Source organism: Nymphalis io, chromosome 1, assembly GCF_905147045.1.
Source record: "Nymphalis io chromosome 1, ilAglIoxx1.1, whole genome shotgun sequence".
In the NCBI taxonomy this organism is placed as follows: Eukaryota; Metazoa; Arthropoda; class Insecta; order Lepidoptera; family Nymphalidae; genus Nymphalis; species Nymphalis io.
In genome coordinates, this window is record NC_065888.1 from 8271695 (window position 1) to 8385563 (window position 113869).

General features: G+C 31.9%; 7 protein-coding genes across 10 annotated transcripts; 4 read left to right on the forward strand and 3 right to left on the reverse strand.

Annotated features, from left to right (window-relative positions):
* Positions 1-49462: 49462 nt before the first annotated feature.
* Positions 49463-55104, reverse strand: LOC126772617 (cilia- and flagella-associated protein 161). The gene is made up of 12 exons (XM_050493043.1): positions 55023-55104; positions 54744-54833; positions 54563-54635; positions 54338-54494; positions 53968-54052; positions 52668-52826; positions 52370-52459; positions 51273-51435; positions 50543-50787; positions 50144-50302; positions 49668-49757; positions 49463-49592 (listed from the first exon to the last, which is right to left on the reverse strand). The coding sequence occupies exons 1-12, from the start codon at positions 55080-55082 to the stop codon at positions 49500-49502; spliced, it is 1464 nt and encodes a 487-aa protein (XP_050349000.1). The 5' UTR covers positions 55083-55104; the 3' UTR covers positions 49463-49499.
* A 1015-nt stretch (positions 55105-56119) lies between these two features.
* LOC126772197 (cartilage-associated protein-like) lies at positions 56120-57525 on the forward strand. Its single transcript, XM_050492492.1, has one exon. The coding sequence runs from the start codon at positions 56284-56286 to the stop codon at positions 57370-57372; it is 1089 nt and encodes a 362-aa protein (XP_050348449.1). The 5' UTR covers positions 56120-56283; the 3' UTR covers positions 57373-57525.
* Positions 57526-57872: 347 nt separating this feature from the next.
* On the forward strand, positions 57873-60733 carry LOC126771091 (zinc finger protein 532-like). The gene is made up of 2 exons (XM_050490844.1): positions 57873-58594; positions 58668-60733. Exons 1-2 carry the CDS (start codon positions 58464-58466, stop codon positions 60448-60450), a joined length of 1914 nt encoding a protein of 637 aa, XP_050346801.1. The 5' UTR covers positions 57873-58463; the 3' UTR covers positions 60451-60733.
* Positions 60734-61023: 290 nt separating this feature from the next.
* Positions 61024-62315, reverse strand: LOC126772524 (uncharacterized). The gene is made up of 2 exons (XM_050492954.1): positions 62061-62315; positions 61024-61818 (listed from the first exon to the last, which is right to left on the reverse strand). Exons 1-2 carry the CDS (start codon positions 62244-62246, stop codon positions 61585-61587), a joined length of 420 nt encoding a protein of 139 aa, XP_050348911.1. The 5' UTR covers positions 62247-62315; the 3' UTR covers positions 61024-61584.
* Positions 62316-64268: 1953 nt separating this feature from the next.
* LOC126769942 (patj homolog) lies at positions 64269-77495 on the forward strand. Of its 2 annotated transcripts, XM_050489013.1 has the most exons (17): positions 64269-64449; positions 64545-64645; positions 65068-65224; positions 65389-65555; positions 65949-66078; positions 66696-66808; positions 67306-67451; positions 68272-68420; positions 69046-69123; positions 69428-69629; positions 70285-70437; positions 70889-71037; positions 71343-71528; positions 72946-73094; positions 75439-75574; positions 76287-76453; positions 76992-77495. In XM_050489013.1, the coding sequence occupies exons 2-17, from the start codon at positions 64556-64558 to the stop codon at positions 77142-77144; spliced, it is 2325 nt and encodes a 774-aa protein (XP_050344970.1). In that variant the 5' UTR covers positions 64269-64449; positions 64545-64555; the 3' UTR covers positions 77145-77495. The 2 variants fall into 2 exon arrangements, with proteins under 2 accessions (XP_050344970.1, XP_050345060.1); XM_050489103.1 differs by lacking the exons at positions 76287-76453; positions 76992-77495 and adding an exon at positions 73514-73558 and having other exon boundaries at positions 75439-75522.
* Positions 77496-77568: 73 nt separating this feature from the next.
* LOC126770172 (long-chain-fatty-acid--CoA ligase ACSBG2) lies at positions 77569-99455 on the reverse strand. Of its 3 annotated transcripts, none has more exons than XM_050489447.1 (16): positions 99310-99455; positions 92826-92925; positions 91597-91801; positions 91036-91170; positions 89715-89916; positions 88712-88813; positions 86921-87070; positions 84872-84981; positions 83537-83677; positions 83212-83277; positions 81362-81580; positions 80856-81090; positions 80262-80402; positions 79419-79544; positions 78307-78427; positions 77569-77821 (listed from the first exon to the last, which is right to left on the reverse strand). In XM_050489447.1, exons 1-16 carry the CDS (start codon positions 99346-99348, stop codon positions 77745-77747), a joined length of 2169 nt encoding a protein of 722 aa, XP_050345404.1. In that variant the 5' UTR covers positions 99349-99455; the 3' UTR covers positions 77569-77744. The 3 variants fall into 3 exon arrangements, with proteins under 3 accessions (XP_050345404.1, XP_050345576.1, XP_050345486.1); XM_050489619.1 differs by lacking the exon at positions 99310-99455 and adding an exon at positions 98919-99158; XM_050489529.1 differs by lacking the exon at positions 83212-83277.
* Positions 99456-104565: 5110 nt separating this feature from the next.
* Positions 104566-110503, forward strand: LOC126772356 (Golgi phosphoprotein 3 homolog sauron). Its single transcript, XM_050492733.1, has 5 exons — positions 104566-104849; positions 104946-105093; positions 105360-105458; positions 105675-105850; positions 109210-110503. The coding sequence occupies exons 1-5, from the start codon at positions 104664-104666 to the stop codon at positions 109456-109458; spliced, it is 858 nt and encodes a 285-aa protein (XP_050348690.1). The 5' UTR covers positions 104566-104663; the 3' UTR covers positions 109459-110503.
* The last annotated feature ends 3366 nt before the right edge of the window (positions 110504-113869 follow it).

Below are 113869 nucleotides of genomic sequence, written 5' to 3' on the forward strand. Positions count from 1 at the left end.
TTTTGATTATTGCGAAAATACAAGCTATTAAATTAAATTATATTCGTTTTATGCCGTGAATCAAATACGCTTTGCTTTTAACTGCTATTATAAACTACAAACGGTATATTTTTACTTCCAAAGTTCCGATAACATCTTCACTCACATTCAAAACGTCATGTTTTCACGAATCCATAATGAATATTACAGATTATTCGAGATCTCGATGAACGATATTTGCTTTTATTTTGAACTTAAAATAGTATTTTTTGTAATTATGGCTTAAAACTTAGGCACAACCCAAATGGACAACATTAAAGAGATTTTTCAATATATATAATATTTTTATATATGAATTCTAAATTTATATATGAATGTTAAAAGGCTAGAGGTAAGAACAGAGAACAGAAACAAACAAACAAAACAAAGGCTGACTCAGGAAGACCATCAATCTTAATAAGGGATGACACAAGGGTACACTTTGGAAACTCTTTTCAACAAACTTTTGTAACAATCGCTTGATAAATTGTCTGTTGGCTTAAATGATAATATTATTAATTGTGATATGCAATTTAATTACATTTGCTACACATAATAATTCAACTGTGTAAATATAAAAAACTGTGTCATAGCAATATATTTTAGTACCCGAAAATTATGCTTAGAAATGATGTTTTGTGTCGTCATTGTATAAATTAAGAATAAATTAACACAATGAAGCACACGTACTTCACTTTTCTTTTATTATATTTTAAAAACAAAGACGCGACCGATTATAACTCCTTAGTACCCGTTGGACTAAGGCCTCCGCTTCTTTTGAGGAAAAGGTTCTCGGAGCTGTTTCAATGCAGGATCGTGGATACATACGTGACAGGTTTTCAGTAGACACGTGCAGACTTCGTCACGATGTTTTCCTTCAACGCCGAGCATAAAATTAGTTTTAAAACTCAAACTTTTAACGCTAAATTCGCAATCTTCGGATAAGATTGACATTTTCTAATCACAATTATTTATTTCAATGAAAATGCGAATCCGTGATGTCGATGAAACTCTATATCGGCTTCGGTTTTCTAAAATAACGACTGATTGGGAATCGATCCTTATTTTGTTATTGTTATGGCTCCTGTATAAATAAAATATAGCTACTTTTGTATTACCCACTGAATTGATGTCCATATTATATCAATTTATTGATAGACTTCGGTCCATTTAAACAGCAAATCAGTGTGTTACCTGCTGGACTACAATATTTGTTGCAAGCCAATTGCACTATAAAATTGCTTATTTTATGCCGAGGAAGGTACGTTGTTATGATAGATATACATATAAATATATATTACTCATTAGCACTGTAATAAACTATAACTATTCCATAAGCCATTATATTTCTGCCAACCATGAGAAACGATTATGTATTACATATTATGCCTCCATTGTACATGTAATTTCACTTTATTGAGATCTAATTAAATATTACTTTTGTGACTGGAAACCTATCTAAGCATAAGTTACATTAAGAGAAATGTAACATAAATACAAAAGGCAAGAGCACTTCCAGCGGAGCGCAGCGCAGAGCATGCTCGCTCAGTTTTCACATGCGGCGCACATAAATGACGAATAATCAAGTCCACGCGCGGACACTTGAAAACGCGCGTGAATTTGCTAGACTGCGCATTGATTTATCCGCACCGCGAAGTTGCACCTCAGATGTTTAGGCAAGTTCTTATTTAACTTGCAATGTTTGTTAGTTTGTTTGGTTAAATCTATGACTGTCTCTATGATCTAGTGGTTATAAAGTTGTAGAACCCGAGTTAAATCCCCGAGTCTCGTCATAAAATTTTATAAAATGTTATTTGGTTTTTCTGTCGATAAATTCTCAGTAGGAGTCCTGAGTATGGAAATTGGCATGTTTCTTCTCCCGTGCCTTGGAAAATACATGAAACTGATAGCAGAAGAGTTGAAGGCACAGCAGCACACAACTCTTCTGCTCGTGTCAGATTTTTTTTTAAAAGCTTTTTTTCTTTTTATTTCAATGTAGTATGTACTTAGTGTGTTTTTTCATTAAAAAATTCTCAGTTCTGCGCTTATTAAAATAGAGCTGGCTGGCCTTTTATACAATATTTAGCTAAAAATGATTATGAATATCAAATTCCATAGAAAAAAGTTTTCAAAAACAGAAACTAAAAAACAAATGTTCACATAGATTTTTTTTTTTTAATTATATTCAATTTTGAAAATAATATCGGAAACAGTTCATTTAAAGCTTATTATTCAAACGAATTGCAAGAATTTTGTTTTTCTTCTACAATTATATCAATTTTACATGAATTACATGTTGTTTCGTATTTTGAAGGGTATGCTCCCCGAATAATAAACTTTGTACTGCGAAAATTTGTAAATACTGTTTTATTTATATTTTTCTATTCACTCCAACCAATTTAAATAAGGCTCCATTAACTTTCGTGTTCCATTTTCGCGTCTTATCCGATGCATAAACCAATTTTCTGATCCGCTCACAGTCGTCACGAGCTTAGCTAATGGCCTGCCACCGACTTGTGAATAAAAAAAATAATAAAAATACATAAAATCATATGATATCCATTACCAACAAAAAAATTCACAGGTAATTGTTTTACATAGTAAATCGGCCAATAATAATAATTTATTTATTCAAGTAACAACTCATATACAAAATTACAAAAAAATAAAATAAACACTACTATCTACTACTTATACTATTTTACTATTCCAGTCGAAACTTTACATCAGCGGTTTATAAATATACAGACTAGTCTGTTAGCTACCATGATTAGAATTTGGTTTGAGTTTGAGAATGTTTTTTTACAGCCCTTGAAGCACGCGCAAATCTTCTGACAATCATGTTAGCTTTTATTGACAATGCTCTTCTCTCCCTTTCAATGTCATTATCATCCTTGGGACTAGTGGTTAGTATATGTCCAAGGTATTTAAATTGGAAAACTTGAGTCAAGCTCATATTATTAATTTTTACCGAAGGTATTATTTTTGGACACTTATTACCACTTTATAATTAATATATAATTGTTGATAACCTTAGAGACTCGGGCTGATTCTTTGAAAGAGATAAATAAAAATAAAATAAAAAATTCAATACCAGCTATATAATTCTAATAAGAAAAAACAAGAACATAACATTTCCATATTATATAATTAACGCGCAGACACAATCTCATACTAAGGTATTGATTTTGAATAGTATCGTGTGTACAAAGGTAAATAGCAAACCGATGAACCGAATATTTAGACGCGCTGTTCGTCATTTATTGAAGTGCACTGAGCGCTACTGTTCTACTTTCAGATGAGTGTCGAATGCTCACGCTCTAGTGTCAAAATGTAATGTAATTATTTTATATAATGCATATGCTATTTTTATTATGTTATAAAATTTTAAACCAATGAGCATCAAAAACGAATGTCATATAAGTATATTTTTAGTTAAACCGTTTCCGTCAGTTGAACCGTTTACAAATATGAACTAAAAAATGAAATTATTAATCGAACATATAAAACAACAACAACATCGCGCTATAAAACACCTGAACGATTGTTTCATGCAAACTTTAAAAAGAACATGGGACGGTTATACAAGTTTCACTTCTCATATTTTAATTGTTTAAAGTACCCGGCAACATATTTGAGTCATTTATTTACATGTATGAAAGTGAAAATTTAATAAAAACGACACACTTAATTGTACTTTAAAACATACGTTTATAACATATCTAATCATCCATAGTAAGTCAAATTTACACTCAAAAGCCTACCCAACAAGAAGGATCATAATAATAATCAAAATAAGCTTGGTCGTCTTCGATGAATATACAATTATTTTATTTATACGAAGGTACTATTTAAAATAAATCAACTGATAAATGCTAAAAGGAAACGCTCTTTCAAAGAATCAGCCCGAGTCTCTTAGGTTATAAACAATTATTGCTTCAAGTTTACGCTTAGGAATTTACTTCTCGTAAATTGTAAAATAGCCATCCACGTATAAAACCTTTTAAAAGAGAAAATATGGTTTTCTTATGAAATTAAGGTTCAGTGGTTTTAATTCAATTATTTTATATGCGGAAACAACATATTGAAAGTAATTACAGTAATCGATTTTTAGAGCTCGATTCCACTCATGAGTATGGTCCTTTATTGGGGTGCTGTTTAATTGAATAGATAAAAAGGGAAGCCAGTGACCCAATTAATATTTTATTTTAATGGGGATTTTTGAGATAAAGAGTATTAAATTAGATATAGCCAACGCTTATTAGGCGAATACAGAAAAACTATAATAACGTTTCATTTTAAATTAAAAATGAATAAAACAACATAATATTATATTTAAAAAAAAAAAAACTAAAATTCAAACAAAAATAAAAATCTAAATAGAATAAACTAAAATAAGATAATAATTATCATATAGGTACAAAAGATATTCCGTTAAACGCGTAGTCTAAGCCTCTAGCTTGGTATTAATAAAAGAAAAATAAATATAATAGAATAACCGTTTCCTAATACTTAAAACTCGCAAACATAAAATAAATTCTCCAGCTTAAGTATATTTTAAGGTTTTGTATATTTTAGATAGCGCCGAATTGAATGTTGTCCGTTTGGAGGCTTATCCAAGACTATCGGATAGTCGGCTATTTTATGAGAATTTCTTTGGAACGGAGCCTGCATTTTCTTCGAGATTTATTTTGGGACTGAGTTTATTTTTACGTAATGAAATAACATCTTGGAAAATGTTACTATATTTTATTAATTTTAAGTAACACAAAAACACCGCTGTACAAAGACCCTACTACCTGTTATCAAAAAAAGGTTTTGAAGCTTACTACCAAGCTGTTTGAGTGTGAGCTTGTGAATATATATGTAGCCGACGGATCAAACACACGCAGGGGCCCGGACGCTTTCTTTACCGCTGAGCACGAAGTAATTTATAACAAATTAAATGCACGAAAACTCAACCGTGTTTACATAGATTTGAACCAGTGACTGCTTGACTGATGGTGGATGGACACAAACTACCAACAATAATTCAAATATCAGTCTCATAATTAAAATGGATTGGGTATTTTTTTTTAAATATTAACGAATAACAGTACCTTATTAGAAGTTAAAAACTTATAAGGACGTACAAGAATGTAAGTATAACAGAAAACGTTGTAAAACGTAAAACTTATAATTTGATTTCATATTAGATATGATGTCAACAGTACAGTACAGTAACAGCCTGTGAATGTCACACAGCTGGGCTAAGGCCTCCTCTCCCTTTTTGAGAAGAAGGTCAAAGCAATTCCTATTAATTAATATTTAAATCGTATTTTCATTAAAACTATTTTTATTTTTCATTATTTTTTTATACTAATGAAATACAAGTAAAATCGAGTATTCGTCTTAACTTAACTTTATAAAAATTTTAATTAATTAAATACGTTCTCTATTTGATCTGAGCTTATAGACCTTTTTCGGGTAACTAATGGAGAATTGAAATACGTTACAGTGAAGGATTTTGTTATTTAATTGAATATAAGTTATCATATTCATATAAATTATTTAACATCCAAAAGTAGCTAGCAAGTCATTCATCGAACAGTTTTAAATTCATATCATATTCATATCCTTAAACGATAGCATATAATTTTACAAAATAAATAGAAAAAATACGTTGTTCCATTCTTTAGTACTCTGTTCATTAATAAGCATACAACTTGATAAGTCATGGCGCTTTCGAAGTTGTATTTCCTAAGAAAAACTCTTTAACTTCGGACGCTCTTTCAACTTTCTTCTATATTTAGAGCAAAAACTCTGGTACGCTTTATAAGTCATTTTATTAGTTTAAAAATACGGTAATGTCACCATATTAAGAGTACATTTATAGCATAGGTACATGATATAAATAATATAAATAAATAATAATAATAAATAATAACTTCAAAGAGTTTTCTAATATAATAATTTATAATCTTTTTTTAAAAGGTTACCATTGCGTTCATTTTAGTATTTTTTATGTCATGATGATGATATTGATGTTGATTTTATTTTTAAAAGGGTTTTTGTTCAATTTTCCAAAATTTGCGTAGCATGATTGTCCAGCCTCTTTTACTCCAAGTAAAAAAAAAGTAACGGAATTTTAATGTCCTACTGGTAGGCTAAAGCCTAATCTCTCGTCTTTTCCACTGTTCAAACGCGGATAGATAGATATAAATGTAGCAGATTTTTATCTGTCATATTTATGAAATAGGACACGCGAGGTGTATCTCCAACCTTCAGTTAAGATTCACACGTTCTTACAAATTGAATCTTTGGCATTACCATCAACAAGATTCAATAATGGACCTCCAGATCCGACGTAGAAAATGAACGGAAGTACATTGAAATATTTTCTTAAGCCTTTTTTTTTCAATATATTGTCTTAAAAACTTTGTTATATGTGAAGAACAATAAGGATGATATGTAATAAAGGGAAATGATATGTATTGAAAGCATTGCTATTTTTTTCGAATGAAGTCGTCTGTGAAGTTGATGTTACAGAACAAAGGTTGCGAAGACGCCGAGTAAACAAGTTGTAATAAGTTTCAGAGAAGACTGATGTCTGTTGCACTTTTGTACCTCCAGTTCGTTAAATGCCATTACGCCGGCAACTTACTGCCATTGTGATTGTGACTCCGCTAAACTAAATAACATACTTATGTTTCTAAAAGTTATAGTAAGCATAGTTATGCAAGTATTATTTATTAGATTATATTAGTTTATGTTGAAAATATAGTTATGGTTGTTTATTGTTACTAAAAGTCTGTATCGCGTTCCGTGGTACATTTGTACTTCATAGTATCAACAATAAATAAAACAACAGAAGATATAAGGAAACACTTAATATCAGATATATAAGGAAATATACCTTACACCGTAATTTAATTATTTATAGGTAAGAAGACCCCTGTAGTATTAATTTAACTATTTTGAGTACAAAGTAATATAATGAGCTTATGTGTCATAAGGACAAACTAAATTTGATTTCAACTGAGCCACTTAATCACCCAATACCTTTTGGTAAACTGAACTCGACGTGCGCGTTACGAATACGTAACAAGCGAACCTCACACACGAGTACGTTTATGAACACACGCACACAACAACGTTACAGTGTATTCATATTTTAATAGACATTTTTGTTTCAGAATTATTTTTACATTAAAAGTTATATCAATGTGAATCAATGTGTCAGAATTTTTATGGCAATCATTGCTCATATTACCACTAATCATTCATTCAATGAAAACTGAAAAAGTATATTCATGCGATAAGTTAATATTATTTTAAAACTTATATAATAATAATAAAATAAGTTTATTTATTAATATACAGTAAGCAATGCAAAGATTGGAACAGAAAACCTACTTACATTTAATTTACGACATAAACGCGAAATGCAATGAGCTCAGCTTTTAGCTGCTTTTCAGTTCATCCCTCAAGTACTCATACTGCGACGAAAATGTATATGGCTACATGAAGTTGGTTTTGTTCTGAAAATAATGACTCATTGTTTGAATGAAGCTGAAAATTAATCTTCAGTTTTATTTAAACAAAGGCCTTCTTAAAATCAAAAGTTCACAAATTCCTTTAATAATCCTTCATCCTTCTCGCAATTGCCATCGAACTGTGCTTCAAATGAATTGGATGAATAAGATGAACAATGAAATGCGTAAACGCATAGAATAAAAACTAAAACTAGTATTAACTATCATATAAAGAGAAGAAAATACACCGAATTCGTTCCCTCTTTTATCGAATATATTAATGTTTCAATAAAACTAGCTTTATATTATATTCGATATTTATACTTATTATCGGTTGAAGTAAGAAACCTCCCCGCACATACCAACACAATTGTACAAACTTTCTACTCAATAATACACGAACACACACAATACTAACAAAAGCTAGCAATCATTTTTATACTTAAGACTAGCTGTGTCCCACAGTTTTAAACACTTTAAATTTTTTATCAGCTTAAAAGATTATTAGCTTAAGATTTAAAAAAAATAAAATAATAAAGATTAAAGCTTATCTGCTTAAGCTGGACAAACTGATAGACAGTAACACAGAAAAAATTTTGTTTTGGTAACTTCAAATATTCATATTAAAAAGACAGTTATTTGGATATTATAAACGGACACTTGAACTTTATTTGTTAGTTTAGATATAAATAATAACAAATTGAGTATGTACTTAATAATAAAACTTTTATATAAATTTATATACTTTATATTAGGTACTACTTTTAAGAATTTATGATATAAATACAGTTGTGGCATGAGGTTGGAATAGCAAATTATAATATTGATAGAAGCGCTATTCTAGCAAACAGGGTGCCTGGCGCCACACTCATCTCAGTCGAGTATCAAATATTTTCCAAATAGAATCGCTTTGGTTATGATAATGCCTTATTACGATGCATGGATTTAAGAATATTTTATTCTTGAGAATATTTACTTGCAATGCCTCGGCAGACAACTTATTTTAATATTTACTTCAGAATAGCTTAGGTTAAAAAATAGTTCTTAGAAGTAATATTCTTTCATTATTAAATGTATTTTTGTACAAATCCAATTTGGCACATGCCTTAAAAATGTTAATATTTTATCCTTGTACTTAATTTATTATGATACAATGTTTGTAAGAATTTTATGTAATTGTATTATATAATGTATTTACTAAAACAAGATATACGAATTTTAGTTGGTACAAGACTCGAATTCATAATAAGCTTCTTCGTTATTTATCGGCAATTTATTATTCAATGAACAACTTAGATTGGGCGCCTTGTTAGTTAATTGACCCGTTAATAATCAGTATTACGAACGGTATGTTGACTAGTTAAGAAAATATGAGTATTTATAATAACAAAAACATTTGGAATACGTTTTTCCTGTAAGCCTGCTGAGTAAACTAGAAATTTGTATCTCACGAGTGAAATAATGAATGAATATTTAATGAAAATCGCAGAAATGGTTTGGCATCGACTTCAAACAATTTTTAGAACAAATAGAACCTTTTAATGAAAAGTCCAATTAAATAATTAATTTTCATTTTTAAATACATTTTCTGTTATTTTTAAAATAAGTTTATTCATTTTTGTGCAGGCATAGGGGCGACTACTACTGTGGACTTTAGTCCAGTTAGGCTTCTTTAGAAGCCTATGACCATATGACCAGTGTTTATATAAATTATTTTAGCAATTTAAGTGAGCTTATTGTTTGAGTGTATTAATTTTTTAAACAAAAAAACATTGTATAATGGAATGGAAGTAGTAAACCTATTTACAAAGTCTAAGAGGCAATTTTCTATTTTCAACGAAACGCTTTTGAAACGCTTAAACCTACTATATATTTTATTAGAATTAATGTAACCGGTTTTACTACATCATAAATAAGACGCTACTGAATCGATTTGGATTAAACATATGTGATGTTGCTCAAAGCTCAATGTTTATAACACAGTTTAAATAATTAAAATCGGCTTTTGAAATAAAACCAAATCATGAAAGTTATAAATTGACAACAATCTAATGAAATTATATGTGAGAGAAAATAAAATAATGAGGACTTAAATCATTACAATGAATCTTCAATCATCTAAATTGGTCTAAATGTGTTCGAATAATCGGTGAACAAAAAAACAAGCTTTGGTTAAAAAATAGAATATAACCTATAATATATATAACCTCTTTTTAACCCAGTTAAAAAAAACTTGAAAAAATACATTTTAATACTAATTTAAAAGGACAACATATATTACAATTGCTATTTAAATATGTACAATACCCGATACCTTTAACGTTTTATGTGCAAGTATGCTATTTAAGGTTTGTTTTGAAGACGCGATGGCTCGCACGGTTGATTATACAACTTCAAGGGAAAACGAGAATACCTATTCATTTTCCTTCGAAACATTGTTGACAATCATTCCAAAGTTTATTGGAATCCTTGAACTAAAACAATTTTCACTTGAAAGTCTATTGTTGCTTTTTATAATAAAAAATTTATTGGGTTTTACAATAAATAATGTAACAGAATTTATTTAATGGCTTTTTGAGTATTAAATATGAGCATATGTATGTATGTCAGTCGCGTTGGAAAGATAATCCTTACGTAATATTTTTCTTCGGTCTGTCCATTACTAACAAATGAGAAGCATGTTATAAATGAGGATTCCACTTTATAGCCAACATATATGTTTTAATAGCATATATAGTCAAGGCACAAATTCACACAAATATAATATTTTTTTAAATTAAATATTATCAGATACTCGAGGTCACATGAGAGCGTGTGATGCTCCTAGTTACAACATCGTTGTTACCAGAACATTTCTCCTAAAGTTACTTGGTTGGAAAATTTATTAGCAATTCAAATACGTAGCCTACGCATTACCTAGGGGGATTCGCTTTTACACAGTTGCTTTTCTAAATTGTCTATTGTTGTTGACCAACTTCTCTTAAATTTTGTTGTCTATTAATATTATTTTAAGAAATAATTCATAACTTTCATACTTCTGATAAGTTATGATTTTTAAATATTGAGATGGTTAACTGGCGGTTCCTTTAATCGTTACTAGAAATAAACAATTATATTGTTGTTATGTGAAGAAGAAAAATAGCCGAGATAGCCTAGTGGATAGAATCTTAACCGATGATCGCGCGTTAACCCGGGCAAGTAGCACTGAATTTTCATATGCTGAATTTGTGTTTATAATTCATCTCATGCTTAACGGCGAAGGAAAACATCACGAGGAAACCTGCATGTGTCTAATTTAATTGAAATGCAGCGTGGTGGAATAAGCTCCAAAACCTGCTCCTCAAAAGGGAAATCAGGCCTTAGCCCAGCAGTGGGACATTAACAGGCTGTTACTATACTTACTTTATGTGAAGAACATTATACAGCTCATGGGATGGGATTTACATGTAAAAATTAATATTCTAAGTATTTTTGTACAATAGATATGCATCGAGGAAAATAAACAGTGTTTAGATATTTGAAAATGCTATTTTAAAAACCGGGAATGAAATCTTTTTTTTTAACACAATCTGAACTATTGCAATAGTCTACCATCAGCACGGGTTGATGGATGAAAAAATTATATGGTGGGCTTTGAAGATGAAGAACGTGCCACAAATCTATATTGACATTATCCGAGACATGTACCATAATTCGGAATCAATAGTAAGGCCCGCCGTTGGCGACACACACCCTTTCCCGATCACAGTTGGTGTCCACCAAGGCTCGGCCCTGAGTCCTTTTCTGTTCAGTGTAGTGCTTGACGTTGTCACAGTGAAAGCCCATGAGCCGTCTCCCTGGCTCATGATGTATGCTGATGACATTGCACTGGTAGATGAGGACAAACAGGTATTGGAGCAAAAGGTGAACCAGTGGAAGGGTGTGCTAGAGAGGGGAGTTCTAATGCTAAATGTTGCGAAGACCGAGTATATGGCCTGTGGCAGTACGGACCCCGAACCCATAAAGATAGGCGGAGAATCCGTTATCAAGACGGAAAAGTTTAAATACCTCGGGTCCGTACTGCACGAGTCTGGTACAATCGACCATGACGTCAGAGCTCGAATAAACGCAGCCTGGGCCAAATGGCGGGAAGTCACCGGGGTAATCTGTGATCGCAGGATACCGGTGAAATTAAAGGGCCTTGTGTACAAGTGCATCATCCGACCAGTCTTATTGTACGGCAGCGAGACGGGGCCAGCTCTCGCGAGATACGTCCAGCAACTTCACGTCACGGAAATAAAGATGCTGCGGTGGATGTGTGGCGTTACGCGACTAGATCGCATTCGTAACGAGCACATCCGTGGTAGCCTTGGAGTTTGCGATGTAGCGGATAAGTTGCAGGAAAGCCGTCTGCGTTGGTTTGGCCACATTAGCCGCAGACCACCAGACTATGTCGGGAACCGATGCCTGGACTTTGTTGTCGAAAGCCCTAGATCCCGCGGCAGGCCCAAGAAGCGCTGGCTCGATGTTGTGAGGAACGATATGAGAGAGAACGATCTCACTAAGGAGGACGCTTCAGATCAAGAAAAGTGGAGGCATAGATGCAGGAAAGCGGACCTTGGCGTTACTAGGCCGGGAAAACGCTAGGTAGAAGAAGAAGAAGGATGTTGCCTATTCAACCTTCTTGAATATATCACCAATATAAAATATTAAACGTTTTATAGTGGCTAATAAAAAGTTGATATCTCTTAATCTAAAAATATAACGAAACTGTATAATTAAAACAAAAACCAGTATAATTATCTTTTACCAAATCATTGAATTAATGTAGCTATAAATAAACGGCAACGTTTTAACATTGTTTTGTATTATTAAAATGTAAAGAAAAGCGTTCGCGCTCTTTACGGTAGTGTTACTACGTTAGCGAAACAAATTACAGTCTACGTAGCTAAATGACAAAACAGCTGGTGTTTCCTATTCTCGTCTTATATTTCTCTTTTATAAGCACGCGTATTATGCTTAAATAGCAAAAAAAAAAAAGAAAAAAAGGGATTATCCAAATGGATTTTTCCTTGAGGACTCGAGCTTATGCTATTGTAGACGATATGACTCTACGGGTACAACAAATTGAAAGAAATCGTGGTTGATTTTTACGGGTAGTCGTAGTACTAGACAGGATTAGGCTCAAATTGTCTCTATCCCATTTACAATAATATAGGATATCGAGGCTATTGTAGCAAAGAGGCTGAAATAAGCCCCACGCCTGTTAACGGCTTAGACATTTTTTCCGACGATAAACTCATTTCTTATATAATCTTATACATACATGTTGTACATAAGTATTAAATATTAATGTATGATAACTGTTTTGAATATTTTCGTTCTCTTTTAATTATTTATACAAAGAGAGTCGACACAAAGTATTCACTTTAGAACTTTCCATGATTTTAACTGGATATTTAGAGTTAATAAGAGGGATAAGCGAGTGACTTAAAAACATATGGCACTCGCTCCAATTCCGAAGTTCTTATAACTTAACGCGTCTTTCACAAACCTATATCTACATACGTATACTCGTATTTAGATAAGATGACACGTTCCTCTCGCAAGTACTTTGGTTTTCACAGAAGTTTTCCATAACAAGCAATCATATATTTTTTTATATGAAATAGAATATAAAAAATCAGTAATTTCAAATAATAATAATATACATCAGTTACAATTTCTGCCACTCTCAAGGAACAGCTTGAAACTATGCCATATATAAAATCTCCTTGAAGCGCACACGCGTATACAAAAACGGAGGTGCACTCTCATATTTGTGGCAATCCGACAAGCCCAGAAAATATTAAGTACAGAACCAAGAGCTACACGTGCTTTCAGAGATTTTATTGGCAGAAAACCTATTCGACGACTTTCAATGGCCGGAACGGAATCGAACCTCTGGACCTGTGACCATACAAACTAGTCACTGGCATAGTACTAGCCTAGCAACTAGCTAGTACAAGAGGAAGCTAGGCAGCCCGTTTGTACTAACATATAACATTGTATTGACATGAAGTACAAATTAATTGTTAATTAACTGTAAATATTTTTGTTATTGCTGAAATAAGTTAAATATTATACATAAAGATAATTGGGTATTACATAAATGTACCCGGAGCGCTCTTTCAATTATATTTGTTACAGACGGCAACGGTCGTCCTACGGATATAACGTTAAGGAAAAATTACGATTCATATAAGATCCAGGTGACTTTTTCAGTGATGTCTCACGAAATATTATTCTAGTTATACAAATATTTTACGCGGCGTTTTGTTAAAAATGTGATATTCGCAATATTCAACAAAATAAATTCAAGCGCAATCCGCAATGAAAATTGCTAAGTAGTGGGATTTTCTAAATGTGAATCGTAGTAATAAAGTAGACACTACAATAACCCGAACGATCCTATTTGAGAAGCTCGGTATAGGAATAAGTTCGCCGCCAGGCAGGCGTCCCGGATCCTCGAAAACGTTTGAGATATCAACTGTATCCTATCATTGAGGTTTGAATCGGCCTATTTGAACGTGATCCTGCATAATATACTATTCATATAAATGTTTCTGCCTATTTTATTTTCTCATCCTGCTTTACAGTTGACAAAATTAGATATATATAGGTAACTTGTAACTTTATATATATATAAGATTTCGGAAATACCACCTAAGTTACAAGTTACATATGTATGCGTGGACTTCATAGTTTCAAACAACTCTGTTCATAATGAAGCTATATGTTACGACTTTTCCCGAGTAAAACGTACTTTCTCATTTTATACATTTATTGAAATAGAGCAAATCATTAAAATGTAAAAGACTAAATGTGAATGCCCGTGTTCTAATCACTAGATATAAAAACATCCTTCTCCGCATTCAAACCTCCATTTCGATTCTATTAAAAAAAACCGCCGATAATTTTACTAATTAATCCAATCTTATATATTTATATTTTTGTAAAAAACGATTTTTTAATCGTTTTTTACAAAAATATAAATACTTGTAAGAACATCATTTAATAGAGTATTTTTTTTGATTTTGAACGTATTTTAAGCCGTACCTAGATTTGAACCTACATATTTTTGTTTGGCGATAACGTTAAGATAAGTAATAAGACCTCTTGAATCTGTCTACTGAGATATATTAAATATTTTCATATAAATTTTAGGTAAAATAAATGAAAATACAAAATTATTCATATTCTTATATAACAAGGTTTTAAATCCGTAAGTAGAAACTTGACACTCAACGCGAGTCTCTTTCATAAGTTCGAATATCTCACTAACACGTCTAGGTTCTTGAATAGAACTTGAGTTACACGTTAATACCGACCGAGTTCAAAACCTAAGACTAAAATCTTAGAAACTTACCTAATAAGTCACTGACGCAAGAACTAAAAGCTGTTCTAATTAGAAGTTCTTAAAAAACTATTCTACTTCTCTATAGCATAAGTGCTCACTCTATATCTGACACACAGAATGATTATCCTCGTCGGTCGTCGGACTTTGTCTAAAACAACATTGAATTAGATCAAAATAATTGTCTTTAGAAATTATCATATCAAATCATCTAGGTATAAACAAATGAAATTATTATCATATTTATTTATTGAATGAACTATCATGGTATTTAGTCGTAGTACTTTCACATATTAAGGCTTCCACTAAAAAAAATACATATAATAAACTACCTTACACCGTCAATGCGTTTTACCAACTGTATTTGTAATTATACTGCTTTCTACCGCTTCCAATCGTAACATAAAAATACAGAGTAATGATTTTTGACGATAGATGAATGGCTACCCACCTAGACAAGTTTGCACCAAGTCTTACCAAAAAAATGCCGTAACGTAATAAATTGAGATCCTCTCAAGCGGTCTTTCGATAAGTCAAGACGTTTTTCTTAGTCCGGTTATTACTACTATATTCAAAAAACGTTACGGTTAGGACAATTATCTAATTTACTTTTTTATTTTTATTCAATCACAAGCTTCTGTCATCTTCATACTCTATTATCAGTTATTCGTAGCCGTATCAATAAGAAGCAAGCCATAACTTCTTCTAAATTGCGCTTTGTGAACAATTTTACGATAGGCAAACAAAACAAACCGTATTATAAATACAGTAACCAGGCGAAAATTAATTAAAAAATAAATAAAAGATAAGTAAAATTGTTGACTTAATATCCGGTCCTCATTTACGTAACGGCTACCTTTATACTCACGTTATTTATCGGGAAATCCTCTTTATATATTTATATTAAGGTTTGTTTTTGCTCTATTGTTTCCAGTAGATAATTCAAATGTAAATATTAATTAAAACAGTACTATTTGGTCTATGTTTTTGGTTTTAGATTAAACTTTTAACCGCTCATTATAAATTAATTATTACGTTACGTTACATTAGTTGGCTTATATATTATGTATAATTATCGATTAATTATCGAAAATGATTAACCAAAATACAATTCGTACATTTTTTTTTAATTTTTATTATTTTAGACAAATTTAAAATAGTAATTTCCTAATTATGGCAATAAACTTTTACAGAGTTTTATATCAAAGACGAAAGTAACAACTGCTTGGTTACACAATTTCAAAAGTGTATTAAAATTACTTAAAAAAAAAAACAAATCAGAATTTGGATATCTAAGCTAAATTAACGCAATCAATTCGCTTACAAATAATTAAATAACTTTTTCCGGTAACTGGATCTGTAAGCGAGCAGACACAAAAGGCTATCCAAACTGGAGCGTTCATTAAAAAGTTCTGCTTCGCTAAAAGTATATAATACAACACACGAATCAATTTTCAAATATTTCATATCCTTAATATAGATCCTTTTTCGTAATAATTAATTTAAATTCCATGGTATTTATACTCATAGCATATACTTTTAAAAGTTTTTTAACAAAATTCAAGTTGAATAATTATTTTTTATGTTAAGACAAATGTTTTTAAGTTTGTTTCGCTTGTTTACTCGGGTCTGTGGTATTTCTTTCTGGACAAGTGGCAATCATTGGGTTGACAATCAATAAGCAAAGTGTAACGCTTCTATATTGAATACAGATTTTCACTTTGACTTTGCTGAACGTTGTAAGACAATTACTCTTTGAAATGTATAATGAGACTTAATATTTATTTTCTTTGCATTATTAGTTGGTTGACATGATAAGTTTGTAGTCCATTTATACATCGCCTTATATAATTATTGCACCAAATAATAGTACGCCGATATATAAAACAAAACACAAAAGTGTATTCCAATTCATGGCTCTATTTCCATATACCTTCGTTATTGGGATTACAGTGGTTTCATTCATTACTCATGTAATCGGGCTTCAATTAGACAAAGTCAATATTTAACGAAGCCAAGCGGACTTTATGCATTTAACTAAGTGAACATTCTACAAATATTAGCTTGGTGTATGATGAAAATCTTAGTGTAGTTATCACTTAGTAATTAAATTAAAACAAACCGTCTTAATACGGGATTGATATTCGTTTTTTTTTCAAATAAAATAATCTAAAAATACTTAAATGTTGAAATGATATATATAAAAAAATATATAACTGCCTCGTTGGTATTGTGGCTTGATGTAAAGCCGCAGACCCGAAGGTCTTGGGTTCGATTCCCAGGTCGGGTTAATAAAAAGTTATTGGATTTTTCTGTCAGAAAATTCTCAGTAGCAGCCCGGAGTCTGAAAGTTGGCAGTGTGTACACCGCCGTTCCTGGGAAAGCACGTAAAGTCACTTTCTCCGGTCTCTTTCTTTCCGGTCGTGTCGAATTGCCGTCCTATCGGATTATGAGAGTTAGGAAATAGAGAGTGCACCTGTGTGTACGCACACACTTGTGCACTATAATATCTCCAGCGTAGTTGGCTAGTCTCTCATGAGATTGGCCGCCGTGGCTGAAATCAGTCTGGAGGACATCATAACAAAATATGCATCAAGTATTTTATTTTACTTGTGGTTTTTGTGCACAAAGTTTTTATCTATTTCCGCAAAATTTCTGGGATTCTTTTGGAATTAAAATGGCTACAAACAACACTACTCTAATTATTCCATAACTTTAATTAAGTCAAACTAATGAATCAAAATCGTACATTTCGTTACGTTCGTTAAAATACATTTTGGTATTTAGGAGACAAGTTGATGAAAGGTGCAGAAGATGTCAAGCAACTCTCGAATTCGTATTTCGAGGCAGAACTTACAACAATTTGTTTACCCATCTTTGCACGCTTTCTTCTGCAACTTCACAGACGGCTGCGGACACTAGGTACGCCTGTATAAATATAATTTGCATTCGTTACTCGAACGCTAAAAGTTGATTAAACTACCTAGCGCGCTAGACTGTAGTACTTTAACAGAATACTAATAATATCAAACTATAATATATTTATGATAAAACTTCAAGAAAAACTGCATATAGAATAATTTAAAAGAAGAAAACTAAAATTGTTTTTTATTGGAAAAATGGAATGGAAAAAGTCAGTCATCATCATCTCTGGACGTACTTAGGACACGCTACTGAGTCCAATCTTCACTTTTTTAATTCCAACCTCCACCAACCATTCATACATTTCGTAGAAAATATAAGTAAAACATTAAAGTTTTTTTTTATAAAACCGACCTATCTATATCTTAAGTAGGTTGCGATATACGTAACATTTCGACACTTGAGAGCCTAGGTGCCTTACTTTCAGGCTTCTCTCAATCAAGTACACCCCGAGGCCGCCCCATTACCTTAACATATTGCTTCTGGGCTGAACACTCGCCCGACCTCTTCAGCTTCACTACGAAGACAGTTTTATACTACTTTTCAACGACATTTTTGGAATAGGATAGCTATTTGATAAAAATGTACTTTTACGATCTAAATAGAATTTTTAAGTCTTATATTTTGATAAATATGAAATATAGTTATATATCATCTATCAGTATATTAAATATTTCTTACTATGAAGCATAGATGTACATGAATATAGAAGTAAATAAGGTTTTCTCATCTTGTTTTCACGTAAATGGACACTATTTATTGCAAGAGGATAAGCCTTAAAATAGTCCACATTCAATTCACTGATACTATCTCTGACGTGTGTAAAAGATTACGTTAAGCCTTATATATTGTGTGTGTATGTGTATCACGTATCAAGTAAGAATCACATTTACAGAGCCTTTAGGATTCGGTAAAACTCTTATAATTTCGTCTTTTGTGCGTTTGTAACATTCTATGCGTGTTTGTACAATTTAAGTAGCTCTTTTTAAAACACATCTAACAATAAGTGCTTAATTTTGCTGCAGGGACTTTCAGTGCCAAAGTATAGCATCAATGGCTTTTCTAGTACAGCTTTTGTGCGTTTTCATTAAGAAAATAAATTATTTTTATTATGATAATTGATGAGTTCTAAGTAGATATCAAACTTCAGATTACATTTTTAATTATTATTATTTATTCGTCGAAACTTGTCACCTCGTTTCATATTCGTAGATAGTTATATTAAAAATAAAATAAAAACTAACTTTCACATACACACGAAAATCATGAAACATTCGCGATTACGGAACCGTATATTTTTTATAAGCAATTTGTATTGCAAGTTTTTATAGTCCAATGGTTCACAGCGCGGAAGTCAGAGGTTCGATCCGGAAGTCTTGGGCTACGTCGGATATATCCAATCCGTAAAAATGACCTATGAAAATATTATTAAATCAAGTCTTAGAAAAAAAATATTATAACATTACTGATCCTGTTCATAAAAAAATATATAAAAAAACTGATTTCAATGAATTGATGACCTTAGCCATAGGCCTTAGCTTTGGGCCTCACACTGATGTTGTTCATAGGTGATGTTAGGAGTTAATATTTCTTACAGTTGTCTATGGGCGGTGAAAATCACTGACACTATTGTCTATGGGTGGTGATAATCACCACGAGGTGGGCCATTTAGCGGACCGGCTACCTACTATAAATATATAATAAAACGAATTATCTTCTCTGCAATTAATATGGCTTAAAGCGAAATACAGAACTAATTCTACTTTGATACTGAAATTTACCCATACTTCATTGTATACTGTCATAGAGTCTCGTCTTTGCATAAAAACGAGTAATACCAGGGTTCTTGTCTCTTTTTATTAGTTTTTTTAGTTATGAAGATACAGGTTTTGACCATCCCGTGGGAGACCATTTTCCGGAGTAAAAATTGTCTTACATGGTGATGGCACGTATCACCCTCTTTCCTTTCATTTAAATACATAACAACAGAATATATCTATCAAAGACCTAAATAGATAGAAAGAAAAAGATATACAAAACATAGTCAAATTATACAATGTTTTTATTGAATATTTTTTTATCCAATTGTTTCATAAGTTAATCAGGGAAATAAAACATGAGATTGATTAGATAAATTAATTAATTAGTGGCGATATAATCTGTAAATACCCTATAAGTGTAACGGAAATCTACTAAGGGTCGGATTGACTTAGATTAATTTACGCACATTTATAAAAATATATTAACTCACGATGTATATGTAGTTTAAGGTCATATTTAACCCATTTAGGTTTTCAAAGGATTCTCACGATGACGTAAGTATCCTTTGAAGACCTTAATGTTTGTAATGAAAAATAATCACTAATGAGCATAGAGGCAATTAATTACAACTACGAAAATATGCAATTATTTTAAAGTTGGCTTAAAAGTTATCATCTTATAAAATGAAAAAGTATTAATGCGAGTAAAAATATAAATATATGAGAATCAAAGAAATTCTCTCATGTAATTTCCCATGAGCCATCAAGCCATCTCCGTGGTTGGCTTCTTTGCGTGTATTATTGCAAGATAAAAGATTCAGTAGCTCACACGATCCTGAATTTATTCTTTGGCTTTCAATAAACTTTATAAATTGTAAAATTAATAATAACTAATTTTAAAATATAAGTAATATATTATATTATACAAGTAAATTGTTTATGATATGAAGATAATCTTGTCAAATAACAAATCAAAAAAATCATAAGTTCTACTGATGTTCATTAATGTATGTAGTAAAATGAACCTTATATAAAATAATCTTCGTTTAATGAAGTAAATTTATTGGTACTTATTTAATAAAATAGCACTCGAATGATTAGAAAATCCGAGTAAGAATATTGAATATAAGTCGAGCGGAGACGATCGCGAGCAAGCCACGCATTGCTCACATTGAAAGTTATTTCAAAGCGCTCTATGGCGACCTCTCGCCGCAAAAGGCTTCATGTTATTTATAAGTTCCCTCTTAAAAGTTTCTACGTATTAGTCGAGCCGGTGGATTTTAGTTTATTTTTTTAATTTTGCTATAAATTTCAATTAGTTCAAAACAGCGAATTCTGGTATTCCACAACTGCGTTTAAAATTTATTTTAATAGAGTATTTATAGCTTATAACAATTTTATTTAAGCAGTTATCCTTATTTATGATAAATTATATTTGTCATTTTTAGCATTTTCTTTGTTGATACACTACTATAAGAAACGAATACTCTAGTTGTGAAATGAATACACGTTTGTTCAATAAATCGTTGTTCGTACTCAGTATGCTGTAGACTGAACTAAGCAGAATTACAAACAAAGTCCCTAGAATAGTCATAATTGCTTAGAAAATACTTATACTATAGCAAATAGTTAAGACTCATTTGAAAAAAGTTTTTTTTGATTAATTATATTTCAAATACTTCAAAGATCTACTCCTTGATATGATAAAAATGTTTTTGACGAAATGTTTTGTAAATAAATTATCTTGGCCGTTATAGTTTATATGCTTTATTTTATTTTATTTTATTTTTATTTTTTTTATATTTGCCGAGAGGGCAAATGACTCTACTCCACCTGATGGTAAGTGGTAGTAGAGTCCAAACGCGACGACGGCCAGTACAGATGGGAAAAACGTTCTGCACTAGCCACCTTCGCCTTGCCGGCCCGCAAGATGCCTCTTCACGCCTCTTTTGAAGGAACCCGGGTTGTAAGAGGAGGGGAATACGTGAGCTGGTAAGGAATTCCATTTTTTGGAAGTGCGACAAAGAAAGGAGTTGCCAAATTTCTTTGTTCGCGATGGAATTGATGTCACAGTTAGGCGGTGACATCGAGAACCAGCTCGCGTGGACTTAAGAAGGAAGGGGGAAGCAGGAATTAGAGAGAATAATTCCTCAGAGCACTCGCCGTGATACAGTCGATAGAAAGCGCTCAGTGCTGCTATCTCACGACGCAATTGTAAAGGTTCAAGGCTCTTTGTGACCTTTACGTCGCCAATAATGCGTACGGCACGTCGCTGCAGCCGGTCCAAGGCCTCCAGTAGGTACTTAGCGGAGCCATCCCAAAGGTGCGAGCAATATTCCACGCAAGACCGTACCTGTGTTTTGTACAGCAGGCACAGTTGTTGTGGCGTGAAAAAACGCTGCACCTTGTTCAGAACTCCGAGTTTCCGTGAAGCTGTTTTTATAACAGCCTCGATGTAATCCCTTGGACTAAGGTCGCAGCGAACGTCAATCCCCAGCATGGCGATTTTGCTTTGCATCACCAGCGGAGTACCACAGAGGGAGGGAAGAGGGGAAAATGTTGATTTTTTCGCCGTGAGAGCGCATACCTGTGTTTTCTTGGCATTAAACTCAACAAGATTATCAGAGCCCCATTTGGCGATGAGCTCTAACGTCCTATCGAGTTCAATGACAAGATTCTCCCGCCTCTCCTCAATTTCCGCTCGCCCAGCCACTGCGCGTCCGTGGTATCCACCATGCACTGTACTATCGTCTGCATAGCAATGTATGTTCCCAAGAGAGAGCATATCATTGATATGCAAAAGAAAGAGTGTCGGAGATAGCACAGATCCCTGGGGGACCCCAGCATTCACTACATAGAATTGTGAAGCGCAACCATCAACTAAAACACGAAGGCTACGCTTGTGTAGGAAGCTGGCAATCCAGGTGCATAGCTGAGCAGGTAAACCATATGCCGGCAGCTTGGAGAGAAGACTTCTGTGCCAGACCCTGTCGAAAGCCTTGGAGATATCGAGGCTGACAGCCAACGATTCTCCATGCTTGTCGATAGCTTCACCCCAGAGGTGTGTTACGTACGCTAGAAGATCACCTGTAGACCGTTTTGGTCGAAACCTGTACTGACGATTATTAATTAGACAGTGATCTTCTAGGTAATGGATCAGTTGGTTGTTTAAAATCCGTTCCATCACCTTACAAAGTACTGAGGTGATAGCTATTGGCCGATAATTTGCCGGGTCAGACCGATCCCCTTTTTTGGGAACCGCTTGCACATTAGCTCTTCTCCAAGCCTCCGGCACACATCCCGAAGAGAGAGAAAGTTGGAACAGGCGCGTTAACACAGGAGACAGCTCCGCTGCGCACTTCTTCAGCACTATGGCTGGTATTCCATCGGGACCGCTAGCTTTCCGTACATCAAGTGATTGCAGCTCCGCACGCACATCACGTTGCCTGATTTTGATGTCAGGCATCGTATGGCCACATGAAGGTATTGTAGGTGGCAGCGCACTACAATCATCGATGACGGAATTATCGGCAAAGAGTTTAGCCAGGAGATCAGCTTGCTCTTGCGGACTGTGAGCTAGCTATCCATCCGGATTTCTGAGCGGTGGCAGCGAAGGTTGGCAGAAATTGTTTTGCACAGACTTGGTCAGACGCGAGAAGCTACGGGAGCCCCTAGGATGCGAAAACAAGATCATGACCAATCTGTACAATGCGCTGTGCATCCGCTCTCATGTATGCCTTTCTACAGGACTTGGATTTTTTATCATTAGTTAGCTATGGTAATAAAGACTTTCGTATTCATACCGGCTTATATGGAGTTTATATTTGTCAAAAATACTGAAAAGTAACTTAAACACTCAGTATAACTGATATAATAAAAAAGTATATTTATATTTATTGCATTCGATTTTTATTTGTATCTTATTTTGTGACAATTAAATACTGCGACTATTATTGTCGATTGTTACTTTCGTCCCCAGAGAGCAAAAGTAACGTTGTTAAAGTAGCACCGTTATTCCTTAATTTTTTTTAGTGTTCTTCCAGTGGGCATTGACTTCTTAGCTTCATTTCTTTTTTGTTTTTATACTTCTTAATTCTTCTAAATTCAGCTCGTCTTGGGGTTAAAAAACATTGTTTGTGAAATATTTAGTTGTGATCAACTAGGACATGAGTTACTTTTGTCTCCTTTGTGTTACATATACACACAAAAATCCAGAACAATGAATACACGCATACAAAATAAATTCATAATAATAAATAAATATATTTGTGATATGATTGTGTCAAAGCGAATGGATGAAATGTATTACATATATTTTTTATTAAGATAACATTTAGACACACTTAAAAACGAATGCATTAAACGAAACGAATACATTAACTTTTAATGTAAGTGCCATAATTACAGACTATAATTCTTATCATCATATTTTTTACGCTAAAATATAACTAAAAGCTAGTTCATCTAGCATTGCGGTATAGTTGGGATAGAGCTTGAACGTTTAAGACTCTACTTGACTTTTATCAAGATTGATGGCTTGAGACGACATACTGGTGTTCTACATGTAATAAGTACTTTTCTTAGGAACTATGCGTCATTTTTAGACATACATATTTGTTTAATTCAATATTAGCTTACGTACATTTTTATTAGAACTAAAACGGGTTTTCACTATGAATAAAAAAAAAGATAGTTATACAATAGATAAAATATTTTATGATATTGTTTTTGTGTATTTTTTTATAACTTTGCGTTAAATTTAGTAATAAACTGAAATTATTAAAAAAATAACTTTGTCTAATTCATGTTCAAATACAATGTTGCGCACATTGTATTTGAACATGAGTATACCAATACCAATTTTTTATTACTGTTGCTTAATATTATATAATTATGATTAATCATCTTACATATCTAAAGATGCTCTGTGGTTATCACTTTGTAGTTCACAGAGATTAGACTCTGCAGTTGAGAAGATCTATTGATTTAGTAAATTAGAAGTAGCAACAGTTACGCGGTAAAAGCTGACTGGTGGCAGCCCATTAGTGTTCTCGCTAATTAAGACTAAACAGGCAAAATCCTAGCTACGTCGCTATTTGCTCGCCAACGTCGAGCCCTTCTACTAACAATATCGTTAGTAATTTACTTTACATTCAGTAATTGCGGAATGGATAGATTCTGTTAAACTACAGTATTAATCTACCAATTTTATTTATTACCATTTATACAATTATTTTGTCTCAATTACTTTTAGTTATTTGAATTAACCTTATTTTGAAACAAAATTTTGCTAATGAAATTTGATCATAGTTAGTCTCTGCATATTAAAAATAATAATAATAATGTACGCCTGGTTGTTCTGTGAATTAGACTATAGTAGGTTCTAATTTGAGCCAGTCACTTCTCCAGTTGAGTCTTTATTAATTACTTTACAATATTGAGGGTTCAAATTATAGTTATAATCTAAGATTGACTACAATCCGCTTTTTTTTTATTTCAGCTTTCTTACTGATTTAAATTATAAAGAATAACATTTGATACATTTCTTGTAAATCCAAATTGTTTAAAAATTTTCCTCCGTACATTTGTCACGTTCTTCGTATCTTGATGTTCGATTTCATAGCTATCTGTAGAACTGTATGAATAATTCAAACAAAGTGTTGCGTGAAAGAGTCTCAAAGGGAAGACGGGCTCCTATTAGAGTTTAAAATTGCCAGCTCGGGGTTCTTGTTCCACGGCGACGTGCGATTCACTTTAAAATGATATTTGTAGTAAGTACATATTCTAAATATCTTTCAATATTATATACATTTTTTAATGTTTATTTTATCTATACTTATTTAATATTCCGTAGATGTTAATTATATAATAAGAAAATATATTAAAGTCGATAATTTTTAAGGGTGTATACTTTTTTTTCTTAAAATTCATATCATATTTTTTTGAAATTCATACAAATACTTATATCTGTATTTTATACATATGCAATATGCAAAACTTTATTCTTAGAACTACTATTTAGTATTATAATATATTACATTTATCCGGAATTCCAATCCAATCCTTATAAATAATATGATAAAAATAATTAAAGTTCAGAATGAAAATAATTACTTCATAAATCATTTCCGCTTATGTATGCGGTCCATTGAATATGGAGATACAGTACTTTGATTATCCCATTTTTCTTTATTTAATATTCAATTTCGTTTTAGTATTAGTTATTGCACACCTGTAAATAAATATGAGTTGTATTGTTAAAAGTGTGTAATCATATATTACAACTAGTTTCGACCAGCGGCTTCTTTGTCCTTTTCTGTACTCTAAATTCGTGTATGCTAAATTTCATGATGATTGATTGAGTAGTTAAGACGTGAAAGCGTAACAAACAAACAAATATACAAACAAACTCACTTTCGCATTTATAATATAAGTAAAAATAATACGTAGCGGCTGAACGTGTGACGCTTGACCTAAGCCGTGTGCTAACACTAGGGACTTTTCATATACTTAATTTATTTTTATGATTAATCTCGCCATTTAAGGAAAAAATCGTGAAGGAACCTGCATTTGTCAGAAAAAAATTGCCACATGTGTATCCACCAATTCGTATTAACGTAGTGGAAAAAGCTCCAAGCCTTCACGTCGAGAGGAAAGGAGACCTTTGTCCAGTAGTGGGACACTTACATACTTTTACTTTAATAATAATACGTGGCGAGTAAAGCCCTTCCCATCCTTAAAATAAACTTAAAATATATCGATTCAGAATCAAAATATTCTTGTTTCAAATAGGCTCTAATAAATACTATTATTATATTAATTAATTTAATTAAATGTAAAGCTACCAACGGTGCAGAATGTAGATTCTACCGAGAAGTACCGACAAGAAATTCAATAGTTACTGTTTTCCACCAATTAAATTACATACGTATGTTAATTAAATACAACTTATATTTATGTAATATTTATATTACAAAGTAAGTATATATAACAGCTTAAATAATTTTATCGCCAAATTACCCACTGAAGTTTTGTAGCGAAAATGTGGTCATCGTCACTACGGCGAAAACTAATTGAATAATGTAAAAAGTATACTCCATTATGGTTTCCCACAGGACATTACAGAAAAGGACAGCCAAATAATAATGTTCTACCGACCCACTAACAAATTACTGGGAAAACCATTTGCGTACCTGTAGGCGTATGTGACTGTTAAATTAATCAACTCGCCGCATTTGTTACGTTTCAGATTATAACACTATTATGTAAAGTGAATTGCTTTTATAATGACTTGATTTCGACTTAATTACGGTTTTCAACTTCCATTATATAATAAAAGACACATTTCTAATTCCCCAATCTCACGTCGCTTTAATTTTCACTTTTCTTCTATTATTGAATTATTTATAACATGAACATTAAATTTGCGCTTGCCCCGCCGCTAATTTATAATAAAACCTTACTTTAATATTGTGTATAGTACTTTAGGTATAGTGGTTTAGTAGTATTATCAGTTGGGCGTTACAAAAAAAAACGTCTCCTCATATATTATTATAGATTAAAGTGAGGTCGTGGAAATGTGGTAATGTAAGTTAAAATATTTTTGGATAAGTCAAAGTACGTGAGAGAAAATTAAATATTCCGTTTGATGGTCACTTTATCCGTAGTGAGCACATTAATGGGCCAGACAATATGACAGCGCTATCGCTTCTTACATCTCGTTAGTTTTGCGCAGCTGCTACGTATAATCCTGAACAAACTACGAAACTCGAATACCTTTTATTTATCTTTCTGTTTCACCGATATTGCGCTCTGTTTTATTTGCAACGTTCTGGATTTAATGTCAATATTGAAGTCAAAACTGAAAAAGTTATATTTATTAATTTTTTACAGATCGTATTTATTTTAATTAAAAAATGCTGAGTATGAATATATCACGCGTAAAACTTTATTAAGAAGGTTTATTGGAAACATTTATAATTCGTCGTAAAATAATGAAGTAAAAGCAATTATTTACTGGTCTTTTAAAAATCGTGTAATATTAAGTAAAAGAGCCCAAGATGTTCCAGCGGGTAGAATTTTAACCGATGATTGTTGAAAATAAGAAAGCACATCTATTTCAAGTGCTTAATTTGTGTTTATAATTCATGTACTAGGTAGTAGTTTGACTGCTACGTTGGTCTAGTAGCTTGAGGTAAAGCCGCAGACCCGGAGGTCATTGGTTCAATTCCCAGGTCGGGCCAATAAAAAGTTATTGGGTTTTTCTGTCAGAAAATTCTCAGTAGCAGCCCGGAGTCCCGAAGTTAGAAGTGTGTACACTCCTGTGCCTCGGAAAACACGTAAAAACACGTCCTGCGCCTAAACACTTTCCGGTTGTGTTGGATTGCCGTCCAATCGGATTATGAGAGTTAGGGAATAAAGAGTGCACCTGTGTTTGCGCACACACTTGTGCACTTTAGTATCTCCTGCGTAGTTGGCTAATCTCTCTTGAGATTGGCTGCCGAAGCCGAAATTGGTCCAGAGGACATTAATATTATTATTATTACTTGGTAGTGAAGGCTAACATCAAGAGAAAAACTGCATGTGACGGATGAAAAGTTGCCACTAACCCGCATTAGAGCAACAATTTGATATTCAAGCTTCAACTTTTTTTTCATTAACACATATTCTTTATTGCTTTTTTAAAAGTTCACAAAATCTGATAACTATAATTTAAAAGACGTCTTAAAACAAATTAAACATAAAAAAAGTAAAATAAGAGTAAGATAAGAGTAAAACATATTTTATTATCATTTATGTAACTGAGATGAATTACGCAGAGATTCATTTTTGAAAATATCTACAATTAAGCAAAATTATTACAATTGGTCAGTGTCTGACTACATAAATTTTTATACCCCTTGATTTTATGAATGCCTACTAAATATTATACTTTAGATTGAAAAGCCTTTTCAATAAATAAATATGATATTTAATTGCAACAGTAACACGGATAAAAGTTAAATCGCCCGGAAGAGCCCAAGCAAACCAAAACTCCTTTCATACCATCTTAACCTTCCTTTTAAAGATTAATACTGTACGTTGCTGTATTTTGGTTTGATAATAGAGGAAACAATCGTAATTACAGATATAGCATCTTAAGAGGAGCATGGTGCCGTGCATGGTGACTCATGCACGGCGCACAAAGTGATTTATACTTTTATCAGTGCCATGGCCATTTTCTCATATATCATTCTAAAATAATTAAAAATAAAAATAATGAAGAAGTATATTTGCTTGTACGGAATTGACAAAAGCAAAATGTACGGAAAAATCTATTAATTTGATCAGTAATCGATGCCATAATTTTTTACGTGTCACATGTTTGAAACTTAACGCTTTATGTTGGGACGCTCTTGAATAACGCTTAGTAGACAATTTTACTATTCGTAAGCGAAACGAACCGCTTCTTAGTACGAGTATATAGAAACAGGGCAAAAGTAAATTAAGCGTTATAAAATTTCTCAAATCATTCATTAAATATATAAGTATCGTAAGTATATAAGTACCATAATTATTAAAGTAGTTGTTTTTTTTTAATTGAACAGTTATTTCTTAAAGAAAAAACAAATATTTATAGATAAATAAATATGACTTCTCTATCTAATAAAATGTCGAAAATTATTATTATCTAAGTAATAATTTAACATTAACATACATATAAGACTCCGTAAAATTTACTAAGCCGAGTGTTGTAGAAAGCCAATTTAAGTTTCAACTGTAATAAATGTAAATTTCATTTTCGCAGACGTACTTAGTGTCCGCAGACTGTGAAGTTACTCAGAACAAAGGCGAAGACGTTGAGTAAGCAAGTTGTGACGTCTAGTTGCGGTGCTTGACGTGTGTTGCGTCTTTTACAGCTAGATCGTTAGATGTTGTCCCATTATGTAACATGTCTTGATTTATTTTAATTATCACGTAGAATCGCTTGATTCTGATGTTTTATATTAAATTATTAAAGTATTTATAAAATACTTTCATAATATTTGAAAATACATGTATAATATTTTTGCTATCTTTCAAAGTTTCAGTACATGAGTCACTGCATGTATCTTAAGATAAATAAATATAGAAAATGATTTCAAAATAACCTTTTATTCAGCGGCCATTTGTAATAAATTCCCATTTTTGAAATAATTGATTATATTGTTAACAATAGGGTGCAAAATTTTTACACAATCCTTTATATAAAACGAATTAAAAAGCTAGTGCTTTGCAAAGGTTTTATTGGGTATAAAAAAGGTTTATTGAACTATAAGTACGTTTAAAATTCAGTGTATATCATTTCGATACGGCGTTAAAGTTTTTTTATTTAACGTGTCACTCAGTTTCGCGCCATAAAAAGAATATTATTTGCTTAAAATTTTACTACACTGCCTTATTCAAAAACAAATTTGCTTGTGACGGCCGAATAACTAACTCTTTTTGAAACTTCGGCAGACGTGCTGGGAAACTATATACAGAGTTTGTTTAGAAGCCTCAAAATAATTATTTTATAGTTGAATAGAAATACTATTACATCATTTTAATATGACCTAATCTGTGGAAATGAGATTTTTTATGAAAAACATCAATAATAATCAAATAAATATATTTCAAAACTATGAATGTAAAATTCAATTAATTTTAAATTTAATTAAAATCAGGATGCCATCCAATTATTTGTCGTGTTGGACCGAAGTGTCTGGCACTGCAATTGAATTCTTACTCTGTAGAAGGTTAAAAATCTTTCGCATAACCTTTGATAAAGCATTCCGTCCCTTATATAATATTACAATTCAAAGCAGTCTCACTTCAGTTCTCTAATAGCACGAAGGCTTGTTTATTTGTACAAGCAACAATGCGGCCGAGATCAAAGAACTTCTACGGAATTAATTCGCGAAGGCTCCCTTTACCCCACGCTGTTTAACGGCTCCTGGACCTTAAGAGATTTTCTAAATATTTCCTTCATCTTACAACGTTTTAATAATGTTGATGTCAAGTAATGATAAATACAGGTACGATATTGCTATGAGTATCATTATGTATAGTAAATAAATAAATATTTACCTTTATGTAATTTACGGACGGTAAACTAAGCGAGAGAAACATATTTATATAATTAAACTTCATATTAATTGGAATGGTGGTAAACGAATAATATTTTTTAACAGAATAAGTAGATGCTAAGTACATTTTCATTTTTACAAGTATACAACGTAGATTGTTAACACATTATAAAATTTAACTAAGTATATACAATTTAACTAATTAACTAAAAAAATAAAGTACTAAGTTCAAATACTCTTCTGTAAATGTAAAACCAAGTATTTTGTGGTTTTGGACGTATTCAACCTTTTTTATATAAATCTGAGTTGTTTGAACTATTGTTCTTAAAGATGACCGAAACATGAGTAACATCTAATAGCTGGAAGATCAATATTGGGCTTAAGAACAAAAATAAGAAAAAAATATATCATAGGAGCATCTTGATGTATATAAAGAAAATTTTGTTGTAAATTTTTTAGATCAGATTCTGGTGTACATGAATGCACACCACCTCAAAACATATTACGCGGTAATTATGACATTTATAAAACTCTTAAATCAACATGATCAAGAACGGTAGGATGAAAGAACATAATGTTTATCATGATTATGAATTCCTTAGGTACTGAGTGTGTGTACAAATATATATATATTAAAGAGAAGGCAAATGACTTTACTCCACCTGATGACCAGTACATTCCTTCTAATGATCTGCATTAGCCGTCCCCGCCTTGCTGACCCGCTAAATGCCTTCTCACGCCTCGTTTGGCGGAACCCAAGTTATACGAGGAGGGGAACACGTATCCTGGTTAAGTCCATCTCTTAGTGCGCAATGGAATTGATGTCACAGTAATACGGAGGCATCTAAAGCCAACACGCGTAGATTTGTGAAGGAAAGGGGAAACCGGAATTAGAGGATTAATTCCTCAGAGCACTCGCCGTGACAATCGATAGACAGCGCTCTGCGCCGCATCTCTCAACACAATTGTAAAGGCTCAAGGGTGTTTGTGAGCCTTACATCGCCAATAATGCGAACTGCACGTCGCTACAACCAACCCATGGCCTCCTGTAGGTACTTATTGGAGCCATTCCAAAGGTGCGAGTAATATTCAAAATAAAAGCGTACCGTCGTTTTGTACAACAGGCACAGTTGTTGTGACATGAACCTGTTCAGAACTCCGAGTTTCCATAAGGGTATTTTTATAACAGCCTCGATATAATCACTTGGATTAAGGTCGCACCGAACATGGGATGGCAATTCTGCTTTGTTACACCAGCGTGCCACAGAGGGCAGGAAAAGGGGAAACTTTTACGCTGTGAAAGCGCATACTCATTTAGCAATGAGTTTATTTTACAATTTACAAATGTAATATAATTTTAAATATTGGAGTGTCATAATACACTATTTATACTCAGCGCGGAAATCGAGCCCGCAACCCCGTAGCGGAAGGCAGGGTCAATGCTAGCGGCGCCAACAGGAGAGTCGAATTATAAAAAATCGAATGCAGCCTAGCGCATAATCGCGTGGTTTGTTCCTTTATTTGCCTACAATGTTTTAATATATTATATTAAAAAATTCCTATTATCTGCTAAGCTATTAGTTTCGTTTCGAGATAATCAGAATAATCAAGTGATATCTAAAACAAATACTTGCTCTGTAAGTTTGCGAAAATTTGTTTATCCGATCTACATTTAAATATTGTTCTTAAAACTATAACCACAAGTGTAAACTTTGCGATACATCTCTAATAAAATAATTCTATTAGCGTCATCTACAGTATTATAACATGCACATTTAACATTATTGTTAACATTGTTCTTGAGAAGTCTTTATTCACAACTGACCGACTGAAGTCGATTAAGATCCCGTCTCCTTTAATGCGATTAATTTAGCTTTATAGCTAGTAATAAATTTACCCTTCAGTCACAAACTGTTTGTATGTAGGTACCTATATGGCACAGCTTTATTCGCAATTTCACGAAAGTCTTTGTAGAGTCAAACACCAGATCGGGCCGTTAAAAAATTGTAAAAATATAGTTTTATATATAATATATTATAGTAATTTCTTAAATATATATTTTTTATATTTATATATTTCATAATTTCTATTATTAAATCCGACACTTGTTCGCTCAACTTTTTCATAATGCAAATCTAGCGCATCACTGTGCCCCAGTAAGCCGGAACACGCGTTAATTCCCTGAGGGCTTTTATTCAAAACTTGCTTATGCCATGCTTTGTTTACAGAGCGAGCTCAAACTTCATTGAATATATTGATCAATTCAGTCGCCAACCTGATAGCACATTGCAGGAGCTAATTGAAAAAACTTTAATTTTATTCATTAACTAGACATACATCCCGGCTTCGAACGAGTGGAATGAAGGTCTACAAACGTTTTTATTGAAGACCAAACATACAAAGACAAAAAAACAGATATGGAAGAACCTTTTTGGATGTACATAGAGCAACTCACAAAATTTTCATCACAATCGTATCAAAAGCATAGAGGACAATCATAAAAACATTCAATTTTAATTATATATGAGATAGATAGAAGAAAAAGATTGACTTAATTGATTGAAAAACCCAAGCATAGTGATAATCAAAATGTAAAATACTTATAAATAAAAAATGCTAATTTCAAGATAGGACTAATCCGACATAAAAATATATTTATTTTACATATCATTGAGAATGATTATAGACTATTGTTAGGATTATATCAAATGATTATAAAGTAATAAATTGCCTAGAGTCTTATCCCAATATCTTTGACAAGGCTACGTGTGAGAAGGGCCTATGTCAAATATCTCTGTAATAATTAACACGTAAATAGTTTATACTTATATATAATATTAAGGTAAATAAACAAGACAAAACACATATCGTGTCAATTAAACAACTATACAATCATCATTGTCACGCTAAACACAGGAAGAAGCAATAAAGCAGTAAGAAAATGTAAACGATTCAGTGACAAATACAAGTTAAAAATATAATTTATTTATAAACAATAATATAATTACTAATATAAATGAATTATATTTTAAGTAATAATTAATTATAACAGAAACAATAATATACAAATATATATCTAACATTTGTGAATTGAATAATTTAAAAAGCATGGCTTACAGTCGGTGAATAAGCTAACTTGAGCCCGGTAACAAGCTCGGCCTGACAAAGGGCACAGGGAGATTATAAAAGACACTGAATCTGACGTTTGATTTACTTTGTAAAGTTCAAAATAAATACTTGGCAAATTTTTACCTTTAATTACGTACATAAGGTTCTTTCCTAATTCAATGTTTTATCCATTCAAAAACCTCAAATAAACATAATAGCTCTCAAGTTAGTATTAGACAGGTAAGAAAACGTAATCGGCCTAATGTAGCTTGTGGTCTCGAGTCACTTTTTTAATTTCTCTAAGAAATCTAGACTGGTTTTTCTTTAATTTACTACGGTGATTTTTTTATATTCTGTTAAACATTAGCAACTAGAACTAAATAATTTCTAAATAAACTCAAATAGTTTCTTAAATATATTCTTAATTTTTTGTTACAATTTAGACATAAATACTGCGAACCTATCTAAACTACCAAAAATTAGTGATTAAAGTAATTTATAAATATTTCTTATTATTAGCATTTCATTTATGTTATTTTGTTTTCTCATATTCATTGGTTTTGTTATAATTTATAAATAAGTATATCGTAATATTTTTCTGTTAAGTGGTAACTGTAACTAACTGTGATTTAAAATTTTTAAGTTGGCAGCATGGTTTTTTTTAAAAAGGCGGTAAAAAAGAGTTGTAAAGCATGGAGGGATATAATAAATCGCTGCCGAGTTGGATTTTTGTTTTTTTTTTTTTTTAAATTTATAATCAGTATTGTTCACGCGCCACCACCGTCTACCATAATACTATTCCTTGCATGAAACTAATAAATTGTAGTTATTTATTTATTGTACTATAAGTCAGTGGCTATGAGATGTATTGTTACAACTATCGCTAGGTGATTAATTGCAGATTGCGGTTAGGTTTGCGTCTGGCGGCGCACCTTTACTATTCTAACATGGAATTATTGATATCATTTCGTACTACAGTTACAACAATACATAATACGAAAGTAAAATCTTAAAACATTATTAGGTTTCTTACAAATAGTACCTACTTAGATTTATATAATTGTAATAAAATTCTACTTTAAATGTGATCTTCATTCATTTTTCCACAAGTAAAATACAGCAGACATTTTTTTTATAAATATCTGGAAATCTCATGGTCCAAATTGCATTGCATACGGCAATTTTTATTCAAAAATCACAAAATTATTTTATTATTTATTCCAATTTTTTATATTTTGTTGCAAACATCGTCGGAGATATATACCTAGAAATATAAATATTTGGTACAATTACCTGTTACAGTTTTGCGAACGATCACTTGGTAAATACCCAAATTGACGAAAAATTTCCTACCAACTTTATAACAATTTTTTAACATTCTTAAAACATCTATTATTATATATAATTTTCATATCAAATGCGTTAGTAAAATACAAGATTCAACTTAAAAATAATATTTTAGAATATAGCAGAGGATTACTTAATTACAAAACTAAAATGTAATTTATTTATCAATCAAAATACGCAATACAAAAAAATTAAACTAATTTAAATTTATTAGCCTATTGCAGTCGATTCAATTAGACAAAGTCAACAGTCATCGTACTCGTATTTAGTTTATAGATTTGATTAAATTACGCTTTAACAAATATTTGCTTCGATTGAAAATGTATATTCTCTTATAATCAACATTTATGTAAAAAGAACTAACAGACCGTAAATATCCTACTGATGTGAAAAATGCCTCTATTATTTATGGGAAAGCTTGAAGTATAATTTCCCTCCAATGCGGTTTTTTGGAATACACACAGAAATTCCGGCTCACAAATTTTCTCACTATATTTTCCTTCACCACATAACACGAAATGAAATTATAAACAAATAAGCCCAAACCTTATTGTTCTTAGTTGGTTGCACCCGCAATCTCTGTTTAAGATCCAAGTGATTTATCTACTTCTTTTAAAGTACTTTCACTTATGATTCAGATTACTCTCCCCCAAAAGAGAGTCCTTAGTAAAACAATGACACATTTACAAGATGATACTTTTATAATCCGGTGAAATATAATTAAAAACAATAAAATACAAGAATACTATAATCATAACTTAAATAATTTTTTAAGACACTTCGAGCTATATTCTTTCGATCTGATCGGCGTCAATTCTGGTATTACTACTTATCTGGCTTTTACTTTTTTTTATGACCTGCCTAGATTTTTTTCCCACCCGAACTTGAGCGTGTCTGTTCGCCACTAAACGGAGTAAATATCTGAACAAATAAATTTCCTATATATAGTACATAAAATCTTACATTTTAAAATCAATATATTTTAATATAAATGGATCGTCGTGGCGTTTCAAATACCTATTTGCAAAGCAATGATTGGCATCGGATATGCCTTTGATATAACACGTATCAACCACGAACATATCAGCTTTATTGTAAAGGCACTCGTAATACGAGGCAACTCAGTGCGAGTGTCCAGGCTCTACTGAATATTTTAATCATAAAGTTATAATACCGTAGGGTATGTTGTTTTGTTATATAAAATTAAATTACCACATATATTTATAACCATAGTATTATAAAATTGTTATGTTTAAGGAGATACAATTATTTAAAATATTTTGATAAATAAACAATCTTATTCTTATTTGTTGGCTGATTCGATTCTAAGCATGAATGAACCAGTATAATTACCGATATAAATTGTATAACATCTTATACTCCATGGTTAACGAAACATCGCCACTGTAAATAACTACACTGTAAGATAGCTTCTTGCGGTGTTAATATCGGTGGGCGAAGGTGATAAGCCTATATACTATGAGACACCATGATCACATGAGACACATTTGCTACTCTGCCCTCCTAACGTAACAATAATAATAAATGAATATAATATTTCAGGAGTTTTAGAAAACCAAACCTATAAATAATATTTTGCTAGAGATATAGAATGGAATGGAGTCAAATAGAAAAAATTTACCACTTTATGAATTTTGCTACATACAAAAATATGGATAATAAACGGAAAAAATATTTAAACTAATTAAAAATTGGCGCTACAAAAAGTAACTACAGTACCATAGTAGATATTTCTTCTTAGAACCAACTCCTTAAATTACTTAAGAGCTCTTGATTTACTTTCACATATTTTATCAAATACAAAAAGCTGCAATACTGAGCAGAAGAGAATCTTACGAAAACGTGCAGTCAGACAAAGATTACACTACAGTCCTAGACTACTATCGGAATATTGAAAGTCTTACTTTGTCTGTACGTGTAAATATGACATGGATTTAACTTATATTAGTAAAGAAATGAACATCACATTATTATGTTTCTATAACAATACTTATCATACTAATATTATATGGAGGTAAGATTTGTTTGTTTGTTTTTTCTTGATTCACGCCTTAAAAATATATAAATAATTGCATAACGATATGTGCCTGCTTCTATAACTATGAAACGAATTCGTAGACAATTGTAGAATTATTAATTATTTAATTTTTAACACAAAAAAAGTTTAAACCGTTTTTGTATGCCTTAACTTCATCACAATTTAAAGTTTTACACGATTGTTTCATAATGAAATATCAGTTTGAATGTAACTTTTTACTCGTATGTGTATAATTGCTTTCATGATTGAGATTTTAAGAGAAAGACAATGAAATTGTCTGAAAATGAAATTTGAAATCCAATTTGATTTAGGAACATTGGATAGCGAAATACATTTTAGAATGGAACCCATTCCACGGCTGTTGTTGGTGTAGCGTAAAATTAAATCGTAACCTATACCTCACTGATTATTTGGGCAAGGATTTGACGGCCCTTCGCGTTTGATACAAATGGAATAATTAATTAATATTCTAACAAAGATTAATTTTTAAAAATGAGATGGATCATAAATATTTAATAAATGGAAACATTATCCAATAAATTATATTGAATGCAAATTTAATACAAATGCATTATGTTTAAATTCAATAAAATATTAATTATCACACAAAATTATTTTTACCGACGATAGTGGCTTTGTGCAGGGTTTTTACCTACTTACCAATAATTATTCTACCGCCAAAGAGAATCACTGTAAAGTAAGAACCTGTAAATGTCCCATTGTTAAGGCTTCGTTTCCCTCTTTGAGGAGAAGGTCGTTTTACTGTGTGTGATTTAAATTATTAGTAAGTGAGCAGTGTAATTACAGGCTCAAGGGACTACTTCAAATCCCGTGATTTGCGTCACATTGACCGTTTAAGAAGTCGTTTGTTATTTATATATAGACACTGGGTCTGTTTTAGAATTAGCTCTTTATATAAATAGAAACAAAAATCTGATTTAAGATATTAATAAGATTATAGCTAATCTTTGTCTGTTATCATATTGCAATTTGTGTAAAACATTCTTCTGTATAGTTTTTATTAAAAATAAAAGCATACATTACATTACTCCTTGTAGTGTAAAATTAAAATCAAGTCACAGTATTATCTGGTAATGAATATAAATAATAAGAAGTTCGTGGTAAAGTGCACAGCGGAATGTAAACGTAATGAAGAAACCTAGGTTTCATTAAGCAGTGCTTGCTTTTAATAAGAGTACAGTTTTTTTTTCTTAAGTCCGTCTGCCTTAAGACATTTTCTAAAAACAAAATAAGCAAATCACAAAATAAAATTTGTAACTGCACGAATATAATACTTTTGCTAATTTAACAAGCAGTTAAAATATATATATATATATATAAAATTTTATAAAAAAAATAATAATTGCATTAAGACGAGAAGTATTATTAAGAAGTTTTTCATAACTGTATTAAAATCTGTATAATTATATGTATTATTTATTTAATGAAATAAACTTTTCTTAACAATTCATATAGGTAACCTTAGTTCATGCATATTTATCTAAGGTTCTTTTTTTGCTTTCGCCTTTGATTTCGGAGCAGACATAAAATAAACTAAATATGTTAAAATGAACAGCTTAATTAACACAAAAAAAATTTAATACACTGTTGTATTGTGCAAAATTAAATATACCAATTAAAACTTCATTAGTAAAATATATTAACATGAACGTATTTATTATAACCTAATAACATTTGTAAGGAGTAAGGTTTGATCATAGAATATACTAGCTGTTGCCCGCGGCTTCGCTCTAGCTTAACTATAAGGAAAGGATAAATGATAGTTTGGAAGTCTGTAATTTTAAAGTAAGAAGCAGAAATGTCATTCCGGCTATAAAAAAGTAGGGTTAAGGTTTTTTTTTTTTAATTTTATATTGATGATTATTGTTTTAATAATCATCAGTGAACTTACTGTGAATCCCTAACTAATACTCGATCCACGATTTTGTTGCCTAAATACCCCAGCATCTATCCACGCCGAAAGATATGAAACCTCGAAATAATACTTATAATAATTTAGTTATTTCAATTTGTTATTTTTAGCTGTTTCCGATGTTAACCTGGACAAACAGACAGACAGACAAAAAAAAATGATTGTTTTGGTTTTGGTAAATCGCAAATAGCCATATTAACTTTAATAGGGGCACTTATTTTGAAATCACAGACAGACACTTCAATTTTATTTATATGTATAGATTAAAATTTAATAAAACAAACAAAGATCATAAATAATTTAAACCAAAATTGATAAACCAAAACAGTCTACACTTGAAACATATTATATATTTCAATTGAATTTCATAAAATGAATCATTCAGAAAATAATCTTGACTCGTTTATATGTACATATATATTCCTAATGTTTCTTGTTGAAAGTAACTTTAACTTATACATAATATTTTTGGCTAATGAGACCGAATCAATATTCTTGAACCTTGTATGGTTGTAAGGCTTTATGCAAGCCCGTCTGGGTCTGGGTAGGTACCACCCATAGGTAGTCATCAAATATTCTACCGCCACACAGCAATATGTAGTACTGGTGTTTTCTAGTTTGAGCCTCGCCCTGAGTGAGCCAGTGTTATTACAAGCACAAGGGACACAACATCTTAGTTCCCAAAGTTGGTGGCGCATTGGCGACTTAAGAGATGGATTATATCTCTGACAGTGACAAGGTCTAAAGGCGGGGGGACCACTTACCATCAGATGCCAGTCCTTTGCCAGTCTGCCTAGCTATATTAATAAAAAAAACTTCACTTAAGATTAAAAAGAAATAAAAACTATGCGAAAACTGAAAATGATACGATTTATAAGCAAAAATGAACGTGATCTTGAATATCTACCATAGCCGCAGCCAGTGTATGCTAATTAACATATTTTATTAAACAATTATTATTGGTTATTGTGAGCTCCCGTGCTTCAGCAAACAATTTATACAATGTCCAAAACGGAAATATCATTACAGTATTGATTTTGATTTTCGTAAAATTGATTTCGAAATTTAAAAGTATCAGTTATGCTATTTGAGACTTGATATTTTGATAAAGCTATTGTTTAGTTTACCGTCGCGTTAACCTACCAGTGTTTTCATCTCTAAACCTCTGACCTAACTCTGATTGTAAATCATAGTCTGTTACATCTCAGTTATGACATTTTTCTTTGTTTTTATTTTAATCTCACACGCCTAGTAATAGTCTTTTGTAAGCGTTTTGTATGAGGTCAGTTGGTTGAAGATGCAGTAACTTCACGGTATCATGCGAAAGCGATCCCGTGGCGCTCCACGTTAAGACGGAAAGGTTTTTTAGTGGGTGGGTATTCCGATGTTCGGGGCGCACTCGGCGCCTTGGACACCGGCGAGCCCCACATACCCGCGTTTTGCCTGCGTTAAAAAAAATTTTTTTAACAAAAGTTTTTTGTGCTTTAAAGTTTTTAAATAAAATAAATTAACCTGCTTTCAGAATAATATCGCTATAGATATACGCTAAGAGTGCTTGTCTATGATTTTCAGTTTAGATGCATTTAATTCTTCCGTGTAAAGTTTGATTATATTATAAATTTAGTATATGATCGTCTACTAAGCACTAATGTATAACTGAATAATTACTGCGATTATAACTTATCTTACGATATATATATAAATAATATATATATAACCTACCGATTACCGCGTCATAATTAATCATCTCATAAAATATATAGTGTATACATTTATTAAGCTAATCAGGCCGTAAAGCTATACACTGAAAAAGTTATACTTCAAGCGGAGTATAGTTTTTACTTCACCGGAAAAAACAGCGAATAAACAACCAGCGAATAACATATTTATCATATCAGTATGATTGTAGGGTACATTTTATTAGTCCATTTGGATTGTGGACCCTAAACAGATTTTAACGAAACTTGGTATGTTACATACCGTACCTTAAGCTTCAAGGACGGACATAGGATACTTATTTATTCACCTTTTTTAAAATCACAAACTGAATTCCACGAAAACAAAGCCGCTAGTTCAGCTAGTATTTTTATAAAATTTAGCTTCATAAACATTTTTTATATTATCACCAAAATAATTTTCAGTAGGTATTCATTCTACATCAAGAGATACACGATACATGTAAAAATAAAAGCCGATTTTGGCGTTTTCCTGGTATAAAGATTCAGTTCAGTTCGTTAAAGTTTATGGTTCAACGATTCAATATCAGAAATGGAATTTAATTTACATCAACATATCTTTCACAATTACCATATTCAAATAAATCAGTTCCCGCATTTTAATAAAGTCATTTCAACAGAAGTGCCGTGTCTTATTTTGCTATTGCAATATCCGACATAAAGATCAATTAACTCCATATAAACCCAAGCTACCAGTTCTATCAGATCCAAACAGCGGTCTTTTTCCAATCAGTATTTTCTTTTTTGCTTTTAAAAACATGAAATAAAGATTGATTTACTAAGATCATTACGTAAATCTTTAAACCATTTCTCAATTAATCTAACTTATATAAGCTTAGTTCGACAGTTTCGAGAAACTTTGTAGTGCTGATTGAATTTGAAATGATATATTTGGTTTGATATTTAATTAATATTGGATAAGTAAAACTTCCACTTGCTTATCAATCTCTAATCAATTTATAAAAACAGCAAATATATTGTTCTGAAACCAAGCCTACCTTTATTTGTAATCAAGTTGCAAATTTTGCCTTGATAAGAATTTGGTCATTAATTTTTATTTTAAGCTAATGCAACGTTAAATATTTTTTCTATGTAGGAGTTACCTAACTAAGCAATTGTAATAGAATCGATATTATATAATCATATGAGAGCACGGTATTTTGAGCTCTGAGACCTGCAACAACTCGCACACCAAGAAACAATAAGCTATTAAGCATATTGGACTATAATATAAAGCTCTCTGATAACATTAATTGATGTATAAATTTCATTCTCACCACCTCGACGTCTGGAAATCCACAACAGCGCGATTTTTAAGGCATTTCTTGCCTCGCACAACCACTCTGTGGAACCAGCTTTCGCCAGCGACTTTTCCGAACCGATATGGCATAGCAACCTTCAAGAAAACAGCGTACTAATTTCTTAAAGGCCCGCAAAGCACATGCAAGCCATCGGGTGTTGCAGATGTCTATGTTTGGTGGTAGTCATTTTCCATCAGGTGAGCCTCCTGCTCATTTGCGTCCTCTTACATAAAAAAAATACAAAATTATACGCATCAATAAAACGAATTTATTTCCTAACAGCTAATGAACGTCATATTTCTGAATAATTTCTCTGATTCATTTAAGTAAAATGATAAACAAGTTTACCATGCTTTGCTTATTTGTTGTTCTTTCAATACATTAATGGTTTCCTTGCGATAATTTTGTTTCGACACTAAAATATGATATAAATTGTAAACATATTACCTGAGTACGACTCTATAGTACTTAACCCCTTAAAATCAACAATAATGGATAATCACGCCTTTGAAAGTCATGTTCAAAATGAAAAAATGAAGGCAATCAAAGGCAAATCAACGATATGAAGAAATTAATACAACCCAAGCCTGGAACGCAGCGGAAACTTTTTATAAAAGCGAAATCCATAACCTTCAATAATACAACACAAATAACGATGTAACGAAGTTATTTCATTTTCGAAGAGCGCTCGGAAAAAGAACTCGGAAATAGAAGTGTTTGAATACAACAAATTGGCGAATTTGAAAGTAAAAAATATTTAATTTAAGATCTAATGACATCTTTCTCAGTCGGATTTTGTTGTAACAATAACAACATCCAAGAGCATTTTTTTAGAATGAAACGGCTATTTTACTTAAGATCTATAGAACATTATGATCGGATATTCATAATACTTTTAGATCAGATATTATAATGAAGGAAAAATATGACTTATTCATTGTCTACGAACTGATGCAGTAAGCTGGCGATTCTTTAGTCATTAGTCTTCGAATAATAAGTAAAACGGTAACGAAGGTTTCCATAAGGTTACCATATAAAATAAAGTATATTTTGATTTAGTATACAAATAAACTAGTATATTTTTATGTGTACACAGAATATAAATGAAGTTGAGGTGGGACAATGAAGATGTTGCCTTAGGAAAACGTTCTTATAGGAAGGTAATCAACGATATATGAGTTGTTAATTTAATGCCTTCGTTGGACATTTGATACATATAATTTATGTAGCGTAACATATTACAATTGAAAAGACCGTAAGCTTGGAATGTGCAGGTAGTTGTTGTGTATGAGACTATTAGTTAATGCTGTGTATTTTTCTTTCAAATGTTAAATCAATGTTGACAGAAAGAAAAAATCAGTGTTTAACTGAACTCTTTAGCGGAAACAACGTTATATAAGTCACGTCGTATTTTATTATCATATTTTCATTTACTAAGTATGTTATTCACAAATGGCCAATATAAGTGCGTCTCTTTACTTGCAAGTCACTACATATTATAACTGATTTTCGCACACATATGGGTATGATTTGGTGTGGCATATTGTCTGCCAACTAAAATAAAATAGCCACAAATCACCCAGCTCACAATCTCAGTACGCTGTCTTAGCCACTTAGACTGTAACGCGTAATTTATTTATTTTCTTTACCTATTTACTTTTTCAGGGAAACATACAGTAATTTTACATTTATAAGCAATACTTTTTTTTCATAACACAATCAAATTTCCACGACTTACTAGAACATAAACGATAACATTAACCGCACCGTTTATAAGAGACGAAAGAGAAAGAAAAATAAAATAAAAACACACTTAATGAGTGTGATGTGTTCCGTTTGACGTCTGAAGTCCATTACAACAACAACAACTGGTTCCTCCTGACTGGCCTATGCCAGTCTGGGTACGGACCTCGGGGTTGCCCCCTTTACCCGGGCTAGTCCTCACCAACAAGTTGACTTGTCATGTCTAGTTCGTTTTGGCCCAAAAGGCCAGGGTCACAATGACCCAGTGGCTATGTAGTGGAAGTCCATTATGAGAGCAAATTGTACTCGTTCCGCCGCTGGTCGCTAGATGTCTCCGTTTTCCCTCCAAAAGTGATCGTGATTCGTGATCGTGATTATTATGTAAATGAACGCCCAAGAAAACGTGACTGTAACGAATAATTCGCGAAAACGTCGGTTGAGCGCGAATTCGGTTCCACGCGCCGGTATCGTTAACGATACGATGTCGGAATGTGCTCTGGGCACCGCGTGTTTGACGGTTCGTTCTAGACGTTCATCGAGCCATAGTGATAGTGACGAAAGTGTTGTGAGTAAGGAGTCACTGCAGCCTAAAACGAAGCACGCGCCACGCTCGCGCCACTCGCACCACTCGCGCAGCCTTTCAGGCTCCACGGTGCATAATGACGAATTGGATCAAAGGTTTGAGGCACTCTCGCAACATCTGGTGAGTTACATCCAAAATATTATGCAACCGGGTACCGCGCCAGCGCCTCGGGTGGGAATACCCTCACAACCCGCATCTACACCTTTTCTCGTTAAACCTATTCATGACACTCGCAAATATTAATAAACTAGTGGTAGGTGACATAGCGGAGTTAGCTCTTAATATCAAAGAACCAACGATTGCTAGGACCAACAACAAGCGTTGCTAAAATGATGTCTGTGTGACGTTTGGATTCAGAAGACTGGAACTCTGTGCGCTATACCGATACATAAAAGAAGTACGTCGCGTGCCCTGGTTTCATGGAACTAAAAGTAAATGAAGAATTACGAAAGTTTGATGATCCTAATGCTCTGTTGGTTTCAAATAGAGCGTAGTTTTGCAGCGTTGTCCAACACTGTCATAGCTCAAAATGAATTTGTAAATCAAGCTTTACAGTCTCTCATCGATTGGTCGGCAGTAAACCAATCGCAGCTCTCGCATTCATCTATTTATGAAAACATGAAAGAACTTTTCGGTATCGATTCGTCCTATAAAAATGTATCAAACTATTCCAAGTTCCTTCAATCGGGAGATTGGATGGCCAAACTAGATCTCAGCCAAGCCTATTACCACTTATCAAACATCATTATCAAAGTACAGCACAGGCGTTACCTACGCATCAGCTACGAAGGCAAATCGTGGTAGATGACCCGTTCGGCTTAGTGGCGGCACCAAAAATGTTCGCATTTGTGACGAACTGGACTGCAGAAAGGCTTCGAGAGCAAGGACTACGCATGATTGTCTACCTGGACGACTATCTCCTAGCTCATCAGTTCAGGGACCAGTTAGAAGCCCAGGTAAAACTAGCTGTCAACTTCCTAACTAGTCTCCAAAGGTACATCAACTTCAATAAGTCCATCGTCACTCCGACAAGGTCTATAGAAAATCAAATCAACACCAAGTCCACTCGACTGGTGCTGTGCTTGTGAGTGACTAAGGACCAAATTAAATCGCGCACAAATGTGCTCGAACGCGTCCGTACAAACTTTGTGAAACTATGCAACGGTGCCAGACCGATATCCCTGTTAGTGGTAAGCACATGGAACAACATATTAGCTTCAAAGCCAACGCATTAGCTTGCTTATCGAATGATTTTACACACGATCTCAACTCGAACACATCAAAAAAAGCTCTTCAGTTTCTTACTACAGAAACTAGATGATTAACAACAGCTGATCAACTAAGGTCATGACCTCAAGTCCGGGATAGCGCTGTCACCCGCGCCTGTTTTACCGTGTGATTTTCTTCAGTTAATTAAATTTGAATTTTATTTGGGGTATTTTTTTCTTAGTATTTATAAATAATAAGTAGAACAGACTCACCATACCTAATAAAAACTTCAAGGGTCGGACAGGATTTTTTTACAAACTGTATATGTAATGCAACGGTCTCTCAACATTTATAAAGTAAGAATATTTTCTAGCAATAAATAAATTCTGGCTTACTTTAAGTAAATTCAAACTTTTTTTTTTTTATATGCCCCGGGATGGCAAATGACTCTACTCCACCTGATGGTAAGTGGTAGTAGAGTCCAAACGCGACGACGGCCAGTACAGTCGGGAAGAATGTTCTGTACTAGCCGTCCCCGCCTTGCCGGCCCGCAAGATGCCTCTTCACGCCTCGTTTGAAGGAACCCGGGTTGTAAGAGGAGGGGAACACGTGAGCTGGTAAGGAATTCCATTCTTTGGTAGTGCGACAAAGAAAGGAGTTGCCAAATTTCTTTGTGCGCGATGGAATTGATGTCACAGTTAGGCGGTGACATCGAAAACCAGCTAGCGTGGACTTAAGAAGGAAGGGGGAAGCAGGAATTAGAGAGAATAATTCCTCAGAGCACTCGCCGTGATACAGACGATAGAAAGCGCTCAGTGCTGCTATCTCGCGACGCAATTGTAAAGGTTCAAGGGTGTTTGTGACCTTTACGTCGCCAATAATGCGTACTGCACGTCGCTGCAACCGGTCCAAGGCCTCCATTAGGTACTTAGCGGAGCCATCCCAAAGGTGCGAGCAATATTCAACGCAAGACCGTACCTGTGTTTTGTATAACAGGCACAGTTGTTGTGGCGTGAAAAAACGCCGCACCTTGTTCAAAACTCCGAGTTTTCGTGAAGCTAAATTTATAATATATTATATATCTAAGTTTATTGATCAAACTATTTATAAAGCTCTCCACGGTAGGGGAATCTGCTACTCTCATTTTTGTTATTAACAATGGATGAGGCTTAGTAGGTACTTAAATTTTACGACTTTAGAAACTACAACTTTGTGGCAAAAAGTTGCCGTATCCAGGCACTGTAATCTAACGTTCAAGGCGTCATAGGTGGTTACCGGGCATGGCTCCTACGGTAAGTACCTACCTGTGTCAGGGAGCAAGGCGGGTGGCATCAACCCTACCCTACCGGAACTATGCTGCTTGTTGTTCTCGGTATCCTGAAACACCCTCAAGTCGCAATGTCTCACTATGACGGAAACGCTACATCATTTTCAAGTGTCATAAAATATTGCTCCTATAAAATCCTCACGAGTACGGGCGTGGACACATATCGACGGTGCGGCACCGGCCACTGTGTAACGTCATGGCACCTTGGCGTATTGGTAGGCGGACGAACATATGGACCATCTGATGGTAAGCGGTCACCAGCGCCCAGAGACATAGGCATTGTATTATAACTTCCAACTTAGAATGTCAATAGACATTCAGTGAATTAAAAAAGAAGAATGACAGAAGGGTTCATGAAAAAAAAGAAGACGGACATTTTTTGTGGATCTTGGGAGGAAGAGGTTTCGGACAAAACGACGCTGGAAAACGATATATATACTATTTAGCACGTGGATGAGAACAGAGCTGACACTTGCGGTGGCTCGTACGAGTAATATTTAACAGCTTAAGAACTTATTCATATGTTTATTTCGATGATATTGCATTATTTATATAAAGTTACTACGTCAATTAAATATTACGTAATGGAGGAAAGTAATCTAATTTACTTCTATTCAATAATATTTAAATTTAATATAATTATGTTGTCCCTTATTAATTATAATAATTTTTTTTTTGGTTAACGATTTAGCTTATATGTAAAGAAAGTAAAATAAAAATAATTTTTACTGTAACGCTTGGTTAACAATTAGGAAGATGTAAATAAAAAAAATGATATTTTTTTCTACTAAAATAATCTTTAAATGATTATAAAAACACGTGTGAAAAAATTATGATTATATCATGTATACTTTTTTATAAGCAAACCAATTTAGGCGCTCTCGTATATACATATACTTGCTCCGTCCGAGTTTTGACTGTGACGTCACTTCGCCCAATCGTTATTGTAACCAACTCTTTTGCGATACGTGCGTTGATAATTTCGTATTTATTTTATCCCTCTTTGTGATTTGACGCCCACATACGTTCTTTCACTTATAATAATATTAGAACGATTATTAATATATTATTTTATGCTAAAATAAGAGCAGTATTTTCACGTAGACTAACAAATAATCTACCAAAAGTCGATCTTATGATTGCGGATTCTTTCACAAATCACGCGAAACATATTAGTGAGCTTATTATTATTGTTTATTTTAATATTTTGTCAATGTAATGATTGATCATAATTGTCATCGAAAAAAAGTCCGTACTATTTATGTAGAGATACTGGTGCTTTCCGCTTTCGATAGAATATAATATCGATATAGAACATAATATACATTTCTTGCATTTTAATTTTACATACACAATTCGAGGTGCGATAGTTACGATACAGAGACACGGCATATTATTGTAAATTTGCTTGTGATGAAAGTGCAAATAAAATTAACAATCTCGAATGTGAAGGATGCAAACATACTATGGCTTTGGTCACATAGCGATGTGAGGAGCCTACTTGTAATAAAATAACTGTTACTGGAAGAAGCCTTTTTTATATAAAAGGGGGATAAACGCATTAATGCGAAAAAAGTGTACATCCGTAGTTCACAGACTGCTGAAAAAGTATTTTTCCTGAGTTCTATTTGTTGAATTAGTATGTACCATATGTACAGTACCATAGGTACTGTATAATAAATATATGAAAGTTTTTTTTTTAATACTAACCGAAACATAAATAAAATCAAGAATAACGCGAAAATACTGGCGAAATTGTATGGGCGAGCGAGCGACGTTGGACGATGTGACGCGTCGATCGGTCGCTCCAGAAAAGAATGTATAAACTCGTACCTTTAAAAAATTGTAAAAAATTCATTTTTGCAAATATGGTAAAATATTTTACGCCAGTATTTTTTATATTTTAAATATGATTTTTTGAGATCATAAAATAATAAGGTCATCTTCCTAATTGTAAGAAATGTTAACCATCGCTTAAATCGCCAATGCGCCACCAACTTAGGGAATTAAGACGTTATGTCCCTCGTGCTTGTAATTACACTGGCTCACTCAACCTTCAAACCAGAATACAATAATACCAAGTATAAGAATATGTATATATGAGTAGGTGGTAACTACCCAGACGAGTTTGCTCAAAGCCCTATCACCAGTAAATTATTTCTTTAAATTCAGATCGCAATCCCTACAAATTATATATAGGTACAGTATTTTATAGCATTTCCTCTTTTATCCGCAAAAAGTAAATATTACACGCCTAATTTTACAAAAAAGCATAGGTAATGTTTTTAATATTAAAAAAAAATATATATTAAACAAAATCATTTCATTTCAGTCCTTTTAATATATCATATTTAAAAAAAAAAAAACATTTATCAGAAATCTAAACTTAAATTAAGAATAACATAATAAAGTTATTTAGTAAAGTTTAAAAGTAAAGGTCAATCGCAGTACAAGTCAATTCTTGCTTGAAAAACATTTTAATTAGCAATGGGAACGTATATCTGCCAGATATTGCTTGGCAATTCCTTTCCATATACATCTAAACGCGTTTTCATCAAAGGTGCACAAAGCTGAAATTAAATACATTTTTTTTCTTATATAACAGTAGATTATACATTTACTATAAATTATACAATATAATTTACTTTTCCATGAAACCCCATCACCCAGCATCCAATGTTAATACCTAAATTAACATTTGTGGAACAGTGATTGATTACGATGTCCGTATTTACCTGAAATGAGAAGACGAAATGTATTTTTAGAAAACATTTTAAGCATTTTTCCATCATAATGTAATGGTTGACATATAATGTATATATTAATTTATAAGTATTTATAAGAACTTGTTTGTTTAATATTTTCTAGAGTGGTGAGCGATGTTCATACGTACTGATAATATTGATAATAGTTAACTATATAGTTAAAAAATTAACTCAGCTAAATTAAAACGAAAATAATTTGATTATAATAAAATACAACTATTATTTATTGTTTAATAATATATGATTTTAGGTAAGAAACAAGTTTTATTCATAATAAATATCAAGATGTTTCATTATATATTTTCAGTAAATAATTATACACACTAGGTTTAGGCTAATTGTTATTGTAATCTCACATTCACAGGTTTCCCCTCTTGCTCAAATCTAGTTGTATCAGCTCTTTGAATAGGCAGGATGCGCCATCTTGTATTAGATACCGGATGTTTACTAAGGTATAGTGGAAACAATCCGCTAAGACCAGGAATTGGGTTTGGATCATATCTTATATAAAGAGGCTGAAACAGTGTATTATACTTATATTTGTTTTATAAATATAAAAGCATATTTTGAGAAATTAAATATATGTAAGAAAAAAATTCGTTGACTACCATAGCTTAAGCTAGCACGCAAATAAACAATGTTGTTTTAAAAGATCTAAATATCTCATGAGGTAAAACTTTAGTTTTGAATTGGAATATTATTGCCTGTTAAAGTAATGATACGTAATGAACAAAACCTATTACAGTTACTTTTACCTTATTCTTAGCAACGGAAGATGAAACAGTAAGAAGAAATTCCTGGTTATATTTAAGAAGTTCATCCTGACGATTACAATAATCAGCGCTAGTTATAATGAAAGTGCTTCTTTCTGTGGGTTGAGTATTTGCTAGACCTACTAAGGTACACCCATCTTCCAGATCTTGAGAATTGTTAATTTCATTTGAAGTTATCCGACCTCCAAGAAGTAAACCTTTTTTATCATTTAGCGGCGGATCTGTTGCTGTGTTCATATGTTACGATTTTTAGTTCTTTGTGAAATTGAATTAGGTAGGTACACTTGTTAATATAAATTAATGGTGAAAAATTTTTTTATTATTTTTAGATGCTTCACGAAAAGATAAATATATTTTACAGTTAAAAAGTTTCCGAACTTTCTTTTAGCATTTATTGTAATGAATTTTCAATTGCCTAAATATTTTTTCATTAACAACAAACGAAAAATGTTAACTTGATGTGTCTTTTGACATTATTATATATCTTAAGTAAATAATTATTTTTATTGTTAAAGATTATATGAAAATAAGAATATAAAATTGTACATTTTACAAAATACTACAATTGTTCAAATTCCTTCCATTTTAATCTTCAATAAAGCTTTCACTCAATACAATAGAATGGTCATTATAATACGTTCTCTAAACTCTGATGTTAGAATGTTAACCAGATTACGTAGCAGCCTGAGCCTTTACTTATTTTATTGCTAACCTGGCACGTGGGGTGCGAGGAGGGAAATTTTAGCGCCAAAGCAAATAGTGCCCGACGATTGAGTCAACACGGTTGGTTTATTGAGATTTTCTGTCATTTTTCTATACTTGGCCAACATTAAATCTCCCTTTTTCATTTGCTCGAGAAATTTGTTTAGCTTGTACTACAAATTAAATGAAATTAATATTGTTTGACTTGCTTTTGTAAATAATTTGTTTTACTAAAACGCGCTTACCTCTTCTAATTTAGAAGCTTCGTACCAATTACCTAGAAGAACGCGATTGCAATAAACAATGCCTTTATCTTCCTCCACTCTCAACATGTTAAACTAAAGAATAAAGGATGAACATTGCGAAATGAGAATGAAGTATGACATAATATAATTATGACAACTTATTTTTTTACTAAACTTAATATTTAACAATTCATACGACCAGTACCGACTAAGTTTAAAATAATATTTATTCCTATAAAATATATACACCTTATTTTTTCAAAAATCTAATTATTATTTTTTTAATATATAATATATATTTAATATATATATTAAGCATGTTTTAATCCTTTTAGTTTTGGATTTATATAATTCAACAACACTTAGAAAGCATTCGAAAAATTTGTAAATTAGATAAAAGATTTCGTTTTATTTTAATAAAAATAAATTTCAGAAAAAATGCAAAACGTTTCAAAAAATAATTATAAATTAATTAATTTTCACATGCAAATATAAATCGATAAATAAAATGAAAACTCGAGTAATGTAGATATTCACTTTCCTTCAAAAATAGATACTTTAAGTAAATTGATGTTATTATCATTAATCCTTTGTCTTAGTCTCTACATCGCTGACTAAAGTAAATATATTCTCTGCTGTGTGTCTTCCGTGAATATCTACGTAATTACGACATGTCACTCCACATTCCTGAAATTATGAGATGATTACCTCCCTAGGTTTATATCTATAAATACCGCTTATATACTACATTAGTATACTTCGAGTACATTGTATTAAATTTCAAGTGAAAAATATTTATTGAACATTACAAAACTTAAATATACACAAAACCAGGGGAATAGTATTTTAATTATCTACTCACGGGCCCGAAAAAAGTTTGCATCCAATTTTGATTCATAATACATAAACTCTTATCTGCTACACAATTTTTTATGATGAGTCTTGCCCCTGTCTAATAATAAAGTGTCATTGCTTATTTCAATTAAAACTTTACTAAATGGGTTTAAAGGTTTTGAAAAATAAGCTTGAAACTTAAAATATAAGTACGAGTACAAAAAATAACAATATTTCGATATGAGTTAAATAGTTTAATTAAAAACTGTATTTTATTGAGTTAAATTATACTATTATATACTTTTTGTCTTATTATAAATAAATACCTTTATGGGACTACCAAGACCTTCAAGACGATCTCGAGGTAGAAGAGGTATTGTTGTCCAACGACAACTACTATCTTTTGTAGTACTCAAGCTAATGGGCATTCTGTCTGCTGGTCCCGGCACACCTTCTACTGAGTATCGTACATACAAAGGCGGGGCCTAAAGTAATAATACAACATATCAATCATTACTAATTTTAATTTAAGGTATTGAATGAAAATTGATAATCTTAGTAAATTTAAAAAGAAAGTTATGAAATTCCTACAGATCTAAGAATCCAGCTTGAACTATGGTAACAGTAACAGCTTGTGAATGTCTCACTGCTGGGCTGAGGCCTCCTCTCATTTTTGAGGAGAACGTTTGGAGCTTATTCCACTACGCTTCTACATTGCAAGTTGGTGAAATACATATATAGCAGAATTTCGGCAAAATTAGACACCTGCAGGATGTCTCACGTGTAAGACTAAGTCAGTTTGTAATATACAATATTGGATGTAATACGAATTGGTAATAAATGTTGCTGGAGAGTATCTGTCATTTTTATATTAATTATAAATTAAAAGAACATTGACAGATACTCTTTATGGCGAGAAACAGACAGACTTGAATTATCTTGACGAGCATTCCGGATTTCGTGTTAAGATATAGTTTTTACACACGATGTTTTCCATTAAGCAACGCAATGAGTTATAAACACATGAAAAATCAGTGGTGCTTGCCCGGTTTTGTACCCATGATCATCGGTTAAGATTCAAGCTTTCCAACCACTGGGCCATCTGCTTGCACTACCATCCCATAAAAAAAACGTTTTTAAGAAAATATATTATAATTAATTGAAAAGTTTAAAATGAAATTAAAAGATAAACTTTAGTTGACAAAATATAGATAGTTCTTAACTTTGGTATTAGAAGTTTATAATATTATGATTATACTTATTTAATACATAATTAATTAATTAGGGTAAGTGAGGTATCTAATGGTACGTAGTCACCTCTGCACATTCGCTTGAAATTCGTTTGAAATATCAACATATCTCAAAAAACATTTTCGTATTACATAGTAGACCGAATAAATAAATGATTAGAAAATAAATAATTAAATAAATATATGAGAAACGATGGAATAGAATATAAAAGCAATAACTAAGTATATATTTATTTTATATAAAATAGAAAGATAAATTAAAATCGTGTCGTTTAAGTGTTTTAAAATTAATAACGTTTATACTATACTATCGGTACATATATATTTTTAAAAAATCATGAAATATTAGAATTTATACTCGCTTATATTATTTTACCTGTGGTTCAGCGTAATTTTCCGCCTTTAAAATAAATTCGTCCCCGTAATTTACTTTCTCACCATAAATACTCTGATCCTTTGTGCTATATAAAATAAATTAGCTTTTTACTTTATATTAAAGAATATGGTACAGGCACTAGACCAAAAGAAAAAAGTTTTCATTTCTTTTATACTGATGTACAGATATAAGATAGGTAGAGTAGGTAAGTAAAATAAAAAAAAAACTTTTTTTATTTTTAAACTATTGATTTTTTAAGATAACGCTGACCAATAAAAGGCTAATTAAATGTTACGATTTTCTTATACTACAACTTCTACATTAATGTTATGACAAAATTTTAAACTAAATATTACAAAAAATTCCAAACCTCAGAACAACAAAGGTATTTCTACAACAGGGTGTAGTAATTGGCGACAATGTCATCAAGCAGCCGTCATTAATATTTTGCATATAGTCGACTTGCCTTTCGCTTACCAAGCTCGATAGAGCCAATCCAGTCTTACTTCCAGCCGCATTGTTTTTTACTAAGTAAAATAAGATATTATTTTTTCTATACCGTTTTACTTTACTTAATGTTTTTAAATTGTATTACCTCGTATATCGGAAGCCACAACCTGAACATTAAAGCCATATAGAACAAACGTTCCACTAATGGCTAACGGTCGCTGTAAGAATAGTCATCAAATTTTCGTAATTTTAGTATAAATTAAGATTACGAGTTTATAAAATGATTTAATAAAAACATCGTTCCATGCAATGAGTAAAATAAGTACCTCTTTAAGTAAATTACTGAATAAAGTTCTTGAACGTTGTAGCAAAAGTTCACGCCTATCTCGTTTACGCAGAAACAGCTTAAACTCGTACTGTAACATATAGAATTGATTTAATTTTTATAACCTTTTATACCTGTTAAGATGTAAAAAATAGAAAGGCAATAAATGTTGTTCTACCAAAATCTTAGTGTTGTAATACATTTAGCTAAACTAAAAAGTTAAAAAGTCAAAATCTCGGTTAAAATGGTTTTTTCATTATTATGACAAAACATCATTAACCTCATGTTTAAGCCTTTCTTCACTCCAATTTCCAACCAAAACAGAATTGCTATAATTCATACTTCAATTTAAAAGATCTTTCAATAAAAGACAATGATATTCATTATAAAATAAAATACAATTTAACAGATCAAATAACGAATTCATATGATTGTAACGAATTAATAAATATTTCATGTCACTTAAGTCAAAAGATACTCTTTGCTTTAAGTCAGTTAACGTCATCGCTGAAGTCATAAAACTCCTGAAAATTGTGTGACGCGACTGTTGACACAGTTCATCATACCCTATTGGCATTTACCGTTTGAGGGTCATGGCACAGTCATCTTGTTGTTGAATAATCACCGCTTTACTCGACAGTGAAATATGCTAGACCCATGCTGGAGGGTGATAGTACTCTTGTTTTTCCCGGACCAAGAAATATTTATATTTGTTATGATAGCTTTTTGTTATTATAAGAGTTGCATGTGTATTTCCGAAACATACGTCCCCTGCAACACCTTATAACATATGTACAAAGCGTGACCGTGCTAAATATGATTTATAAGACTGGAAGATTTACAAAAATTCTATGATTTGCAGTAGATATTTCACCGATAACTGTTTCATTCAATTAAACTGCCTACCTTTTGGTGTCTATGGATCTATGCAGCTACATACAATATACGTATAGTTATGTCATGTTAAATAAAATGCCATCCTTAGGCTGTATAATGCAGTATGTTTTCTATTAGGACAGATAATCAATATAAACAATTATAGCTGTCAAATGTCAACGTCAATGACTCGCGGTAAACTTTAAAAGTTACAAAACTATTTGAAATAAGACCATATAGGGTTTTAGTACCGTATAAATATCATTTATCCAAACGTTTTTATGTAATTTAATATGATATCCAGTAAAAATATTCTTAAACAATAAGCAATTCGATTTTGCTGATCTTCAACAATTGTCACGCACACATCAATCTTACAAATATTAGATAAATTATTATCATATAAGCGTATACATATATAATTCACGTACCTACATGAAAATATGATGCACACTATAATATTTTATTACGAAACAAATCTAATCGTTTTAAAGCATTTTGTAAACTGTTTCAATATGGGTCAAAAGTTCGTTGTTACTCAATGAGATCATACTTGTTGAATATTGATACTAATAATAGTTTTAACAGAGTACACTTATCAATTTGTTAACGTTATTTTTTGTTACCGTTTTCATTTCTGTTTACTCGCTTTAAATAAGAAGACAATGTTTTTAAAACTAGCTAAGCTTATATTTTTTATAAGTAGTATTGTGAATTGTGTGTGTCTTAAATTTTCATCACTAGATACAGTTTATAAAAAAGCGGTAGATGCGTATTCAAAAGAAAGATGGTCTGAGTGCATATTACAATTTGAAGGATCATTACACTTATACAAAATTTATAAAACGATAAATATTAACTGTAGGTTGAAATGCAAATCTCAAAACCATGACACTCAATTTAGTGGAAACATAGACGATCTTAAGATATTTGAATATTTCCTTACTCTCAAAGATTGTCTATCTCAGTGCCAAAAAGAAGAATTTGAAAATGTTCATATGTTCAGTAACGTTTCTGATGCAATACTAGCCAACATGCAATCAAAAAAACCATATAAATATTTACATTTATGTTACTTTGAAATGAATGCCTTACCTAAAGCAGCTTCAGCTGCATACACTTATCTTGTTGCAAATTCTGATGACATAGCAATGAAAAGAAATGTGGAGTACTATATACAGCAACCTGAAGTTGATGTTAAAGAAGTAATTGACCTAGAAAGTGAAGACTATCAAATCTTGTATAAATTAGGCATACAAGCTTATAAAGTTAATAACTGGGGTAATACAATAGCCAACATGGAGGAAACTTTAACAGATTTTCTAGCATGGGAGAATTCATGTCGTGCAGAATGTGAACATCAATCAGAGCAAGAATTATCTCCTGAATTTATTATTACTGTTGCAAACAATATATTACCTCTTCTTATATGCAGACAAAAGTGTCAGGAGACTTTAAAACCTTTATATGATTCTGGCGCTGAGTTATTAGCTGATGTTTTGAATTATTTGCAAATATCTTATTATCACTCAGACAGATTCGATGATGCTGCCAAAGCGGTGTCTAGTTATTTATCAATATTTCCTACTGATGAAGATATGTTGGAAAATAAACGGATGTACCAAACACTTGTTCAGGCAAAAAGTTTTGTAGAAAGAACAGACATTGTTCATTACTTGAAGCGGGATAAATATGAGAAACATCTGCTAAAATTTTTTCTCAAACAGGATAATAGTGATCTTAATGCCAATTGAATATAGACAATAGTTTATTATAGTTTTTTACTATTCTACTAGACTAATTATGTATAGATGATTTATGGTTAAAATTTACTGAAACAATATAATTTTCAGTGTTTGTATTAAAATGTTGGACTTTATTAAAAAATACATACAAATACTATAATTAAGGTTTTTTTTATCTGAAGAGAATATTCACATCAACTATAGTTAATACAAAATAGCATATTTGTTAGGTATATTTCAATAGGTATAAATATGTGTATGTATTAAATGTACATCACAGTTTTTTTTATTTAAATTTTACAGTCAATGAAGTCAAAAATCAAATAAAATATGTATTAACTTCTAGTTTAGAATAAACAAAACACAAATATGTAAAAAGTTTTTGTCTATCATAATGCATGACGTCAGAAGCAAAAACTGTTTTTTTTTCTAAATAAAATAACATTTAAAAAAAAATTATCTTCCCTTAAGTATAATGTGTCTTCTCAGTTGCTGGCGAAATAAATAATAAAAATATATATCTTACATAACTTAAAATCTTTAGATAAGATTAAGTTAAATTTAAATTGTTCTTAATAAAAATATAAGTTAAAATTAAATTAAACTAGCACTAAATTACAACATGCATAATAAACTACAAAAATAAACTGTACTGATTGGTAATGGTAACCCTAATGTCTTTTTTCGTAATGGCGAAACTTTTGGTTTGTCTGTCATATTTATATGGAAAATTAAGATGTGTTGATAAAAACTCAAATAATAAATGTTGTTAAAATTTAAGAAAGCGATGAAATTTATAACTACAGTTTATATTTTCAATTTTTCCTATATAATGGAAAACTATACGAGGGAAAAGAAATATAATTTCAATAGGTATTACCATTAATGTAAAGGGGGGAAAGAGACAACATGACTAATATAGAGATTTTAAACTCTCCAAAATAATTATTTTAAAAATTGTATTGTAAAAAATACTGAAATATTAATATGAGTGCAGTGTAAATATTACAAACTGTTAAAAAAAAAACAATATAAAATAAGTTCTTTTTGCTACAATTTAAGTGATAATTGTGTGTCTAAGAACTTAATAAGGTTCAGTTATGAGTTTAGACATGAATTGTGATAGACTGACTATTAAAAATATTTTATTCACCAAAGCTTTACCAAACTACACAATACCTGTAGCAACAGATGGCTATAAAATATTCCCTTGTACAGATTGTGGAGATAAGTAAGTTGCATCATAATGCTAATTTTTATTGAAAATATACTTATTCTAATTAAAATGAAAAAATGTTTTTCAGATTTCTCTTTGAGTCCAGCTATAATGATCACATAAACCGGAAATCTTTGAAGATCACATATTTTTGTCGATACTGCAATAAAATTATAATTAACAAGAATCGATGCAGGTTGTTATCTCACATCAGATCCCATGCTTTTAAGACGGCTACAATAAATGTTAGTGACATTAATATTGAACTCCTGCCAATTCAGGATATTAATTGGACGCTACCAAACAATTCCCTAGTTGATGTTCAGACAACAGTTAAAAACAACTGCAATATATGTTATGAATGCAGAGAAATTATAAATAGATCAGATAAAATTCATTTAGACAGGGCTGCACATTATATGAAATATACAAATATGGTATACTCATGTCCCGTCTGTATGTTTTCATTACCTAGTGAATGTGCTTTAACAGCGCATTTACGCATTCATTTAAGAATACCTCCTTATTTTTGCCCAGAATGTGGCATTCATCTCTCTACCAAGAGTATTTCTTATCCATATAACCATGATTGTGAAGGTTTCAATATGATAAGAGCTACTACAAGAGTTAAGTGTAAAAACAAACTCTGTAATAAAATTATTCACCCTAATGATTTCAGAATGCACATTAAAAATCACATGAAAAAAGTTTACAAATGTCTTTTGTGTTCAGTATTGTGGTTTAATGCACCACCTAAAACTAAACACTTTCCGTGTCAAACCAATGATAAACTTTTAAGTTGTTTTTCATGTCAACTATGTCCAAATCAACTATTGGTTAAAAATGAAGTGAATAAACATTTGAATTTTCATTATAAACATTTAACAGAACAAAACCTAAATCATGTATATCCATGTTTGTCTTGTAATTACATATGCTATGAATTGCTGAATTTAATTAACCACTATATACATAGACATGCATCCAGTGAAATGAAAAAATTGTTACAAAGAATATTTCATGAAAATAGCTCCAAAACTAACAAAGGATATTATCGCGTAGTTAAAAAATGTGATAAATGTTTGAGAAGTTTCGTATATAGATGTGAGTATGAAAGTATAAAAATTCTACCAAATGAGTGCCCTTATAAGTGTTCTCCAAATAAGATTACCTGCATTCAGAAGGAAACAAATGAAAATCTTCAAATTGTGTGTTTTCTATGTAAGAGTAAAATAAGTGAAAATTGGAATGATATTAAAAATCACTTTGCCACTTTTCATAAGGATCATAAATGCTTAGATCTGAAAGTTATGTTAACAAAAATTGATACAAATATTTCTAATGCGAAAAAAAAGAGAAAGCACTTAAAAGTTAAAAGAAATAATAAACATAGTTTAAAAAATAACGTAAGCAAAAAAAATACTGATGCCAATAAAAAAATTCAAATGCCATTGCAATCGTTAATTGAACATGGATCAATAAATGGAAGTTTATGCCACATATGCAATTTCACGTGTGAAGATAAGCATACTTTTGAGACTCATGTAATTACTCACAGAGACCCATACATGGCATATCAATGTCTTGAATGCGGACAGTGTTTTGTTGTTAAGCCTTCTTTTTCAACACACTTACTATTAGAACATAATATAGCAGACGTTAATAAATATATTAATAAGAAAAAATGTTATAATGAATCTGCTTTGTTAAAACAACCTAATAACCCCAATTTGGAAGATGAACCAATTCAAGAAAATCAATGTCAAATTTGTAGAGATCAGTTTGAAAATCCTATTGACTTAGAAAAGCACTTTAGAATTCACGGCATGGCGTTTCTAATGAAGAATACAAATAAGAATAACAGCCCATAGCATTCTATAATAAATAAACAATTAGGTACTTATATTAGTTGTAACATTCTTATTTCTTAGATCTAATATTTTTTTTTGTTATATTAAGCAAATTTCGAGCATTCTGTCAACATTTTTTTTTATAATATAATTTAAAAAAATAAATAATATTATCTAGAAATTAAGATTTTTTTTCCATCAATATTTTACTGGCCATAAAATCAATCATAGGTGTAGTTGACTCACTATAATTATGTATACTTATATTTAAATATATCATACAAACAAAAATGGAATACAACTCATTAACATCCTTTAGATTAAGGATTTGATTATTATTAGATTATTTACAAGTGTAATTTTTTTTTCCTAATTTTGTATAAATTATATTAATTTTGAATTATGCTTGTTATAATATTTATAAATGTTCCAAAATATGCATGTTAGTGCATTTTACTTAAGAAGTCTTATTTTTAGTATAAAATATGTATATAGTTAATGAACCTTATAAATATATAAGCGTAATGAGACAGCTATATGTCATATTGTAGAGTAGAATTATATTAGATTGCAAGAGAAAATAAAATACATATATGCATTACATCTCAGTTACTTTATTTGTTACAGGCATTCTTAATTAAAATTGTTATGACCAGAAGTATTTTTTGCTCTAATAACAAATATCAGCCTTTTAAACAATGCTTGGCTGATTGTTTTAGATAATCACTGATTTCTTCCTGTCATTAATGATTTCACATTCTGAAGAAGACATGGCTTTGTTTAACTAATCACATCAAAGTTTATAAGGCTGATTGTTTTTTTTTTTGTGAAGAATAGAAAAAATATAAACCTAGACATATAAATCAACACATTAGAAACAATTTACATTTATAACACACTTATTTTTAAATAGTTATTTATTTATATAATTATACTATAACTTTTTAATTTAAAGATATATCTAGAATAAGTAGCTGTAATGTACCTTGTCAATTTACCAAAATTTACAAAGGCAAATTTCATAAACAAAATCCTTAAATAACAAAATCAAAAGTTCTGTCCGTTTCATTTATCTTTTGACAATATATCTGAAGTACATTCCATATGGCTCTATATACACAAATAATGGAATTAATGAAAATTACTTAAAAAATATTAATCACTGCTCAAATATAAAGCATGATATGCTAATTTTCCTTTAAGAGATTTTCGACAAGTAGGACATCGTTTTTCAAATTTTAGTGACTGTTCCAAGCAGTTACTGCAAAATATATGACCACATTTTGTGGAAGACACTGGTGCCTTGCCAAGCTCTTCCATACAAATAGGACAATCACCAATGTTAAAAAGTGTTTTTGGTTTTTCTTTCTTACATATTTCACTTGAATTCTGAAACACATTGACAAAATATCTTAACAAGTTCTTAATGTAATATTTTTTTTGGAAACCCATAATGTTAGTCGTTCTTTTTACATATTGTTGTAAAATACTACTATGAGTATATATTAAGCTTAGTCATAGGGCAAAAACTGGTTTTAAAATATATATAGTTTTGTTTCGTAATTAGGGTAAAGCAGAAATCTTTGAACGATTCATATTTAAATTATTTAATTAATGTTTAATACGATTACCTCTTCAATACCCTCTGTTAAGTCATAGACTTGTGAATGTTTCTTTGCGACGCTTTTAGTTTGGCAAGATGAATTAAAAGATTCTTCACTATCGAGATCAATAATAATGTTTGAGAAACCGCGATGATCGACTAATGTAAAAGAAGATGTAAGATCAATCACATCATCTTTGATATTATTATCCATTTTTGTAAAATGTACGTTTCCTAAGAAAGAATGAAGATTAAGATCATTAAATCATAGCAGAAAAAACAACCGTTACCTTACAATTTTATTTTCAGTAAAGAAAAATAATTATGCCTTAATATATACGGTAGTCGGAAAAAAAATATTTAATTTAGACGAATCAATAACACTTTTCAGCTTCCTATTTCATACAAATACAATTTACAATGTCACAGAATCAAAATTTAAAAGATTTTACAACAGTCAAAACTCAACAGTTGACAGTTCACACAATCTAATATGAACGGAAAAACCGTAGACAGAGAAACTAATAGACGCAATGACGACTTCCTTCTCACTTACACAAGAAAAAGAACGAAAATTACGTTACAAATGGGTTAGACAGAGATAGAATTATCAAATCTTTTGTCCCTTATCGCGTAACCAGTTTTGGTGTTTGTTTCGCTACTTAAGTAGCAATGTTACTACTTAAGTTATGTTGCTACTTAAGTAGCAAAACAAACTTTGGTGCGTTCATTGTGTTTTTTGTTCAATTTTCGCTTACTTTTGTGTTAGAAAACGATTCTAATCCAGTGAAAAGGCTGAGAAACAATCCTTATATCATATCGAAGGTTATACAATGGTGCATTGTCGTAATATTTCATGTTAAAGTGATAGCAAGAAGAAAATTGCCGGCGTGTGTTTTTACGCGTAAGTACGACGAATTTGTCCCTAAATATAGTTTCTCAATGATGTTGCTGCCATAATTGCAGAAGAGTGGACGACTTGGAATAGACACTGGCAGTTGATACATAAAAGACAAAACCGAAAGAAAACTTGGCTTTTATTAATTTAAAGAATTGTACATAATAAGCTGACAATATGTAACATTTGACAGGATAAAAGAATAGTACAATTTCTTCATAAATTATACGTCAGCAGTGTAAGAAACATTTACAATCTGAAAACAGACTTGGCAAAATGTAATCAGATTAATGAGTAACGATTACAATTACAACATATTTCCTCAATCACGGTTACATTATAAAGATAGTAATCAAAAAAAGTAAATTAAGTAAGTCAAGTAAATACCCCAAGCATTTCCCCTTCAACCAAGAACATAACAATTCTAAGTAATGTTTTTTACTTGTAGAATAACTGATGAAAGTAAAGAGTAGGTGGAGTAGGGTAGTTCCTACCCAGATGGGCTTGCACAAAGATCTACTACCAAGTTGCATATAGTGCTATCACCATTTTATGAAAATAATATAAATACTGGATTTCCAACAACAAATTGCAACATTAATAATGTTAACTTTCAATTGTACAGTAACCAAACACTAATCAGTTTTAAGATATACTTTTTCGGGTTGTTGGATTTTTTTTTATGAAATAGGTGGACAAATGGTCCACCTGATGGTAAATGGTCACCACCGCCCATAGACAATGGCGATGTAAGAAATATCAACTATTCCAACCAACCTTGTGAATGCTATGTCGTTTGTGCCTGTTGTTACACATACTAACTCACCCTTCAAACCAAAACATAACAATACTAAATATTTCTGTTTAACATTAGAATTTTACTAATGGTAGTTAGTATAATAGTAGGTGATGAATGGGTGGTACTTATCTAGATTTATATCCATAAAGGATAAGCACATACGATCCTTTAAAAGAGCCAACGATAATACATAACATGATGCCAATGGATTTTTAATTTGGACTTAGTTGAGGGCAAGTTTCTGAACCTGTTCATCATCATTTAAATAACATTCTTCAGTCGCTTTTTCAAAAGACTCTATAAGTGTTTTGAAACGTACCCTGTTTACATTCAATAGATTTTGATCATATTTAAAAATAATCTTAACGATTACTACTATAATGTCTTTATTGTAACAAAATTACTATGTTGCGCAAAACCACTGATTTATATTTTAAAAAAAATTGCCAGATCAAACAAAAAGCTGTATGGTATAATACCTTTGCGTCTTTCAAAAGAAAATAATCCAACAAAATAAATGTCAGAAGTCAGAATTTCAATCTCCAAGAATGAATTATTATCAAAAATATTGTTTTGAGTTGAGTTCATAAGTTGTAATATTGTGTCATCGAATTCAACTGGTCTTAGATTATTCGTTATTTATTTTGGTTTAATATCTTTAAAATTAATATCATTATATTAATTTGTACTGTAAAGCATATAAAGGATCTTTAATAGAAGGTGAGCAGAATAGTATTTCAATTATGTGTTTTTAATATTTTTGAATTCTGAAATTTAGTATGGCTTATAATTTTTATTACAAAAAAATGTTTTAGAAAACACTACAATGCATCTTGGCGTTAATATATCAAATGCTCTTCAGCAGTTAGAAAGCGTTAAAGCTGTCGTTGATCAGAGTGATGATCCCAAGTTGAAGGTAACATAATCACGAAATAAATCTCATATTAATCTATAATTTAATCAATTTCTTGTATTTAATCGCTTAAAGTAATGATATTAAATCAATTATTAATATGTAAATTTGGCATTAGTAAGAATGATTTTGAATTGTATAGCAGGGACAATTATAAAGATGAATGATAACAATTGCTACCCTATACTTGTAACCCACATGATGGTTGTTCATGTTCCTTAAAGATAGAGATAGGTCAATGATATCAAATTTATTATACAAATTGATAGTGCAATCTCTGTCAATACAAATGCATAATAAGATTGTACTGCACCAACCTAATCACATTTTTAAATGATTAATTCTTTATATAATACACTTTTATATTGTTAGTTCTACTGTTTATAACAATGTAAATAGGTTGTTGTGTTTTGATGGATTTTCAGGCTGCAACAAATGATGACTTAAACTTACTTATAAACCTTTTGGAAAGTCCAATATTAAAAAGTATTGCTACTTTACATGACTCTGTTGGATTGCTTGCCACTCAAGTAGCGCATCATCCCTCCATACTGCCAGGAGATTTTGACATCACCCCAGCCGGTATGGTCTATTGGTATAGAATAAAAATTACATCTTTTATTTTAACTTTTAGTAAAAAAAAATATAATAATGTAGCTTTGCTTTTAAATATATAAAGAGGGTATTGTAGAAACCTTTTCTTATACAATATAAAGATTTCAATTTTTGTGATTTTCAATTTGTAGGTGACTTAGCCTTACAAACAAAAAACCTTTATGGTAATCATGAAGGAGAAGAAGAACAAAGAGTCCCTCAAGTGTCACCTCCACATAGTTTGGAATTTGGTTCAGATAATGAGCGTATTCTTGGCTTAGATTCTGCTTCTGTAGACTCCAATATGTCTCCTAAACAGGTAAATAGTTTATTAATAGCAATGGAGTCCCATTATTGTGTAACTTTTTATTTAAACATTACTTTTTGTTTAAATCTAAGACATTTAACTTTTTTGTAAATATATACACTATGTGAGATACAATTAAACTTTCTACATATTTTATACATATTCACACAAAATTATTATTTCCGAAATTATAATAACATTATATTCTGTTATCATAATTCGGAAATGTCTTGATTATAGTTGATGGATGTTTATTGTATATAAGGATTGAATTTACCATGTTAAAAAATGTTAATATCAAAATGAAACCAAAATGTTATTATTGCAAAGTCAGATATAGTATCCTGCAGATAGTTAAATTATAATGAAGCGAAAATAGGGATAATAATAATGCTGACTTTTCAGAATCGAGGTTTACTTGATATGTCACGAAATGATGATTCTTTAATATCAGCTTCAACTAATATTGTAGCGGGTGATTGGGCTCAAGTTGAAATTATCAATTTAGTAAATGATGGCACTGGTCTTGGATTTGGTAAGCGAAATACAATATATTTAATAAATAAAAAAAATCATGAAAAATCATTAATGTTTTAATTAGATTTGTTGTTTATAGTATCACCATTTTTTGTTACACCTACTTCAATAATAAGTACTAAATTACCAAATTTTTAGGACCAAAATTAATATAACTCATTGTTATAATGCTTTTATTATAAATTTTAAAATATACTATAAATTCTATAGGAATTATTTCTAACATTTAAAAACTTATGATTACATTACTCTTATAAACTATATGCTTAATAATACCCTAAACTGTAAACTTTGGTAAACGAAATAGTTAAGAAACATCATTAAGCACAGACGACTTTTTTTTAATCACGATTCAGGCATTGTGGACTCCTTAGTAGATTTTGTCACTGGGTTATATTAAAACTGTAAACAGTGAGTTATTTCTTTGATATTTCAGCTCAGAACTAGCATTTCTGCCCATGTACCTTATATGTTTTATACCTTTTTTTCTTAAAACTAATCATATTAAATGTTAATTAATAAAAAAGGTAATCATATTTTAAAGATCTGATAAAATGGGAGATATATAGTTTTGAGATATGAAATTAAAAGAACTTACTTGTGTATATGTTCTAGGTATTATTGGGGCTCGAACTAGTGGTGTAATCGTAAAAACAATACTGGCGGGTGGTGTAGCCGATCGCGATGGACGGCTCAAATCTGGCGACCATATTTTACAAATTGGTGACGTAAGTAAGATTTTTATTATTAAAGTCATAATAAATACATATATATATATATATATATATATATATTTATGAATTACCAACGAATACTGAAATGGATATATTTAAAAAAAAAATATTTTAAAATTCCTACACAAAAAGGTAGCGAAGAGATGAAAACATAAATTAAAGATTTTAATGATTTAAAAAAAATAAAAACAACCATAAATTAATATGCCCAGTTCATTAATTCTTGAGTCTATTTAGGGGTGCTCTGTTGGGTTATATGGTATAATATCATCTTTAATAGAAACTTTTTTTAATAAGTTTAGAACGCGTTTTAAATTTAACCAAATTTGTTGTGTCTATTTTGTTATTAATTTCATTATGCAGGAATAATTTAATATAATCATGTGTGATTTTCATTTTCAAGAAAACAATTGACTATTTTACTTTCTATAAATACAATATATAATACTTTCTTGCATTTTACTAAGAGATGGTACCCCGGCGCGTTTCAGGTGAGCCTGATGGAGATGGGGTCGGAGCAGGTGGCGGGCGTGCTGCGCGCGTCGGGCTCGCGCGTGCGGCTGGTGGTGGCGCGCGCCGTGGACCCGGCCGCCGCGCCCGCCGCGCCCGCCTCGCGCGCGCCCGTCGTGCCCGCCAGGTGCCGCCAGCGGAGCCGAGCTGGCCTATATTACTCTCGCTGTATTATGCGTATATAGTCTTCATACATAGTCGGCCGTGATGCTTCAAGATTCACTCCGCCTCGAACCGTGGCTGTCGTAGGACATGTCCATCCATCGATACTACTATAATAATTTCCAATTAATATTTCATAAATAAATTTATGTTTTTAATATTAACTACTCGAGTTTAGATATCGAATCGATGACGTAATTTTGCTTTAATTAACACTTGCGTGTTTTTTGAGTTACGCTCACGGTTTTTGTCACGCCCTTTATATTTTTGATAACATAACGCTGTACTTGAAAGCGTTTTTTAAACGATCTCAAATGAAGTCAAGACGAAGTGTCGCGGTCGGTGTATGTAAACAACCCAGTAGATAGCGCTTTTGTATTTTTTTTATGTTATAAGCTGGCGGATGAGCAAATGGGACACCTGATGGTAATTGGTCACCACCGCCCAGAGACATTGGCGATGTAAGAAATAATAACCATTCCTTACATCGCCCTCGTGCCTGTAGTTACTCTGGCTCATACACCCTTCAAACCGGAACGCAATGATACAAAGCATTGCTGCTTAGCGCAAAACTTAGTATTGTTGCTAAAAATAATCATGTTAACTCTACCATCCAGTAACAATTGATTAAAAGATAACCTATATGTCGCCACGTTTTGCTAAATTACTAAATTATGAAAGAATTAATTACCTACAAATAACTAGCTAGATAATCGAAAATAAAAACAATATTGAGTGTAACATCGGGGTACAGCTGGTATTGTAATAAAATAATTTTTTTTTAGACTGCTATCCAGTCCTGAGGCCTTAGACCGCTACCTCATGGAAGCGGGTTTCGAACAAGTGTTCCACACGCAGCCGACCCCGATCGCCTTGAATACTAACGTGTCGAGATTCGTATTTGATACGTCTATAACACCCCCGCCGGAAAGTGGTATTTATTAATTGTATTGTTTGTACACATAATTAATATTTTATAGTATATAAAACGTTTTTATACATAAAATCATTATTTACATCTGATGGAAACTTACAGGTTCAAAACTGTATAAGTACGATATGAGCAACCTAAGCTCGAAGAACAAAACAACTTGTGTGGGTAGCTTACACTAGAATTGCGAATGTTGCGCAGTTATCATGTCATCAGCGCTCGGCATGAAACATAAAAAAATAGTAGTAAAACTTGCAAGAGCGGAAACAAAGAATGTCATATTCAGCTAGTTTTATTATTAAATCAGTTGTCATATACTGTATATTGTGATTTCAAATCCCGAGTCAACCCGAAAGGTTCTATTGGGTTTTTCTGTCTGTAAAATAATTTCTGAGACTAACATTGGCCCCGGCTTGGAAAGTTGGCAGTGCCTACCTTTCCGTTCCTTGGTATCTCGGTCTCGCTGGTCCTTGGTTTATTGGTCTCTCGCCCGAGATCTCTCCGCAGAGGAAATATAGATTGCAGTTGGCTAGTCTCCGTTGAGCATGGCCGAAATCGATGTCATTTTATTTTCAATATAATATTTATTTTATTCTATAATATTTCTACTTAAAAATATCTTCTGCAGATGCCGAGTCACCTGAGGTCGATAGATTTACCGTACAATTGAAGAAAGACGAAAACGGTTTGGGCATCACAATAGCAGGTACAATTTTGAAAAGTTTTTTATTTAACATTAAATTTCTTCATTTGTTTTAACTACACATTATTAATAAAAGCTTTAATTGATATGATAGTAATGTGACTCAACTACGACTCAATTGTAAAGTTTCAATTCTAAACAACCAATTGAGCTGAATTTTTGCACTCAAATTTGGTGCTAGTGAATTGTCACTGGTTTCTATTGAGAAACACTATTCCTTTTTCTTTTTTTTTATTATTTTAAAAATATTTGAGTTAGTGAAACGTATGTATGTAGTATTAGTAACGTATTGTTGTCCATATGCAAGGTTACGTGTGCGAGAAGGAGGAGCTGTCCGGCATATTCGTGAAGTCGGTGACGCCGGGCAGCGCGGCCGCGCTCAGCGGGAAGGTGCGCGTCAACGACCGCATCGTGGCCGTGGACGGCGTGTCGCTGGCGGGGAAGTCCAACCAGCGCGCCGTCGACGCGCTCAAGCAGAGCGGGAACGTCGTCACCTTGGAATTAGAGAGGTACCACATCGTACTCGAACGAAACGTATAATATGTTATATGTATATGTATATAAGTATTATATTTACTGGTGGTAGAGCTTTGTGCGATCTCGTCTGGGTAGGTACCACCCACTCATCAGATGTTCTACCGCAAAACAGCAGTACTTGGTATTGTTGTGTTCCGGTTTGAAGGGTGAGTGCACAAGGGACATAACATCTTAGTTCCCAAGGTTGGTGGCGCATTGGTGATGTAAGCGATGGTTAACATTTCTTACAACGCCATTGTCTGTAGGCGCTGGCGACCACTTACCATCAGGTGGCCCATATACTCGTCCGCCTTCCTATTCTATAAAAAAATATATAAATGTTTAGTTTTAAAGGCGGTCGAAATGCGAACAACAACTAACTAACTATTTCGTAGTTTGCGTCGTAATTAATATTAATTATATTATTTTTTTTTTATTTTTATATATTGTGTGTGTGTGTTCTCCACAAATGCGAAAGTAAATCTGTCTCCTACGATTTCAAGGCTTAATCACTGAACCGAATTATATGAAATTTCGTAAGATGCAAGCTTGAACCCCTAGAAATGACATAGGCTACTTTGTGTTAGGAAAATAACACGCCGCTAACCAGCGCGGGTGAAAACTAATATTGTATAAATCTGTCCCCAGATACCTGCGCGGGCCGAAGTTCGAGCAGCTGCAGCAGGCGATAGCGGCGGGCGAGACGACGGCGGCGCCCGCACACAACCCCTTTCTGCACATGCACCGACCGGAGCCCGCGTCCGCAGACCACGACATACAGATGACGCATCTGCCCACCACGTGAGTACGTCTGACTACGCGCTGCCGGGGTTTGGCGCGGGCTCAGCTTTGGCTATTTAATTAAGTGAATTGAGAATACATTAATAAATTAATAAGTCATATTTATTCACTCTTTGCTCATGATGATGCAGGAGATCGATTTCGATCGCCGGTGCCCATCCTCAAAAGAAATTAGGTAACGTAACGCACTCTCGGATTATGAGATTGAGTGAATCGTCATGGCCGGAAATAATGTAGGCGCAGGACTAGCGGTCTTACGTGAATTCCGAAGAACTGCTACTGAGAATTTCGTAACAGAAAGACTGAATATATATATTTGCCCGATTTGTGGGATTTAACCTTACAACCTTATAAGCTAGATGTTAGGTAATAGACCAACGAGGCAATTGATTATACACACAATGTGACACCACCAATAGCTATGTATTAATCAAGTATATACATTTGGTAGCCTAGAAGCAAATGTGGAGGAGCATGAACCCTCCCCCCCGCGTAGCCCAGCCCCGCCCCCGCCAGCGCCGCGACAAACGCCCGCCTTCGAGATGCCGCGCACCAACGAGCAGAAAGAGGCCATCAAGAGGAAGTGGCAAGCTATACTGGGTATCAGAAAATTATCTTATTACGTCTCGATGTTTTACGTTGATTTTTATTATTAATCACTACATAGTACTAATAAAAAAAGATTGGACCCAATATGTCTTTTAATCGATCGAATCAAATAAATTTACAACATGTTCCTTAAATAGCTAAAAAACAAGTAGTTTTTTAGTAGTTTATTCGTGACACTCAAATAAAATTAAAAAAATAAATAATATATAATATATATAAAAATAAATAATATCACATTTCATCTGTATCAACTGTACTGTATAACGTTTAAATTACTTAAAGAATATCGGTTGCAGGCGACGAGGTCGAGATAGTGGTAGGCGTGGTTGTACGCGGCGGCGGCGGGCTGGGCATCTCGCTGGAGGGCACCGTTGACGTGGAGGGGGGGCGAGAGGTGCGCCCCCACCACTACGTGCGCTCCGTGCTGCCTGAGGGGCCCGTGGGCCGCGCTAACGTGCACCGCCCAGGCGACGAGCTGCTGGGTATGCCCGTCCTAATATATCGCTATTAGAAATCACTACTAACGATAGAGCCGCTTTAAAGTACAAAAATGTAGTTTGTGATAAGAATGTCTGTATTTAATTTTTATGAGTATGGTGTACAATAAAAGAGGATCTATTAGATGTAGTCTTGTTATGTGCTGGGCGATGTAACTTAAAACCGTGCTGTGTCACATATTTCGATTCAATTCAATTTATTTGCTTTAAACATAATATACATGTTTAGTCAATATATTTTAGACATGCAAATTTTTTTAACTAATTTTAATTATTAAAATATAATTACTATTAAATGAAACTTTTAAAAGGCATTACGTTATAATTCTTCGCTTAAATTGCACTTATAAAATTGATAAATAAATATGTTTGACATTTATTGCAGGAATTCTTTTAGAGAGTAAAACATTTGTCAACCAGCCAGTTGTGTATTTTTTTTTCTTGAATAAATAAGTCAGATCTTTAATATCGGAAGGCAACCTTTTATAATTCACAACTCTTTGAGCAGAGAGCGGTGGCACATATAATTTATTTGGATATCGTGTATTAAATGATACAATATTCTGACTAATCTCTAAGTAATTGTTTTTGAATTTCTTTTACGAAACTTGTTGTTTCGTAAATTTAGATGCATGGCAACGTTAATAATTTGATATTTTTAAATAAGGGTCTACACTGTACCTGATCGCATTGGATCTTTGTTACATATGGCACGAGTACATTTTTTTTTTTTGAATGAGAAATATTCTGTTCATTTCTAATGTGTAACTGTACAGTACAGTACAGTAACAGCCTGTTAATGTCCCACTGCTGGGCTAAGGCCCCCTCTCCCTTTTGAGGAGAAGGTTTGGAGCTTATTCCACCACACTGCTCCAATGCGAGTTGGTAGAATACACATGTGGCAGAATGTCAATGAAATTAGACACATGCAGGTTTCCTTACGATGTTTTTCTTCTCCGTCAAGCACGAGATGAATTATAAACACAAATTAAGCACATGAAAATTCAGTGATGCTTGCCCGGATTTGAACACACTATCATCGGTTAAGATTCACGCGTTCTAAGCACTTAGGCCATCTCGACTTTTTTTTAATGTGTAACACCATATCGAATATTGGATGCAACGTAGCCATAATACGCTGATAAGGCTGTACTTTGGTCAACTTGTTTGCTTCTTAAAGCAAATACAAATTTATTAATTTTAATGCATAAATTATTAATATTGGGACTCAAAAGAAGTACAAAAATCTTTATGCATAACCTAAAAAGACATTGTAGATACCCATTCTATATTTTCCATGTCACACAGTATTATCTTTAAATGTTTTTTTTTTATTTCTTAACTTTATATATTTAGTCGATATAACTGTTTAACTAACAACGTACTATCGGTGGCATTGCAGAGGTGAACGGTCACCGGCTGCTGGGCATGAACCACCTGGAGGTGGTGTCGATTCTGAAGGAGCTGTCCAGCGAGGTGTGCATGGTGTGTGCGCGGCCGAGACCCGCGCCGCCGCTTGACCTCGCGCCGCCCGCCGCCACGCTCGTCAAGGTACACCCGCCGCACCACCACCACATCACACGACCACCACCCATTCACACCAGTGTATCACGCTAGGACGAAGATACTATTAACCCAGAGATCTATGATTAGGCTACATGGTGTTGTGAGGTCACCTCTGCACATTTGCACTTTTTTTTTATAAAATAGACGGACGGGCAAATCGGCCACCTAATGGTAAGTGGTCACCAATGCGCCACAACCTCTCTAAATCTCTTGTGCCAGTAATTACACTGAACAACTGGCTTTTAATCCAGAACACTTAATACTTCGTTTTGTCTTTGACAGTAGAACATGTAATGAGTAGGGGTACATACCCAGGCGGGCTTGGAAAGCTTTACCACTAAGAAATTAGATATACATATCAAACAGCCAAGTTTCTATGGTCAATTTATTTATTAACTTTTCAGTGATCTTCAAAAACAAGAATTTTATCACCTTTATAATTTGCCAAGGTACCAATTTTTGATGTTAGAAGTAATAATTCGCCAGCATGAATATTAGTGTTGCATTTATTAAATTATATTATTAATGGCATGGATCAATAACATGAATTATTACATTTCTTGATATTTCATCTGTATTGCAACATGGTGCTATCGATATAATTAAATTTATATGTATGTTTGTAAGTGTGTTCTTACATCTTAAATATTCATCTGGGCCTGTCTTATAAATCATTTTCAGTTCAAATTAATTATATGATTACATTTTATTACTTTAGATAACACTGAATGGAACGACATTTTTTTTTGTTTTGAAACTTATTGTGAAAGGTTCAAAAGCTGCAACTAATACGATTTTAATATTTTTTATTCATATATCATAGTGCTAGTGTTATTTATTATATTTTGTTCAGTGTGTTATAGTCTTTTCCAATCACAGGAAGCATAGAGACAAATAAAAAACAACTTTAACATCGAATTTATGGTATCGTATCTATGGTATTCACTATGGTTACGAGAAAATATGGCGTTTTGAATGTCGGGCGAATATTTTTTCAGAACTCAAATATGTTATATTATAAATAAAATATATATTAATTAAGAACATTTTGTAGTGAATAATATAGCAAAGCTATTAAGAAATTGCATAGTATAAGTAAATCTATGGTTTGTTTATCTCTACTTCTTTTTCGATTGGAAGCTATATAGTATTGATCAAGTAATTATTATATATTTAAAGAAAATAAATATAAGACTTGTGACTATTAATATACGTAGTGGCCTTAGCTATTGTGAGAAAATTAAATTCGAAGCTGAAAGAAACAGTGTAATTGATGCTAAGTCATTATGGATTCGAAATTCATTATCATCTTATTAATTATCCCCACCAGGAAGTATTGGTTTCGTAGCATATGCGGATAGGAAACTTACCCGACAACGTATTAATACTGCTCGATACGATTATTTTAGTTGTTTTCATATTGTTTGTTGTTTATATTTTTGTTCCACAACAAAACCCTTTGTGCTAGCTATTTGTAAAATTGCAACCTTTCGAGATTATTTTCACAAAGTAGAAATACTACGGTCTACAGCGTCAGTTTATATAGAATACGACATATTCTACTCTATTTTAGACTTAGAAGGGTGGATTTAGTATTCTTTAATATAAATTTAAGTTTAAATATGCTAAGAGTCTTATCGGTTCCAGGTATAATGTTTTTTTTTTTTTTTATAGAATACTATAATATGCGGACGAGCATATGGGCCACCTGATGGTAAGTGGTCACCAAACGCCCTTAGACATTGGCATTGTAAGAAATGTCACCCATCGCTTACATAGCCAATGCGCCACCAACCTTGGGAACTAAGATTTTATGTCCCTTGTACCTGTAATTACACTGGCTCACTCACCCTTCAAACCGGAACACAACAATATCAAGTATTGCTGTTTGAGCCAGACGAGCTCGCACAAAGCCCTACCACCAGTAAAATCTATTTATAATATAAAGATTTAAAAGTGCTTGTGAGAACCTTTTTGATTTAATTCATTGAATATTTTTATTTAGTCGACTTGAGTAGAATAGTTAATGGTCCACCCGATATTTATAATAGGCGCGAACGTCGTCTAACAATAAAAATGTACGCGCCCGTTATATTATATCACTGCGAATGCCCGAATGAAGAAAATACCGGAGTTCATATTTACAAACGACTATAAATTTGTAAACGAACTTTTTATTTTTTTATTTTGAACAAAATATACATACCATAAACAATATATACGACAGTTACTACAATAGTATAATACTGTGTCGCAGCTATTATATAACTTAGTTGCCAATAGTATGTAAATAATAAAAGAAATGTAACAACGCTGTGGACGCGCGCAGGCGAAGTCGGACGGCAGCCTGGCGGGCGCCGGCGCGGACGAGGGCGGCGCGCTGGGTGCGGGGGGGAAGGTGCGCTCGCGCAGCCTCGAGCCGCTCACCGGCCTCGCCATGTGGGCCTCCGAGCCGCAGATCATTGGTGAGTCGCACCCATATGTTAACTGAAAATTTGTGTCATGACTTGTTACAGTGATTAGACCGACATCAGACACTCGTTCCGCCTGATCGTTATTCATAAGCAATATTTACAGAAAATAAATACAAGTTTTAACTTTCAATAAAAGGGATAAAAAAACTTAGTATTAGGATTTATGGCGTTGAGTAAAAACATATCGAAAAATATAGATTTTTTTAAAATAATTACTATACCTACTTATAAAAAAATATTGTATGTGTATAGGTATTATAAAATTATTTTATTACAGTTTTTAAAGACGAGAATATGAAAATGAGGAAAATAACATTTATAGTTATGACGTCAATCTCATAAACTTTAATCTTATTAGAATGAGTGTAGACTTTGAAGCCAATAAATTACGTATCAATTCCATAATTAATTCTAATCTGAATTAATTAAAGCGTTAATATTATTTACGTTGGAATAATTTATTATTATGACTATAATATAACGAAATAACAATATTACATTTCATGTTCTGTTGAAATTTCGTTTTAAATTTGTTTTTAAATTACACTACTTGAATGAATGATAGGATTAAGTCTTAGTAACGATAACAATTATCACTATTATTACGTGGTTAAAAATAATCGTAGGGCTTTAATTTTAATCTGTAACTTATTATTTATCTTAATACGTTAACCCTAGCTATATCTACTAAATTATTTCGCAGAATTAGTGAAAGGGGAACGCGGCCTCGGTTTCTCTATCTTGGACTATCAAGATCCCTTGCGGCCGTCTCATACTTTGGTGGTTATCCGATCGTTGGTTCCCGGCGGAGTCGCTCAGCAGGACGGTCGACTCATACCCGGCGATAGATTACTCTTTGTAAATGATCAAGTGAGTTTATCAAATCCATTATATATATATTGAAGTTGCTATGAAATCTCTTTGACCATGAAAATCTACGCAAGTAGTGATATGAATGTTTGTTTTTTCTCAAAATCATCGGATATTCCATAATTATATATATAGAATACCTAGTTATACTTTCTATTTTGTGTTTATCGCATTGTGGCTAGATATAATGCCGCAGACCCGAAGGTCCTGGGTTCAAATCCCGGGTCGGGCCAATAAAATGTTTTTGGGTTCTTCGAAAATTCTCAGTAGCTGCCCTGAGTTGGAAGAGTTGATTATGAATGATTTGAATATGAAATTAAGGGAATAGTTAGAGCACCTGTGTTTGCGCACACACTTGTGCACTATAATATCTCCTGTGAAATTGACTAATCTCTCTTTGGCCTTCTTTTAAAGATTGGCCGCCGTGGCCGAAATCTTCTTTTAAAGATTGGCCGCCGTGGCCGAAATCGGTCCGGAAGACATTATTCATATTATTCATTTCTTAAAGGTCCTTTAAGCTTGGTATATGTATTTGTAGAACTTGGAGAATGCGAGTCTGGAGCAGGCGGTGGCGGCGCTGAAGGGCGCGCCGCGCGGCGTGGTGCGCATCGGAGTGGCCAAGCCGCTGCCGCTCGCCGACGCGCCGCCGCCGCTGCCCGCCTCCGCGCCGCCCGCCACCGCCGCCGACTGAGACTACACGACACATATGACTGTAGGCGGACCTTTTCAAAAATTTTACCTAATTGCAAAAAATTACTACTTTTAAAACGATTACGTATTCCTGATCGGTATTAAATATAAAACTTCTATTATTGTATTCTTAGTTTTCTAGGTTATCGAAAATATTATGTTACGAGTTTAAATAATGACGAACGTTGTATTGAAATCTAAACTGTCACGTTAGATTTAAATACTATTATTATGTATGATGTTAACTACTTGACTAAGCATTAGAGTGATTTGAATTTGACTTTATAAATTTGTTAATGGCGCAGATTATATTTTATTTTATACTATTCACGACATGATAAATGTTGATTAAATATACTTATATTTAGATATAGATAAAATAAGGTTGAAAATTCAATTTTAATCGAAAATAAAGGGTTAAAAACAATTAAAAGACTTTTCTTTCAAAACTAGGTATATATTTAGTAACAAAAATATTTACACCACGTCAAAGACCAATCACAACAGCTTTGAACTATTATATCTATTTGAGCAACAGCATAATTGTATAAATTTATTCGCTTCATCCCACTTCCTAGTAAAATTAAATACATTCTAAAATTTATTCCTTGTAGAAACCTTCAATAATGTCCTTGTACTTCTCGTATACAACATTTCTTTTTATCTTTAATGTTGGTCCTGAAATTATTAAATGAAATTAATAAGTAAACAACACATGTTTATAAGGATCATTTGTATATGTTATACAACCAGTTTAATGTTATGTTATTCGTAAACCTATTTTCTCTATGGAAAATTCTATAGAAACACTAAAATCGATATAGAACCTCTTTGTCATGTCAGTGCTCTTTGGTTAAGAATCAAAACAAAAATAGATAAATATAGTTTCTTTATTATACTATCCTTGGATGAATATTTAAAAAAAAAGATCTTGTAAGGTTAGGTCATTATGCCATGTGTGTGACGTCATTTGGCATTTACGTCTGTTCAGAATGAAACAATTCAAAGTAAAAATTATGAATGAAAACTAAAAAAAATCGAAAAAAGGATAACATGAGACCCATTTTATATCTAGTTTCAATTTATGTCATAATATATATCTGTTGAAAAAATTAAATGTTATCAATTGAATAGTATAATTATGTGTCGAGTGCTAAACTCACCTAATTCCCCGGTATTCAAAGAAAAATCGGCGGGGAGAATAGCAAACTTCTGAATCTTTTGCGCATTTGAAATAGCCTGCTTGTTTGCACGTGCAATACCTTCTTCTATAGCCTTATGTACCTGAAAAAAAAAACGATATATAAACTTGGTTCGCATTACATTTATTTAAAATTATATCCATGTCTTCATCAACTGGCATCATCAAAAGCCGAGATGGCCTAGTGATTAGAACGCGTGAATCTTAACCGACGATCGGGGGTTCAAACCCGGGCAAGCACCACTGAATTTTCATATGCTTAATTTGTGATTATAATTCATCTCGTGCTGGACGGTGTAGGCAAACATCGTAAGGAAACCTACATGTGTCTAATATCATTGAAATTATGGCACATGTGTATTCTACCAACCCGCATTGGAGCAGCGTGGTGGAATAAGCTCCAAACCTTCTCCTCAAAAGGGAGAGGAGGCCTTAGCCCAGCAATGGGACATTAACAGGCTGTTACTGTACTGCATCAACTATTTTTATATTGGTTTAAGTCCAGTGAATAGAATACGTGAATTTTAATTCTGGGTAGCACGTTCAAACCCAAGCAAGTGCCATAGAGTTTATGTGTTAAGTTTAAATAAGGTATTGTGAATGTATGTTTTCCAAGCAAATTGAAACATATGTATAATTTTACATGTATGATAAAATAAACGAAGTAGTTGCTAAGTATGACACTGGAAAATATATACGTCTAAATAAAAAAAGCTTTATCTCTTTCCGTCATAACTAAATTGTCACTTGAAAGAAAAAGACAGCACTGTTTAGCTGTAAAGTTGATAGTTTTCCCATCAACGTTTAGATTATATTTATTGAATGTCATACTTTGTATTCATATAATATTTATATTTATGTACTCATAGGTAAAGGCGATAAAAAGCAGTGATTATATATTATGAAATGTTTGTTTAGTAATTTTCATATACTTACCCTTAACACAGGGCAACCTAGTTTGGGCTCCTGTCTCCCACATATAACTTTATATATATATTATAAAAAAAAAATTTAAATTTATTATTGTCTGTGGGAGAGAATAAATAAATTTATTATTTAAAATTTATTACTTACAAGTGGATCTTTGGTACGGACAATCTCGCTAATTGTAGTCGCCTTGCTTCCAAGGTTCGCCACCCACTTCTTTGTTTCTGTGTCCAGTTCATCGAGTGCATCGCCGGTGTTACTATTGACTTTCGCCTTAAATAAAACAATTTTATTAAGGAATAGATTATTTAATGTACTTTATCTAAATTAAAGAATAACTGACTGACATATATACGCACAGCTCTAACTATTGGGGCTAGCACCAAGAAAATTTGCTTACGGGTTCCTTTACATATTAGGTTAGTACTAAAGAAGATTTTTGAAAATTGCAACCCTAAGGTAGTGGAAAGTAAGGTAGTGAAGGGATGAAAGTTTGTATGCAAATTCGTCATTTCTGAAGAAATCGCAATGGAAATTTGTATTTAATAATTATCATTCGAGCGATATATTACAACATTATAATAAGAGTTAAGAATAGCAAGAAATATATAACATTGTCAGATATGAAAAGCGAACTTACATAACTTGCAATCTTAAATTTTTATTGTAATAATCAAATTATTTTTATATCTCATAATTATAATAAGCATTGTTGTTTTTTGTTAAATATTATTTCAGTAACTGCGTTGTTGTATTTAAACCTAATTATTTATTTCATCGGAAAACATCGTGAGGAAACCTGCATGTGTCTAATTTCATTGAAATTCTGCCACATGTGTATTCTACCAACCCGCATTGGAGCAGCGTGGTGGAATAAGCTCCAAACCTTCTCCTTAATAGGGAGAGGAGGCCTTAGCCCAGCAGTGGGATATTAACAGGCTGTTACTGTACTGTATTTATTTCATCACAAAAATATTTTACTAGACTAACCTTTAGTGTGAGTAAAATGGAAAGGAATTTTCGTTTGTCTCCAATAAGCACAGCGTATCCGACGTGTAATAGTTCAGATTGGACGGTTTGTTCAATCAAAACCGGCGCAATATTTTCACCACCCGCTGTTATCAGTAATTCCTGTAATAAAAAAATATATCTCAATTAGCCTAAGCCTCAAAAATAACTTAAGCCTCTACTTATCGCTTCAGGATAATATTATAGTATTTAGATAATCAATGGATTTTATTGTTATTATCCATTATCTTGGTACATGAACAATGTGGCTCATAGTTGAAAAATATTTTTTTTGCAAATATGTTCATCTTAGTGTTACTTTTTTTATGAAAAACATTGCATTTATATTAAATAAAGTTATATCAGACATTATATAATAAAGAAATATAAATGACATAACGATAATGGGTAAGAGGTCTGAGATTCTTGTCGGTTATTCTCGATAGAGTCTACATTACGAACTGGTGGTACCTTTACATTTAATTTAATCAAGTAAAATTACGATTCAATAGTGCTTGTAAAATCGTTGCACTTAATAATACTTTTCGTACAGTTAAAAGTTTCCGATTTCCTTACCTTTATTCTGCCCGTGATGTATAGCAAGTTGTTGCTGTCCAATCTGCCCACATCCCCCGAGTGCAGCCAGCCTTCGTCGTCAACGGTGGCTCTGGTCTTCTCCTCATCGTGGAGGTAACCCATGAACACGTGCCGACCCCGCATAAAGATTTCGCCGGGACCGTTGACGCTCGACGAACCGTCGAATTTAGTTTCAGTGCCATCGAGGATTTCGCCCGATGAGTCCAGTTTGAATCTGATAAAAAATATTGAAGCTTTCATTTTTGGCTGACTAAATTCATAAATTCCTTTGCATATAATTCGGATATGGGATCCAGCGTGACCAGTTTTTTCTTGTAATAATTTCCAACAAAAATGTCGATTTTTTGGCGTTGCTACAATATTAATTTTATAAGACAACGATTAACGATCTGTTATCGTAATTATTCTATTATGCCAAATATTCTCCTCGTCATTAATTTTTTTGATTTGATGTGCATATTATAATTGTAATATTGCGCACTCACTTGGGGTATATGCTGAGGGTATGGGCTCCAGCAGCTTCGCTCATGCCGAAGGCGTCCATGATTGGTATATCAAGAGACATGAAGAACTTTTTGATTTCGGGCGAAAGAGGTGCGGCAGCCGTCACGAAGGTGGTGCAGCGATCAAGTCCGAGGTTTTCGCGCACTTTGCTGAACACCAATGACTTAGCCATTTTGTATCCGCACGAGGTGCCATCTTGCCTGTTATGAAAATTTTACATAAAAAACGGTTGCTTAACTAATATGCGTAATATACTTTCGAGGATAATATGACACAAGAAGAGATACATAAATATTAAATCCAAGTATAGTTTATATTCTTAAGCTCAATAAAAGGCAAATAATAATATTTTAATTGCATTTTTGCGCGGTAAACGTTTTCCACTTCTCCTCATACGGAACACATTTCAATCTATTGTAATTGTTTATAATCACTCGATTATAATATTTTATACGAATATGTCATCATTGTTATACATCCAGTTAAAACCTTAAAAATAAAAATATATACATATATATAATGGCTAGCGATAAAGAAAGGTAACAACACTATAAGTAATATCAGGAATTTGTGCAATATTTTTCTTCTAATAAAAAATGCGACTAAGTCTACAATACAAAGCTATTAACTACAGAGGGTCACAATTAAGGTAATGTGTAATTGAGAAGTTGCTTCTACGACTCACGCTACGTAAACAAATGTGTGTTTTCATGCAACACAACTGTGTGAAGTGCAACGTAATGTTTACATCTGCCAGTCATGTATTATGCGGACTTCGATTTACATTATTTATTTAAAATAAGTATTTTATTTACCATTCAAATTATAGCATTAGAATTACTGATTTATAAAGCGAGGAGATATAGTATTGATTTACGCAACCGCCTGTCGCTTTTTCGCTCTACGGTTGAAACAAAAGTCGAACTTACGGTATGAAGGCAAATTCTATCAGCCGACTATGAAGGAGGTACAACAATAACCATCAGTGTGAAATATAAATTACCATTTTTCGTAAGGAGTTATTTTTTTGTTAAGGTTGTTACATAATCGCCATAAACATCGACACAACAAAAATATTTTTCAATAATCTTTTAATACTATAGATATTTAAATGTTAATCTAAAGTTTTACTAATGCCCTCATAAAGATTACTGGAATCCGTGTGTCAATCACGTATGTTAAATAAATGTTTCATGTGTAAATATATAATACTTTATATTAAATTACAACCGCAATCGCTCAACGATGTAAGGAACTTTTGGTGATATGAAAATCGTAAGTTTGTTAGAGATCGCATGTGTAGCAGTCGCGTTATAGTATGTTTGAGTTTTAAGCGAGGTTTATAAGTAGGGATCGGTCCGCTACCTATTTTATATTTTATAACTAGCTATTACACTACTGATCCGATCCATTATCCGATTTTATATAGTCTATAACCTTTCTTAATAAATAGAATATTTAAAGCAAAAAAATAATTTCAAATCAGATTAATAGATCCTAAGTAAGATAAGTGTGTTAAACTACCAAAAAATCTTGAATTTTATGACATGACAGTATGGATTAAATAACATTTCTTAAATTATAAATAACAAAAATAAACGATAAGTGAGCGTATCTTTGTGCAAGCACTACGTGGTATTGGATGTGAGCATACTGACAATGTAGTTGAATAATGATTCGTCAATAAAAATCACTAGAAATTCTCAACTATTTCCATTAGTTTTATATAATTGTTAAAAAATATATTAATAATGTAAGGTAGAGGTTGGTGTACGGGATGCTACAGCCACTACTGTGTTTATCAAAAACGGGGCAACATCACGCCACATACCAATACTTAATCATTTCGGCGAGAGTGAAGTCTATCGGCAGACCTGACATCTCAGCTGAGAGGGCGCTAGTAGAATGTATGGAAGCACATAAGCAAGTAAAATATTCATTCACCAATATTTCTATTAGGAGAGAAAGCCTTGTCTCAGAGTCATTAAGATCGTATTTTGAGCACTTGTTTGTTATGAGTTAAATTTTTAGTTTCTAAATATATACATACAAATTATTTTATTTACAATATTGCCTAAAAAGATCATACTCAACATGTTATGTCTGCATTAATATGCGTATAAATTTATAATTAAGTTTAATTTTTATATTCATACCCGTTGATTCTCGCTAAGTGGTGCTGTGTTCCTTTGTCTTTAGCCCAGGTTGCTATGTAACGCTTTAAGGTGCCGCTGGATGCTCCCACTGCCATGATCTTCTCGTGCATTTTTTCCCATACTCGCGGTACCGCTAAGAATCTGTTAATGAATATTATAATATAAATAAAAGAAAAATTTAAACAACTAGAATATACGAGTAATGTGTTTTTATATTTCAGTATATTTATGTGATTTCCTCTGGTTATAGAGAGTAGGTATACCTGTGTTTGCGCAGGTGCAGTTAGCCAATCTCTCTTGAGATTGGCCGCCGTGGCCGAAATCGGTATGGAGGGAGGAAGATAGAATAAAATTGTCAATGTATTCTTACAAAAAGCCAAAACTTGTTACACATTTAGTACTTACATTTCAGTACATTCCAGTACTTCATTTGAGAAAGTCGACATTTTGATAATAAAGATCCGTAATAATTGTTTTAACTTGGAATAACTTTAAAAAAAATCGTATTAAAATAGTATATTTTTAAAAATACCTTATAATCATTTTTGTTAAATTATAATATCCGTCACAATATCATCTTATTATTGTGTTTAAGCCAAGTTGCAATTTATTACAATAAAAGAGTAATGAATACAAAAATAAATTCTTAAAATTAAATAATTACAGTATAATTTATCACAAAGTTAAAATCTTTTCGCAAATACTTTGATACATTCATAGACAATTATCACGTTTATTAATTAATTGAGCCTTTTAAGGGTTCACCATTTTTTTACTTACTATTTTAACACATGAAATTGATAACGCAATTATGGCGGCCGAGCAAAAACAAGGCAAGGTCAGGCGTCGATGATGTTATGAAATAGCTATACTGAACGCTCGCTTGGAAATATATAACGCTGTTAGCGCCAACACTTTAATAATATATCTTTACGTACTATTGATTAATAAAATATATGAAAATTTACATATGATAATTTACTGTACTTGTTCTTCTAAACTAATTTGCAAAAATGCCATGAAGCTAACGAAAAATGTAAATGAGTAATAATACTATATTTTATTAGTCAAAAAATTATGTTTTATTTAAAATAAAATATTATGTAGTTAAAATTAGTTTCATAATCTAAAACTTACAAGAAAATATGTGGAACAGAAAAATATTCGAGATATAAACTTGCAGCAGAAAATTTGTTTTAATATTAATATTTCATTATTAAACCCACTAATCAACAGGATCTCTTAGCCAAACTCAGAGAATCTCATGTCGATAGTTTTTTATTCTATAAAGACGGAGTAGTAAAAGAAATTCAATTGCAAAGTTGAATCACTCACCTCGTCGGTCGAACTTCTTTTAATGTCTCAACGAGACTCCCCTTCAAGGCATCTGGTTGTGCGAAATACACAGTCACCGCATTTATCAGTGTCGTATAAATGTCCACCACCTGGTAAACAATAATGTATGTAATTAAAGAATTACTCAGTCAAGAAAAGCTGTTGTGTGCCGTGCATAATCGTATTATATGCACATTATGTACGATAACAACTGCTCTATATATTCGGCTAAGTATTTTATATCTTAGACTTTTTTTTAACACTTTCTCATTCTTTTCCTTCTTAAAATGTTGGAATTCTTTTATTTTTCAGTAAAACATCCAATGTTTTTATTAAATATACCTACTTCACATTTGCACGGGTTTGCTAAATTTTAATTATTTGTTCTTAGGTATAGCCCATAATAGTCTGACTTAGTATTTTCTTTCGATGCGATCAACTTATAAAATAAAATTTAGTGCTACTATAAAATAAACTGTAATATTATGTATTTTAAGTCGTATATCTACAATTTATTAGCGTTAAATGTTACAAAAACATTTTTAAAACTACTATGTTCATACATGTAAATTATTTTAACAAGGCAAAGTTTTTGTTGCTACGACGTATTTAAAAATTAGTTTGCATTATAATATGTTAATTATAAAACCTTGATAGAATAATAATATAGAGTTCCGTGAGAGAATACGCTTTGCTGGTTTATTTAATTAAGTTTTTTTAAGAGAAATACAACCACGTTCCTTAAAGTATAATATGTTTACATTAAGATTTTCTATCGGCACAACATGCGTCACAAATATCGATTAAACACACATATATTGTTGAGGAAATTGGCTATTTCATATTGTGCTTTATTTATAAAACAAATAGGTACACAGCTATGGGAATTCCGTTTAGGACAACTGAATCTTAAAAACCTAAACCGATGTCATCCTAACTATCGTAACCAATATTATATATGCGAAAGTGAATTAGTTTTTTACGCTTTCACGTCTTAACATCTCAATAGATCGATATAAAATTTTGCACGCGAGGCGTCAGGGGTACAAAAAAGGTACAAAATATCTGACGTGAAGTGTGGCTGCGAAGTTAGTATCTAATATTATATAATTTTCGAATATTATTAAGGTATCAACAAAACACAAATATCTATACAGGCAGTAGTAAATAATGCTATAATTTTATCGTTTTGAAAACAGATCCACAGTAATCTTTAATACTGTAATCATGATTAATGACATTCATATTACAGGAGGTGCAAGTTAAGGTCAAGGCATTGCTATCGCAACACGATAATTGTATATCTTTATTTCTGCGTGTACTTAAGCGTTATCAAAAATAATCACGAGACAGATTAATGAAAGTATTAACGATCAGTTGTTTCTTAAAAGAATTCCGGCACATTCAAGGTTCTTGGAACCTCACAGGCTGATTCATTTTCGTTTTAATTTTACTTATTTTAAATACATAAATTAAAAAATTACGGATAAGTGATTATTTTAGTTTGAGGCTGCCTCGTTAGTCTAGTGGCTAAATGTAAGGCCCCAGACCCGGAATTCCTGGGTTCAAATCCCATGTGGGGCCAATAAAAATTCTCAATAACAGCCTGGAGTCTGGAAGTTGGTAGTGTGTACACTCCCGTTCCTCGGAAAGCACGTTAGGGAACGAGAGTTAGGGAATAGAGAGTTCATCTGTGTTTGCGTACACACTTGTGCACTATAATATGTCCTGCGCAGGTGGCCGTGGCCGAAATCGATCTGGAGGAACTTAAAAACTAATATTCTATATTGTATTATTATAATGGGAAATTGGCGAAGGATTAGTAATCAGTGGAAGAATTACATAAAATAGGAGTATCAGTAAGTATTAGTAAGACCAATCTATCCGCCGAAACATATATCCGCGCAAGGCGTAGAACAACTTGCAATTCTTGTATTGCACTATACAGCCACCATAGGTGTAGTGTGTACGTAATAATTCACAGATTCTGATGAATGATGATAATGATTATGACAGTTTCACACAGTTTAGATATATTTCAATTTTTACCTGAGCAGCGACGTGACTAAGAGGTAAGAAGGAAACAAGACACTCGTCGGTCGGCCTCAAGTCGCGAACTCTTTCTGATATTGTGAATGCGTCCCACGTGAGGTTGTCGTGAGAGAGCATCACAGCCTTTGGTTGACCCACTGTTCCGGACTGGAAATAAATTAGGTATATTTGTTAAAAAATAAATACATTACTAATATATAAAATTATTGTTTAATTCGTAATTATATTTTGTGATTGAATAAAATGTGCAATGTTTTCTCAAAGTAAAGAATTACAATTTTTAAAATGTTAGGTAACAATTGGTTACCGCGTCATGATTGCCAGATATTAAAAAAAATTGATAATTTTATCTTAATTTGAAAAGACAATTTTTATCATTTATTTACACACGAATACGTTTTTTTTAATCACATAGTCTTCAATTTCGAGATTTTAGTAAATGATAATAATAATAAATTATAAGCCACGTAATTACGTACTAGGAGAAGAAGGTAATTATTACATTATTATCTTTTTTTTAATAGGAAACACTTTCAATACGTAACATTAAATCTTTATCGGAAGGCCGCAGAGACTCAATGATGAAGAATTCTATATTTTAAGATTAAATAATAGATATATTAATAAATAATAAAATTTATTGCAAAAAAATTATTAATCATTGTTCTAAGTTTACATAATTGTTAAGCATTTCAAAAGAAAACCTTGAGAAAATGGAGTTTGAACAAACGTAACGCTCGAATGAATGTATGTATTTATGTAAGAGATAATTATACATGCCGTGAACAATTATTTTACCTTCTTTTTTAATTAAAAGTTATCAGTTCTTAACATTTTAACATTCAACTTATCATTTATTCTTGATTATATTAAGCATTTTTATTTAAGTTTCAAATGATGTCAAATACAATAAAACAATCATTTTTGTAATATTTAAAAATTACCATATTTTGTTTTATATACAGGAATACGGACCGGCAAACCTGGTCGTAAGTAGTCACTATCGCTCATAGACATTGACATTAAGAAACATTAACCACTCCTTACATCGCTAATGCGCCACAAATCTTGGGAACTAGGATAAGAATATGACCCTCGTCCTTGTAGTCACGCTGGCTCACTCATCTTTCAAACCGGAACACAACAATGCTTATTGTGTGGCGATAGGATATCTAATGAGTAGGTGGTATGTACCCGTGTAAACGGGCTTGCACGAGGTCCAAGTAAACACAGACACATGATTTTGCAATATTTCAAAATTACCACATACCAAGCAGTGGAAACATGCTTCCGCAGTCCGGTAGTCACTTAAGAAATTCTATCTCTCGATAATCAACAGGTTATTTTTAAACGTTCAATAAATATCAAATTATTATCCTGATATGAGTAATATATGGTATTAATTGTAATCGTAATATATTAATCGATACTCCGTTAAGATAGTATGCATGTATTCGTAATCAAAATTATTTCGGTAAAGTTAATCTAATTTTACATCAAATCGTACGATGTCACTATCAGTTTATTGAGATTAATAATGATATTTGATTTATGCATTATTTCACTACTTTTAGAATTAAACTGTAAAATGAATGACCTTAAATCGGCCTTGAATATTAATACACAATCGAATTTTATGGTATTGCTATCAACAATTTAAATAACTATTTTTGATAAGAATTGCGGTCCGATTTTGATAAGTGAGTAAGTAACAAATGACAAATAATAAGTTTGTATGCAGATTTATAAGTTTTCCTTTTTATATTATAAAGACAAAAATATACTTACAGTATAAACGAGTGTGCAGCATTCGTTTACAGAAATAGATTTCAATATGTTGTTGAGTTGCGTGTCCGGCTCTTTAGACCCCATTTCCATTACTTGTTCCCACTGAAAACATAAATAAACATGTAGGCATCCATTTTAGGTAATTTAATTTTTTGTGTAAAATTAAGGCCTCCCATGATCATCATACAGTCGAATTAACAGCTATATTCGCGATTTTCATTGGTCGACAGATGAAATAACGCGACTTATTGTTAAAAAATTCTTGTAATGATAATGAAATGTCAAGTATTATCGCTCCATAGACATTGTCATTGTAAGATGCATCAGGAATGTTGTTACAATAGTAGCGCACTGTCAACCATGAGACTTGATATTGTTTGGTCCCAAACTCCTGTTTACTGACTCACTGAATCCTCAAAAGGACCGCAGCGATACAAATATTTATATTTGGGAAGTAGATTAAGTTAGAAATTGATAATTTCTACCTCAATGGTTGGTACTTTTTGCTATCATAATAGCGACTTGCTAATAATGCAGTCCAGAAGTGTTGGGTATATATCCTGGATCTTACCAAGCAACGTCAATGGGCTTTTCTTTTAAGAAATTATCAATAGCTAGGTATTGTAATTGGTACTCAGACTTAGGAAGTAAGCAATGTTACGTCACCTTGGATATAACGTAAAGAGGTTGATTTTAATTTGATTTCCGTCAGGTAGTATATACTACCATAATATATTGGCCCAATGGTATGTTGGATCATATGATCCAACATACCATTGGGCCAATATATTGACGGTATGTTATAATATTAGTGTTTGCGCAAATACTTTTGGACTATAATATTTCAGTGTTCGAAATCAAGAGATAATATGATGATGGTAAATTTCAACCAAACCTTGTGATGTGGTTATTAGCACCTCGCACGCAAAGCGGAATGGTATTGATCTATTATCGCCAAAACATAAAAGTCGCAATTTACGCATCTTTAATTATCATTACTTACGCTGTACACTCCAGGGACAGAAGTGTCCACCGGCCCCTCCCATTGCACGATTGCTTTAAGATGTTTTAAGCGACTCTGTATTGACAGTATTTTATCTAACTGCTTCTTATCCTGTACAGCGCAAATGTTCGCTCGAGATGTCTCCAAGCAGTGGAAACATGCTTCCGCGGAATTCGTCGTATAAATACCAGCAGCATAACCTCTGAAATAAAATCATAATGTTACTTATGTATTCAAGTATCGAAACAAGTTTCCGTTTGTTTTGATCGAAATATCCATTGAAATAAGCATTATGATTGGAAATTATGGGGTTTTTCCATTAAAAAAAAAAACTAACACTTAAAGTACAATAAATAATAAATATTTTTATAGAATACTTAAACAAAACTGCGTAAGAACTTTAAAAACGATTATCAATCAGTCAGTAAAATTATTTTATCTAATATTTCTAAATTACTATTAGCATTTTAAATATAATTAAAAGATATTGATCATATACTTAAAGTAAAGCTATAATCAGTTTAAATATAGGGTCATTGATCGAACTAGATAAAGTTCGTGATAAGATATTAAATAGTAGTTTTTATCAAATATCAAAGTTTCCATTAAAACGATGTCTGGTGTAAGTGATTTACCAATTCTTTGTAAATGATTTTACTCGTATAAACAAACATTTAAAAACCTTTTTTGTAGTTTATTATTACAAAATAAAAAATAAAAGTGACATAAATATGATTTTAGAGTATTGTCTATTTGCCTTAGTGTTCCTATGTTTGTTTCTAAAAACTGTACATTTTACACCTAAACTTTTGGTTTGAAATTACCTAATAATTAATTTGAACCCAAACATACATAACGTTGAGTTTTATAATATTAATAAAATATGAAATAACTCATATTCAACTAAATGCATGAAGTATTTATTTGAATACAAAACAGATGTACTTTATAGTCCAACAATGAAACTTAATCATAGAACAAACTCAATGAAGGTGTACAAGCGGCCTTATCTATAAGACAGCAATCCAGGTAACCTTAAGGTTGGGTACATAATAATTCGATAAGATTAAGTCGCGATATAAAATCTAAATTAAAAGCGTTTAGGAATATGTCTAAATAGTAAGTAAAATTGGTATTTGTCTGAAATCATTTTAATGTCTTTGATTAGATCTATAAAATTTAACAGTGGGCTGTTTGAGTGGGGTATATGCCAGATGCGCTTAGTAATCAATACATACGTAAGTATGCATGAATATTAAGAGATATAAGAAACTAGAGACATGTTGATAATAATACCAACGATAAACATTTTTGTACTCACCCTGCGTGTATGGCAGCAAGGTCAGCGATGTACCATTGTTCCGAGTTAAATCCTAAAATGCAGACGGAGTGAAACCGTTCTAGACCTAATTTGATGAAACCTTTTGCAATTGTACGAATGCGGTCTTGATATTGTCTGAAAACAAATATTATGATAGAATTATCTTAATATCGACATCGTAAATGTTCAAATGCTGGACAAATTTCTTCTCAACTGCTAAAAAGATTAAAAGATTTAGGATCTAATTTCAAAATAAAAAAATTCCATTCACGCTTCATCACGATGTTTCTCTTAACTGGCACGATATCATCGGCTCGAGATGAAGTAATTATAAACAAAAATTAAGTATATGAAAGCAGGGTTTTGCCTTCTCGTGTTTAATACTGTTATCTTCATATTTATATTTATGTATAACAAGATCACTTATTAAGGTTTCTAGAGAGCATGTAAAATTATTATTAAAATAATAATTGCAAACAACATTGTTACTTTTAAATGTTTTTAGTTCTCTATTATACAATATATTATGAAGTGAAACATTAATTCTAAGCTTGTACTCACTTAAATGTTATTTTATGCCATTTTCCGTCTTGTTTTTTAGTAGCTAAAGCAATGTCGTTGGGGTACCGAGCGACAATTCTGTTTAAGAGACCAGGCACTGAGACTGGAGGCTCTGCAGCAGGTCCACGTGATCCCATCCGAATTTTAACATAACCTCCGGGTGTGCAGCTTGTGAAACTGTCACTTGGTATAATCTGGTCTGGTCCTAAATAAAATAATATGATGTTTATTTGCTTTAGATATTGCACGGTGATATTCTACCAACCCGCATTGGAGTCGCGTGGTGGAATAAGTTCCAAAACCTTCTCCTCAAAAGGGAGAGTAGGCCTTAGCCCAGCAGTGGAATATTAACAGGTTGTTACTGTTACTGTATATTTTTAATGTAGTTCAGACAAACAATTTAAATCGAAAGGATTGAAAATATATATACTATATTATATTTTTTATAACTTCAAACTGTAAGAGTTAGAAGTGTTTATAGTGTTCAAGCTTAATATAAGAATGTATGTGCAAAACATTTTTATAGAATAGATCTATTTCTATTTAATACATTAGGCATTAATATTATATCTTGGGATGATATCGAAAAAAGCTTCAAAAAAATTATCTTTATACATTAAAATAATTTTGTTTAGTTATATTTAAGTGAAACATGTTACAGGATGTTAGCACTTCATGTTCGTCTTTGCATACTGAGACCTTATCCAAGGCAAATAACGATTTGTTGCAGTAATACAAATGTACCTAAATACATATAATTCATGAACTAACATTAATAAATATTTTTTTAAAAGGATATGAAAAAAATAATAATTAAATACAATAATAAATAATCATTTGTTCGTCTAATTTAAGATGCTTTTGATGATTGTCCTACAACTTGGCAAACACACAAAAACCTTTCCACTTGAGGGTTTAACCTTATTTTACCGTACTGCTCCAATGTGGGTTGGTTGAACAGTTTGATGGTTGCACACATATGGCGAACTTTCATTTGATGCTCATACAGGTTTTTGATTCGGAACGATAGCAAAATTTTCAAATGCACACTTTTTAGTTTTTCAACTTCATAAATGACTAGTTCAAAAATAAAATATGTGCTGTACAAAATAGTTTGTAGAAATAGTGGAGAATGCGAATTTACTTTTCGCATAACAGTTTTCCAACATTTTAGGTCATTATGGACAAAATATTTATGGTATTTACCTAACATTTAAAATTATACTTACCATTTAAATATTTTTGATGATCGATTCCGTTTGGGACCTGCATGTTGCTGACTTTAACAATATCTTCGCCGTTTTCAACACAGATCACAGGTGGTGCGGCCTGAAAAAAAAAAAAACTTTTGTAAATGATATGCTGAAACTGAAAATGTAATATTTATAACTGCAAATGTGATTATCCTTATCAGTATTTTACGTTGTCTCCTGCTGCGCTTTATCGTTGCAATATTAAGGCTTAAAAGATATAAAGTAAGAGAAACATACCTTAGTATTAAATAAGTGCAGGAAAATTATATATCTGTAGTGATAATCTAAAGATAGTATAATCGAGTACCTAGACGCAAGCTGCCAATGTACATATGAAAATCGATTTAAAATCTCATTTAGAAGTGGGTCTGATAGGAAGGGGATTTGTTATAATTACGATCATTATGATCTCGACACCTCAGGTTTAATTATAACGTATTTATGGTTATTTTTAATGTAATATTAGAAATAATAATAATAACAATTTATTACTATTTCTTAATACTGTTTCGGCTAACCTCGTAGATTGTACGATTATATTAAAGGTTTTAGAATAAATTTAGATGTATGTATGAAGCAAGGTGTCAGTCGGCTCTATATTATAATATCTTCCTATATTTTTCAAGAAATAATTGCGTCGAGCAATCGTATTTGTAGGTACAAAGTCTTAGCCAAGCGTTAATCAATTAATAATAATTAAACATCAATTGTCTTTTGTAATTATTTTAGTAATATAAGTGTTCCCACGGTAATTACAATATACTATCGTGAGCAAGTTTATATCATATAAAATTATAAAACACAAACCACGAATTTTGTATTTTATGATCAATTAAATTGTTATCAACAGGTACATTAAATATGTGAACATCGAAAATATTTGTACATTATTTTAGTATTCATTGTAAGAAGAGGAAAGAAAATTTATTACACATTAAACATGTATTGGCAAAAATTTACTTAAAATATCTTGATCTATTAACTAAAATTTCTTGATCTTTTAGTACTAGTGGCCCATTGGTCGAAATTTTATTTTTCTTATGTAAATAAATTATTTTTAGTAATAATTATTTTTTAGTCAAAATATAGAATATATATTTTTTTAGATAAAAAGCCCGAGTGCATATATTTATATTAAAAAATTGCTCGATACGATATCTCGTTGAGCAATTTTAAGCTGATAAGCTTAAAAGTTCGTCACGGTTGCTCGGTGTCGAAAAGGTCATTCTAAAGTAATCGCCTTCTGTGATTTAATTTGGCTGACCAAAAATAACAATTTGCGCTATAAAAATGTACAGGAATAATAAGAGGACGTTTATAAATAATTCAATACTGGCAACACTCATCACGTGTACATTGATCATGATGTAGCTATACGTAAAACAATAGAAGTTACGGATACTTGCGTGCATTTTACGCACGAGCATTTTAATTTTATATTTGGCTTGTCACTTTTGTTGCGGCTGAAGCGCAGTGCTCTATTTAGACAAATAAATAATAATCAAACCCTGATTTTACTTACAAAGTAAATAGATACCTATTTACGTACAACGTACGTAAATAGGTATAACAACAAATATAAAATAATACAACGTACCTATTGACGTACAAGGATTTGTTTAGAACGTGTTATTTTAAATTATTGTACAATTAAATATATACTGTTTGTGTTGAAAAAAACTTCTAAAAAGTCTGATTAATTATAAGTCTGAATTAAAAATATGCTTATCATTTTTTTTTTTTTTTTATTTATTATACAAACATGATCCATTTATCACAACAATATGTTTGAAAAACAATCTTTCACGAAGCGTTATAATTATTCCGATGACTTAGAAACGTGTTCATCTTTTTTGACCTTACGTAGTATCTATTTTAAGTTACTGCAACGCAACATATCCCTTTATAATAACAGCTACATATAATTTTTATATACCTAGGTATTAAAACATCGTGATAAGACAAACACAGTGGTTCGATGTTAATTTCGTTATATTACTATAAAATATTTTTTATCTTAATCAATTATTATATCTGATATGACGTCAATTAAAGGTATTGACGTAAATGCAAAATAATTAAAGCACTTAACTTAATTAATTACATTATTGTATAAAGTGTTAGCTTAAATTTTATAATTAAAAAAGTCATTAATTTTCGTTGCAATTAATCTAACGCAAGCAGACATTTCAACAATTACAGTTACAGCTTAAATAAATAAAAATATACGTAAATAAATAACATAAAAATCAAAGTCATGGTTCATTAAATAAATAATTATCTGTGACATAATTTAAATTCGTATCAGGATAACGTAATTACGTAAACAGTTTCTGTTGTCAAGCCTTAAATTATCTATATAATATTATTATCGTGAAAATATGATTAGTATAATTTAATAAAATCATTTTGGTTAATTAGGCGTTTTTATATAAACTGTGCTTTAATTAATAAGCACACAAAAAAGATGTGCTATACCCTAGAAACTTTACCTTTTTGTCATTCTTTAATATAATAATAAAACCTATTAAATAATTATATTCATATTTTTGTTACAGATATAATACAATTTACTTTTAAATGTCGCCTTTTTGTCGGTCAAGGTAAGCATATTGTTATTTGATAATAGTATTTATGTATTGATAACGAAGAGATTTTAAACTTGTTTAAGTTTTTTAAGCTGAAAAAGTCATGTTATAATAATAATAATAGTCACAAGTTATGATTGACACTACATTTGAACCATCTTAGTGTGACAAGCAGGCAACGGCGTAAGTATAAATATTCCGTTTTTATCTAATTTACAACACAAACCACTGACTTCATTGTGGTCAAGCTTATCAACTGTCCTACGGTAAAAAGTTGATAAACCTGAAGATAGGGACAGATATTTCCAAGTTATTTTTTACAATTTATTACATGAAACGCTTGGACATTGGAGTAATAGTGCAAAAATTTCATCAAAAATATTACACGTTCATTTTTCACCCAGAGATTCGGAATTGCGATTCAAAGGGAAAATTCTGCTAGCATTCTTGCCGCCATTAAATGGTGGTCGGTAGCGGTCACGATTTGTACAGTAACTATTTTTAATTTTTATTTGTATTTATTTAAGGCCTTAATGTTAATTTATAAACATACAAATAACAGGTCTTTTGGGTGGAATGAATTAGTTTTGTTAATAAAATTTTCTGTATGCTGAGTTATTACATCTACTTATGACCGACTATTCCGACAACAATATGATATGATGATTATTATTAAAGGCTTTAAATATACGAGTTCTGTCCTGTACCCCGCCAAGTGTCTTTAGCATATGCTAAAGACACTTGGCGGGGTATAATCCTCACCTATAGATAGACACCTAAGTACGGCATTTTGCTAGCTACGACTTTATTTTTATCAATATCGGAAAATATAAGAAAAAAGTTTTACCAAAATTTTTGGAAGTTATGTAACTTGATCAAATAAAACTGTAAATACGCCCAGCAAACATGACAATTTTCTGTTAATTAATTACGTTATCGACCCCTGAAGTGTTGTCCTACTTAAAATACTACCAAGTCCATTACTGCAACTAGGGCAGGTTGTCCTACTTATAACTGCGTATTTTCTGTCTCCATCTCTAAGACTATATGTCGACTGCTTTTAATTTGAAGAATTATAATTTATGATACCTACGTGTTTTACGTAGTTATATAGTCTTGACTTCCGGAGTGGCTTATCGAGTGGCTTATGTAGAGGAATTAGTCTATCATTTAAGTTCTTAATCCCATACAGAGTAAAGTAATCTAATAAGTATTTTTTTTTAACAATAGCGTGCAATGAAGTTTTCGTTAATAAAAATATTTAGAGATGAACTTGTTAGTTTATTACTGTTTCAATAAAGGTTTTTGTTCCACATTAGCAACTTTTAAGGTAATATTACACAAACATTTAAACTTGCAAGTTAGGAGTTAAAATTAATGGAATTGTTACATCTAAGCTTGAACTAGATAAGAGTGCTTTAATGGATAGAAGAAGAGTTTCTTGATCAGCTTAAATGCAGTAAAGATTCGGGTGATGATAGAACCCTAAAAAAGCTAACAAATATAGAGAATTTATAATGGAAACGAGTTTATAGTATGCTTCATAAAGAAATAATAGGTATAAAAACTCCTCTTGAAAAACTATTGAAACTTCTCCAGGAAATTCTCGGTCGTCTCGCTAGATGGTTTGGCTAATTTCCGTCTTTAAAGCAGGCCGGGTTTTGAACTGGCCACAGTATTATGAAGCACATTTAATGCTCAAAAGATTGTGCTAAGCACCGAAGATTAATATAAAAGAGTCTGTGAATAGTTTTTGTTGATTATCAAATACACTTTTTGCGTATAATATGTCACCTCGATCGCTGAGACCTCTTAGTCTAAGTTACGTTGACATCTATTTTAATTCTTAAAAATGCTTAAGTTCGAGGTGGGCGAGTGACTGAGAAGCGTGAATATCATGGATGTGACACATTTTTGACAAGGCACCTTAACTGATGAATAGGGAGTAAAATAACCTTTCATTTCATAAAAAAATCGATTAAATAACTGATGAGGGTATATTAACTACGCCTGTTTAGGTATCTGTTTGTACCTTGCAAATTTATAGTTGTGCTAAAGATAAAGTAGACAACTATATTTTGGTATACTTTTCCAATTTATTCTGTAAAATTCTCTCGACTAATGTGCTATTTTAATCAATAACAAATCGGGGAAGTTGGTATAAAAAGTTAATTAAAGTTAACATTAATTAACAGTGTTGGCCTGTGATTTAGCTAGGCAACCCATTTGCGATTTATCAATGTACATACATAATTATAAGCTTTTTGATCATCAAATAACAGATGAGGGTATATATTTCTGGTATCGTATCTCGTACTATCTATATGACGGTAAAAAACGATCATCGGGACATTTTTCACGCATACCTCGTACGTTGGAAGACGTCTTCAAGACGCCGGGTTGGACTGGATATAGTGCTAAACGAATCTTTCCGAGAGACATGTTATTTGAATTTGCATAGCAGACTGAAGTGACAAGGGCTAACGATGTCAGCAACGACTGGATGCAATATGCAATATGGGCACCCCTTGGAAGTAGCCCAACTCAAATTGGACTATGATTGGCTGAATGATTTTATGTATTCGTCAAAAAAAAAACCACTCTTTTGATAAATTGTTTTTTATCAGACTTTCACAAACAACATATTTTCGTCACCTTTGACAGTCACTTAAAATAATAATTATATATCAGTTCATACAACAGTCGACTAATTATCATTGATTGGAAAAATACCTTGCATATAAAAAATGTAATAATGTGGTTCTCCATAAAAATATTTGCCTTTTTAAGTATACTACTTTTATCGATGTAGGTACATTCAGTATTAACTATTGTACTAAAAAAAGATTGATATCTAATTATAAACAGATACCTACTCACTTATCATGGAATTATTTAAATTCAAAAATGAATAATATGATAGTAAGATACATTAAGAGTTAATAACAAAATTGCTAGAAGTTTCATACTCGTACATTATGAAAATTGGCAAAAAAACATACAATTGTATCAATTTTATTATTTAATAGAGCAGTGACAAAAAATGTAACAGGAATTTATAGATTATATAATATAAACAACAGTGTTGTGTAAATTTCGGCAAAAGCGGTCAGATAACGGGCGTAACGGGTTTATCAGAGGTATCGTTCGACTCTGACTAACTAGTGACGTAAGTATCTAGCCGCGTGCGCTTTAGACGACCAAAATAGTATAGAAAACATACAATTCAATTACAGCTAAAGTAAATCCAATATAAGGGTACACCGTTTTTTATAATTGTTATTTTATAGCTTAAGAATAAAAAAAATAAAAATATTTTTAATAATAATAGTAGATAAACATTTACAGTATAAATTATAATATGCCTAATTTGCTCGGAATGCAAAACAAATTTTACATTTATTGTATTATAGAATAACCGCAAAGTAATATAACGTTTTAAAATTGCTTATATATAAATGATTCAGGAAAATTGTCTTACCGGTAAATTGCTAATAAATCCTCAGTTTTTTTTATATTTACAACACTAAAATAGCACTTTTCAATTCACATAATTAAATTAAACATCTCGATATCAATTCGTTTTTGTAGAATATAAAATGAATAAGCTTTAAACCGAAATCGAATTATAATACGTAAGTTCAAGACGAGTACGAAAAGTATGGATTACAAATTTACGGCGACCGCGACGATACAAGTGCGCCAGCCAACTGGCGATTTGCCCTATCACACCACACGACGGTGTAAAGTTCACCATTGGCAGAGAGCTGTGCATGAACAATTTCGAACATCTGTTTTATACAGATATCTACTATAGCCTCTTTGACTTTTACATATCACTATTATCAATATTTTAAACTGAAATTGCATACCGTAATCGTGTCGTTTTTCTGTTCACTGTCCGCATCCATGGAGGTGAAGATCTGCGGTCAGTACAGACAGATGACCGTGCAGAAGACAAAATGTACGTCGTCTACTCGAACAACTTGTTTTTCTCCCACTGAAACGCTGATAAATTACTAACTGGCTATGGCTATCAGTATTGATAATTGATACGTATTTACTTGAAAATTACTGTATAATCTAGTTAATGCATAATCTAATCTTATACATTTATTAATGCAATATAAGTCGCATTTTTACAGTCTTAAAAATAAGATTGTAACATATATAGGTTCTTATATTATTTACATCACGTAAAAAATATTTTAACTTGGATTTTTGTTCAACTATGCTTAGTTCATTATACTTATAACGATGAAATACGAATAATTCAAAAATCCTATTTTATTGTATTTGAAGTTTTGAAGATGTATTGAGACATATCATAAATTTATTCAAAACATGTTTACATGAGTAATACAGCAAGCAATTTATAACTTAGTTGCAAATAAACAGTTACAAAAACAGCGCATTATTCCTTGGCAACTATTCATCTTTTGTTTTACATTCTGTATTTCCCGTGTAACAAATATTGGAATCGTATTATTTAGTCTTATATTTCACATGTTCAACTAAAAAACTGAAACTTCATCAAAATAATTATTTAACAATACAATTACTAAATATACTTACATATACTTAGTATGGATAATATCAAGTACTTATTCAAATATGGTTTTATAATTTTTTTTCCTTTGCAGGAAATATATTATATATGTTATATTAAATATTACGTTTACTTATTTCGTGTAATACTTATTGTGTAAAACCTAACCAAACGCCTTGCAGAAAATTAGTTTATTATTTTTGATGGGATATTGCTCCTTAAATATCTAAATGATATTTTTTCGATCGATTTCGAAAATTTAATTAAGGCGAAAATTTTTGAAGAAAAAAATATTAATAAAAAATAAAATAAGTAAAAAGGATAATTTTTTAAGAGCTATTTAAACGATTTTGTTTTACGTAACTGCCTTCAACAAAAACAGTAACCTACGATACGCTGATGACTCCACGCTATTGGCTTCCTCAGAACAGGAAATGGCTGAACTGCTTAGAAGAGTCGAGCGCAAGTGGTATGGTCGGTCTTTTCGTTAATAAGATGAAGACTAAAGTCATAGTAGTAGATCGAGCTGGAACTTTTGCACGAACCGGAGAAATCGTGGACCTGGAGTTTGTAAATGAGTTGTACCTGGGATCGCTTATAAGCCTCCCGGCTGTGACAAAGAAATTTGGGGACGAACGCAGATGGCCAAAGCAGCTATGAGTAAGTTAACTAGAATCTGGTAAAACAGGAAAGTGACGAATACCACCAAGACCAGACTCGTGCGAGTGCGTGGTATTCTCAATATTTTTGTACGGTTCCGAATCATGGTCAATCCGTGCAGCTGACCGAAAGAAGATCGAGACTTTCGAAATGTGGTGTTATAGAAGAATGTTGCGTATACCGTGGACAGCAAAAAGAAGCAACAAGTCTATTCTCGACCAACTGAAGATTACTGCCAGACTATCCACTATATGCTACCAACGAGTCTTAAGTTACTTTGGCCATATTGCCCGGAGACAACCAGACAATCTGGGTAAACTGGTTGTAGTAGGGAAGGTTGAAGGCAAAAGATCACGCGGTCGATTAACTACCCGCTGGTTCGACCAGATCCAAAATATAACGGGACTCAATATTCCGACTGGCCTGAGACAAGTAGAGGACAGAGTGGTGTGGAGAAAGGGATCGGTGAAAGCATTTCAGGACAAGCACGACCTTCAGTAATGAAGTATACGAAGAAGAAGAAACTGCCTTCTAATTATATTTTACGACATTACTGTTTCAATCCGGAGTAGTGTACAACCTTTTTTCTTATTTCATTTGTTATTAATGTCTGGATGAGTATGTATGGGTCGACTCATGCAAATATAATCTTAAGCAGTTCCACTCATTAGATGGAGTTGAAATTTTGCACTGTTTTGGATTTTAGTAATAATACAATCTAGTATAGTCAACTTTTACTACATGTATAGTACAGAAGGTCGTTTTTAAAACAAAAAACAAGTTAATAAATTCGTCCTTGTATATGACATTTCTCACGTAAGCCATTCTTATTTTTTCGATCGTCCTTTTTTACAGTCATCCAAATTCATACCTATCAGCCTTCTTGTAATTCATCCCTTATCATTATGTGTAAATAATTATAATCGGTTTTCTTTCAGGAAGCACATGAACAATGCTTAAAACTTCTTGCTAAATCCTAATGATAGCTATTGACTGAAAAGCCAAGGTTTTTCAGTCAATGGCTATCATCTTTTTTAAATTGTCTTTATCCGTTTTGTTCTCATATTCAGAGTAGCAGTCACCATGGTACAGCTTCACAGCTGTCGTTGGTTTTGGATCTGATGCTATCAAGATGTAGCAGAAGAGAAAGCACTCTGCTCACTCTGGCCTTATTTGTAGATGACCAGGATTGCCAGCAATGAGTCCATAAACACTTAGATAATAAAAGCATTATTCGGAACTGTTGGCCGTTGTGATTATCTTACTCCGGATCGTCACTCTATGGCAGAGACCAGGGAGAATTTTAGCTATCTTGGCTGCTGTGAGGATGAAACTCCTCCCCTTCCACCACCTTATATACATGGAAATTATGATCTTATGAGTGCATTTCCAGCTAAGAGCCCGCGATTTAAATCGGCATGCTCGGTAGTAAAGCGTAGGCAGTCAATTTACCAGATTCTAAAGGAGTATTTTAAAAATACATAATTATGTGTAGATCACTTTAAACATTCACCATTTTTAACGTCACGGGGAGACGACTTCTTGACGACGATATAGCACCGGCCGCTTCTTCAAGGCAACGTCGGGGAACGTGGCGAGTTTAGGCGATGGCTGATTCGGGGTACTTTTTAAATCGAGTAGGGAACGTCGGGGAGCTAAATAGGAACATAGAACGTTCAACGATGTGTCGTTTCATGTGAACATGATCTGCGAGCTACAGAGATCGGAGAGACGAGACGAACTAAGTAGGTACTTATATTCCATATACTGTACACTATATTTCGTTTGCTAATTATTAGTACTGAACGCGATAGTGCTATACAACTTTCTTTACAATTAATTATTCGTAATTATAAGTATTATTCGTAAGTATCAGATATTCTACCGCAAAACAGCAATACTTGATATTGTTGTGTTCCGGTTTGAAGGGTGAGTGAGCCAGTGTAATTACAGGCACAAGGCACATAAAATCTTAGTTCCCAAGGTTGGTGGTGCATTGGCTATAAGCGATGGTTGACATTTCTTACAATGCCAATGTCTAAGGGCGTTTGGTGACCACTTACCATCAGGTGGCACATATGCTCGTCCACCTTCCTATTCTATAAAAAAAAACTGATTATGTGAAGTTGATAATACGTGTTAAATAATAAGTCAGATATTATTAGATTTAACGTTTTAATACACGCTACGAAAGTACGTGAACCGTTGATTTTATACCTGACGTCGCCATATTACTCTATATCTAAAAAATATGCAACCATAACTACTATATAGCCTATGTCAGTCTCGAAAATATAAAATTAAATAATATGTGGGTTCCATATCAATCAGATAAGTAGTTTTTCTTTTTGAATTCATACTTACCTATACATTATTAAAAAATACAGACTTCATAAGTAGTAAGTTGTTAGAATTAGTGTGTATTGACTTTTCACGACGATTTAATTATATATTTTCGCGTATAATATTTCGCGATTTAATTATATATTTTCGCGCAAATTTGTGCAGGAAATATTTAGTGAGGAAATCTTAGGAAAAAAAAACCAGACAAAATCTAGAACTTGTAGTTTGTACTTACTGAAAACTTTGTAGTCTTTCTAGTCAATGTCAATAAAAATGTTTAATGAAAATGTTTGTTTAATGAAAGTCAATGAAAATGTTTAATGACAACTCGTTAATATTAGGTAATAATATGTTACATAACCCACGACGTAGGCTCGGGGAGTGCGACATATTTTAATGCAAAATTTGAGTAAACTGTGAAATATCTATAATCATTAAACGATTAGATTGATGATGATTATGTCCTGCTAACTGGACAAAATTATCATCAATAAGGTGAAGCGAAGCGATCTCGATAGATTAGCCACCTGCGCAGGATATGTTATAGTACACAAGTGTATGTGCACAGAATCCGATGCGACACGATCAGAAAGAGTTCAAGCTCAGGACCAACGTAGTTTTCGAGGCACGGGAGCGTTTATATTTGCGATTCCAAGTCTCCCACTTGGAATTAGAAGTGTAAGTGAGACTTGCTGGTGCCAAAGACGTTTAATGCGCCCCGAACATTTGGCTATCTTCGGCACAGATCGGAGACGCTACGGGTTCGTTTCAATATAGCGCATCCGCAATCCCTTGCATGCTGTCCACGAAAAAAAATGTCGCTCCTCGTAATCCTCACTATTACGTACTTCTGCGTGATGCTGTGGCGGTTTTGGAGTTTCTCAGGGCCGTGAGGTCCTCTTCTCATTAGACCATATTTTAAGCCTTGATTGTTGGGGGTAATATATTTATTCATTTTTTATGTTTTCTTTTTACTAGACTACCCTACTTCACGTACGTATTATATTATTAGGTTATTATAACATTCATTGTTTTACTGTGTACGCCTATTCGATTTAAACAATTTTTTATTCTTATTGTTCTGTAATTTTCTCTGTAAGTGATTTGAATGTAAATCTTTTGAGAAAATAAATGTCTTTAACCGTAATACCGCTAACCTAAATATAATTCAAAAATAAGTTAAAAAATATTAAAATTTAAGTTTAAAAATAAATAAAAAAGTAGTGTTTTAATTTTTAAATTTACGCAATTTAATTTTAGTTAAGTACTTGATAAGGTTATCACGGGTAGGCAAAATTATTTTTTTTAAATTTCATGAGTATATTGAGTAGTTAAAACGTGAAAGCTTAATAAAGAATCAAACCCCCAACTTACAAGTTTTATCCTAAAATTCGATATTAAACTATAATATTAAATTGAATTTAATTATATTATAATATTTATAGGATTTTTATAAAGTACTTGATAAGTATTTTATTTGCTTACTTTTTCTCGATTAGATAAAAAAATGTGTAGAAAGGAACGTGTTTTGTGATCGTTGAACGGCCATGTTTTTCTCACAACATACGTCGTGTGGCAAACGTCAATGATAAGTTTACTCACTGTTCCTAGAAATCATCTCATCAGCAAACAAAATACAAGTTGTTTTTATTTTAGAGCTAATTAAATGCTAAAATGAATCGTACTGAAGGATTGGTACAACGAAGGAACGTTGTAAAGGAAAATAATTCGGACGGAAACAGGGAAAATCACGATGTGGACGATAAGAAAAACGATAAAAATTATGATGACGGCGATTCAAAGGAAACTCGACTAACGCTGATGGAAGAAGTATTATTACTAGGATTAAAGGACAAAGAAGTAAGTACGGAACGTTAGTAAGTTACTATCAATTAGAGGAATGCTGTATCATAATCCGTAGACTCGACTTTCAAGATTAATCGGCATGAATTTTAGGGTTACACATCATTTTGGAACGACTGCATTTCGAGTGGTCTAAGAGGATGCATCCTGATCGAATTGGGTTTAAGGGGTCGTGTAGAATTGGAACGAGCAGGCATGAGAAGGAAGGGATTGTTGTCTAGAAAGGTTATTGTTAAATCAGGTAAGATATTGTAATTACATTTGCATACAAAAATATAAACGAACTTTTACTCAGTTCAAAACTTTAGAATAATTTATTCAAAATTATATTTTATCCAAATAAGAAAACAAACATTGTTTACAAAAATAACATAGTAAGTTTGGAATTCAATTTTGACTCTATTTACCAAATTTATTTAAGTTGTTAAGCATATTGAATATTTAGTTAATTCATAATATTCAATATTTATAATATAAATTTTATATTATACCAATTGTGTTTTCCAGATAATCCAACAGGGGATGTATTATTAGACGAAGCTTTGAAACACATGAAAGAAACTGATCCCCCAGAGACTGTACAGAGCTGGATAGAATATCTTAGTGGTAAGTTTGTTGTTAATAATCAAGTAATTAAACCTCATTATGATTTTTTAAGCCATACTGGTTATACCAGGTTCCATATTAGTGACATTTATTTAAAAAAATATATATATTTTACTAAAATTAAATTTGTATTGATATAGACATATTATGAATACATAATTTGTTGAAATGTGTTATATATTATGTTTGAAATTATATTATTATAAATTTTTGTAGGTGAAACATGGAATCCAATGAAATTAAAATATCAATTGAAAAATGTGCGTGAAAGGCTGGCTAAAAACCTTGTTGAGAAAGGTGTACTAACTACAGAAAAACAGAATTTCCTATTGTTTGATATGACAACCCACCCACTTACTGATAATATTGTAAAATGCCGCTTAGTGAAAAAGGTATGTACAACAATAATAATACAATATAATATAATACAATAAAACATATTTATATTTTATGAAAATCACTTACTATTCTGTAATAATTTAGTCTATGCCACAGTTCAATATGTTAAAAAAAAATGGTTCTAAATTTAAAATCAAAAACTTTATTTCCTTATTTTATTATTTATTTTAATTAGTGCTAATGACAATTCTGTACCTCAGTTATTAAAGGACACAACATGGTATATGTTGTGTAGTAATTGGAGTACATTTAAACACTTACTTATGAACATTGCTTAGCAGGTGGTTAGATAAATAAAGCCATGTCTTCTTATTTCGAATGTCAAATCAATAATGATAGAATGAGAGAAATCAGTGTCTAACTCATCATTTTCTAAGCAAGTAAGGCCGTAACCACTAAACTCATATTTTTGGATCGTTACATGTACTACTGTTGGGCGTTCCTTATTAAATAAATAAATGTCAAGAATATAAATGTACAGTCAGGCTCACTAAATTCTTCTTAACACTTTCAAGGAAAGTACACTAGCCACAATATATAAGTGTTATAATGTCTATTGGCATTCTTTGGCACTGAAAGAGTTAAATGATTTAATTGTATAATGTATCTAATTAGTAATATTCCTCATATTTACATGTCAATGTATTGCTACTTAATATTGGCTTAACGTGGCTGTACTGAGCCCCACTACATTATTTAACTGTAGAAATTAACATATTTAACTTATTCTGAATAAATCCTACTGTCTTAGAATGTCACTATTTTGGACAAACGAGAAATGTTTGAGTGAAACAAGATGTTCAGTGCTGTGTTATGTAGGTATATTAGTGTATCACAGTCAACAATATACCTGTCAATTATATCTGATTTATAATTAAGTACATTTTCTTGTATCTATATAGACACAAAAGTGTTTTATTTAAGATCAATCGTTTTAGGAAATTTGTAGTTCTCAATATGCAATATGGATCCACAAATGAGAAGTTAATTTTTAATATTTAATTTTAGATATATTAATTGAATGTAATCAATAACATATTAACTATCCCTGAATAGTAGTTCTTTAATTTGTTATTATAGTATTAACTTGTTTATATTCTGTATGGATGTTACTAACCACAGTTATGAAATTGTTATATGGTTTGTTATTTAAACATGATATTGTATTGGAATGATAACATTTGTATGATACATTTTGATGTACTTCTATATTTAAATTCCTGAATTATAAATAATCTATAGTTATTTAATATCAATTTCAATTTTTAAGGATTATCTGATATAGTTGTACGATAACGGAACACAATTTACTTATCTAATTATATCAAAATTAACATCTTAACATTATGTATATATTGAAAATACCAATGTATTTTCAAATAAAATGTCAGTGTCAGTGGCCTCAAACTACTTCATAAATAACAAAGGTCATGTTAAACACGCGCGCCTCAAACGCATCAATTTTCTGAAGGTTTAGTTGCAAAATTACCATAATTAATGATGCAAATTGTGCCTGAAAAGACAATTAATTACAAAAAAATATTTTATTTTTGCATGAAAGACAATTCTAGAAAAAAATATTCTAATACTAAGTTTTAAAAGTGGGTTGATGAGCATGACCATATTACAATACTAGCCTAGCATATTACAATACTAGCCTAGCATATTACAATACTAATGTTTAAAAGAAAATGAATAAGTTTTTACAATGCTTATGCATGGTATAAAAATATCGTTCTAATTTTCAATATCTATGAAAGTATAATGAAAAATATATTCATTTAAAAATGTGTTCTTATCTAAAGATCCACGGAAGTACTCAAAGTTTCCATGTTATATTTTGATAGGGTTGCTAATGTGTTACAAATAAATTATTCAAGACAAAAGCATATAGTTAGTATAACTTATCTAAAAATATAGTTATATACTATCAAGGGCTTAGGGCCAAAAATCCTTTCTTAACGGAGGCCTATGTTATACAAATATTTTTTTGGTCTGCGTTGATAGTCAATCAGTACAAACGATTTTATGAATATAAATTCTGCTATTGATCTATCTTTTTTCTTATTGCGCTACAAACAAGTCATATTTTGTTATCAGATTCTTAGTTGGTAAGTGGATCAAAACAAAAGTTTAATGTAGTTTTGTTTGCGTATTTATTTGTTATTACTGTTACGTCTTTTCGATTATACTAATGTCCTCTTTTTCAAAATCTTACTAACAAGACTGGAAGGTCAATATTGCCATAAAATAATGTTTGGGAAAAGTCATGTAAGTTATTATTGGTATATGCACATTCGGTAAGAACCTATTATTTCGTGTCGATTGTTTAAAAGTGAGTTTCTATTACCCGTGAGTCGGTGGTGATCGATCAGCGACTGTTATCTCGCGTTTGCTATCACCGTAAGTGCTTCACTCACCTCTTCTAGGTCGTTCGATGTGGTAGCAGTTAATGAATGGCCTTTCACTTCTCAATTCACATTTTTGTTATTATAAAGATTCCGTTGCAAAACTTTTAAGCACTTTTATAATTATTTACACGTGGTACGTTTCTATTTGTTTTCATTTTATTTATAATAATTATATGGCCCAGTGGTAAGAGCGTGTGAGTCTTAACCGATGATTGGGTTAAAACCCGGGCAAGCACCACTGAATTTTCATGTGCTTAATTGGTGATTATAATTCATCTCGTGCTTCGGTGAAGGAGAGCATCATGAGGAAACCTGCATGTGTCTAATTTCGCTGAAATTTTGCCACATGTGTATTCCACCAACCCGCATTGGAGCAGCGTGGTGGAATAAGCTCCAAAGCTTCTCCTCAAAAAAGGAAAAGAGGCCCTTAGCCCAGCTGTGCGACATTCACAGGCTGTTACTTTATTATATTCCTAGTTTGAGTCCTTCATATGCCTTATTGACTTGAGTCTGCCTTAAAGTAGTCTGTAAATGTCCCACTAATGGGGAAAAGCCCCCTCCTCAAATTCAAAATACATAACAACGATATAAATTGATGTTTTAAGCGCCGAAAATGTATTAATTTAGGTCTTTTTAACGTGATCCCCACATCAAAATCAGCTTAGATTATTCTGTTGACTGACTTTCCTCTTGTATTCAAGTATTGAAATTGACGCTGATAATAAAGACAAAACTAAATTGAGAGCTTCGGAATAGGTCCGATTATGGTACTCAATGTTTTCTAGTACGATTTGTTTTTTAGAATACAATCTTCATGTGTAAGAAATGACAATATCGATTCGAAATCCAATTCAACCATCCTTCCAGTTTTCATTAATTTTAATTGGGTGTTTTATATTATAAAAAACGTATATGAACAAATATCTTGAATAACATTACAGGTCCAAGAAGCGGCGCTTCGTCGGTCTATCGTTGATGTCGCACACGCTGATAAGCGATCATTGGCCCTACTAATGCTCGCTCACTCGGCAGATGTGCTTGAGAACGCTTTCGCTCCGCTCTCTGACGAGGATTACGAGCTAGCGACGAGACGCGTTCGTTCTCTCCTCGATCTCGACTTCGAGGCCGAGGCCATGCGACCTGATGCCTGTGAAATCATGTGGGCTGTGTTCGCGGCGTTCACTAAATAGCATCAAATTTCCGTCTAAGCCACTAACATCTGCGAGAATAATTTGAAAGGTAAACATTATTCCAAGTGGCTAGAAATATCAAAATGTGTGAATCGTGTGCAATGAAAGAAACAATTTACGGTATATAAATTAGTATAAATAGATACACTTGTACAGAAACTTGATTGACTTTTTGTGATCAGTATTAGGCTTAGATCAGGTGTCTGATGAGGACCGTCAGATTTATACATGTTGTGTAACGAAAATGGAAAATTAACAATAAATAAAAAGCAAATTGATATTTATAACCTAATCTATAAACTGGTTCCGATTTTTTTTTGTACGCAAATTCTAAACTAAACTCAAAAGGCACGACATAAACGATTGCTATCTCATCTTCCTCTACCCTCTACACATGAAATAAAATAGGATAGAATGATTTTTCAGTACTGACAATATAGTTTATTTTAGAGAATGTGTACAAGGAGATCAGTACAACTAACTGATATCAGTAGATTTAATAAAACTGGCACAAAAGATGAGGAAGTTTGACACTAACAGTCTAGTGAGTGTTCGGTGCATTGAAATTTAGCAATAACTTATACGAGATTCAACATAATTCGGATTTTGCAAATTAATGTATTATTAATTATGTTTATAGGCTCATAATATTTATATCATAAAACACTTAACGTCTAGTATACATATTTATATATATATATGTGTGTGTGTGTGTGTGTGTGTGTGTGTAATTTTTGTTGTTAAAAAGGTTAAAAAATTGTGATTTGCGTTTATTGTGTTATTGCATTATTACATAATGATGAAATTTTATATGTGTATAATATTAGAATAGTTTTAAATTTAGCTGATAATTTCTTATTATTGATTTATTAGAAATAAGTATTTAGAACTTCAACAGTAACCGCTTGAAAATTTTATAATGTAAAAAAATTGTTTTGCATTGTGAAAATATGAAAAAAAAAGTCTAACAAGGCTTTCTAAAAACCATATACATAAATAATTCATTGCAATAGCTTTAAAATAAAATAAATTGCAATTTTTCACAGTTCATGGCAATATCAATTTCATTTTTAGTTACATGTGAAAGTAAGCTTATATTAAAATAAATACAAGAATAGGATTGAAACTGATCGCCTGTAAATATAAGACATTTGTTTCCCATGAGAATCATTGTACGTGCAAATCAGAGCGTGCCATTACGATTAAATTTAAAAAAAAAAGTGATTCAGTTTCAAAACACTAAAAATGATTTTTCTTGGCAATATTTCATTTAAAATTAATATACAAAAACGTTAGTAAAATGAATTTTTGGACTTATTTTATTTATGTTATATTTAATTAATTAGAATAAATTTTTAAACTAAATTTTAGCAAATAGAATAAGACCAGTTTCAACTTGCCACAAAATAATTTACTGTACGAACATTATATCCTTTATAATAAAAAAAAGGTTTAACATACTGACTAATGCAGTGTAAACTTAGTATTGCTTTATGTTAACGGAGCCACTCTTCTAATATGTGTTTTAGACAAAAACTTTTTAAGCAAATAATAAGTAAAGAAACAAGGCAACTAAACAGAAAACTAATTATCATATTAAAAATATCGTCATACATTATATAATAAAAATATCACACGAAAATCCATTAAAACAATAAAAATTTAGGATGTTTGTTGCATTAAAAAAGAATATATTTTATTTAAAAAATAGATCCCGAAAAATTTTTTTTTTGCTTGGTCACGATAGGTAAAATATCAAGGTCGAATTTCACTTCTAACACGTGTACCGATTTGCATGTAATAAATTTTTTATACATTTCTTTACGTCCAAAGCTTCAATAGTTCTACGATAATCCGATATTAAATGTATGGTTTTTTAATAGAATAGGACTTCATTGTGATATCCTTAAAAGATACACAATTTTGAATTTATATTAAGATAAATTGATAACGTTCCAGTGGATTATTATTAGTTGATTTGTTTTTAAAGCTCAGCACATTAACAAATAAATGCTAACTTATACTAGCATTAAAGCCAGATTTAATATAATACAAAAGAATATTTTTTACAGAATGCTTTCACTTTAGCAATACATAATTAGTTATTTATTTGTTTGTTTATTTTTTTTTACTATTTTCATAAATCAAACTGTCTTCCGACATAGTTTGATTTATGAATTAACAGTTAGGTAAGTAGTAAGGATTCATGCGTTCAATATGAGTCGGACACAGGCATCCACACTCACACAAACTTATTATATATACATATATGTATGTAGTGAATAACATTTACTGTATGAGAACATAAAAATATTGAGATGTTTTATACACGTTGTTCATTAAATTAATTTTTACATATAAATATTCAATCATTAATTGTACATAATGCTTTTTGAATTTAACACAAGTAAGTATTAAGTATACATGGTCAAGTAAATTTTAATTGCCAATGTGTGTTTTGTCCATCAAAGTTGACTTATGTCGTGTAGAATGATTAAAATTAGTATATTTGTAGTATTTTATACAAAATTACATTTAAACGGAAACTCTGATTAAGTTAGATGGTATCATAGTCATTTATTTTTTCTTTTAAATAAAATAAGACATAAATCGAAATAGTACTTTAAATCTAATGTGATTTATGTACTGAAAATTGTAATAGAGCAAATTATTTCCTTAAATTTAAATACTTAATATTTTTTTAAACGTTAGTGAAATATTGATTTCTAATAATCTTGCTAGACTTCCATCTTACCTTAGAGTTATTGGATTTTTTTTATAAGTACGAGTAAGAAGCAGCCTTGCTGCTTGCATCAATTGGTATAATTTTTTTTTTGTTTTTATAAAATAAATAGTGTTGCTAATAAATGTATAAAGTTAACGTTAAGAAATGTATCATACACTATTGCAAATTACTCAAATATAATATTCCTTAGAAAAAATACCTATTTTTTTAATCTCTTTTCCCTTGGCATGATATGTAATAATAATTATTAGTGTTTTAATTTCAATTAAAATATGTTGCAAATTTCATAGAGACCAATATATTAAGTCCTTACATATGAAATTGGCGTTTTGTACGGGAGGAATATAAAGTCAATTTCTTTTTTGTAAAATATATTTAATTAATCAAAGTATGCACCGTTGTTATCTATGCACTTTTGCCATCTCATATGTAGTTCATTGATCCCTTTACTAAAAAAACCATGGGGGCGAGAATCAATAAACTCTTTGAAGGCGGTTTGGACTGCCGCATCGGAGTTGAATTTTTTTCCTTGTAAGAAGTTGTCCAAATTCCAGAAAAAATGGTAACTGTCGGAGCAAGATCCGGGGATGTCGCAGTACGGTGGATGTCGCAGACATTCCAATTGTAGCTCATCTAACTTAGTGGTTGTTTATTGTGCAGTGTGTGGTCTTGCGTTGTCGTGAAGCAGCAGTCGCCTAGAGCGATTGACCAATCGCGGTTGTTTAGCAGCTGGTTCTTCCTTCATGGTTTGCAGTTGCTGACAATAGATATCTGCCGTAATCGTCTGGCCAGATTTTAGAAAGCTGTAGTGAACGACACCGGCGCTAGTCCACCAAACATTCACAAGTAACTTTTCTGAGTCAATTTTCGTTTAGGGCAGGATTTGGCTGGGTCTTCAGGGTTTAGCCATTGCGATAAACGCTTCCGATTATCGTACAGTATATACTTTCATCACAAATAATGATTCGATTTAAAATCCCTTCATTATTATGTGAGTTGAGCAATGTAATGCAGTAGTCGACGCGTGTTTGCAAGTTCGATTCACTCAATTCATGAGGTACCCATCGTTAAAGTTTTTTTACTGTTTTCAAAACTCAAATGTACCAGCTAAATAAATTTATAAATTTGAATTTGGAATTTTAACCAAAGGGGAGATATTTCAGATCAAAGTGGTCGGTGCGACAAAAGGCTAATTTCATATGTAAGGACCTAATATTTACCTAAAAAAATATAAAAGTTCTATTAATTTATTAATACAAATCAAGTGTGAAGATGCAGTTTAGAGAAGAGCTTGCTTTTATTGTGGACATACTTTTACACGCATTTTAACGCGTATAATAACTATTAATAAATAACACTCCAACAACTATTCACGTGTTAGTTATGGCAGAGCTTAAATCAAAGATGTATAGATGAAACCATAGACAATTTAGACCTTTACAATGATTTTACATACTCCTAACAATACTTCAAGACTTGACATAGATCGAATACGCAAGCGTTTTAATACAGACACGAACTGCAGTACTCTTCTAGTAAGAAGAGAAGTCGTAATTTTTTTAAATAAGATAATTAATCTAATTTATTAGGATTTTTAAGACAACAATTGGAGCTAGATTATTAAAAATAACAGAGTGTAAGCTTATTCAGGTTAATTTAATGGAA

What these genes read in the sequence shown, in the direction of transcription:
- LOC126772617 (XM_050493043.1), bottom strand. Translation starts at nt 55,082, where the DNA reads ATGAATTATAGCAATTCTGTTTTGGTTGGAAATTGGAGTGAAGAAAGG. An exon ending in AATACCTTTGTTGTTCTGAG is followed by an intron (nt 54,053 to 54,337) that starts GTTTGGAATTTT and finishes TATTTTATATAG; the next exon opens with CACAAAGGATCAGAGTATTT. An exon ending in CCTCGCACCCCACGTGCCAG is followed by an intron (nt 50,788 to 51,272) that starts GTTAGCAATAAA and finishes ATATGAACACAG; the next exon opens with CAACAGATCCGCCGCTAAAT.
- LOC126772197 (XM_050492492.1), top strand. Translation starts at nt 56,284, where the DNA reads ATGTTTTTAAAACTAGCTAAGCTTATATTTTTTATAAGTAGTATTGTG.
- LOC126771091 (XM_050490844.1), top strand. Translation starts at nt 58,464, where the DNA reads ATGAGTTTAGACATGAATTGTGATAGACTGACTATTAAAAATATTTTA. An exon ending in TGTACAGATTGTGGAGATAA is followed by an intron (nt 58,595 to 58,667) that starts GTAAGTTGCATC and finishes AATGTTTTTCAG; the next exon opens with ATTTCTCTTTGAGTCCAGCT.
- LOC126772524 (XM_050492954.1), bottom strand. Translation starts at nt 62,246, where the DNA reads ATGGATAATAATATCAAAGATGATGTGATTGATCTTACATCTTCTTTT. An exon ending in TAACAGAGGGTATTGAAGAG is followed by an intron (nt 61,819 to 62,060) that starts GTAATCGTATTA and finishes AATGTGTTTCAG; the next exon opens with AATTCAAGTGAAATATGTAA.
- LOC126769942 (XM_050489013.1), top strand. Translation starts at nt 64,556, where the DNA reads ATGCATCTTGGCGTTAATATATCAAATGCTCTTCAGCAGTTAGAAAGC. An exon ending in CTCCGAGCCGCAGATCATTG is followed by an intron (nt 75,575 to 76,286) that starts GTGAGTCGCACC and finishes ATTATTTCGCAG; the next exon opens with AATTAGTGAAAGGGGAACGC. An exon ending in TACTCTTTGTAAATGATCAA is followed by an intron (nt 76,454 to 76,991) that starts GTGAGTTTATCA and finishes ATGTATTTGTAG; the next exon opens with AACTTGGAGAATGCGAGTCT.
- LOC126770172 (XM_050489447.1), bottom strand. Translation starts at nt 99,348, where the DNA reads ATGGATGCGGACAGTGAACAGAAAAACGACACGATTACG. An exon ending in CACTTAGCGAGAATCAACGG is followed by an intron (nt 83,278 to 83,536) that starts GTATGAATATAA and finishes ACATTCTACTAG; the next exon opens with CGCCCTCTCAGCTGAGATGT. An exon ending in CCATTTTACTCACACTAAAG is followed by an intron (nt 79,545 to 80,261) that starts GTTAGTCTAGTA and finishes GTTTTATTTAAG; the next exon opens with GCGAAAGTCAATAGTAACAC.
- LOC126772356 (XM_050492733.1), top strand. Translation starts at nt 104,664, where the DNA reads ATGAATCGTACTGAAGGATTGGTACAACGAAGGAACGTTGTAAAGGAA. An exon ending in TAGGATTAAAGGACAAAGAA is followed by an intron (nt 104,850 to 104,945) that starts GTAAGTACGGAA and finishes CATGAATTTTAG; the next exon opens with GGTTACACATCATTTTGGAA. An exon ending in AATGCCGCTTAGTGAAAAAG is followed by an intron (nt 105,851 to 109,209) that starts GTATGTACAACA and finishes ATAACATTACAG; the next exon opens with GTCCAAGAAGCGGCGCTTCG.